This window comes from Candoia aspera, chromosome 1 (genome assembly GCF_035149785.1).
Source record: "Candoia aspera isolate rCanAsp1 chromosome 1, rCanAsp1.hap2, whole genome shotgun sequence".
Lineage (NCBI taxonomy): Eukaryota > Metazoa > Chordata > Lepidosauria > Squamata > Boidae > Candoia > Candoia aspera.
This window is the reverse complement of record NC_086153.1, coordinates 306,882,973-307,007,195: the sequence shown is the minus strand read 5'-3', so window position 1 is coordinate 307,007,195 and position 124,223 is coordinate 306,882,973. Positions and strand designations below refer to the sequence as shown.

The window sequence follows — 124,223 nt, the reverse complement described above, 5'->3', positions numbered from 1 at the left end:
AATGACCCATCATGCAAACATTCATACATCTGTACTCTATTTACTCAGACATTTTCTTTGTCATCTGGGTTTATGTTAAATTTAGTTCTTATTGTACCTAATAAAGCATTCTGTTTCCCACAGTGGCCAACCAGATGTCCCTGGAAATTCACAAACTAGACTCAAAGGGGTCAGGCTACTCTTTGATGTTTGTCTTCAACATTCCAATATCTCAGGACATGGAAATAATTCCATTTAACTGTCACAGCTATGCCATTACTTCTGGTAATATATTATATGCTCCTCATCAACACATTTCTTGGACAGCTTACAATACAAAAAATGAAATATGATATTAAAAGTCGAGATACAGTAATAACTTAAAAAATCAAAACAATTAATATTTAGCATCAAAAAGGTTACTTGACAAAGTCTCCATTGTGAAAATAAAGCATAGTTTATGGACTGAGAACCAGATTCTATGTGCATAAATCAGTGGTGATTTAAATGCCTTGATGCCTTTTTAAAAAAAGTATTTAGCTGGTGCTAAAATTAGTACCAGACAAGCTTCTTTGGGAAATGATTCTGTAGTCAGCATGCCACTTTAGAGATATCAGTCAACAGTATCGTCCTCTAGGAAAGCGTATAAACCTGTTTAAAGCTATGCAAGCTACTATCCATCAATACTTGTGAGGATGATGGCTAGACATTTCACTGGCATTGGTTTTTCACCCTATTTCTTCTTTTGGCATTCAGCATTCTCTAAAGGATATACTATAGAAGCTTAGAGTCTGCTTGGATTGAGGCTGCAAATAAATCACATAAATCAATCAATCTTTACCTGAATTTCCCTAGCTGGATCCAAAAACAAAAAACAGAAACAAAAGCAAAAACAACCGCCCCCCCAAACCCCGAACCCACCATTTCTTCTCTTGCTTTCATTTGCAGAATATATGTGGGAACATTATCTCTTGCTATCATTAGACCAGTTTTTCCTTTAAAAATAAAGGAAGAGAGTTGTAAGCATGAACAACAAACTCATGTTGCAAAATGTTAAGAATAGAGATTTGCAGGGAGGTATATTTTCTGGGTTACTGCGGCTTAGCGGTACCAGATATGGCCTGGAAAAATCCCAGCAACCACTAGATAGTTTTCTATATCATTTTGCTACCATCTAGTACTCACAAGGATTTTAGCAGCTCAGATTTTGTAATCCCAACTGTCTGGGGAATTCTGGGAGTTGGAGTCTGCCCATCTTAAAGTTGCTGAGATTGAGAAACACTGATCTAGACCAGCCATTACTGGGGACATATCACTGCCTCTGTCTGCCATATGAATTATAATTTACTGGCCTACTGTCACAGATATTCTTTTTTTTTAAAGCCTTATTTATTTTCATCAGAATATAGTTAAAATACAAAACAGTAAATACAGTAAAGATAGAAGATAGTGTTAAAAGAAAAAAGACACAAGCTATTTATGTGAAAATAGAAAGGAGAACAGAGAAATGACTTCTGGCTATCCCAATTACAGATATACATATAATTGAAATAAATTTATCTCTTACCACTAATTTATCCATATTAACATTATTTCTATCCAAACAAACTCATTATTCAGTAAATCCCATAATCATATGTGACAGCACCCAAATTGTGCTGTCACAAATATTCTTAAGGAATAATTTTTCTCCCCAAAATTAGTGATGAGTAACCTATACTATATTATTTTCCCTTTTCTTGAACAATACTTTTGACGCATCTTCCCTTTTGAAAGAGAAGATGCTCAGGCATGGCTCTGTGAGTATTTATTAAGATCAAAATTGCTTTAGGTTACAGTTTAAATTTATTTTCATAGATGATTCTCCTAACCAAGCTATCTACTTTGTTCCTAGTAACTTAACCACTCCAGGTTATTCTTCAGTTCCTAAACTCTAATATTCTTTAGCATAAGTTACAGTTATTTAAACCAGTCATTCTAGATGCTGAAAGGTATCCTTGGATAGAAAGCAGGGTTTCAGACTGATAGAGCCTTCCACTGAAACTTCCCCATTTCCTGTCCTCCAATTTCTTGACAGTTGGAAAGCGTTAGTCCCTCAGCCCTCTGTGTTTTATAGCCCTTCCCTAAGGAATCCAGTTCAGAGAAGGCGCTCTGATTTAAAATTCTTTATGTGACAGTTTCCATTTATCAAGTCATCAAGGATGCCACCACTGTGAAAGTCTTATCCCAGGGCACTGGCCACTTAACTTTTGAAGGTGAAGAAACCCAGAGATGTTTATTTTGAGAATTGGTTTCTTATTATTGCACTGGCTGGAATAGATTCAAAGTTCTATCTTCAATATTTTGTTTTATTGATGATTTCAGAACTTCAGTTGTTCAAAATTCTGGGTGTACTTTGCTGCTTGGACACTATTTAAAAGTTGTATAGAATTGATAATTGTTCTGTAATAGCTTCTGATTCAAAGCTTCAATGTACCTTCTCTCCCACTCATTTTAGGGTGGTTATTACTTTCCTTCTGTTAGTATTATTTAGAAGTGGATTTTTTACCTTTATTTAAAATTGCTTTAAATTATAGGTACTTGTTGCTAGAAGAACTTTTTAAAAAATTTTCAGCCAGATGAGAATTTGTCTTATTAATATTTTTGTTTGTTACTGATTTTTATGATCAGTCTTTCCACTTTAATTTGATTTCTGTTATTGCTGTGTACAGTTTGTTTATCACACCAGGAACCTGCCACGTTTGTTAAGTGTGGTGTTATTTTTAACTGATTTAAATGCTACACATTTGATGGTATGTTGGGCAACAGATATTTTGTAGCGTCATCTGACATTTCATCCAGACACTTGTGCTAATTTTAACTTCACAGGGTAGAAATAGGGCAAGCAAATAAATGTCAGTTTTTCAAAACAAGATGGTGATATGAAGATCTAATTCCTTCGCAATGATTTTAATAGCCAGTGATTGAGGTAATTAAGAATGTGCTTAGGCCAAATTTTACAACTGCATATAAAAATGTCTGTGAAAGTATTTTAGAATGGGAAAGAGGTAGAGAGGAAAGAGGTTAATTATAATACCCATGGAAAGGCTCTGTAGGGCTGTAACTTCTATTCCTAAGACTGCCTGATTTTTAGGCATATCCCCAGGCCAAAATGTTAAATATGAATATATATGAGAAAAGCCTATGTACTTAAACCTGGAGAATTAGAATTCTCAAACATGTGAAAAGCCACTGGCTGCAGACATAAGCTTTTATCTGCAGATGTCCACACTCAATGCTGGGTTGTTGCAAAGAGAAAAGACAATGGAATCTAAGGGGTAAAGATAAGACTCCATGGTCTTTTTCCAATGAGGCACCTCTAACATCCTATGATGCAGCAAGAAATACCTCAGAGTCTTTCTGGAAAACAGGAGAAAAAGTTACAGGTATTCACTTTTACTTTTTCTGTACTGGGAGATCCATGGCCTGCAGGCATATGTGGTGATGCAGCACCTGTCTGAACCCCTGTTTTGTGGTTTGGAAATTGCACTATCCAATATCTTGAGAAAGCTACTAAGAAGGAGGTACATTCTGTTTCTGATTTTCCATGGGAAAAAATTAAAAGGTATAACACTTTCATTTAAGTCTTAATATACCAAAACAGGATTTCTCAACCAGGGTTCCATGGAACCCTAGGATTCCGTAAGAGGTCACTAGGGGTTCCCTGGGAGATCACAATTTATTTAAAAACTTATTTCAAATTCAGAAAACTTCACATTAAAGAGGTAAGTTTCATTCTTTATTTTTAGTTTAAGACCACTGTTAACACATATATACAGGCCTATACATGAAACAAATACAATAATTTTGTAACTTCTGGCCTATATTTGAGCCTGAATGTGCAGGGGTTCCCCAAGGCCTGAACAATATTTCAAGGGTTCCTCCAGGGTCAAAAGGTTGAGAAAGACTGTACCAAAATATGTTAAAAAACCCAAAAAATAAATACCCAACCACCTCTTTTTAAGGCTTTGGCCACTAAAAGTTTTCCACACTTTTTTATAATGAAACAAGATTGCTGGGGATGTTTTTACACATATTTGGGCTGGTTTTAGGCCTAGGCCTGAAATTCTGTATGCAGTTAGCTAGGTTAAGGACCAGATTTAGTAATGTGGGGACATTTACAATTATGTGGTGCCATGTTATTTTAAAGAATTTAAGTCAGCCAATGGGAGAAGGGTGGGTATGGAGCAAATCAGACTGAGATTGTGGGATTGCCGTAATTGCTAATAAATAAATAAACAAATCATAGATGTACATTTGGAGATAATTAATCTTTATCTATATGCAATATATCTCACCATTGTGAAGAAGGCTGTGACTGGGTATGTTAAATGCCTGGTACTCGAAGCAACTGCAAGGGTCCAATGTATTTTCTTAGTTATTTTCCTTCAAACCAGATTTGGGCCAGACTTTCTTCACACAAAGGTTTACCTCTTCAGAAACATGACAAAGGACTTACATGAGGCCAATCAGGTTGGTGAGCATTAGGGAGGTCCATTTCATTGAAGGCCCCACACTCATGGAATTCCTTCTCTTAAACATTTTTCTTCCCCATTTCTCCTGAGCCCTCAGAAGTAGGCCCCAAATCTTACTTTATTTTATTTTACCAAATCAACATTTATTTTTGTTACTAAGATGTCTTTTTAATCTGGAATTGTTTTATTATGACATTGTAATCAGTAGTTTTATTTTTTATTTTTATTATAAGCTGTCTCTTGAAACCTTGCCGTTTGAAACATGATAATGACTAAGGTGAGATATAAATGGATGATGATGATGATGATGCCTGCAATTTAGAAACAGTTGTTTCGGATCTCTGTTTCCCCTGCACTATTGTTTAAACTTTACAAATAAAAAATGGTCAGTCTGTAGCAAATACCCTTTGAACATTTCTCTTCACTCCAGCCAAGTTCGCAGGGTGCCAAGATGCAGGCAGGTTTTACAAGTCAGTCACGTCAGGACTGAATCTTAGCTCTTAAAACCAGTTTGGCAGTGTAATCCTGGTTTAATGAGTAGAACTTCAATTATACACTTTTAATAACAGTGTTTGTCATATAATTACACTCGTTGCTTTTCTTGCTCTGCTCTGACTACTGCTGACTAGAGAAACTTTCCCCATATTTCTTAAAATTCAACAATAAAGCTTTAATTAAAATTTCCTCTGAACCACATCTCAAAACAAATGACATTTGCTAAGCAAAGACTAGCTAGACAGCCATGTTTATTCACCAAAGGACTGTGCATTTGTATACATTCCCCTTATTTTAGCTAAAATTCCTGTTATATTTATAACTCTATGCGCCACTCCAACTTCCTCGACTCTGAAGTTGTGTGCATGACCTTCTCTTGATATTTACACAAATTGAATCTAAGACTGTAATAACAGTGAGTTCTCCTAAGGTTTGACTTGTCAGCCTAAGTCATCAGACAGCTAAAATGGTGTTGAGAAGCTCAGATAACTATACTACTTTTGTATACCACCTTTCCCATACTGCTACTCTTGAGGTATGTTCAAACAGGGTTAGGCAACATAATACCCACTAGGCTCTGTCACATCTGACAGATGGAGGAGGAGGAAGAGGAGGAGGAAGGCTTATTCACATCCTGTAAATGAGTTTTTTCAGTTACAGTAACCAAAACAGAGTATAGTAAAACCCCACACCTGGGAGCATGACATAATATAACATCTGTACGTCTCTGCCATGAGAGTTTAAGAGAAAGTATATATATCATTCAGAAGAAGAAAAAAGATGAAAGGTCCCCTGTGCAAGCACCAAGTCATGTCTGACCCTTTGGGGGGACATCGCTTTTGTGACGTTTTCTTGGCAGCCATCATTCAGATAGCTCTCTTGTAAATGAGTGTAGTGTGACTGGCTGTCTGGTCAAGAGAGACTAGGCATGATTCTAAGACCACTTGCCACACTTTTTCTTAGAACTGAATTGATATAATACAAGTTTGTGCCTGAGTCCTACTAACTAACTGAGTCCTACTGAGGCGGGCCTTCTCTGCAGTGGCACCCGCCCTCTGGAATATTCTGCTCCTGGATGTGAGATGGGCCCATTCGCCCCCAGCCTTCCGGAAGAACCTGAAAACCTGGTTCTGCCACCTCGCTTGGGGTGGGAGGGGCACCAGTTCATCATGGGGATGGCTAATATCATAGATCTCTCCCCAACAAACAAGATCTGCGCTGCTTGGATTTTATATTTTTTATCTATTTTATCTTTTTACTGATTTATTTATATTGTAATTTATATGTTTTAATTGTGATTGTATTGTAAACTGCCCAGAGTCCCCTTTTCTGGAGAGATGGGTGGTGATAGAAATTTGAAAAATAAATAAATAACAAAATAGCAAGTATATGTACACATAAAATTATGGGAGAATATTTATTCCATAAACCCCAATTATGCACATTAATTCTTCATTAGGTCCTTAACTCCCTGTATTTTTAATATCGTAGAGCTAAACCATCCACAAAACCCAAAGCACAACCCTCGGAGTCCTAGAATAGGCCTTCCTGGTAGTAGCTCCCTTACTGAAACAGCTTGCCCGCCTGAGCATAGGATGGCCCCTTTGCTTTTCCAATGGACCTTTGGGGAAGAGGTATAACATACAGGAAGTGAAGCAACCACACCACAGTAGAATTACGGTATCTAGTTTGAAGGCCGTATATGTTTGTGTGTGTGTGTGTGTGTGTGTGTTTACCAGGATATTCTGTGTATATTTTTAGTTTATTGTAAGCCATCTAGAATTGTAGGATGAGATGGCATATTAAGATATGTATAAATAGCCAGATCATAATGGATGTGATTGCTCAACTTATTCAATATTAGTGCAGAGTTGAAATGAAGGTTAATTTTGGTTTCAGAAACCACCCCTGGCTTTCCATGCCAGAAACAGAAAGCTCTTCTGAGAACCTGCCCTTCTCATTTAATTCTGCTTCTTTCAGTTCCCCTCTGATCTTCTGCTTTTGCAAGCCTGTCTTCCCTTTGACCATTCCTTTCCGCTGGCAGCATTCCTTTGCTTGATGATGACACTGCACTTCTCTTTAGACAGACAACTAGCTGACACAAAATACAGCACCTAATTGTCCAAAGACAAAAGTTTAAGGATTTAGTTCTGTGGGTGATGTACAGTGAACTTTTACAAATGCTGTGAGATTAAATATTAAATTAAGAACATCAAGTGGACACAGTGGAGGAATTTATCCTGCAGGCTCCACAGTGCTAATAAAGACTAATTATCTTTATTTGGCATTCTTCATCTGTTTAGCTAAAACTCTGAGTTGCTTTCTGGCATCCATTCAATTCCACCATGGAAAAGGCAAAGTTATTTCTATACAAGCTTTTGAATTTGACTGTTTATCAGGAATTATGGTTGTATTGAGCATGGGAGGCGGCTAAAGTAATTATATGGAGAAATTGGAAATGTGATATTATTCCAGATGTCAAGGAATGGTTGCTGCATATGTGTGATTTACTGTTTTGGAAAAAGCAGTATTTTCTACTAATGAAAGGATGCAGCAATATGTGTTACTATGGCAGAGATTTTGTGGTATCTTACAATAATATTTTGTACTGTTTGTATTATAATGGTGAATTCATTAGTAAGCCAGTCATTATTGTTAAGTATAAAATATACAGTAGATGTCTTTTTCTTCTTTCTTTTCTCTCTTAGTTTGGATTTTAAAGAATTACTTTCAGATTAAAGATTGTCTTGTTAATTGTGTATGCATAAACTAACTAAATAAAAATAACTTTTAAAAAGCCATTTCTACACAATATAAATTTGAAAGGCATTTTTAATAAGTGTGTGTCCCTGTGTGTGTGTATACATGTGTGTGTGTATGAAATAATGCTTTATGCTCTGAAATATAAAACTAAGCATGCTATCCTATAATCACTTACCTGGGAGTGAATCCATCAAACATAATGGGACTGACTTTAAATAGATATGCATAGATTAACACTGTGAGGTTTTCAATATATGTCTAAGCACATTTACTTTAAAAGTAGATTTGTCAACTCACTGATGAATATTAGCTGATTAATAATTAAGTTTATACTTGATTTATTAATCCCTTAACCTCGTGTATTGCCAAAGCTTCAATGATTTTCAGTAATGGTGAAAGAACTGTTTGATTATTTAAAAAACAAAAGCTACCCAATCACTGGAAAAGTAAGTCATATTTAATATTTTTCTTCTCGTTACCTCAGTCTCTTGACTTGCATCTAGTCAAGTTGTAAACTTGAGCAGCAGAGACCAAGGAGTGGAGTCTTTGAGGTCAAGGGAGAAAGCCTAAATCACCCACACTCTGCAGTTATGAAATGGACAATGATAAACTACTTCATAGAAGTAGGTCTAGAAATAAATGGAATGCCATCTTAATGGTGGTAGGTGTGTGTATAGGTACAAACACATGTATAACCATCATGGTGTTATTCAGTGAAGGGACTCACCTCTTCAGTAAAATATCTGAACGATCATTCAAACTGGCCACTGACTGCTCATGGACAGGAAAGTGTATAAGAGGGCTTGTGTTTCTGCATCCCTAGTACTTCATTCATTTGAACTTTTGGCTTGTTTCTAAATGTCACTTCCTGCTTTGCCTTCTGTTTTCAATGTCTGCTTTGCTTATGTCTCACCTCAGACTGTTGTCTATGATACAGCCTTGAGAGGCAGGAACAGAGGCCAGATTTTTCTAATGCTCAATGGTCTAGAACAATCTCAAGAATGTCCTTTATCATTTTTGGAAGGTCCTGTCTTGGCACAAACAAATAGTTCCCATAGTCTGAAGTTTCACCACTGATGGTCAGCTGGATTTGGTATATCTATGGAAAATAATGCCTCTGAGTTCCTTGATACAACCAATGATGCCTGAGCAACCAGCAGAGTTCAAATAATAGCACAAACAGATGCTCTCCTTGATAGATGCATGCCTTGAATGCAGAAATGATGGCTCACATTTTGTTCTACTAATAGTATGAAATCACATCTAAAACATTGTGTTGCACAAGGTTTTCAGAAAATAAACAGGAAGGCATGTTAATTGAAAGAAGAATATTAACAAGTTCCCTTTTCCCATCATTAATGTACTCCAAATGTTACTGAATTCTTTTAGCAATATAGAAAAACTTTGTAGAACTTTTTATTAAGCTGCATTTTAAGCAAAATAGGAATAGATAAAGATTACGGAGACAGAGAACCAACCAAATAAGACTAAATCCAATGAAGAGTAATACTGTGTGTGTGTGTGTGTGTACCTATATATTAGTGGCTGGATAGCATAGTGGTTAGAGCACCACCTTTGGAGCAGGAGACCAGGGCTCAAATCCCAGCTGTACCTACCTTACCAGTAGGGGTCCTTGGGCAAAGACCCCCTAACGCTTCACTTGCCTACCTCAAATATGAGAGTGACACAAACTAAGAGAGTCATGCCGGCTCAGACGTCGCCCAGATTAACAAGGTCCATGTCAGATGTTGGGGAACCAGGACAATCGGACAATAAGTGGGCTACTGGAACAAACCATACATGGACGAGACAAGAGAACCTGGAACTGATGGAGTGCTACTACAACAGCAGACCTAATGAGAGGGGATATATGAAACGCACGAGGGAACTATGGATCGACTGAAGACCTGCATCCACACTAACTGAGAAACAGCTAGTTACCCAACACTTCAACTTAGTGAAGAGGAAGCTGCTCTCACAACTTGAGAAAGACCAACTACACATTATATCCCAGACTCAAGAAGACCCAGAAGAACAACTGGAGGTGCAGCCAACACCTGAAGCTGGAACGTCACTGCCACCCCCACCATTACAGAGCACAGCAGCTGATATAAGGGAAAAGATCATGGATAAACTAGCTACAGTCAACTCTTGAGACTGATTAGGAAGGCTCAGTGGAGAAGTACCATCAGATAGTATGCTAGAAGATGCCAACAGAGCCCTCACAACAATCCCTACTACCACCATAGCTCAAACCAATGAACTACAGCCACTGTAATCCTGGAGATGCTTGGCTACATGATCAAGAAGAACAGCAGTACATATCCCGCCAGGAAAATGAGGTTGGAGGCTAAGATCAAGGCAACTTGGAGAGAAGTTAGTCAGCTGGTAGAACTACAGAAGAGTGTGGAGATTAAGGATAAGACTCAGCTACTGAAAAAATACAAGGGCCTGACTCCATCTGAAGCCCTAGAGACTGCTAAACAAAGACTCACAGCACTGGCTACCAGGCTAAGGAGAAACACTAGAGAAGCAGAGGCCAAGAAGATAAATGCCCTGTTTGCCAAAGAACCATCCAAGGTGTACTCCCAACTCCAGTGCAACAACACAGTAACAGCAGAGCAACCAAAAGCAGAAACTGAACAGTACTGGAAGAACATATGGGAGAAAGAGAAGACACTTAACAAACCACAGAAAACCACAGAAATCTCCCAGAGCAAACCACAGAAATCTCCCAGAGCAGGAACTGTCACCATCACAGTAGCAGACATCCAACAGTGGGTCAAGAACATGAAGAGCTGGACAGCACCTGGCCCAGCCATGATCCACACCTGTTGGCTAAAGAAACTAACAGCAGTGCATGGACGCCTAGCAGCACAGATGAACCAGCTCCCACCGAGACTGACTAACAAAAAGTAGGACAGTGCTGATCATGAAAGATCCCAACAAGAGAACAGCACCATCCAACTACTAGCCAATAACCTGCCTCCCCACAACATGGTAAGTCCTATCAGGCATCATAGCCACCAAGCTGCAGGACCATATGGGCCAATACATGAGCACAGCTCAGAAGGGCGTTGGGAGGCTCCAAACACCAGTTACTCATAGATAGAGCAGTCACCTGAGACTCAAGGTCTAGACCAGAGCTTTCCAAACTGTGTGTCACGACACGTTAGTGTGTCGGCTGCAGTGTGTAGGTGTGTTGCACAGTCGAGGGATCATACAGGTACTGTGCATGCTCTGCATGTGTAATTGCGTTGAAACAGCTGATTCCGTAGTATAGAGAGGGAAGATAGTTAAGATTGATGGGGTGAAACTACCAGCAGACCACATAGCAGACATACAGACCAGCTACAAGTACCTTGGTATCCCACAGACACATGGGAACCACCATGAGGAGGCAAGGTATGATTATTATCATAATCATACTGTATATAATAATAATTATTATATTTTAAGATGGAATACAGTACTATCAATTTGTTGCATCAAATTAACATGATTATCCCTCTGAAGATTTTTTTTATTTAGTTATTAAAATAACCCCCCTTTTTCATTAAAATAATCCTTTAGAGGACTGTTACAATTGAGCTCCCAGGGAACTGGGTACAGGATGACAGCTTTGGACTGCAATCTCTTCCTATCTCCATTGTAAGTCTGTGACCACAAAATGGGTTGGTTTAGACATTGCACTAAGCTGTAAGTGCTTTGTTTAGTTTTGGCTTAGCACATGGTACAGCTGTGAATTGTAGGCCATGGTTGTGGCTTAGTAATGTTTTAACTAATTGTGGATAACTAATAAATCTTGGCTTAGCCCAAAATGTGAACCAGATCTTCAACACTAAGCCATTCTTTTCTTCCACTTCCTTTATTAAATCTCCAACCTGATTAAAAGTTCTAGAATTGCCTAGTTATGGATATAGGGCTGGTTGGAAAGTAGCACTCTGCACTCCCTGACCTTTCCCTTGCTCCATAGGTAGTGAGCCACCTTCGGCACATTTAATTGTAGGCTGGAGAGATTCAGATCAGAAATTCAGCTGAGTGACTTACATTTTCATCAGACAGAAGGAGACAATAGAACATAGCTAGCAGCTTTTTTATTTTAAGTCCCCTCCAAATAATATTAGTTTCTAGTTTCCTGTAATGGCAACAATTCTCCTTCAAGACTCATCTTTTCAAGAAAAGAAAAGAAAAAGATTCAGTCCTGAATCAAGTCTTCCTCCTCATTCTGCTCTCCAATGAAATTCATAGCATGACAATGCAGGCTGGGAAGAAAAAAAAGACAGAGTAGAGGAAGCATCCCTTATACTCTTGCTTTCTCCATAATAAATTAGGAAGACAGGATGGTCATTGACATCTTTCAAAATTTTGTGTCTCTTGGAGCAAACTGAAAATTCATAATTTCATTTGGTTTTGGAGAGCAAGTACAATTTCATTCCAATCATTTTCAACTGTGGTACATAAGGAAAAAATAGCATCAGAAACCCATATAGATTTCTTAAAACTAGTAGTAATACCAAAGCATACAAATAGTGCCATCAAAGCTACTTCATTGCTGTTTACCTTTTGAATAGACATTTGGAATACCCCTGTGCCCTATTTCAAGAACCTATGCTTGGCATAAAGGTAAGTACAATACATCTCTCAACAGCAGATACAGTTATGAACAGATAATTTATATGCCTTCCCAGTCTGCATTCCAGGGATTAATTCAAAGAACAAGGATCCTGTTCTACCTTCTTAAAGATTGTTATTTTTCTTTAAATTGGGCTTAGATTACATAGTTCATCAAATATGGAGACTTTAATTGAAATGGGTGGGCAACTCACAACACTAGACTCATTTTTTACAGTCTTTAGGAACAACCCAGAATTTTTTTAAAAAATGTTCTGGTTGCATGATTTATTTATTATCATTTGCACTTTCCCCATACCCATCAATAATACTGAAAATAAGTATTAAAATTTCAAACCTCTCCAAATTTTAAAAACTCCAAAAGAGGTAATTTTTGTCCCAATTGGGGAAATCTCCATATCATTGGAATACTATCTGCAGCCCTTAGCAGCTGAAGAAAAGAAGAAAAAAATATGGTTGCCAGTAGAAAAAATGCCCAGCCTTGAATTGGAAGACTGTATTTGACACCTTCAAGAAGCCTGCCACTTCTAAACCAGGCTTCCTTTACCATAAATTACGAATTAACAAATGGTCAATTTATATGACAGTAAGGAGACCAACACCGCCCCACAAACCCTTAGTTTAATCCAATATTTGCTTTCCATAGCAGCCAACCAGATGCTCCTGGGAAATTCAGTTTCAGCATTTAAGTAAGAACTTAGCCCCAATTTTGTCCCCTGGAATTTGGAGGTACTACTCTGAATAGCTGCAATTCATAGCCGGTAACCACTTAAAGTCTTATTTAAAAAGCAGATACTTATATATTTGAAAAAAAATATTTGAAGAATTCAAATATGAAATTGCTGATTTCCTAGGCAACTCACCCCTAAGATGTAAAGTGGTGAGTAATACCTCTTGTTGATACAGAATTCAGAGTTTGTTAATTCAGATGTAGGCATCTGTCCTACATCTTCTGTAGTGTATCATCAAACGGAGACAGCACTTTTCCAGTCTTCAAAACCTTTCAGCCAATCTTTAAATCCTCCCATTATCTCTGACCTCTCTGCACTCATTGATGGAACTTGGAGTCTTAAAAATACCAGGAGGGAAACAACCTTACAGAAAGCAGAGGATAAATGAAGTAGATGTGCTAAAGAGAATCATAGGCACTCTTTCCTCCTTCCAGCATCAGCAACATGGCCATATATGGCCTACTTGTCTAGGGCAGTAAATAAATAATGATATAATAAAAGGGCTGGCTTTGTGTCGTTTAGTGAAAGGAAATTGGGCAAAGTGAAGTTCTACACATTATAATGCTATAGAAAGAAGTCTAGAGAGAAGTAACAAGTCATTTTATTTCAAACTTCAGACAGGAAACTTGATATGCAGAACAACTTACATTTTGGCTTGTAAATGTTGATCATGGGGTGATCCAGAAATAAACTCCAGACTTCAAAGCAGGAGAAAGTTCAAAGCTGCTCTGCATTTTATCAACACAGAGAGACAGGAGAGCAATGCATCCAAAAGGGAATATTCTGATTTAATAGTCCATGAAAAGATAATTCTGGAGTAAACTGTTTTCTACAAAAATTACAAGGTAATCATGCATGGTTTAAATGTATTGTTTTGGTCCAAGATTAACATTGCTTGCAATATGCATAATTATTCTTCTCTCCAAATGCCGAAATGTATTGAATTAGCTATGGGAAAGAATTTATACATGTAATAGCAGGACAAACATCATGCTTTTAAAATAGATGTTATTTTGAATTTAAATTGCTTTCTACAAGGTACATATGTATATGCATTTCTCTAGGAGCTACTTATGAAATACATTATGAGAATATGAACATCTTTGGCTTCCAATCATTAAATCCATCTTTCAGACAAGAGGAAAATCCATTTTTAAGTTACAGTTTAGAGCAATGGTGTAGATGAATGTAGTGATAAGCAGTAAAATAGAGCAGAGACCTGTTGCACCAAGTGATGTGCCAAACTTATTTCATAAACAGCTGTTTAGACAGCTGAGGATGGATGGGTCTTATTTACTCAGAAATGTTTCATCATCAGGAACCTTCCTGCTCTGTGCTGAACCAGCTTGTAAATATATTTGACAGTTCTTGATCTACATGTTATTCAGTTCATCTAAAAATATTAGATTGAGAAATCTGCAAGTTAATGTCTGTGTTTGGAAATCAAATGACTGGAAATTTATGGATCATGCAGTGGGTAGTCTTGGACAATAAACAACAGCTTCTCTTACACAGTAGCCTGGTTCATATAGTACACTAAATCAAACTGTGTTTTATTTGGTTTGATTTGGCATATGCAAGCCCAGTCATTGTACTTTGCAAACATCTGCTGTGGCTTAATATATTATGAAAACCCAGCTAGAGTTAAGCAAAACATGGCTTTGTGCAATGTATAAAGCAAGGCGGCAACAACAACAACAACAAGCTGGCCCAGGAAGAATATAAGAAAAGATAAGAAAATAGAATTGAAGGACAATTTTACAGTGGTGATTTTAAAACACCACAAGAACTTAAATCTAAGTAAAGAGATGAGTGTGATAGAAACACACAAATCTTGTGCTTATGGAATGGTCTCCAACCCTCCCTTGGTCAATCTGCGGTCAAAAAGCAGGGCCTTTCGTTCTGATATACATGCAGGCACAGTGAATCCCTCTCTGAAATAAACAGAGAAACTCTTTGAATGGTAGTAGTTCTTCAGGTGCATTACAGTTCCCACAACCTAAAGAATTTGCTCAGAGTCACTTTTTTGTGAGATGGGTGGCCATATAAATTTGATGAATGAATGAATAAATATCAAGGTGGAATCCTATATTCAGGTAAGCAGATAGAAGTTCCATTGTTGTCAAAGAGAGATGCGTGTATTTCATAGAAAACAGGATTGCCATGATAAGCTTTTGCAGAGAAAGAGTTGGGAAGGATATTAAATGCATGGGATGATGGCCTCTAGCAACTCCCAGATGCGCCCACCCCCCAAAAATACCCCTCTTCAGCAGGTGAGCCCAGACCAGTAATGCCATACCTTCTGGGTAAAACATCTGTGCAAACATTCAAGGCTCTAACCAGCTAAATGAACAAGAGGGTTGGCTTACCACATTTTAAAGTAATTTAACCATTACTTATTCTCTAAGGAAGGAGCTTCCTGAAAGGAATTAAATTCCTATATTAAATCCAAAGGCTAAAACTACCTAATTACACCACTGTCAAGTGGATTGCATTGCATATTCAATTCAGATTTGTTTATTATGATTGCTATGACATGTAAGAGTATGAGAGGCTGGACAGACTGCAAGACATTCTTCATTGTATATTCCAGAGCTATTATCACTATTAATTTTATGTGATTAATAACTTAGTCTGAACATATGGATAATCTAGGTTTATAGTATATATTCATAGCAATGAATAGGCCATTGAATCCAGAGTACCAGGGGCTATCATCTCATAGATTAAAGTCAATCCAGGCTTTGTCAAAATCCTTAATTTAACAGAATAAAACTTTTTAAGAACCAGGAGAAAACATTTCAGCTATGTCCTCAAATCAAATAAAACACACAATTGCTAACTAACATTTTTTTATGGATATCAGGAAGTCTTAGAAAAATTTAGGAAAGCAGCTTGGAAGTGAGGAGAATGCCTGGGTCCTGCAAAGGGTAATCGCACTCAGTCCAAAACAAGGAAAGGTTTCACAACTGATTTTTTTTTTCTCCCTGCAAGGTCAGGAACTCCTATAGAGAATGAGATTTCAAAGGGACCAGTCAAATGTGGCCATTAATGCATTGTTCGTACTTCAGGTGATTCCTGCTTGAAGCTTGTATTGTGGGGCAGATGCATGAAAACAGTCAAACCCATTGATACCGATTAGTTTCTCTGCCTTTTGGCTAAGATCAAGTGTAGACAAATGAAACAATGAAGGAAAGGCTTGGTGTGTTTTCAATTTTTGGCAAAGCCCCTTCACAGTAAGATCTGAAATCGATATAATGTAATCTGTAATAGATGTTGCATCACAAGGCGGGCATCACTACAGCAGAATGTACATTAGCAAGCCTTGATACGGTCAGCAGGACCATGCATTTTAAAAGGCAAACCAAATAGGCCTGTAAGCCTTTCCTTAGGCAAAAACTGATAACAGACTCAGTGCATAAATAATATGATGTAGAAATTCATTTAGTTCATTGTTATGCAAACATCTTGGATTTATAGACATACATGCAGAGCAGAATGCATTTACCTACATTTCAGAACTATGTTTCTGAATATATTTATTTGATAACTATACTTATTAAAGAAAAGGTACATAGAAATGCATGTAACAGGTGAAAATATATGCAGAATTACATTATACAAAGAAAAACAGCAGAAAAAAGGTATATGAACAACACAAAAACGTATATTAGGAAATGTGCACAAAACACACAACCCAGAGGTTTTTTAAATTTGCAACTCAAAGTTCAGGATCCTAATCATACAAGGAGGCTGTACAGTTACACAGTTCCATGAAAAAAAATGGTCTCCACTAAGATTTTCTGAATTTTTGAGTTAAGAATTACAGAATATTTGCCACTGGATGTCATTAGAGCTTCATGTGGATCCTACTAACAGGTAAATTGAGTATGAGTGAGCAAATAATCCCAGAGTTTGGTGCTTGCTCCTTTTATTTCATAACAAAGTTTATTTATATTTCAAATTTTGTCACCACCCATCTCATTCAAAGAGCGACTCTGGGTGATTATCTATCATGCAATGGACCGGTGTAAAAAAATCAATTGACCTCTTAGTTCCATCAATTATAATAATCCAGGAAGTCACATGGAATCTCAGAAGAACATCTGGTGATCTGGAAGCCTCCTTCACCTTAGCTAAAGTCAGTGTTCATGACTCCACCAGCAAAAAAGCACTGTGTGAAAATGGGGTTCATGGGAAAATGGCAAGGTGGAATCCCCTTGCTCACTAAGCAGACCATTGATGCTTGTCTCAGGTTTGCCAAAAGGCACTTGGATGATCCTTCAGATTTCTGGAGAAATGTTCTAAGAACAGATGAGTCAAAAGTTGTACTTCAGGGGCTATGTGGGTATTATATGTGGTGGAAACTAAATACCACATTCCACAATTAGAACCTCATACCAGCTGTCAAATTTTGAGGTTGTATTATCATGGTTGGTGATGTTTTGCTGTCTCAAGAGTTGGATAACTTTCCATCATTGAACAAAGCATGGATTCTGCTTTTTATTAAAGAATTCTACAGAACAATATCAGCCCATCTTTGTAAGTGTAAGTGGGCCATTCAGCAAGACAACATACAAGCAAGTCTCCAAGAGAATAGAGGAAGAAGAAAGAATTCAGATTTTTTGAATGCTCCAGTCAAAGTTCAGATCTAAACTCCATAGACATATTGTGCAGGACCAGAAACAAGCAGTTATTAAGTTGATGGAGCTTGCCACAAAGGGATGGGCCAAAATTCCTACACAGTGATAGAACAATCACCAATTACAGCTCCCATCATCTTTCTTCACTAGCAAAATTAGCTGGGGTTGCTGGGAATTGTAGTTCAGTGACATCTAGGGGCTAAGTGTCCCTTCCCCGCTTCCCCAAAGACTAGTTTTGATGGCAAACTCAACTTTGTCTCCAAGTCATATTGTTTGGATTGAAATACATTACTGATTTGGATTTAGAGGTCACTACACTGTTTATTGGGCAACTTTTCCAGGGTATCCAGACAATTGTTCTACTGCTGTTACAAAATGGCAAGTCACACTGTACCTACTAAAAGGAATGTTTTGCTTTGCAATGCTTTTCACACAGTGACCTGCTGCAAGCTGTTTATTTTGCTTTATGTGTCATATGAAATACTTGGCAAATACCAGTTGCAACCTGACACAAGCAGAGTATTTTTAAAAGTGACACAACTCTGGAGAGGGTGAGTGGGAAGGAAAGAGGAAAGTTGGTATGTGATAGCACTAACAAGAGGCTCCTTTTGATTCTGTAGAAAGCATACAATGCTCTGAAACTTAATATCAATGAATGGGAATAATCAGTCTTACATACATTTTTTTTTAAAAATTCCACCACTCTGTTAATACTCCTGTAGTATATTTTCCTAGGTACAGCTGTTTTTCTCTCTATTGTTGTGCCTAGGGGAGAAAGCTTGTGTGATAACATCCTCCAAGAAGCTTCCTTTCAGGTCCCCAGAAGCTTTTCAACATTTGGGAGAAACAGTCATCTAATTTACAGAGTTCCTAACAAAATGTATATAATGGTAAAATTGACCATCTGCCTGTCCCATTCACATAAAAAGCAGGGGAATTACTGTTTATCTAAAAAGGAGTGAAGGGTGAAGGAAAGTGAGATACATCCCTTCCCTGATTTATTTTTTTGCATGCTGAGAGAGGGATGGGAATGCAGAAAACAGTGCAGAGCATCAGAGGGCTGTGCAAGGGAGCAGGGGATTATCCTTCCCAGTGTTTATTTACTGTATATATTTATATTTATATATGCACACATACATCCTCTGAATAGGAAAATTGTCTCTGCATTATATGTGACTGGGGCAATGAGTGCATAAAATACACATGGCTATAATGTCACCTCTAATTTGGCACTCGGGGCTTTTCCTTTAACCCTGCTGATTTGCTACGTCCACTGCCAATCTCTATCTGGCTTCTGCAGCTGCTACTCTGGGTTGTCACCCAATGGTGGCATCTTCATATACGTTGTTCAGAGAAAGTTGAGGTAGATCCTCCTGACTTTGTTTCACTTCCCTCCCAGCAAATGGCACCAGCTGAAAGACATCCACCAACCACTTCCTTCATGTGAAATGGGAGGAGGGCTGGTGAGGAGGCAAGTTTTGATAGTTAGCTAGACCAGCAAAAATGTGTTCCCAATTTTATTTATTTATTTATTTATTTTTCAAATTTATATAGTCACCCATCTCACAAACAAGTGACTCTGGTAGGCTATATAATTTGCATGAATAGGTCCAAAAGAAACCTGGCTATCAGCTGACTGGAACTGGAGTGGCTGTGCAGTGAAGCAGAATGGTGAAAGCAAGACAGCTAAATCCACATTCAAAAGAAACCCATCTAACAGCTGACTGGTGTTGTGCCAGTCAGCTTGGCCTGACTAGAAAGAAGCAATTCCATCCCTTCACTTGCCACTTTTCCCTGCCTGGGGAACAGCTGCCGGGGCTGAGAAAGGAGGCAGCTGAAGAAAGAGAGCCAGCCCCTTACCGCCAGGGCTCCAGTCCTGTGGAATCTTGAGAGCTTTAAAGGTCTGGCTTTCCTCCCTTACCTCCTACCTCTTCCAGCATGCGAATCAGCTGCCTGGGTTGGGGGAGAAGGCAAGAAAATGGGGAGAGCCAGCTTTTAATCCCAGGGATCTGCTGATTCATGAGTTCAGAGAGGTAGCGGTTAAGAAGAGCCTGGTTTGAAAGCACATGACTTTGCCCAAACCAGAAATGTCTTGGAGGACAGTGTTGTAGAACCAGTATGCATATCAGATTATACCCATGTTAAAACCATCATGGGAGAAAATGTTACTTTAGCACTGGAATTGTTAAGGACAATTCAGAAGTGACCCAGATATAGGCTGAGGATAAGATGAAGGCAACCACCTGGGAACACATAGATAAATGAGGTTTCCAGGACAGTATCTGTTCTGTGGTTAAATGCAAATGAGGAAAAGCCCTCAATCAGGAATGAACTTGCTCCAAATCTCAAATGCTAATTTCTTCTTCAGCAAGAACATACTGATGCAGCAGTCATTAAGAACAGAAGGACTACTGTACCTTTCTGATCAGAGAATGAATACCTACCTGGCATTCTGTTCTCAGTTATTGCCAGTCCGAACATATACATGAAAAACCCAGAAGAAACCACTCTGAATACCTTGGTTCCGTTAAGGACACTTCCATATCCCAAAAGACATATGGGGGTGCTTCTGCACTAGAATTGCCAGTTTTCATATGAGCTATCTACGCAACGCCGTCATCTATTTGGTCTCACCAAAGATTTTCCCCACACTCATTCCGTTTTTCCTCAAGCTTGGATCAGGCACTTGGATCAGAGCATGAGAATGCAAAAATGTCTGTAAGAGAAAGATGTCATTTGAGTGATGTCAATGGGGGTAAGTTCTACTCAGAACCATCACATGGACTGAATGCCTGAACAACAATTCAGACAGCAACAAACCTGACATTTTGAAGGCACTGGGAGAAAGAGCTAAATAGCAGTCCAACTTTTGCAGTATATATAATTCTTTACGTTACTCTTTCATTATTCCAAGAAATATGTTTTGACAAAATTAGATATCAGGAACTGGTCCAAAGTCATTTAGTGATTTTTTAAGGCTAAGTACAGAGTTGAAACTGGGTTTCCTTAAACCTAATCAAACATTCTATCCATTACACCAGACTAATGAGGTTTTAGATCGGTAATGTAGTTATCCCAACACCCTGCTTTAGGCTTGAAATTGGAGGCATATAATTTACATTGCATTGAGCTGGAATAAAGGGGGGATATAGATCAGAAGAATAAGAAAATTAACAACAACAATAAAGGCCACGAAGCAATAGGACATCATTTTAAACTACTTTATACGTTGAATAAATTTAATTTACAAGTTAAAAAAGTAAAAGAGAAAGCCCTATTTATCCAAAAGAAGATGACTGTGAATTTAAGATGATCCAGGATAAGCAAATAGAAAAACCCTGTGGCACTTGTCCTTTAAATGACTTGTCAAGGAGTCATTCCCCAAAACAAAAAGGTCTGGTCACAATAAAAAAATGAGGAGAGGACTGAAACTAAATGTACTTAAATTACTTTAAATTGCATTTAAATTGATTAGATAGAATTACTATGATGAGATAAAGTTTTAAATCATTTAATAATTTCTTCCCTTCTTTATACTAAGTTACCATTCAGTGGCAACTGTCTTTGGGGGTCACAGCTGATGATCTCCTCCCTGAGATGCCCACAAGTTTTAGGTTGAAAATCAGGCAAGAAGTCAGCCTTCTTCTGCTATCACCTTTCCATATTTCTCAGTGCCTGGAAACTGGGAAATGTGCTTGAGTGACAGCAGAGTCCATGTGATCCACCCATGATAAGATATGTGACCCGTATTTATATGCATTCCAGGGTTATTTTTAACCATCCCTTCTGACTTTCAAGAAAGTGGAAAATGACAACGCAAGTCACCGTAGCAAGAACGGGTACAATTGGACATGAGGAATACAGCCTGTACAGCAGCATGAGTGAGGATGAACTTATTCAAATGGCCATTGAGCAGAGTTTGACGGAAGATCCTGCTGAGCAAATAGCTGCACAGAAGACAGTTACTGCAGCACCACCTCCCAGTGAACCTTACTGTCAAAATTTCTACCTTTATCCTTGGGAAAGGTAAGCATGCAAGCGAGAAAGCACAAATGAGAGAAAACTTCAGAACAGAATTCTGCATTATGTCTACACCTCAGTGCTACATCTTTTTCTGATATAATTTGCTGGAAGCTTTGTGGAACTTCCCCAATAAGTATTAGGTGGAATAAAGCAATTGCCCCAGGCAGCAGTTATGGAGGAGTGGCAGCAATGTGCTAGAGGAAAGATGCCTGTGCCATGCTCCTTCTAAACTAGCCATTTTCTGTTTGGTGGAGGACACTTTTCCTTTGCCAATGTGAGACTTGCTCATTCTGCTTTAAGGGCATGTCTTCCTGGGCCACCTGTGACTTCAAGTATAATATTTTCCCCAACCAGTTCTGTACTGATTGGAACATTATCAGAGGTGATCCAAGGATGTTCAGTATAACGTGTAGCTTGGCCCTGAGCTGGGTTCCAGAAGACAGCTAAGAATGCATGGCTGTTTCTCAAGCAAGTATTCTCTCCCACTCCCCTAATTAAAATCTGGGGATTCTTCCATAGTCGCTCTGTTTAAATCTGGATTCCCCTTGTGATAAGTAATGTTAAATTATTCTCTGACCCAGGTGTGGAGGCCTACAACCTTCCAGATTCTGTTGAATTATAACACCCAGTATATCTCCTACTGGTTATGTTGACTGGAGCTGCTGGTAGGTATAAATCAGCAGCCTATGGAGGGTCACACTTTCCCTTTCCCTGAAACCTTTACTTGCCAGGTTTGCAATCTTAATTAATCTTAATTCATCCATTTTTAGAATAATTTTTCCATACATATCCTTGAAATAAAAGCATATCCTGTCTTTCCACCAAACATAATACTCTAGGTGGCTAAAAGTAAAAGGTATGTTCTGGCATTCAAATACAATAACAGCATAACTTAAAATATATTTAAAGCTATCAGATTAAATCTAATTCAGCAGCAAATGAGTTTAACATTTTTTTCCTACTGGTAGATAGAGGAAGAGGTAAGACTAACTTAGTTTCTCTGGACAAACAGTTCTGAAGCTTAGAGAGCGGCCACCAAGAAGCTCTCTTTCATATTCACAGCGAATATGCCTCTCAGGCTGAGGGACAGAGAGAGAATCTGAAAACCCAAAAAGGATAATGTAGTTTTCCAAATTGCCTGTTCTGAGTTATAGCCACATATGGGCAAGACTCCAATGCTCTTCGTAACTGTCCTGATCTGTAGGCTGGCCCCTCAGCATTTGGAATCAACTAAGTTTTAAGTGAGAGCCAGTTTGGTGTAGTGGTTAAGGTGTCAGGCTAGAAATGGGGAGACCATGAGTTCTAGTCCTGCTTTAGTCACAAAGCCAGTCGGGTGACCTTGGGCCAGTCACTTTCCACCAGCCCGAGAAGAAGACAATGGCAGACCACTTCTGAAAAACTTTGCCAAGAAAACTGCAGGGACTTGTCCAGGCAGTCTCCAAGAATCAGACATGGCTGAATGAATAAAAAAAAAGTTTTAAGTACCAATATCATTTAAAATGGTTGATTACCCATGTAGGCTTAGTTTATTATCTTTTGTTGCTGGCAGAGAAGGACAGGATGGTTTTCCCACGTTATCCAGGCTGGACTAGATGAACGCAGGATTATCACTTGTAAAATGTGATCCAGCACACCTGAAGCAACAGGCTAGTTTAGTAGACTGAGGGCAAAGTGTGTGGCTTAGATAGTTCTGTCTTTCAGCAGTGGGAACAGCTGGGGTCTCCCAAAGTGATCCAGAGGTAATGCTGACCCTGCACACAGGTTGTTTACTCTGCCAGAATTTATATTTGACTCAACTCTAGCAGCTTTTATCCAGCTGTCTTGGGCCATCATAAGAAACAGGCCAATATAGCACTATTAACCTTTTAATTTTTCTTGCCTACTTCTCAATAAGAAAATTAGGTTTATGTATCCTGTACTATGGGTAAGGAATAGCAATTATCCCTAATCCCTTGCCCAAAGGGATATTTTTGCAGATGAGGAGATAAACATTCCACACCTAACAACCTCTGGGTAAAATAGGTCAATCCCAGACAGAATCTCTAGTCTAGTAGCCTTGAAAGGCATATTTCAGAAGCTATAATTTGCCAGAAAGTTAGCTATATTTTTTAATCTTTTTAAAAAAATATATCCTTCCTTTCTATTCGTATAAGCAATGAAGGTAGTCAACAGTAATAAAATATAAAACATAAAATGAAGTAATAAATACAATTAAAATCAAAATTGTGTAAGTAAAACAAATTTTGGCAAAAGAGTTGCAGTTTGCCACTTTCCTAAATACTAGGAGAGTGGGGTCCAACATAACTTCTTGAAGAGTACTTTCCATAGGCCTCACCATAAAACAAGCTAAATTAAAACACATAAATAATAGGTTAGTTAAGAAACCTACTGACAATTAAGTGAGTAGCACTCTTAGACAGCACTTAAGGGACAGAAGCCATGTTATGGTCACTAAGTCCTGGATGTGAGTGCTTTGCTTTCACTTGTGTGTGTGTGCCTTCGAGTCAGTGTTGACTCCAGGCAACTGTCTGGACAAGTCCCTGCAGTTTTCTTGGCAATATTTCAGAAGTGGCTTGCCTTTGCCTCCTTCCTAGGGCTGGGAGAGAGTGACTGGCCCAAAGTCACCCAGCTGGCTTTGCGCCTAAGGCAGGACTAGAACTCATGGTCTCCCAGTTTCTAGCCTGGTGCCTTAACCACTACACCAAATTGGCTCTCACTTACTCTCACTGGGAGAAGGATATTCCAGGGCACAGGTGCCACAATGGAGAAAGCTTCTTTTGTCCTGCCCCACCTCACTTTTGCAGTGCAGCCCAGGATGACACTGAATGGCCAGTTAGGTTACTCAGCCCTAGAGCAATTGTGGACATCCAGGCTAAAGGATGTGGGGAAACTGGTGCTAGAAAGTTATAAAAAACTAAGAGGCATCCACTGGTGAGACAGGCATCCTTAGGTTAGATGAATGAGTACCTCCTTCTCTGACTTGCCCAAAATGATGGCCTTTCACAATTCAGTTGTATTGCTCTTTTATTTCTCCCTTTAAAAAGACTGAAGAACAAATGGAAATCTTTGTGTCACAGGGAAAGGGGAACAAAATCACTAATGCTTTTTTTGGCTTAATGTTCATGTCTCTGTATTGACTGCATATTACCTTTCAAAATATTTTTAAAAGACAATCAATTAAAATACTTGCTATGGCAGATACCTAGAAAGGAGAGTGCACTTCAAAGGACTGTGCCTTGGCCCATCATTGTAAACCTCTGATGATCAGAAAAGTGGCATCTGATAAAATTCTATCTTCAGGGCAACTTGAAAAGATGTTGGAACCTTATGAAATTTGGACCTGACCTTGCAGTCTCCTCCTGACCTGGTTCAGTTAGCTGGGCAAAGCTTTCAGAGACAGCATTCCTCTTCAAAGCATTAACGCAACCATATCTTTTGCAAGGCTCACCCTGCTACTTCCAAAGTTTCTCCGGCTGTCCATCTGTTCATGTGCACACACAGTCTGTTCTGCCCCTGGCACCAATGCAAAACAGCTATGCTTATGGACTAGAGCTGGAGAGTGCTTCCGACAAAGGGAGAAGCTGTTTTGGCATGTATGTGTGGAAAGCAAATACCTGTCTGCAACCCTTTAAAGAAGCTGCACCTTTTCCTGGGATTGTGTGGCTGCCTCCCCTCCCTGTTGCATGATCTTGGGGAAAGCTGTGTTGGGTTGATAGACTTAAAGGCCAGTTTATGAGTCCACAGGCCCCGAGGCACTTTCTGCCTTCAGATCTGAAGTCCTGCATACACACATGCAGATGGCAGAGGCAACCTTCAGAGTGGTTGCACAAGCATTGCTAAGGATGTGGCTGCTTGAGGCTTGAAGAGACAGGCTTTGAAGCACTCTTTCAAATGCTTTGCATGGCCTTGTCATTCAGAACCAACCTCTAAGCTTCTTCTCTCTGTTGTTTCTGAACAATGCTCTCAGGCCTGTCTTCCCCTTGAAGTGAAGAATCCCTTCAAGCCCTTTCTCTGCCTGCTGTGGGGTAGTGGGATTAATCTCACTGCAGTCTTATATGGTCATTTAAGTCGCATGACACTTCCTCTTAGGGCCAAAAATAATCTAGAAGTGAAAGAGCAGCTGAGACCAAGGCCTGAAAAAGCTGAGACCATCTGCTTTTGTTTAAGCCTTAGAAAGTCTACAGGTTCTTTCTCTCTCTCCCCTTCGGTCTCTTTTTCTGTCTTCTTTACAAGACCCAGATATGATTTGCTTTTCTTATTCTGAGTATTTTTCGCTATTTTATTCATGCTGTCATCACTTCAGGCGTGCTGCACAGTCCGGAGGCCAGACTTCAGCATCCGGTTCAGGAGTCAGGCGGAGGTACGATGGCAGCTTCTTCATCTTACCCCAAGCTGAGTAAGTCTTCCTCTATCTTTCCTGCTAAAAATGTTTTTATGAGCTAGGCTTGTTTAGGCAGCTGGAACAAGATTAAGCAGTTCATGAAGAATTTACAAAACTGTCTGAAGGAAACTTTACTCCCTTGGACTGCCTGTCTTCCTTCTTTGTTTCTATCTTCCCTTGAGCTTTTTTCTCTTGAAAGTCTAATAGTTAACTCCATGCAAGTTCTGGTGTCACTTGTAGGACTTTCCAGAGCACTAAACTGAATCAGAAAAAGTAAGAATGCTTGGTTTCTCTAGTGATTAATTTTGACTGCCATTTATCCAGGGTTTTTTTTTCCTTAGCTGCATTGCCACAAAAGCAACATTTGAACAGTGGAAAATGTGGAGAACAGCCATGTTAAGTGGCCTCAGAACAATGAGGGTGAGAGGAAGGATCTGTTGTCTAATAACACTCAAAATATTGTTTGGTTTTCTGGCCACATAAAATGAATCTGGTTGGTGGTTGGTTGGTTGGTTGGTTGGTGTCTCTGAGCCCACATTATATGCATTTTCCAGCCAACCACCCCATCAGTGAAACCTGAAATATGTAAATGAAGTTTCAGTCAATGTCTGGCTAATCAGTTCAATCTAAAGATGTGATTAATTTAATAAAGCTTAATCATTTTGTAATACATACTAAAATGTTAAAAAAAAAATCTTTTATATTTATAAATTACCTTACTTTTCTAAAAGTCCATTTAAGGCATTTTATAATTAAAATAACACACAAAAATGCAACATAAAAATAAAATTAATTTTATAAAGGTAAATGGAAACATAAATACAATAATTGTCTTTTAAAGGCCAGGCTTCCTCACTGCTCATTTAATAGTGGAGAAAGTAGAAACTCAACACAACTTCCAAGGCAGAGCATTGCATAGCCCAGGAGTCTATTTTCTGAAAAGATAACTCCCAAGCCTTTCTTGCACAGAAATTATAGACATTGTGCATTATTATTTCTCTTTTTCTAAAGTGTGAGCTGTGGTTGCTGTTGTTGGTGTACTTATTAGATTTCACTCCTGTCCCACTTTGCCCTTCTTTTTCCAAACTCCAGGCTTTTTCTCACTCTGAATTGTGTGCTTATCTCACCCAATAGTGTAGAAGGCAACAGACCTTTTGGAACCATAATGAGTACTGTATACACTTCTAGTAGTACATATGGTTAAGCATATGCAAACATCTCTTCAGCAAAGGATTGTTACCTTGTTGTGGTGCTGGAGCTTGAGCACCTCAGTGATGCCATGAGCTAAACCATGAAGGGCCACCCAAGATGGGAAGGTCATGACAGAGAGGTCAGACTAAATGCGATCCCTGGGGAAGGTAATGGCAACCCACCCCAGTATCCTTGCCATGAAAACTAAATGGATCAGTACAACCAGAGATATGTCGGTATACCATCGGAAGATGAGACCCCCAGGTTGGAAGATGGTCACAATGCTACTGGGGAGGAACAGAGGATGATCTCAACTAGCCCCAGACGTGATGACGCAGCTAGCTCAAAGCCGAAAGGACTGCTAGCAGCCGACGGTGCTGGTGGTGAACAGCAAATCCGATGTTCACCATTGGAACCTGGAATGTAAGATCTATGAGCCAGGGCAAATTGGATGTGGTTATTGGCGAGATGTCAAGATTAAAGATAGACATTTTGGGCATCAGTGAACTGAAATGGACTGGAATGGGCCACTTCACATCAAATGACCACCAAATCTACTACTGTGGACAAGAGGACCACAAAAGAAATGGAGTAGTCTTCATAATTAATAGTAAAGTGGCTAAAGCAGTGCTTGGATACAATCCAAAAAACAATAGAATGATCTCAATTCGAATTCAGGGCAAGCCATCTAACATCACAGTGATCCAAATATACGCCCCAACCACAGATGCTGAAGAAGCTGAAGTAGAGCAGTTCTATGAGGATCTGCAACACCTACTGGGCAACACGCCTAAAAGAGATGTTATTTTCATCACGGGAGACTGGAATACTAAGGTGGGCAGTCAAATGATACCTGGAATTACAGGTAAGCATGGCCTGGGAGAACAAAACAAAGCAGGACATAGGCTGATAGAATTTTGCCAAGACAACTCACTCTGCATGACAAACACTCTCTTCCAACAAGCTAAGAGACGGCTTTATACACGGACTTCACCAGATGGACAACACCGAAATCAGATTGATTACATCCTTTGCAGCCAAAGGTGGTGGACATCTATAGTCGGTAAAAACAAGACCTGGAACTGACTGTAGTTCAGATCACGAACTTCTTCTTGCACAATTTAGGATCAGACTAAAGAGATTAGGGAAGACCCACAGATCAGCTAGATATGAGCTCACTAATATTCCTAAGGAATATGCAGTGGAGGTGAAGAATAGATTTAAGGGACTGGACTTAGTAGATAGGGTCCCGGAAGAACTATGGACAGAAGTCCGCAACTTTGTTCAGGAGGCAGCAACAAAATACATCCCAAAGAAAGAGAAAAAAAGGGAAATACCAAAGAATGTTCAAACTATCGAACAGTGGCACTCATTTCACATGCCAGTAAGGTAATGCTCAAGGTCCTGCAAGGTAGACTTCAGCAATTCATGGAGCGAGAATTGCCAGATGTACAAGCTGGGTTTAGAAAAGGCAGAGGAACTAGAGACCAAATTGCCAATATCCGCTGGATAATGGAAAAAGCCAGGGAGTTTCAGAAAAAGATCTATTTCTGTTTTATTGACTATTCTAAAGCCTTTGACTGTGTGGACCATAACAAATTGTGGCAAGTTCTTAGTGGTATGGGGATACCAAGTCATCTTGTATGCCTCCTGAAGAATCTGTATAACGACCAGGTAGCAACAGTAAGAACAGACCACGGAACAACGGACTGATTTAAGATTGGGAAAGGAGTACAGCAGGGCTGTATACTCTCACCCTACCTATTCAACTTGTATGCAGAACACATCATGCGACATGCTGGGCTTGAGGAATCCAAGGCTGGAGTTAAAATCGCTGGAAGAAACATTAACAATCTCAGATATGCAGATGATACCACTTTGATGGCTGAAAGCGAAGAGAAACTGAGGAGCCTTATGATGAAGGTGAAAGAAGAAAGTGCAAAAGCTGGCTTGCAACTAAACCTCAAAAAAACCAAGATTATCGCAACCAGCTTGATCGATAACTGGCAAATAGAGGGAGAAACTGTAGAAGCAGTGAAAGACTTTGTATTCCTAGGTGCAAAGATTACTGCAGATGCTGACTGCAGTCAGGAAATCAGAAGATGCTTAATCCTTGGGAGAAGAGCAATGACAAATCTCGATAAAATAGTTAAGAGCAGAGACATCACACTGACAACAAAAGTCCGCATTGTTAAAGCAATGGTGTTCCCCGTAGTAACATATGGCTGCGAGAGCTGGACCATAAGGAAGGCTGAGAGAAGGAAGATCGATGGTTTTGAACTGTGGTGTTGGAGGAAAATTCTGAGAGTGCCTTGGACTGCCAGAAGATCAAACCAGTCCATCCTCCAGGAAATAAAGCCAGACTGCTCACTTGAGGGAATGATATTCAAGGCAAAACTGAAATACTTTGGCCACACAATGAGAAGACAGGACACCCTGGAGAAGATGCTGATGCTAGGGAGGGTGGAAGGCAAAAGGAAGAGGGGCCGACCAAGGGCAAGATGGATAGATGATATTCTAGAGGTGATGGATTCGTCCCTGGGGGAGCTGGGGGTGTTGATGACTGACAGGAAGCTCTGGCATGGGCTGGTCCATGAAGTCACGAAGAGTCGGAAGCGACTAAACGAATAAACAACAACATGCGAACATCTGCACTATGTGAAAAAAGCATAGTGCTCACATTTTCAATTCACTTCCTTGAATTTAATATGTTTAGAAACTTATTCTTTAGCATAATCCATATTTTGTCACAGTATCCCATTAATATGATTACTCCCCAGATATTTAATAATTTTTACCTTCTGTCATTATATAGGTATGTGTGTATATATATGTGTCTGCATGTGATACATGTATACCTAATGTATATGGCAGCAACTTTTGGAGAGGTCCTGAGGAACAACACCTAAGGCTTTGGGCAGGGTTGCACATGGTATGGGACCATTAGACTGCACTTCCTAGTATCCATGATGAGCTGTCAAAGCCCTTGAGCAAGGTTCAGATTGTGCCCAACCGTTGGTTTTTCAAGCTTGGCACTGGAAAATCTGACCAGCAGCAACTCTCTGGATAAAGTTCTTTCCCAATTTGCTGCATAATATCCTTTTCTGAAGATGAATGTTGAATTTAATACTACAATACATGCAAATTATCAAAGAAGGTAAAAATATATGACTTCATAGTCAAAACAGCAGAATAAATAGATTTTTTTAAAATGCAGATGTAGTGACAATAATTGATTTGATGAATGTTTGCTCAGAACTGAGTTCCAAATACATATAGAATACAGGTCTGTGCAAAGCATTTGAAAGAAATGGTTTCCAAAGCATGTTAGAGTGAAAAAAGTACCTTGCTTTGAAGCATTAAAGCAGCTGCATCCTTTGTAAGGCTCATATACTTGCTTCAAAAGCTGTCCTTGGTTGCTTCTTCTGGGACCACCATCAAAGCAAAATTATTGAGCAAGAATGCACATGTGAAAACAGTCGGAGACAACTTTCAAAGTGGCGGTGCAAGCCCTGCAAAGGATGTAGCTAGTTTAACCCTCCAAAGAGAAGTACTTTGTTTCAAATGCTTTGTATAGCCCAAAGATAGGATTGTTTCTGTAGGAATGCAACAGTGCATTTTACTCCAATACAGAATAACTAGCAGCAATCAATTCTTTCTACTGCTTGCAAGAAGTAATGTTACCTTTGTATATTATTGCATGTTGCACAGGATGTCAGCTCTCTGAGTAGGGCCCTACTATGGCCATAATACATTCATGTTGTCATCCTCGAGTTAACTACTGTGTCTCAGTTCAATTAGGTATATTTACAAAACAGATTTGAAAACTGCAGTTTTGTCCTGGCCAGTCTTGCCTAAGCAAGATCTGGCCTGGTTAGTACTTAGATGGGAGATCATCAGGGAATCTCAGAGATGTAGACTAGACTGGGAAGTCAAAACAATCCCAATAGAATGTAAAGGCACTCCATTTTTGTACTGTTGCCAAGAAAACTATGTGGACATATCACTGAAGTTATCAGGAATTGAGTTTGAGTTGAAGGTGACTTTACTTTTACACATATGTTTGACACTAATAACATCTCCGCTGGGGGGAGATGGGCAGTGATATAAATTTAATTAAATAAAAAAATAAAAATTTTCATCTATATAATATTTTGTTTCAGTTTGTTTCCTGAATTACTTTCCCTGCTGGTGAGATTTCTGTCATTTCCTGCTTCTCTCCATCTCTTACCCTCAAATGCCACAATATTTATATTGTCTACTTCTTGAAAGTTTGGCTTTCTTTAAGTAGCACTTTGAAGGCAAGCACTGAGGATGTGTATGCAATTACCTAAAAAGTAGACCAATAAGTTGAATCCTTGGGATGAATTGGATAGCACAACAGTCAAGGCTCTCAGAATATATGTTTTGAACTGTCTTTTGCTTTTGATGTAATATTTGATGTTGATTTTTGCATTTATTATGCACCTCTATGAGTCCTTGTGGATTGTGGTGATATCAAATGGTAGTTAATAAATAAGCAAACAAACGAACATTGGAAATAATGTATCAGAATAGTTATCAAGAAAGTGATCAGTTCTTAATTTTGTTCTAAAGAGTACTGGATCCTGTAGTATTGGTGATCAAGGAAGGAGATGAAGAGGCACTGCACAACATGATACAGGCAGGAAAAGACCTTGCACAGCCTAACAAAGATGGATGGTTGCCACTCCATGAAGCTGCTTATTATGGACAAGAGGGCTGCTTGAAACTGCTGCATGGATGCAAGTATCAGAAAAGGGGCTGATTGCAGATAGGATGGAAGACAAAGCCATTTCAGGATACCTAGTAACCCATTAGGTTGTATTATAACATAGAACAGTAGCTTACATATGCAACCTATTTTTACACATGCAAATTTTATTTAAACAGTTCCCCCAAATTTTAACATAATGAGTTTGTCTTCTACAAATAAAGTTTTCATACTTTCACTATTTATTTTTTACTTAGAAACCTATATGGCCACCTATTTTATATAAGATAATCCTGGGTAGCTCACAATAATATTAAATAAAAACAGAATAAATAAAACAACCCACCCCATGACAATGCTATATATCCCAAGCACAGCACTGCAAGATCACATAGACTCCCCATGCTCTTACTGTACATCTGCTGGGCTCACTTCCATCCTGGTCCAAAGCCTGGGTGGAGAGCCAGTATCTTCATAGTCCTCTGAAAGTGGGGCCCACCGAATCTCAGGGGGGAGTCTGTTCCAAAGGGTCAGGGCAGCCACAGAAAAAGGGCATCTCCAAGGTCCCACCAGATGACAATATTTAAGGGAAGGGACCTGGAGTGAGGAAGAGGTAGTCCTGCAAATGATGGATTCACAATGGGACTGCCCTGAGGTTATCTCATAGGCTTCATTGCTGGGTAAGGCAGTAGAACACTCCTTGAATCCTAGTCTAATATTTTTACTTGCTCTTTCCAATAATAAAGCAAGAATAATACTCCAGGATAATAGTTCAAGCAGCTCTTTTAGGGAAAAATTTGGAATACCTATAATTTCTTCCAAGTTTTCATGGCATTTATTGAAGGAATTTGTATGCAAGTACCCTTCATATTTCTTTGATTCAAACCCAGCTTAGTTCATAATAAAAAAAATCTGTAATACTTTTTCATAAGAAAGCTGTGAATTCAGTGTATGAAAATCTTCTTTGGTTACACTGATACAAGGCAGGATGATGATGATGATGATGATGATGATGATGATGATGATGATGATGATGATGATGATGATCAACTCAGACAGTGGGACTTTCCAAAGCTATCCCAAAATGATAATGTCTTTCCACAAAAGCAGATCAGTACAACACATACCAATTAAGCCCTGAAGATGTGAAACTATTAATATGCACTATCTACTAAAGTAGTTTACTATCTCATAAAGGTCCCAATAGTAACTGCTGTGGATCAACCTTTCCCAATCTTGGGCATTCAGGTGTATTAGATTACAGCTTTGTTTATCTGCTTGGTTATGCTGCCAAGAACAGTGAGAGTTGTAGTTTGACACATCTGGGATGCACCAGTTTGGGGAAGGCTAAATAATGCTTGTTAGCATTATCTAGGTGCATTGTATGCCTTGCTTAATATGGTTCAATGCTTTCTCAATAGCTTTCCCTGGGACAATTGATCAACGTACACTTCAGGAAGAAACAGCACTCTACATTGCAACAAACAGAGGGAATATTGATTGTATGCATTCGTTGCTCCAGGCTGGAGCAGAACCTGATATTGCAAACAAAGCCAGGGAGACCCCACTTTATAAGGGTATGTAACTTCGTTCGCATAGATCTTGAAAATATACCAGTAAACTATATGTTTCTTTGGTATCTGTATGGGAGATATGTTTATTTTGGGTTTTGAGCCAGAATGTACTGGTGTCTTTCGACCTGGAAACGCTTTCTCCCCTGGAAGCTTCACTCATGTAATGAGTGCTCAATGTTCTTAACTTGTCTTGAAAGCAGGATATGCCAGAGAAATGAGGAGGCTCCCATCCTTTGTGTTCCCAATATTCCCTCAGTATGCCCTTGGAATTTCCATTTCTGGTTTTTACCCTTTCTGGCTACAATACGGTTCTGAGCCCAAGAAATACTTTCGCTTCACTTTTTGAAAGGAATTAAAATACCTTCATATATTTCAAATGGTCTTTTTCCCCAAAATTTCCCCAGAGAAATAAAACAGAAGGTTTGTTTGAATACATCGCCCATGCTGTAGCCAGTGTCATAACAAAGTAATCAAATAAATGCTCTCAACATGCAGCTTTTCTTTCTTTTGACATGACAGCCTGTGAACGCAAAAATTCTGAAGCTGTGCAGGTGTTATTGCAGTACAAAGCTGATGTGAATCATCGCTGCAATCGTGGATGGACAGCTCTTCATGAAGCTGTTGCTCGAAACGATTTAGAAATCATAGAACTTTTAGTTCAAGGAGGTGCCAAGATTGAATCTGCAAACTGCTATGGAATTACCTCTTTATTTGTAGCAGCTGAAAGTGGCCACGTAGAAGCCTTGAGATACCTGGTGAAATATGGTAAGTACCTTCTTGCCAAATGCAGGAAGTGCCACACTGATGGATCGGTAGTGAACTGCAGATCATTCATTCATTTTTCATTTGTGTTTTTCATTAATCAGCCAATGATTTGGGGTTTACTTCTTATTGGTTTTTTCTGGAAATCCTTTCAGTAAAGGTTTGGTGAAATTCTTACCTCAGAACATTTATGTTTGCTATAATGTATATTAATAAACTGTATTTTCACAAATAAGACAATTTTGCAAACCAGATTGATCATTTTGACTCTGATACCTCAGTTTTTAAAGAATTGGGAATTTTAAGGCTCAATCAGAGTCAGTTCCAGATTTTTGTGGAATCTTGGACATAAAGTATTGGTTCCTATCATCAGTTTTGCAAAGGATTTAAAAATAAATGTGGATTTCTTTACCACAGAATAGTGAGAATATTAATTGCCATTCTAAGCCATTGTATACATTTTAAATATATGTGAAAGAACAATATTGCATTCCTAATATTTTTTGCAAGTTCTCTTTTAGAAAATGCTGAGACTTTGCCACTTAGTTTCAGTGTTTAATGATATAGTTTTACATTCAATGATTAGTTTCATTATGTTCAGATTTTATATCTGAAATGTATAGAGTGCATTTAAATATTGTCTGAGGTTTACTGTTAGTTCATTTATGAATAGCAACAGCAAACAACAACAGAAACATGTCAAGAAACACCATTACACCTGTATAATTATTCCAAGTTTTAAAGCCCCTCTGAGAGTCCTAAAATAATTTGATTCTGCTTGTACAATGCACAATATTTGCATAAATTGAATATTCTATTTTTTCTTATCGAGAAAAAGTCCAGCATTGGACTTTGTAATTGTGTTTCTAGCTACAGTTTTGTTAAATCTGCCAAATACAACAGAGAGTTTTGTGTTGTTTGCAAGGGAAACAGATTCTCCTTGGCAGAGATCATGTGCAGCTGAATTTTAGGCATGTTTATTTAAATGAAACCACCACCCTGTTCAAAGAGGCTTATTCTCAAAGTGTGTGTGTATGTGTGTGTGTGTGTGCGTGCACTTGCCTGAAGGATTTCAAGTCATTGCAATCAAGCGGCAGACTGACATATTTGTTTCTTTAAAGTTTTTCCTTGCCACCTTTGCAAAAACCATTAAGTCTGTACAGAAGCATTCAAAAGTAATAACTTTTAAGATAAAACATCAAAATAGTGAAATCCACTAAAACAGTTTTAAGAAATAGAGTTTAAAATGTGCCAATACTTTTAAGTATTCCAAGTCAAAGGGCATGCTTTTCAATAAAAATCTTATTACCATCTTCTTTAGTCAGAGGTAGTAACATCCTAGCTTCAAGGAGGCATTAATTATTTCTCTTAACCATTGGGCTAGGAAGTTTATGGGCTTAATAAAAAGGAGTAGCTTTCACTCCCAAGAGATCCTTTAGATCTACAAGCTAAAAAGAGCTTCCAGGACTACATCCTCCTTACCTCATCTATTATTGACCAAACTAAGTCTCAGCCAATTAACTTTATCTGCAAAGAACAAAACTGTCAAAGCCAGCCTTTGCTGCTCCACCTCCCCCACACTTGCCCCTGGCATTCCATAGGCCCCATGGGGATGCTTCTAGAAAGAGGACATCTAGAAACACTAATCAAAGGGTATCACGTAGTCATGCCATCTCTGTTGTTGTAACTGATTTTTCTGCTAAGACGATGAAGGAAGATAAACAATTGGAAAATATGAGAAGATTGTGTTCTACAATGCAGATTTATTTATTCTGTGTGCACTGAACCACTGAAATCAGTTCTTATATGATTTCTACCACTTCACAAGCATAAAGCAGTTGTTGGAAATCTTTATGTTTTCTCTGGGCCAGAGATTTTGGGTGTAGAAATATGTGCTTTTATTAATTCCAGATCTTTTTCAACTATGCTTTACATGACTTCCATTCCCAGGTGCTGATATCAATACCCAAGCTAGTGACAAAGCTTCTGCTCTCTATGAAGCTTCTAAAAATGGACATGAGAAGATAGTGGAATTTATTTTGTCTCAAGGCGCTGATGCTAACAAAACCAATAAGGATGGGCTCTTACCAATTCATATGGCCTCCAAAAAGGGTTATTATGAGTAAGTTGCTTGCTTTATTTTTCAGTATATTGGTCAGTTTAAACAGATGAAGATTAATTGTACATATATAGTAGGTTAAAATTAAAAGTTCAGTTATTTTCACCTCAAAAGCTGACACAAATGAATTCAATTACCATCCAAATCAAAATTAATCAGGATGTGATAGACCATATGCAATTTAGGATACTCAAAATAGCAAGAGAGAAAAATATATTCATAATTTACACTGTGGATATGTGTGACATATCTTTCTCTACCCCATATATGCAGTCTTATCTATGAAACTGTGGCTGCAGAGTTATTATGGTTATTTATTGTAAGTTGGTAATATAAAACATAAGCACAAGAAAAGCTTCTGTCTCCAAGGTTCTTAAAAGCTAAGGTTTCCTTGTGAAGGTACAAGACAAGGAACAGGAAGAGGTAAGACTAACAAAAGGTGAATGTGAGCAAACGCGGTTGCCTAGACCTTCTAAGAGTTGGTTAGATTAGGATTATGAGAAAAATGGGTTTTCAGGATGCTAGGTTATAATTTGGTAACAAGGTTATTCAGATGCAACTCAGTTGTCTAGATCAACCTCCCTATTTGAGTATGGGGGAGATGGGCAGTAATTAAATTTGAATAATAAATAAATAAATAAATGTGGTTTGTAGAAATATTTGGAGCTGTTCTTCTCATGGTAATCTTTCAATTTATATTTGTCAATTCTGGTTGACTAGCTGGTTGATAGATTTCTTGATGTTTGATAGTTGGGTGGATAGTTTACTGAATTAGCTATACGGTTGGCCCCTTCCAAGTCAAGGATTTAAATTTTTAAAAAGTCCTAGTGATTACACTGCTTTAACAGTATTTTCCAAATTCATGCACTTCGTAAAGTGATGATTCAAGACCCATTTCAGGTCATATTAGGAAGTCGGTGTCTCTAACCAGAGTGGTCTTGGACAAATCAGTATTGTGGGGTTAATATTTTTAATTTATTTTCAGCCATGCTGACTTTACAAGTCAGATTCATGGTACAGAGAAGTTTTAATTGTTCATAATAACTGTTAGGGTTGTATAGATTTGATTTCAGAAGGATTTAACATTGAGTCTTCTGGGGATCAAATCTGAACCATAGTACAACCCTAGCAATGTGTATGCCAGTAAGGGTGCATATCTGGTGTGTTTCCTCAATTTAAGAACTCTAGCCACAGTTACTAAACTAAACAGGTGAATGTTTCTTCCTGTGGTGGTACACTTCCATTTACAGAATACTATTCTATGAAAAAGCAATTAAAAATATGAACCATACCTAAAGTCCAAAATGGTACAAGTCCATTCCAAAAATCCATTCCCACCTTAGCTCAGATGCAGCCCAGGGTAAAGCAGAAAGACAAATCTAAATATTCACTTGGAACTGAATTCCATTATTTCTGATTGAAGTTAAATAAAATAATTCACTGGTTTGGTAGCTGCAAGGAAATAGCAAAGCATAAAGAAAATTGAGAATCACTGAATTTTAGAATTGGAAGGAGCCTTGGCAATCATCTAGCAGTAAGACATTTTTCCAATACAATATTCTGACTTCTGCTTAAACACCTCCAGCAAAAGAGGTAAATTATCTATAGGTATGTTATTAATAGATTACTTGAAAACACTGAACAGGATGCAATGGGTATCACTTGATGAAATAATGGAAATTTTATCCATTAAATATAATTATTGAAAGATAATAATTATTAGAATTAGGACATTGGTCTACTCTCTACTTCAAAACAAACAAACAAACAAAAAATGAAATGAAATGGCCCAGAATTTTTGTTTGCTTAGTTTAGCACTGATTAAGATCAATATATAAGATCAGAATTAAGTTGAAATCTGACATTTTTAATATTTAAAAAACAAGCATTTGTCAAAAAGCCATGAAATGAATTTATTAAAAAACTTTTCTTCTGTAACTGCTTGGACAAAATATTCATCCAATTGACAAGCTTTGCCCCCATATGGCCAATTACTTATAATCTCCTTGGCATTCTGAACAACAATACCCTTCACGGTGATCTTCCTTTGTAAGCATGGAAATTTAATACGTAATTCTGCAAGAATTTCATGCTCAGAATCACCGCCAGGTCATGAAATATCCATAACAACAACAAAACCTTCAAAAAAAACAAAAAGAAAAACAAAGCAGAGATTATTTTAACCTCAATTTGCTTGGTTTTTGCTAAATGTAAATGATGCTACCACTATGAAGCATGTGTTAGTACTATAACCTATAAACACTATGACCTTAGTAATAGTTTAATTCATACAATCATGAATATTAATAGGTTAGAAGTGGATATTATTGGGCATTAATTCAAATGCATTAGACTAGTATAGGTTTTAGAACTGTGGGGCCTTATAAGTGATGTCATGAGCTGATCATTATGGAAAGGAGAAAAGAAGGCTTAACAACTAAGCTGAGAATCAACATGGTCAAGCTTAAAAAGAGGAGGCAGGCAATCATACCTAATAATTCTTATTGTCAATTTATATAATTGTTAAGTCTATACTGTGCTACATAGTTTTATTTATTTATTTAACTACTTGTAGCCCATTCACAAATCTAAGGATCTGAAGGTGGGATACAACCCATAACATGCACAAGATAAAACAGTATCATAATTTTTTTTAAAAAAAACCCCATAGTTAGCACTTTAAAATAGCAACAGCATCCTGTACAATGTTGTGGTCACATGGAAAGCTCTTGCGATGATGGAGATGTTGCCCCAGTGGTGACAGACTGCAAGTCAATAAAAACCATTACACACCACCAGTGGAAACAACTTGTCTTATAAACTCCTGCTTTCAGAAACAGACTGAAAAGTAGATGGAGAGAATCACAGTTTTATTGTATTGGCCCTTCCACCAAAATTTTTATGGTGTTCGCCTCTCCATCCTAACCCATGTTGATGTTTGCCAAATTGTAGTTTATATTTACATCCAAAAGAACAAAGTATTGTCTGTTTATTATAAAAACCTCTATTAGAAATTAGTTTTTTTAGAGATCTCAAACACACATCAGGAGTGTGTTGTTTCAGTGTTGCATAATTCAGGTGGTACTATCAGGGTAGGCCTTTGGGCAGAAGTCTAGGCCCTTACCTAACAAAATGAACAAAATGCCCCCGATGCAGTAGTCCTGGTTTACCACATTTGAAAAAAATACATAGATTTTTAAAATAAATAAATATACACTCAACTAACTGGAAACAAAGACTGCAGTATGTCTTTAATTAAGCTGTTTAAATAGGAGGCTAATCTCAAACTTCAACATTTTAATAAATCTCACTAGATTGTAAGATGACTAATGCTAGTGCTTCATATCTAATCTTTTCAGTGTTGTGTGTGACTTTGCAGTTTTAAACTAACAAAATTTAGTTTAAATTTTGGTGGACAGTTGCCAGTTAAATAGCACACAGGTTTCCCATTTTCTAGGAAGCATTCCTTCCATGTAAGGCCAGTCTCTGTTCTGAGTGCATGAATATCCTCTTGAATCATCTTTCGATGAAGCCTTGTTATTTTGAGAAGATAAATAATGACAAGCGATCTGGGTTCTGTTATTCCTAAGACTTTTTCAGTAGTAATCTTGTATCAGCTATTTAAATGTTTCTTTAACTGTTCATGCTTAACCATTTTGTACCACAGGCCTATCTGAAATTGCACTGTTCCAGATAAATGGTTTATCATTCGTTCATAGTATCTACCTATCTTTTCCATTAGTGAACTCAGTATATCTGTAGATGAGACGTGCTCAAAGAACAACATTGATTTTTGCAATTCACAAACTGAAAAACCTGCTAACACCTACTCTTCACTACAACAATGTTCATGCAATCCAAGGAGAATGAACAGGGAGAGTTTTCTGTTTTCCCCAAATACCCTACATAGCTGGGGAGAAGAACTTTCATCTTTTAGGTATCACCAAACCACAACTCCCATCATTCCTAAGTATTGGCCACACTGCATAATGCTGACAGGAGTTCACATACACAAATAAATGGCCACAGATAATATACCCCTGCCAGAGGAAAATCATTTAAAAATCCTGCTCTATGCCTTTAAGAAAAGGAAGTGCAGGGGATAAGGGCTGGAAAACTAATGAACAGGGACTTGGAAATGAGGCTGGAACTGTGTACTGTAGTTTTATTCAACAAAATGATGTTACTGTTTGAAGCAACTGAAGTCTGTGCAATTCTTTGCAAGTTACTATATAAATACCACATTATAAACCCTGGTCTTCACACAGCATATGAATATGTTATTGTGAATAACATGAATATGAATATATGAATATATGTTATTTTGTGTGTGTGATAGATAAATAGATAGATAGATAGATAGATAGATAGATAGATAGATAGATAGATAGATAGATAGATAGATAGATAGATAGATAGATAGATAGAGATGATAGATCAACCCAAATCAACCTCACTGCAGGTGAGGTAAGTGATGCAGTGACTGCCCTTTCTCAGTGCCTGGGGGCTGTGGGGGTCTGGATGAGGAACAACAGGCTTCAGCTGAACCCTGGTAAGAGGGAGTGGCTATGGGTTGATGACTCTTCTGTATCCAGGAAGTTGTCATTTTTGTTCTGGATGGGGTTGCACTGCCCCATTCAGACCCAGTGCAGAACCTGGGGGTCCTCCTGGACTCATGACTCCTGCTTGAAGAGCAGGTGGCAGTCGTGGCCAGAAGGGGCTTTGTGCAACTTCGTGTTGTGTGCCAGTAACGTTCTTTCCTGGATCAAGATGCCCTCCGAACAGTCACTCATGCGCTTGTTATCTCCCATATAGACTAATGCAATGTGCTCTACATGGGGCTACCCTTGAAGAGTATCCGGAAGCTTCAGCTGGTCCAGAACATGGCCACATGGGCAGTTATTGGTGCCCCAAGATCGACACATGTGACACCACTGCGGCACAAGCTGCACTGGGTGCCAGTTTGCTTCTGGGTCCAATTCAAGATGTTAGTTATGACCTTTAAAGCCCTACATGGCATGGGGCCAGGCTACCTGAGGGACTGTCTCATCCCCATAACATCAACCTGTCCCACCCAGTCATGCAGAGAGGGCATGCTACAGACCCCATCGGTAAGGGAATTCCACTTGGAGGGGTCCAGGAGATGGGCCTTCTCTGCAGTTGCACCCGCCGTCTGGAACATTCTGCCCCTGGAGGTGAGGCAGGCCCCTTCGCTCACAGCCTTCTGGAAGAATTTGAAGACCTGGTTCTGCCACCTCGCCTGGGATGGGAAGAGCAATAGTTCTTCCTGGGGGTGGCTGGCGCCATAGTGCCCTCCCTACTGAACAAGATCTTATCGCTACTTGGATTTTATATCTATTTATTATCTATTTATATTGGTCATTTGTACTGTAATTTATGTGTTTTATCATTTTAATTGTCAATTTTATTGTAAACCACCCAAAGTCCCCCTTTTGGGGGAGATGGGTGGTGATAGAAATTTGATAAATAAATACATGAAGGCTCTTTCCTTGATGGTTATCTACCATGCTGGTCCATAATCAGTAACTTTGATTATGTCTGTGTTCTAATTTTATTTCTGCCAGGATTGTGAAAATGCTACTCCCGGTAACAAGTCGTACTCGCATCAAGCGTAGTGGCATCAGCCCTCTGCATTTGGCAGCTGAGCGCAACCATGATGATGTCTTGGAAGACCTGATTGATGCTGGCTTTGATGTAAATGCCACCCTCTCCTTTGAACGTTCCCGACTTTATGAAGATAGGCGCACCAGTGTCCTCTATTTTGCGGTCATCAACAACAATGTATATGCCACTGAGCTGCTGCTTGAGGCTGGGGCTGATCCCAATGTTGACCTTATCAATCCATTGCTCATCTCCATCCGCCACGGCTGTTTGAAGACAATGAAACTGCTTCTTGATTATGGAGCTAACATTAATGCCTATGTTGCCTCTCACCCTACAACTTTCCCTGCTACCGTAATGTTTTCAATGAAGTATCTTGTTCTGCTGAAATTTTTGATGGATATGGGCTGTGATGCCAACTCCTGCTTTACGTGTTGCTATGGGTGTGGCCCACATCCTCCTATTGATATTAGGAGGGACAGGTATAATGATCCTGTGGTGAATAACGAACGCAAAATTGTACAGGTAAATTTATTTTTATTATCTCATCTTTTCTATGACATTTAGAGAATGTGTGAGAATGTGAGTATGGGGAGAAAAAGTAACTCAGAGGTATGCAACATATTTTTTTCTTAGAATGGCTACAAGTTCAAATTCTGGCTTCTCTAGTTTAAACAAAATCAACTCACCTTACTACCTGGCCCACAGGAATGTCAGAGTTCTTTGCCTTTGGCAATGTCTTCCAGCCCACAGACACCAAGCTTCCAGGTAGCTGCTGGGCAGCTGAATTAATCTCAACATTAAGTGAGGACAGCATTGTACAATGAAGCTTTGAAGACCATCAAGGGGAAAGAATACTTCATTTGCAGAGAAGGTAGCTGCAAAAACCAGACAGGAGACTAGAGTTGGAACTTCTCAAACTGGAACCGAACAAGCTTTCAGGGAGTGTGGGGACTCCAGGACAGCTGGTTTCGGCTGAGCTAAAAAACCCTTTCCATGTTCTCTTTAGACACACGCTGTTACTTTTAGCTTCTGTATTTTGTGTTTCCAAGCTTCCCTTTATACGTATATATAGGAAATAGGATATTTCCTACAAAGAAGGCTATGCTATGTTCTGGGATGTATACATGTGATGGATGAATGAATGAATGAATGAATGAATGAATGAATGAATGGTCCAAAAGACTCCATACTATGATTAAAAAAAAAAATCAGACTTGACCTCCCTTTTCATGTGGCAGATGGATAAACTTAGTATAGTCTCCATAACAAAAATTATCAACTTAACTCAGTAAAATCTCACGGTATCTCACACAGAGCAAAATCAGTAAGAAACAGTCAATTACTGTTGGTGCCCAGCATATTAATAACATCTTGTTGGTTTAGAAATAGGATTTTTTTTTTTATTGACATGTGGATGGTTGTTTTAAGATTTTTCATCTTAAAGTCTTATTTCTTTTGTTCTTCTGCAAAGTCTGGGGTTCTTCCAAGTCTTATGATACCTAATTTTGGTGGACATTTTGGTAAAGGAAGTCAGAGAATGAACATGTTTTACACTATATTTAGTGTACAGGATATGACTTTTAGAGGTATTTTATTTGCCACTAGAGGGCATTTAAACTATTTTACAGAAAGTAAGAATTATTTCAACAGCATGTTCTTGCGTTATTGTTCTCCTTTAAGCAACTTTAGATACTTTGAACACTTGACACAACTACAAAATATTTATTTGACTTACAGTACAAACTGGTTGGATGAAGTTTTTGTTACTATGGAAACAAACGTTTCTTTTGATAGCTAGAAAATTTCTCTGGAGGATGTTGGCATGTTAGAAGGCATATCATATTGGTATGTTAACAGCCATACTGTACAAAAATTGATCCTTTACAGACTTGCACTGGGTACTGTTATGGACACATGTAGGCATTAATATACAGCTAAAATAATATATAGTTCAGCCAAAAAAAAAAGATACTGTTCAATATTATTTTAGGGTGAGTAGACTTTAAGAAAAAGAACTTTAACCATCGGCAAAAGCCCCATCTATGTCTGAAATATGATCTATATCTGTACATCTATCCATACCAAAGTGGCAGAATTCTGTGCTGAATAGCTTCCAGATTGCAGACAGAGTCTTATTTTTGAATGCTGAGCATAAACATTTCTTCCCACATATAATAAATAAGTAGATGGGGGTAGAATTGAGTTAAGCCTTTCTTTCTGATATATTAATTTAATATATTAATTTTCTATATGTAAGAAAGGATTTTTATGCAGGACAGCATCCAAAACACAGTTTCCAATCCTAAATGGTAACATTAAATATTCTAAACTCTCCATTTCACTTTGTATACGTAGCTTGGTATTCCAATGCTGATATATACAGGAATCAGTAGATTTTAGCTTTTCCTGCAGAATGGTCATGAATATTGTAACATTTCCTTGTCTGAGCTTTTTGAAAATCTCCCACCTTTCTGTTGCCATGAAATAAATCAGTGACTAATGTTTCCTTTTCTAAAGTAATAATAAAGAAGGGACCTTCAAGGACAATAAACAAACTGCAAATATGAATTCAGACACATATCATACTTAATAAAGATAAATACTCCTCTGATTTACCCAGAGAACTGTTCTCATTTCAAATATATGTTCCATTCTAGTATCTTCTAAACAAAAAGAGGTATAAATATATTAAGGAATAGCCTGAAGCTCTTTCATTTGGAATGTCATCCAAAAAACATGACTCACGTTCTTTCATGGGTCCACTCAACTCAACCGTTTTAGAGCATTTTGGAGGAACACAAAAGTAGATTTAGATAGAACTAGTGTATATTTACACTGATGTTAGAAGAACCTAGTATTATCATACCACTGAGATCCAGCTGGCCCTGACTCTGCTAGCATTCTAGAAAGCCTTAAAAACATGGCTGTTTCTGGGCATGGGGGTTAGAAGGTTAAGGTGGCCAATGAAATGAATATTGTTGTATGGCTTGTGGTTGCCCTTGGTGGCCATTCTGTGTATATTCTCTGTATTTTTATTGTTATCAATATTGGCTTATTATTGTTATTGCTTTGTTTCTATTGGGTTTTAATTTGGTTAGCTACCCAGAGTTGCTATTGTGAGATAAGCAGTCATATAAATTGATTAAATAAATAAATGTTACATTTTTAAAGACTTTTACTATGTATAACATACTAGAAATGTGGTAATCCCTCAGCTGACAGTAAATCTTTCCCCACTACTGGAATATGAATATATACTGTATATATATACACTGATGTTAGAATATATGTGCAAGTAGCTAGAATGAATGAATGAATGAATGAATGAATGAATGAAGAGCAGAGACATCACACTGACAACAAAGGTCCGCATAGTTAAAGCAATGGTATTCCCAGTAGTAACATATGGATGCGAGAGCTGGACCATAAGGAAGGCTGAGAGAAGGAAGATCGATGCTTTTGAACTGTGGTGTTGGAGGAAAATTCTGAGAGTGCCTTGGACTGCAAGAAGATCCAACCAGTCCATCCTCCAGGAAATAAAGCCAGACTGCTCACTTGAGGGAATGATATGAAAGGCAAAACTGAAATACTTTGGCCACATAATGAGAAGACAGGACACCCTGGAGAAGATGCTGATGCTAGGGAGAGTGGAGGGCAAAAGTAAGAGGGGCCGACCAAGGGCAAGGTGGATGGATGATATTCTAGAGGTGACGGACTCGTCCTGTGGGAGCTGGGGGTGTTGACGACCGACAGGAAGCTCTGGCGTGGGCTGGTCCATGAAGTCACGAAGAGTCGGAAGCGACTGAATGAATAAACAACAAACAAACAAACACACACACACACACACATATATAATTTAATTCATTCCAGCTACTTGCACATATATTGAGAAAATAGATTATGTTTCTGTGAAATAATTACACCTGAAACTGTGTTTTATACTGTTACGTCTTATATTTTCTTATGCCTTTTGATCATCTACACCATTTATTATATATAATTTATTCTTCCCTACCCACCAGTTTTGTGAAATGGTTTCAGCCCCAGAGATGAGTCGTTGGGCAGGCCCAATTATTGATGTTCTTTTGGATTATGTGGGAAATGTGCAACTTTGTTCCCGGCTGAAGGAACACATTGACAGTTATGAAGATTGGTCCAACATTAAAATCAAAGCAGGTTAGTTACTATATGAGCTCACACCTCTATTATTCAAGAGTCAAATAAACCAGTAATATTTTGTAGTGCAACTCTTATCACTAAAATGATGTGGCACTCCTACATGTGAATAACGGCCAACTCATAAAAGTTGTGATTAAGTAGGAAGAAATGTTCAAGCCTCTAAGATGTGTTGAGTGTTACCTCAGTGACTCACAAGAATACCATTGGATAAGATATATTCTGATTGTCAGCAGATACCACATAATGATTGTCTATTAGGATTACTTTATTAATACTTGGGTCATATTCACAAGATTTGAATATTGTCTTACTGAGTTGAGATATGCATGTTTTGACCATCCATATTTAGTTGTTTTAAAAAAATCCCTAGTTTTTTAAAGCATATTTATGATACAGTACCTTTGAAATAAATACACAAATTTTTATGAAAAAAATGTTAGCTTGTAAAGAACCATTTTAGGCCAAAAGCAGTATAAAAATAACATGCTACTTGCTTGCTTACTTACTTGTTTATATATCTACCTGAGGATATTTTCTCATTTCCAGAGCTACCAAGGCCACTTGTACACCTTTGTCGAATCAAAATTCGAAATGTGATTGGAAAGAACCGTCTTTCACTTATTGAGACTTTACCTCTGCCAAGAAGACTGGTTCACTATTTACAATATGATAATACCCAGTGATCTCAGGTGAACTTAACAGTCAAACATTACATGGAGTGATAATCGTATGATAAAACAAGGTGACATGATGGAAACAGATTGATATGAAGGAAGAGAAAATTTGTTTTGGTATGTAAGAAGAAAAAAAATGATTCCTGCAAGTTAAATCTCAGAACAAACCAATGCAACAGCAACATTAGGGAAAGAGCTGAAAAGATTAAAATAAAGCACACAGATCAAATAGTGAAATGGATATTATGCTATCTTGCAAGGAAAAGCACTCTTAATAGCTCAACATTTTAGTACAACTCTTTACTAAATGCAGAGTGGGCAGAATGTGATCTACCAATAAATCTCCAGTGATCTGCATGTCACCAAGAGCTTCCAACTCTCACTGCTTTAGTAATGGTAACAAAAACCTTTTCCTCCTTAATTAAACTGCTAAAATAAGCGTTTAAAAGCTTGGAAGAAAATCGGAGGTTTTTTGATGTGAAAGAACATATGCACAAACTCCAATTCTACTACCAAAAAGATATTCCTGGTCTGGGCATGTGTCCAGCAGTTCTAAATCTGCTTTCTTAATCTCTTATTTTGTACTTGATTCTGGTTGATGGACCTCACAGTACTAGTGAAAAATAAACATGCATATTGTAAGCCTAAATTATTCATAACCAGATATAAGGAAGAAGTAGCAAAAGTTATATCTCTCCATGTACATTCACATAGGTAAATGTAATGAATTATGCAGATGATCACACTGTAATCATTATCATGGTGACATCAACTAGTTATTTTCTGGTTGTAGCAGTTATAGATATTGCTGCCAACTGTATAATATGCTGGATTACATGTTTGTTGACATAACTGGTCATAATGTTAACAGACATTAGTAGGTTTACTCATTCATATGGATAACAAATGTATTTTGTCAATGGTCATGTGGCAAAACCATCTTGATGCAAATCAAAGATGAAAGGTCCAGTAATGGTTAAATATCAGCATAACATTTCAGTTTTTTGGTTGTGTTTTACTTTACTTCAGTTTGCTGCATTTATCCAATGTTTGGCTGTTCTGTTCTATACCACATAGTTCCATGTTTTTGCATCTAATTTAACATGTATTTCCCTTTTATTCTTATTTATAAAAGCCTTTAACATGATTTTTTTGTTCCTAGTTCAGTTAAGCAGTTTTGTAAATACTGGACTTCAAGAACTGAAAGATACTGAAGAATTTAACTCACAGGAAATAAGAACACAAGATTTAACTCAGAAGTATAGATCTGTATCATATTACATAGGTATACGTACATACATTACTTATGAGGATTAATGTCACTGTAGCCCATGGAATTTAACCTTATTTTAGGAGCAATGAAGGGGAGAGTACTGTGTTGCTTCAGAAAGACTTCAGAAGAAAATTCTTGACCTGCTATTGATGAAAAACAATGATAGTGAGTTGCATCATTGCAAAGACACTGGGTTAACTTCAGAATAAATAAACTAGCTTAACAGGGTTACGAATTGAGAATCCTATTGCTTAACTAGATGATGTCTAAATAACCTATGCTTTCATTAGAATAGTCTTAATGACCAACGACCTATATATAAGCAGTGACTTAGCAGCAGTATTTCTTTTTTAATGAAACTCTGGTTTGGTGGGATTGTATTATTTAAAGGAGGTAACTTAGTGGCATTATTAGAAGAAAATTTTATCCTCATGGACGTTTATTGTGGATACCTTAAATTGACATCCTCTTCACACTTAATTCTTCCATGAGAAAGTATTCATCTTTCTAATTCATAGGACCCAAATGGGTCTCTGAAGTATATAAAAAGTGCTTCAATTGGTATAGTTCATGTTTGTTTTAGAAGTGTGATAACAAGAACCTTAATGACACTGCACTAAGTTAACTCAAACCGATTTAAGCAGAGTTCATTATAAGCATTTCAAGAGTACTTTGCAGAAATGTCTGAAATAAACTGTAGGACACCTTGGAAATATAACTGCCTTGATATTAATAAGGTTGTAGTTCTGTGAATAACTTTTTAAAAATAAATAAACTTTGAATTGTTTTAATATAACCTGGTTGAGGATAGCGCCAATTCATAAAACTATACAGTTTCTTATTTTCTACAAGCTGAGTAATCTAGTTAACTCACTATTTTTAGGGAAATTTTCACTTGTCCAGTATATTGAAGAAAAATAAGCATTAAAAAAGGGCTTCCTAGTTTTTCTCATCACACATATACAGATAATTTGTCAATCTGAATTCCTCACTCACATAACCAGAATTAACTCCGAGGGATGACTAGATCTGGCACTGCAGAAAGTAAGCAAAAACTTAGGGGATTCAAGGATACCTATGCACGTAGAATGAAGAGGAAATTATCCACTAAAAAGCCCCCTTGAGAGATGTCCTTTCACTTCATTATTTTTTGCCAATTTTTTTTTTAAAAAATACTTGGTTTACATTTATTTGAACATTCTGCATGCTACCTCTCTTAATCATTTCACCTAATCCAGCAATAAATATCTGTACAGAAAGATTTTCATGCGCGAATCTGCTGGGCTGGGTTTGCAAAGGGCTATTAGCAGAGTAATGCCTGAACACTGGGTGATTGTATGTAAAACAATATGAATTATTCTACCCAACTCTCTGTACAGTAGCTTGCTCCAGGGAAATACAAGTATAATAGTGGGTAAGTAGTTTTCTACTGCTCCAGTGATTTCCTGATTCTTAAAAAATTCACCTGTTATCTCAAATCTGTTCAAATTCTGTTGTTTTATACAAGTACAAGACAAAATGGTAAAATTAAAGATAAGATTATTTAGGACCTTAAAATAAGCTTCATAGTTCCAGTATGTAGCATGGTGGCATGCGTTACCTGACCGTGTTGATGACAGAAAGATCCTGTTATTACATACTGTATCATACACAAGGAAAATTTTAGGATTTTTGCAAAATATTACTATTACCTGTTTGATCTATTGTTTTACAAATGTGTGTTTAAACTATGTTACAATGTACTTTTGAGATTTTTGTTTTGTTAACAATAGGTTTTTTTTTTTAATAAACTGGAGATTAATGGGGAGGGATCTGTGTGCCAATATTTTTAAAGCACTGCATTTTTAGGTATTATTGTTTGCATTAAATTTGAGTAAAATTAATTGTGCTGTATTTCTACTTTAAGTCTTATGTATAATACAGAAAAAAATACACACACCCACATACATGTTAAGTGAAGTACATGTAGGAGAGGGAGGGTCTAGATAAACTTGGACTGTAAAAGTTTAAGGCAGTATAATCTATGACAGCCCTGCAATGGAAACTGCATTTCCAGATATATGTGGCTGCCACGTTTCTCTAACTCTAATGTACAAACATGTATACATTTATATATTTATCTTGTGTATTGTGTAAATTTCATGAGTTCATAGAGTGTTACATGGGTTGCCTTCTCTAGTGATTTTATAAACCAATGAGCTTGCAGAATTGCTTCTTCTATTACAGTGAGTAGGAAAATTCCTTAAGTAAATTGGGATATTGAAATAAGGGCCAGTTTTTGTGTACACTGACATCCCTCTGCTCACTAATGCCTGATGGGCTAAAAGTTTCAGATAATGTGGTAAATTTAGGCAGACATCAAAAGCCAGAATCCCAATTAGTGACATAATATGGAACATGCTGCCTGACCTGTCTCTTCCTTTTCCCAACACATACATGGCACTGAAATGCAAGCCTTCATGAACTCTGGAACCTTACAATAAGTTCTGTTTTTACCAACATATATACCCATGTTGAAAGCCTGAAAGAAAGTGATATTTTTTCTAGTTTATTAAAACTTCATTGTCTAGTCCCATAGTGTTATTTTGACTCATCAAAAATGACCAAGAGAGACTGTTTAAACCATACATTTGCTTGCATAAAAAGAGCACAAAGAAAAGTTTAAAAGATTAGTATCTTTACAATTGTTTTCGTTCTGAATTTTTTTGAAGGCATATTGATTGTAAACCGCCCAGAGTCGCTTGCCGAGATGGGTGGTGAAGAAATGTGATAAATAAATAAATACATACATACATACATATTATTTGATACCTGTGCAGTCATAGAGGGAGACCACTGAATGTATAACTGTTTGCAAATAGAACAGAACAAACCTATGCAGGGAAGAATTTCTTGTAAACAGAACACCTAATCATGAAATGACTGGTTAAGCCACAGCACAGCTGATCTTTTTCTGTTAAGTACAGTATATGCAGCTCTTGTTAATTTCTGTATACCTTAGATAGATGCTCATGAAATACACATGCACAATACAAGTAGTCCTCATTTAGTGACTGCCTCATACAGCAACTGTTTGCAGTTACAACAGTGATGAAAAAGTAATTTTGCAATGAATTCTCACATTTATGACCTTTGCAGGTCTGTAAAGCAAGGGAAAGCTGAAGTAAGATAGTAAGGACAGTCATGGTTTCACTTAGCAATTGCCTCGCTTAACAAGTGAGTTGCCAATTCTAATTGTGGTTGCTAAACAAGAACTACTTGTATATGGTCTGATTCATATTTGGTTTTGCCACAGTCTCTGGAAGATAATAAACTAAAGTGTAGGTATCCTCAAGCAGTTCCTTGAATGGGTAAGGACAATTTCTTACAAATACAGTCTAAGCTTCTCAATTGTAACACCATATACTGTAGCATTATTCAAATGGGAAGACTCTGGAGTGTGGTGAATATACACAACAAGCATTAAAGGAATTATTCTTGACATAATCAAGTTGCTAAAAAAGGGAATTTTGAATTGTATTATAATAATCAGAAACATTGCAAATTTATGCTGAAAAATAAACATGGGAAATCGGGATGCTGTATACATGGTAGCCATTTTTCCCTAAATCTCATTCCATATTAATGAAATAAACAACTCAGAGGGGAAATAATCAGAAAACAGGTCAAGACTATACCTGTTAGAACTCTACAACTCTTGTTCAATAGGACTATTAAAATTACAAGAAAAGTGCTAGATCAAACCATAGGAGATGTCCTGTTTTCACTGAAGGCAACTGGGTGCCTCTGGGAAGACCACAAGACATTCTGCTATTGTCTGTCAAAACTTAGTATTCAAATGCATCTTTCCTTTAAACAGAGATTCCATGTAGTTCCCTTTAAAAATACCTTTAAAAAAAACTTCGTTTTTGTAAGATATCTGCATTTCACCTGCTTCCAATATTTTCAAGCCTGTCCACTTTTAGTAAGATCTGTTTCATATCATTGGATCTGCAGATCAAACAAAGCTGTAACATATAGTTAGGAACCCATTTATTAGTAGCTCAGTTTACTGGTCTCTTGCCAATTCATGCAAGTAGTTTTCAAAAGGGAGAGAATTATGATAGCAGCTGAATCACTAGTGAAAAGTGTCATGTAGCTTTCATAATAGCATATATTCCTTTAGCTATGTGATACTTCATATATTACCTTTACTGCTCCTTCCCTACTTCTCAAAGGTTAATTGTATGGCACAGATTTATTGGTCCATCTAGAAGTGTTTACTGTAACTGGTCTAGGATTTCAGTCAGTAGATTTCTAATACCCGCTACCTAAAGCACTTTTATTTAGAAGTTAAGGAAATAAACCTAAGTTTTCTTATGCACAAATCTTTTTTTAAATTGACAGGAGTGTCCTTGTCATGGGAAAAAAAATCCCCATTTATTCTGTACCATTAAAATGTATAAATAATAATGCCATGATCTTCAGTGCTACTAGACATGATTGCATCATATACATGGGGTGAGAGTAGTGCAAGGATTCTTGCTTTTAAATGACCAAATTTCATAGAATTATTCAGCTGCAAACAACCAAGGACATTTTTGCTAACAGGGCCTTCTATCCAGAATTAAGAACAGATGGGTTATAGATCAAAAACAATTGATGCATTTGCACAGAAGGAGTAAAACAATCCTCTTCTTTCTTCCTGAAAAGAAGACACTTTTCCACCTGAATGCATTTTAACAGTGGAGACTCAAAGGAAAAATCGTATGGGATTTATTTTTGTTTGTGGTAACAGTCTAAGTACTTACATGCCAGGCAAAAACAAAACAAAACACAGCATCCTTATTTACAAAAGTGTGCATTGCATTTTCTTACATGACCTTTTTTTAGCAGGTACAGACAAGAGGAAGCCCCCCCCCCCTCAAATAATTTCATACTCACAATTTGTTATTAATTCTTCCTTTGCTAACCCAGGCAGGCAGATTCTACTACCAATCTAAAGTGTGGTTTATTTTTATTGTTATTATCATTATGCCACTCTTTTTATCCTGCCTTTCTTTCAAGTAGCTCAGGGTGGTATACAGTTTAAATTCCACACATGCACTCTTTCCCTCACAACACCCTTGCCAGGTAGATCAGGTTTGGAGATGATAATTGGCCCAAGGTCACCTAGAGAACATATTGTAGCAGGAGATTGGATAAGTCATCACTGGGTTCAGTATGCTTCTTCACACTTTCTTTGCTTTTTGTGTTCCCTGATGTACCTCCAGAGCCCAAGGACCTGAGATTAAAGAGCAGATCAGCTATTTTTTCAAGCTCTGGAAGTAGCTTAAGGCACTCGGCTTTCTTTCAGAATCAGCACTGCGAGTGACCTGGGCAGGGCGACTATTGAGAGGTGATGCCCTTGCAAGTTGAGGGGAAGCTGCCAAGCCTAAAGGTATCCGAAGACGCTAAAGATGAGGGGAGGGGCGGCAGGCTTGGTGGGGATGGGCTTCCACACTACAGGCCGATACACTTTCTGCCCTGGCTGGCAGAAGGCCTTGCCCTCCGTCGGTGAAGGCGCATCTTTCCGCCACAACCCCAAAGCCGGGAAGGGGGCCGCGGGGGGCAGGGCGGCAGGGAGCGGGGCCGGGTAGACGCCGGGGGAAGCCTGTGGCCCGTGGTACTGAAATGGACAGCAGCCCCAGGCCCTCAGCCTCTTGGCGGCCCCAAGCTCTGGCCTGCGCGGGGGACTCTCGAGAGCCGTGCCAGTCCCGCCGCCGTCGAGGCCTGTTTTACTTTTCTTTCCCTCATAAGGAGGCAGGTCTTTGGCGGAGGACGAGGGCGACGAGGAAGAAGAGGGCGACGAGGAAACCCCCACTGGAAAGACCATGCCACTTACAACACCCGGGGAGCCCGGAGCAGGCCGGGGTTCTTCCCAAAAGGAGGCGGGCAGTTGCCTTTTCCTCATGGGCACTTGGTCGGGTCTGGCGCCTGCTTCCGGAGTCCCTTGCTGTTGCTGCTGCTCCTCACCGCCGAGGCGCTCTGGGGCCTTGGAGGCCTTGTCGCCCTTGGCCGCCCCGGAGGCGGCGTGGCCTCGGCATATAGAGCTCTCGGGGCCGTCGGCGACGCTCAGGCCTCGCGCCCTCCCTTCAGGCGGCCTCCGCTCCCGGGCGGGAGGCAACTGCGGCTGCAGGTGGTGGTGGCAGCGAGGTAGGCGGGAATATTTCTGGGAGAAGCGCTTGAGCTGCTTCTGCAGGTATTTCCTATGGTCCACGGAGCGGCGGCAGGGGGCTGACTTGTCCAAGGCGGCCTTGATGTCGCTCGAGGCCAAGTTGACGAAGTTGAGGAGGGTTTTCACCTCGCTGTCTGCGGAAGCCATCGCTCACCCCGGCCGCGAATACGTAGAGGCGAGGAAGAAGGTCCGTCCATGAAAGGGTTGGCTCCCTGAGAGCCAGCACACTCCTGGGCCAGACTAACCCGAGGCGACGGTCGGTTCGTTTAGGCTAAATGGGACGACGGGGAATGTTTATCCTTGGCAGAAACATCGTACCGCTCTTGCCAGACGGAAAAGGGGTGACAAAGACAGGTAGGTAGGAACGCACGTGCATTTCACTCAGAGTGTGCTTTCACACCATATTTCATGCTTTCAGAAAGACCGCTCCAAGTGCTACTGATCAAAATGCGCTGCATCTTCCCTCGCTTCCTTGATTTTCTCTGGTAGGGAAAAAAATGGGAAAAGCAATCGGGAATCACTGGAAGGGTACAGATAAAAAATATTCATGGCTGGACCTCCCATGAAATTAGAGGATGAGGTAGAGTGAATGCCTGATAAAAACCTTGTCTAGAAGTATCTATTGTTAGGGATGCAAATGCATTTTTTAATGTCTTTCAGTGGATGTGTTTGCCTCCCATAATGCTGAAGTGGCTAATTGTATGCTTTTTATCTTATAGTATACTTTGTATACTATAGTTGTAGAATACTTTGAAGTCCTTAAAACTTTTTATCTTATAGTATACTTTGTATACTATAGTTGTAGTATACTTTAAAGTCCTTAAAAGTTTTTTTTATTGTTCACACAATGTTACATTCAGTTTAAACACAGTGTAAATGCAGTATAACCCCCCCCCCCCCGTTATTGACATTCCACATGTCTACACAAATAGGGCAACAAAGTCTAAAATGCATTTTTTCCTGTCACACATGACAATAGCTGAAGAAATAACACACATTCCTTTTCACACATCTGTAATTACCATACCCATATCATACTCAGCTCTGCACAAACATACACAATTTTAACACCATCAATTACAGCTTCACATATACCCTCAAAACTCTTCTAACTTAATAGTGCAATTGTATAAACTGTTATGATCCAGGTAAGCATGTCTAGGATTTCAGTCTTTAGATGCCTAAATATTCTCACTTTCTTACTCTCTCTTTCTCTTACAGACACAATACACACACACACTCAGAAATATACTGGGTACAAAGGCAAACCTGCAGAGGTGAGACAAACACTTGGTTCAAATAATTAATGTATTCAATATAGACATTGTCTCAAATGATTTCCTCTCCTGCAGGATCGTGATCTCTGCAAATATTTTGCAGTACTGTACTGGATACATATTTCTTTACAGTTATCCTACAAATCTGCAGCTTAATAATGCAATTATATCACATGTATAGTCATTGCTATATCTATACCTCAGTATTTTCTGTTTCCCTTATTCCAGTCTTATACTTGCTATGACTGTGGCTCCCCTAGTTAATCTTACTAGACAGGTAGCATTTAACCTTTGAATAGATATCTATGCATCACTTTCATGGCACTCCAAGTTAAATTACACCCTTCCCAGCAAGATTATTTCTTAAACATTGAGTGTTACTGTAACTCTGTGGTAGAGAAGAAGAAGCTCACCAGCTAATCTTGTTACATAGGTTAGATACTACCAACCTTTAGAGAAGCAGCCGGACCCTGTGAGTGTTTTGCAGCACTTGAGTAAGCTGAATGAATATCGAGCCCTTCTAGTTAGGAGGCTTTCTCAGGCCAATCAGAAGCCACTTTGAAAATACAAAGCATCCCAATCAGGCATTAGGCTCCCTGTTCTCACATTCTTTGCCATCACAAATTGTCACCATGGGGACAGCCACAGAAAGACAGCTAATAAATACGATCATTTCCTTGTGATTCCTACCATTCTCTCTGTTCCAGCCCCCTCCCCCTTTTTTCTTAAACACAATCAAACATGATATGCTAAGGATGAGTAAAGAAAGCTTGTTGAGGCTCTTTTCTCTAAACTACTCCAAAGCTGTCTCAAGACTGGCAGTAACCATGCTTGAATAACACTGGACAATGCTAGTTTGGAAGACCTGGCTAGCCTACTTTTTAAACTGTTCTTGATCAGGCCTTTTTCCCCACTTAAAGGGAGGGTGATGTCAGAAAAAGGTAAGAAAAGAACAAATCTCTAAAGAGATGTGCAGATATCCATGGAAAAGGAGCTTGAGCGCTCAAGAATCTTGTCTTTATGTTTGCCCCCTCAATTGAGCCACACAAAAGCTGAATTACCCATTCAAACTACTGGGACAAAAGGATGGAGTTGGATAGTACTCTTGCATCTGTAGTCAAACAGTTAGAGACTTAAATCGAGTCGTCATGATGGAGAAAGAGTTAGACAAAGCCCATAGAATTGCCATCAGCAAACATTTTCCTGTGTCATATTAGTGGGTCTCCATGACTCCCCCTGGCCTGGGGACAATAGCACAAGTTTGCACACTCGACTACTGTCACCCTGCCAACGCTGGCAATGAGCAGAAACAGGACAATCCTTTAAGGGGAAAGCATGCCCACTGCAGGGAAGGTAAGAAGAGAGGGAAGAAAAGCATGTGAAATGCTAATTGAGCTGCTTCCTTTATTGATTCAGAGTTATGTGAGTCCTCATCCTCCTTGCAGAGTTGTCCTTAGGGGTGGCAATAACTTAATAGCATGCTAAAGCTTTGAGTCCCACACTGTGGGTTATCCCCACAGAGGTCTTTAAGAATAGGAAAGGAGAGGGAGAGTTGCCCTGAGTGAATTTCAGAAATGCTAGACATTCAGGAATAAAGCCAACTAGCAGTGCAGTATATCCAGTCACAAGCAAGGCTGGAGCAGACACAAATCCAACTGTTGCCAATTTTAGCACAAACCCTGGAACTGCTGCATAACTAGAGTTAAATTCTAGTTCTAGAAAAGTCATCTCTTTCAAGGCAATCACTTGTTGGTTCATATTTGTACAGGAAAAAACTAAATGACTGAATATTGAAATGATACCTCAGAAGAACACTGGCAATAACAACAATAACAATAATAATAGCAAGAACCTGTCCTTATTTATTGACAAGTAAATCTCACTGACATACGTGGAACTTATTTCTAAAGAATCAGACACTGAATTGCAATGCTAGATTTTGTAAACAACTAAACAAATAAAGTGACTCTTAGGGTATGTATAATTTTGGATGTTTGTATTGTAATCCTGTAAGTACAAGTATTTCACTGATTCATATTTTCCTCCTTAGAAGACTGACGTACTATAAAATAGCTTGCAATTTGAATAGTCTAAAGTAACTTAAGAATCAACAAACAAAATAATTTTGAAATGTCAAGAAATTGTGTGTTGACATGCTGATCCAACATTGGCATTAAAAATACATTTCATTTCTCTGCTTAGCAGGAAGACAAGTAATCTGAATAATTTCAAACAATATCAACTGTTATTTGAATGTTTTAAATTTTATGTCAGGTTCCTTTGTATAAAAACGTAACAAAAGAATTTAAAGAAAGTTACATAAGGATTTTGTGAATGCTGTTTCAATCGGATGTTTTATGAGAAAAAATTTGAAGTCCTTAAGATCCTTCTTTGTCTCTTTGCAGATAATTAAAATAATACTAATGAAGATGGTCAGATAAGGGTTAGTGATTGCTGGGTATAAATTCTTTGCAATAGAATCTCTGTGATAATAAAACTCCCTGGTAAATAATCTGATTTCTGTGAAACTCTCAGGAAAACGCTACACAAAAATAACAGGTTTTTTTTAATGATGATTCAAAGTTATGTAAAAGCTATGTGAGTGGAACTTTTCTGCAATCGGGCAGCTGCCAACATAGCAGCTGGTAGAATGGATTTTGGAAGTCATAGTAACTTGTGTAAATACAGATTACACCAAACTGTGCTGGTTGCCAATAGTTTCATTCATTACATTACAAGAACTTCTCTACTTCCTTCTGCAATCTAAACCAGATTTGTTGTTGTTGTTGTTGTTGTTGTTAATCTGAATGTGGTGGAAGAAGCTAACAAGTTTTAAAGGACTTTAAATAAGATCCATTCTTTAAATCAGTTTTTCTGCAATCTTTTCAGCACTTTTTTCACCACCAGTGGCCCTCAGACAGAAGATGTAGTTCAGTCAAACAGATGCTTATTTTTTCAGACTTGTTTCAAAGCAGTTTTTCACAAATTTGCCTAGAAGCTCATCTAGCTAGTACAAAAATACAGGCAATAGATTTATTTGTCTTTTCTCTCCCAATGAGAGCATCAATAGACATGTCTCAGCTACTCACTTTTGCCTTGGCAGGTGCAATAACTAAGTATTTTAACAGGGGAGGGCCTCTTTTACAGTTCATATTGCAAACAGAGAGACAGCAAGCCCTTTGGAGAACGTGACTGAGATACATAACTATGGGTACATGTATGTAGAAACTATGAATTACTAGGGGCTCTGTTAATTTTTTTGAGGCTTGTTTTAGTCTCAGGTCTCTAGTTACCTCTTCAGCAAAGGATCGTTACCTTGTCGTGGTGCTGGAGCTTGAGCACCTCAATGATGCCATGAGCTAAACCGTGAAGGGCCACCCAAGACGGGAAGGTCATGACAGAGAGGTCAGACTAAATGCGATCCCTGGGGAAGGTAATGGCAACCCACCTCAGTATTCTTGCCGTGAAAACTAAATGGATCAGTACAACCAGAGATATGTCGGTATACCATCGGAAGATGAGACCCCCAGGTCGGAAGATGGTCAAAATGCTACTGGGGAGGAACAGAGGATGAGCTCAACTAGCCCCAGACGTGATGACGCAGCTAGCTCAAAGCCGAAAGGACGGCTAGCGGCCGACGGTGCTGGTGGTGAACGGCGAATCCGATGTTCTAAGGATCAACACACCATCGGAACCTGGAATGTAAGATCTATGAGCCAGGGCAAATTGGATGTGGTTATTGGTGAGATGTCAAGATTAAAGATAGACATTCTGGGCATCAGTGAACTGAAATGGACTGGAATGGGCCACTTCACATCAAATGACCACCAGATCTACTACTGCGGACAAGAGGACCACAGAAGAAATGGAGTAGCCTTCATAATTAATAGTAAAGTGACTAAAGCAGTGCTTGGATACAACCCAAAAAACGACAGAATGATCTCAATTCGAATTCAGGGCAAGCCATCTAACATCACAGTGATCCAAATATACGCCCCAACCACAAATGCTGAAGAAGCTGAAGTAGAGCAGTTCTATGAGGATCTGCAGCACCTACTGGACAACACGCCTAAAAGAGATGTTATTTTCATCACAGGAGACTGGAATGCTAAGGTGGGCAGTCAAATGACACCTCGAATTACAGGTAAGTATGGCCTGGGAGAACAAAACGAAGCAGGACACAGGCTGATAGAATTTTGCCAAGACAATTCACTCTGCATAACAAACACTCTCTTCCAACAACCTAAGAGACGGCTTTATACATGGACTTCACCAGATGGACAACACCGAAATCAGATTGATTACATCCTTTGCAGCCAAAGGTGGCGGACATCTGTACAGTCGGTAAAAACAAGGCCTGGAGCTGACTGTAGTTCAGATCACGAACTTCTTCTTGCACAATTTAGGATCAGACTAAAGAGATTAGGGAAGACCCACAGATCAGCTAGATATGAGCTCACTAATATTCCTAAGGAATATGCAGTGGAGGTGAAGAATAGATTTAAGGGACTGGACTTAGTAGATAGGGTCCCGGAAGAACTCTGGACAGAAGTTGGCAGCATTGTTCAGGAGGCGGCAACAAAACACATCCCAAAGAAAGAGAAAACCAAGAAGGCAAAATGGCTGTCTGCTGAGACACTAGAAGTAGCCCAAGAAAGAAGGAAAGCAAAAGGCAACAGTGATAGGGGGAGATATGCCCAATTAAATGCAAAATTCCAGAGGTTAGCCAGAAGAGATAAGGAATTATTTTTAAACAAGCAATGCGCGGAAGTGGAAGAAGACAATAGAATAGGAAGGACAAGAGACCTCTTCCAGAAAATTAGAAACATTGGAGGTAAATTCCAGGCAAAAATGGGTATGATCAAAAACAAAGATGGCAAGGACCTAACAGAAGAAGAAGAGATCAAGAAAAGGTGGCAAGAATATACAGAAAACCTGTATAGGAAGGATAACAATATCGGGGATAGCTTTGACAGTGTGGTCGGTGAGCTAGAGCCAGACATCCTGAAGAGTGAGGTTGAGTGGGCCTTAAGAAGCATTGCTAATAACAAGGCAACAGGAGACGACGGCATCCCAGCTGAACTGTTCAAAATCTTGCGAGATGATGCTGTCAAGGTAATGCATGCTATATGCCAGCAAATTTGGAAAACACAAGAATGGCCATCAGACTGGAAAAAATCAACTTATATCCCCATACCAAAAAAGGGAAACACTAAAGAATGTTCAAACTATCGAACAGTGGCACTCATTTCACATGCCAGTAAGGTAATGCTCAAGATCCTGCAAGGTAGACTTCAGCAGTTCATGGAGCGAGAATTGCCAGACGTACAAGCTGGGTTTAGAAAAGGCAGAGGAACTAGAGACCAAATTGCCAATATCCGCTGGATAATGGAAAAAGCCAGGGAGTTTCAGAAAAACATCTATTTCTGTTTTATTGACTATTCTAAAGCCTTTGACTGTGTGGACCATAACAAATTGTGGCAAGTTCTTAGTGGTATGGGGATACCAAGTCATCTTGTATGCCTCCTGAAGAATCTGTATAACGACCAAGTAGCAACAGTAAGAACAGACCACGGAACAACAGACTGGTTTAAGATTGGGAAAGGAGTACGGCAGGGCTGTATACTCTCACCCTACCTATTCAACTTGTATGCAGAACACATCATCCGACAAGCTGGCCTTGAGGAATCCAAGGCTGGAGTTAAAATCTCTGGAAGAAGCATTAACAATCTCAGATATGCAGATGATACCACTTTGATGGCTGAAAGTGAAGAGGAACTGAGGAGCCTTATGATGAAGGTGAAAGAAGAAAGTGCAAAAGCTGGTTTGCAGCTAAACCTCAAAAAAACCAAGATTATGGCAACCAGCTTGATTGATAACTGGCAAATAGAGGGAGAAAATGTAGAAGCAGTGAAAGACTTTGTATTCCTAGGTGCAAAGATTACTGCAGATGCTGACTGCAGTCAGGAAATCAGAAGACGCTTAATCCTTGGAAGAAGAGCAATGACAAATCTCGATAAAATAGTTAAGAGCAGAGACATCACACTGACAACAAAGGCCCGCATAGTTAAAGCAATGGTGTTCCCTGTAGTAACATATGGCTGCGAGAGCTGGACCATAAGGAAGGCTGAGCGAAGGAAGATCGATGGTTTTGAACTGTGGTGTTGGAGGAAAATTCTGAGAGTGCCTTGGACTGCAAGAAGATCCAACCAGTCCATCCTCCAGGAAATAAAACCAGACTGCTCACTTGAGGGAATGATATTAAAGGCAAAACTGAAATACTTTGGCCACATAATGAGAAGACAGGACACCCTGGAGAAGATGCTGATGCTAGGGAGAGTGGAAGGCAAAAGGAAGAGGGGCCGACCAAGGGCAAGATGGATGGATGATATTCTAGAGGTGACGGACTCGTCCCTGGGGGAGCTGGGGGTGTTGACGACCGACAGGAAGCTCTGGCGTGGGCTGGTCCATGAAGTCACGAAGAGTCGGAAGCGACTAAACGAATAAACAACAACTCTAGTTACCTATCCTTAGATCCTATCAGCCTTTTTTTCCCCAAATGCTGGTTAAATTTTGTTGTTATAGTTGTTGTTTATTCGTTCAGTCACTTCCAACTCTTCGTGACTTCATGGACCAGCCCACGCCAGAGCTTCCTGTCGGTTAAATTTTGTTATATTAAATTATTTACTATTTACATATATAACAAGCCTATAAAACAAGTTTCCAAGTACTATACAAATAAAAGTAAATAATAAATACAATAGAAAATCTTAAAATACAGCAACAATTGAAATATACCAAAAACAAAGAAAACAAGCATAAACACCAAGCCAGCCTAATAAAACACAGTAAAAGTTAGTAACTAAAAAGGACAGAAAATTTTATTTGTTTGCTTGGTTGTTTGTTTTCTTACTTTAATTTCTATATTACTTCAATCTGACCCTTAGTGGGTTCATTTTTTTTAAAAAAATTAATAGATTGAAAAATGTACAAAAAATTAAAACATATTCAGAAGCCATGGGACAGCAGAAAAAAATTTCATGGATCAACAAAGACAAATAACATTGGAGCCAAGTGAGTGTCCTGAAACAAGGACCGTTCTCTCAAGGAGTCACCACTCTCATAGCCTTCTCTCTAAGAGCTTCTCTCCAGACTTCATGCAAGAGATTCTTAGACAAGGATCTTTGCAGGTACTAGCATAATATATCTATATCACTTAGTTTCACTTAAAACTCTCATTGCCATGTTGTGTACCAGTTTAGTTTCTGGACTTTTTTGAAAAGTAGCCCCATGTACTTCATGTTATAGTAATCCAGAAAAGCATAAAGAGAGATTGACGGTGCCAAAGTACCCACTCTGGAATGTTAAAAACTATGTTGCAGCCTTTTTGGTAAAATCTTCAGTCTGATTCCATTGGCTCAGCTGGAGCTTACTTATTTCATATACGCTTTGTTTCCCTCCCAAAGTTCTCCAGTGCTTAATAAATCTAAACTATTATACCAAAAGCAGCGTGTCTGCCAAACACTGAAACACCACAGCTCTTCCTGTCTAGTTAACCATTCAGAAGACATGCATTCTGTCTTCTGCCCTCAAGAGATATTATAATTTTTTAGCCATCTTTACCTAGTACTATTATACTCTGGGTCTGAGCATCTATTGGATCAATGCTACAGCATATGCCACTGAGAGTCAGATGACTGAAGCAGCATAAAAACACTCATGATCAACAAAATAAATATTTAAATCAACCTTCATTATTGTCTTTGTAGCTTCCTTTGGAAAACCTGCAACCTGAAAACTATGAAGGAGCACAGTAGTATTCAATATTGCTGTGTCCAGCATCACGTGGCTAGGCTTCCATATTCTCATTATTTCAGATATTAATATGCATTTTAAGACCTCCTTGTTTCAGTATTATTTCTCTGTTTCTGAACTGAATTCATTTGGGTGTACCAAAAATTCATATTTCTTAAGGGATTTTATAGAAATTAAAATACAAACTCACAGTGACTGAAGAGCAGAAAATGTATTTAAAGAATAAGTAACTCAGTTGCTGAATTCATGATTTAAAAAACAATATTAATCATGGCCATGAGGAAAAAAAACCCATAGATGCAATACCTTTATTAGACCAACTGAAGACTTACAGTAATTACTTTATGAGTTTCCAAGTGATCTTAATTTAGTTGATTAGAACTGAATGTCTCAGTTTTAATATATTTCAGGTGTAATGTACAACAAAAGTGCATGAGAATTGATGAATAAAGTAAAATAGCAGCTAGGCACGGTAAGCAAATATTGCTGAATTACAGCTCTTGGCATTGCTAGGAAACATGCCATCTGTGAGGATTGTGAGGGATACTGCACGTTGTAGCTGAACATCTTTGAAGTCGCCGTGTGAATGATGTTTAACACTTCTGACTTATGCAAGTCAACTCCAATATTCAATTCCTTCACAAGGTTGAACTAAGAAAAATAATTTGTAATTATATAAGGGGGATGCAGAGCAGTAAGAAAAAGCTACAAAGACAATTCACTATGCTAATTTATGCCTGACTGTGAGGATAAGGCTGCACTTGGGATGGTAGGAAGACACAGTACAGGGTATCAACATGCATGTTTTTCCATTTATTTCTGGTACATGGCTGCTCATCTTTTATATTCAGTGCAGGCTTAGCTGGTCACTTCAGGCAGAAAAAAATTGTTTACCTATTAAAAATTGGCCCAGGTGGCAGAAATATTTCCCACGTATTCTGCAATAAATAAAAAGGAGAAGAACTCATTTTGTTGAATTGTCTCAATACCATTTAGCTACAATCCTAAACTGATCATTGCAAATGATTTTTCTTTATTAAGTTCTTGAGTGAGTATTAGGAGCAGATTATAGGAAAACAAAATAAACATATTCTAATCCTAGTATATTTTTACCTAGGATTTAACATACTTATAATTACAAGCCTCCCCGCCCACCCACATTCCATTAAAGTATGTCATAGTGCTGCAGAGAGTCATTTTGTGTCTTTTTTTCAACATTTCTTCCTCCAGCATTTCAGTTCCCCTGTAGTTGACCGATAATAAGGCACTGAAGTCAAGAGCACTATATTCTGAATAAAGGAAACTCATTCAAGGTCAGACTCAGGTTGAGCTGCACAGGGTCTTCCCAAAGAGGCCACTGGAACCCCTCGGAACCCCTTTGTTCCTCTCTGCTTTGGCCATGTTCATCCCAATGTACATCTGAAAGAAACAATTAACAATAGGGCACTCCTCTTGGAGTGTCTAGTGCACTTTGAAGCATCCACTGAGGAAAGCCATAAGAATAATACATCATTTTAACTGTGAGACTGTCAAAGTGATACAGCAGTTGAAAAAATGTCTCCACATGCCTTCCCAGCATGCAGACAGGGACCAGCTGTAGAATCATTTCATATCTGACATGTCATTCCTCTGAAAACTGGCCTCCTGGGCATTTTGGTATGCAAAGATTGGACGAGGAAAAAATATATATATTTTACAAGACCACTTTAAAAAATGTAGCAAGGATTTTTCATTTCTTTCAATTTCTCATTTATGCCAAAAGAAGTCCTAGACTTTTATGTTATTGAATAGTAACTTTTTAAAAAATAGTTATAAAATAATTTTATAAAATAAGAATAATTATTTAAATTATTTCTCAAGTTTAGCAGTCTCTGTATAAAGTAGGTAATATATTGAGCTTGTATTAAAGAATCATAGTTTTGTATTTTTTAAAAAAATTATAAGTGCTTTTATGCTGCTTCAATTATTTTAAGTTATCTGATTCTTTTTTTACTTTCCCTTTTTTCCTTTTTATTATATTGTTATAAATCTTGATACATTGTATTGTTTCAATATAGTGATATTTATATGATAGGATTAGAGATTATTAACATTCTATTATTTAACTAACTTAAAGTAATAAAAATAGAAAAAGGAAAGAAAAAAACTATCAATATTAATTACCATTTAGGATGTCAGTATTACTTGCATAGAATTATTTGGCCTTTTCATCCAGAGTTAAATATAACATTAACAAAGAACTGTTACAACTCACATCGAAATACTGATTATATGATAATATTTTCAATCTAATTACTTAATAATAGAATCTACACTGTATTGTTACTGTATATGTATATGTATATATATGATAGATGAAGCAAATTTAACGAAGTTAAAATATCTAAGAAGTACAAGGAAAAAGAAGAAACGAAAAAGGAAAGAAGTAATAATAATAAAAAGAACTTGGTTCCCAGTTAGATATTGTCCTCCCTGTATTTTAAATCATCTGATTCTCAATGAAATGTGAGTAGAATAGTTTTTTTAAAACATTAAGATGTTCAACTCCAAGGTATGTTTTTTTGAAATGCAGTACCTTGCTGGCAACTGTAATGTAGGAAGGATTTATATAAAGTGTACTTTCAAAAAGGAATGAGAAGATTCCAAAAATGCAATTTTGCAAGTAAGTGATTCTTACTTTAAAAAATAAATTGCTAGTAAGTTATAGTGGCATCCTTCTGTATAATGTGAGGTAACTTCTGTGCATTATACAGAATGAGATACTAACACACTGGAATGGACTGTGCAATCACTTTTTAAAATATGTAATAAGTTATATATGTTGATCTATAACAAGAATTCTGAAATCTACAGATAGTCCCTTCATTAGCAAGCAAATTATGAGCAATCTTTCTCAGAACCAAAAATTGGGGAGCGGGGGAAATGGAGGAGGGAAAGGGCTGATAGTGTAGTAATTACATTATCATGATCACCCTTAAAATGGAATATAGGAAGAGGCACAGACAGAGCTATGTTAGGCTTTATATAGTATATCTGTACTATCTTTCATGTTAGAGAGAGGATTGTTGAGATGAAGATTATGTAATGCTGCTTTCAGATTTTTTGGATATAATGAAATTCAGTTCTGTCACAGATCTGCTGTCACTCAGAGAGAGAACAAAGTAAAGAGTCACATAGACTTTTTTATAAAAAGCAAACTGGAGATCAGTTGTGGGTGATGCACTACATTTTAAAAAAAACCAATAGAAATCAAATTGGAAAGAGTTATCTAGTAGCAGAAGGTACAAGACTAAGATCTTGTCTTCAAATGATAGATATTCATCTTCCTCCATTTACTGAATCTGGCAAAGCCTGAGTCTATGTGAACTTTATCAAAGCATTTAACCCTTTGTGGAAATTCTTTACCTAACCTCTTTTATTTGAACATTTTCCCAAGGCTATGTACTTCTTCCCAGGTTTCTTATTTTCTTCATTATAGTCAGGGACTAAGGAAAAACCTATTTAAGGATCTCCATTTTAAATTCTTGTTCTGCAAACATTGGAAAAGCATCCCTGATCAATCAGAAAATAAAGTACTTAATGTTCTTTCCCCCTTATTCTGAAATACTGTCATTTGAACAGTCATTTATTATTATTGTTGTTATTCAGACAGTCATTCATACCCTAGTCATGTCACAGCTTGACTATTGCAATGGGTTCTATGTGCGGCTGCCCTTGATGACCACCCAGAAGCTTCAGCTGATCCAGAATGTGGTGGCACAAGCAGTAATGGGTATGCCTCGGTATGCCCATGTAACACCTCTGCTTCGTGAGCTGCACTAGTTGCCCATTTTGCTTCCGGGTGCAATTCAAGGTGCTGGTTGTTACCTATAAAGTCCTACATGGCATAGGGCCTGGTTATTTGAGGCCTGTCTCTCATAGCATCTGCCTGGCCAATTTGATCTTGCAGGGTTGACATACTCCAGGTTCCTTCAATTAAACAATGTCACCTTTCAGGACACCAGAAGTGCACCTTCTCTGTAGCAGCGCCTGCCTTCATGAATGAGGTTCCCCTGAGATCCAGATAGTCTCTGTTCTGCTGTTGTTTAGAAAAGCTAGGAAGACGTGGCTCTTTACCAAGGCCTTTGGCAAGGGAGAGTGAGACCCCTTACTTCATCATGCTTGCCATCTTTTATCTATCTTTTATTGATTTTATTGTAATTTCTTTGTTTGATTGTTGTGAGCCACCCAAAGTCATTGAGAGTTGGATGGCATACATGTTTAAATCATCATCATCATCATTGTGGATAGTGGACATCGCAATACCTGGAGACAGCAGAAGAGAAGAGAAAGAACTGAAGAAAATCACAAAATATAAAGACCTGCAAATAGAAGTAGAATGACTGTGGCAAAAGAAAGCAAAGATAGTACCAATAGTAATAGGTGTCTTGGGTGCAATTCCAAGACATCTGGAGCACCACTTGAACACCATAGGCATTGACAAAATCACCATCAGTCAACTGCAAAAGGCAGCTTTCCTTGGAACAGCTTACATCCTGAAATGATACCTTTAATATTATTAAACAACAACATCTGCCTATCCCAGGTCCTTGGGAAGGACTAGATAGGTGGACAAAAATGCCAAATCCAGTCTAAACATCTGGCTGACTGTGTGATCAACCATAATAATAAGCCATTTTAGTGTTATTGTTGGTACATTGTTTTCTGCTACAGGAAATAAGTTACTATGGTAACAAATCACTCTGGCAGGTTGAGAAGGTCAGACTTAAGTATCCTCAGTTTTGGGTGTGAAAAGAATGACCATATAAAGTAAAGCTCCTGATTAGCCTAGAGGAAGCTTGCCTGGACTTGTTTCAGTTTCCTTTTACACAGCCTTCCTTCCAGTCCTACTCAGAGCACATGTGCATGTATGAGCTTATAAGAAGCTTTTGAGCCTATCCAGGATATCTGGATATGAAACTGTTTATGTTTTTATGCTTTCTGTAAATACATTTATTTTTATAGAAATGCCTGGTGTGTGTTTTTTCTGATCTCTTTTCAGCAAACTCTAACAGTTATTACTTTCCAAATCTATCAGTACTCATCCTTGTGGCTCATCAGTGTCACCAACAATCAAATTTCCTCTGAGTCCAGGGCCAGTTATGGCTGCTGGAAATCTTAGGTGAGCCTGCAGATCTCTTGCCAAAGTTGTAGCAAATTATAATATTATAAATGATAAAAAGCAAATTTATTAAATATGTGGGAAGTAATTATAACAACTGTAAAGGCATTTGGACCTTATTTCAGTAGCCAGTGTAGTAAAAATTCCATTGTTATTAACTAAATGGCTATCAATCTGATGGAACTTGGAATCATTGATTCTAAGGATTGGAGGGGTCTTGGAGATCATCTAGGCCAGCCCTCTGCAGGAATCCACTATATATAATCAAAGAATGCAGGGTTGGAAGGAATCTCCATTTCCAGGCTGTCTGTCTCACTACTGACAAAACTGCAAATCTCTGTTGAATGTTGGGGGAAGATGGTTGGTGATAAAAATTTGATAGGTAGGTAGGTAGGTAGGTAGGTAGGTAGGTAGGTAGGTAGATAGATAGATAGATAGATAGATAGATAGATAGATAGATAGATAGATAAATGTTGCCTCCTGTTTTGGGATTGCCTTTCTTCTAATGGCAGCTTTCTGATGTAGTCTAAATTGGCTGCTACTGCTATAACCTACAGTAATAAATCCCATACTTTAGCTATTCACTTTTGCCTCTCCTGAATTTCCCCACCATTTTGGATTTCTGACTCTTTCTCTCTTATATAACTTCTCTCTCTCTCTTTTACACACACACATATAGGGACACAGACATGAATACACAGACATGAACTCACACATACAGTTTATTTTATAACTTCGGGCATATAATCTACATTCTAATCCTATGATGTTTTCATACCAGGATGATGCCATGATTCCTCAAGAATTCTGGGAGTAGTAATCTTGTGAGGATTCTGTTACTCTCTCTAGTCTTACAGTTTTCAAAGAGCCCATATGGAACAGAACACTGTTAAACCTAATTCTGAATCTGGGATTGATATGCTAGTAAAGCAGCATGTAGAATGCAGCAAAACATGCATCACATCTCCAGCCACAAGGAGGAGCTTTCTCCTTTGTTTTTGTTTTTTTCAGCACCATCTTGTAAGGATATATAAAATGATATTTTTAATTAAAGTTCTTGAAATTCCAAAGTTATGCTTAATTCTAAATCCAAGACATATGGGTAATAATGAAACCTAATATACATTCACCTAATGAATGGAGTCTTTGGGGATGAGGGGGGTATACTTTTCTTGAAATCAGTTTGTTCTTAAATATAGAAATATATTTCCATACAGAAGTGTGAGTATGCTTAGGGTAAAACGGATTTGGTTGCACTTGTGATGTGTGAAAATAGATAATCTCCTTACCATTAGTGGACAATGCTGCATGACACATGAGTATGACTAAAATTAGGAATCTAGTCTACATGTTAATAAAAAAATTATAATATGAAAGCTTCACTCAACCATACAGTATTCATGATGGGCCATGGAGGTCAATACCCATGGACACATCTGGTAAAACCATGGCATATGGAAGATAATGCCTTGGATATAAAATGAGTAAATGGTAAAAAGCATGAATTAATGAAGGAAATCATAGAAAAATGGATATGATGAAGGATGGTGAAACTGAACAAAAAAGGAAGGATGTAATATTTATTTTATTTATTAAATTTGTCCCCGCCCATCTCCTCCCATCGGGGAACTCTGGGTGGTTTACAATAAAATAATCAATTAATACAGTGAGCATAAAATATAAATACAATATATAAATATATCATTACTCTTAATATATCTGAATGAAAGTGGTCTGACTTTATGGTCTGATCAATTCGGTGGTCCGATCAATTCAATTGATGAATTCAGGCATAGAAATGAAGGTTTAGGTTTAATTATGAATTAAAGGGCTAAAATGTATGTCATAGAATATAAATTGGTGTTATACAGCTTGTTGTGGGTGAGTATAAAAATAGGAGTTAAGAGGTCAGTGATAGAAGGATGTTATGCTCCAATGAATGGTGATAATGAAAGAATCAGGGCTGAATTTTAAGGAATATTGTGCAGTATTCAGAATGAATAGGATCTTGGGATGGGGAATATTCTGTTGGGTGACACGAATGGATGGATGAGAATGAGATAAGAGAATACAGGAAAGTAACTGGTGTACTTGGAGACCCAAGAATAAATGAGAATAGTGATAGGTGAATATCTGCTCAGAAAAAAAAGCCTGTTTCAAATATGTGGATGAAGTATAATATATTTATTTATTTATATGTGTATTATTGTATTTGTTTATATTATTTTTTTTCACTTTTAAAGGTATCTTTATTTAGATGGTATAATCCAGATTTAGCTTTAGTTCTCCCCAAATCTTAAGTCTCAAGAGTTTATCCTGTAAATGCTGCTTTTCTATCAAACTGCAGTATAAAAAACATAACATTTATACAGTACAATTTAATAAATTTTTAAAAAGCAAAAGAATTGATTAGCTGGCAAATAACATCTTTTTAAATTTTTGTTATAGTTTTATGACTACAAAAATCTGAAAACTTGTTTTTAAATGTGTGTGTGTGTGTGTGTGTGTGTGTGTGTATATATATATATATATATATATGTATATATATATATATATATATATATATATATATATATATATATATTATTCTAAACTCCTAGACAGATACAATAGAGGCAACTACCAAAAAACCTCCTCAAGGCCTCTTCCTTTCTCCTTAAGTCAACTTTCCACTCCATTAACATTTTCAGAGGCTATTTCAGGTGAGAATGGGAAGACCAGAGGGAGGGTTGGTTGTTGTTTTTTTTTGTGATGCATCTACACCTGGCTTCTTTTCATGTTTTACATGCCAGGAAAAGTCTTTTCAGATTTCTCAAGCTTTTAAGGGAACTGGGGATCTTTAATAGATGCTATTTTTAAATGCTGGCCTGCCACTTTTACAATATAATGACTTAATACTGTATTGTTGTATGTTATTATCTGATTATTGATATAAGCCATCTGGATGGTGTTCAGAGTGAAAGGTAAGATTCGTAATAAATAAAAAAAATTAAATTGAATTGTCCCAAAAGAAAAAAACAGGGGACCTGCGAACAGCTGTTTTATTGGGTACATAAATCTATTTTCCTATATGTTTTGATTAGTCATCAAGCAGAACTGTAAAATGGCAACCCAGAGTCTTATTTCCTTGAATAAAATACAAGAATCAATACAGGTGCAGAATGCAGTGGCTGTTTTTGAATAGTCCAAAGGAATACATAGCAAGGTTTTGGCTTAAACTGTCCTAGCAAAGTGAAGAGTTGAGCTAAAAGGGACAAATATATCTGCTAGTTTCAGTTTTGCTCAACTTTTTTCAGCAATTTTGGACTGTTTTTTGTACCAATTTTTAAAATGCTAACATGAAAATTAATATCCATTTCTGTATGGATTTCTTTTAATATGCACATCATTTGTAGATTTTTTAAGTATATACCTTTTTGCACACCACTGTGCAAAAAGATATACAAATATACAATATATACCAAATATACAATCTTTTGTAAGGAATTGTCCCTAATATAATGTATTTTTGTTTGTACCTTTAGTATTTCCATTTTTATGCACTGCTTTGGATTGGACAATGGCATTGCAAAATTCAATTTGTCTGGAAGAATTAGGTAAAGCTGCATTAAAATAAGAACTGAACAAATTTCTCCCTAGGTGCTGCCCTTGACACAGTCCAGTTAGTGGTGACTTACTTGTTAGGATACTACACAAATACAATTTCTTGCCCAGCAGTGATTGGGGGAGGGGGGGACAAGGTGGGGTGAAGGGAATGAAAGGATGAAAGCAAGTACATGCTGTCATGATGCAAACTCCACTCCTTTTGTACCTCCTTTGGGATGTGAAGAAAAAGGTGCAGCATGTAGCTACTTTTGTCACTTTGATGAAAACAGCAAATTCTGCAGACACACATGTTTTCACATGCAGGAAATTAATATGTAAGAAGGAAAACATGAGGCCACAAGCTTTGTCCTACTAAGCTTTTGTTGCAGGAACTGAGGGGAGAGTTCAGGTACTGTATATGCCATATCATCTCCTATATTGTTGGAGAATATGTGCTTCTGCAACAATACAAACCAGTGAAGTCAGCATCAGTGTGCTTTTTCTCTTGCTGTATCTTGGCCCCATTCCCAAAGGAGAGGCAGTAAGCAGGAGTTAACTTATATTTAACTTAATAAAAATAAAAAAATTCAACATGGAAGCAGTGATATTAATGTTTTGGTTTACTTTTATATCATTGTTTATCTACTAAAATGATATAAATATGAAGAATGTGCATGCTGAAACATCAGTACATTTGTATTTACATGTATCTCAAACTCTTTCTTCCAGATATGAATAATACCCATTTATTTTTTAAATTTTATTTTAAGGCTGTTTGGACTAAATTCAACATAAGTGTTGAATGAGAGAATGTTTCCCTCCTCCTTTTTATGTTTATCCACTCACACAATTTGTTTCAGAAGATTCCCTGAAACTTTTCTTCCAGAACTTGAGTATGAGTAAATATCTTTCCTTTACTGAAATATGATTGTGCCATTAAAAAAATCCATAGGGGAAACTATGTAAATCAACCACAGCAAAAACAATGAGACATATTGAGTAACTTAACACATTATGGCATGAGCTTCCATGAGGTACAACCAGTACACCTGATTAATTTTTATCTGCATCCCAGTCTCATCTATCTCATGCTTACACACTATGAAGCAGCTAATAACATTTTTAAATCAATAAAACAGTAACAATTTTGAAGAAAAAATGGAAGTATCATAAAAGCAGGTAAATATAGAAGCTAAAAGAAAATGCCAGATTTTCAAAAAGTAGTAAAGTACCTTCAACTCAGGCTTGCTTTCTGATTTAATGGTCACATCCATGTTAATTTTTTTGGCAACAGAACAGAAGTGATTCCTTTGCCTTATTCTGAGGTGTTATTTTGACTTCTGATTTTAGCCTACAGTCCTGGAATTCACTGTGGTCTCCCATCCCAGTGGTAAATAAGCCCTTAGCTTTTGAGTTCAGACCAGATTTCATAGATGCTGCCAGCTGCTGAGTCATGTTTTATATTTCCTGTAAAACACTATCCCCAACAAGATCTTTATGAAATGGAGAAGGCTATTAAAGAAGATGCCAACCTAGTGACTTCAGACAGGAAGTTCCACTAGAAGTTCAAGAGTTAAGTTTAGTCATGAAAAAAAAAAAAACCTTCCCTTGTCTCTGTAAATTGGGACTGTCAGGATGGAGCAACCCAAAAGCAATAGTTAATTGCATCTGGATGCCCCACCTGGACATGGGTTAGGTAAAGGGGGAAGTAGAATTTAGACATGTGTATAGATTAGAGGCTTTCAGCTTAAAGCACTGTAGAATAAGGGAGGAGGAAGCATTCCAGCAGGGCCACTAGAGAAATGTTTAGATGAAAATTCAACTCACGGTCGAGTGGTTCGGACTTTCTGGAATGGAGTGAAAGGGGAGTGAGAGTTTGAAAGCGAAAGGGAATTTTACTAGGCAGTAATTACAGAAAAGGGGAGGGGGCAAACGAGGGAAACTGCTTTTTAGGGAAACTTTGAGCAGGAAAACTCATATGTGGCTCTGCAAGCATTTGGTACCAATCTTAATAAAGAACTTTCATATATCCTATGTGGCTTGTATGGAGAGCTTCTGATTTTAAGATTGCAAGGACCACGCACCTCACAGGGACGTTAAAAATATACTAAGGATATTTAGCTCCAATATTACTTGTATTAATGTCAGTGAATATCCTCTGAACCCTGAATTTCTATGAACCCTCATTCTATGAGCCCTGAATAAATATCCATTTATTTATACTTTTCTCATACATGGTTTGAATAAATAATAGTCGTGGTTCCATTTCATTTCCAGGTTTTCAAATAGGATTTTGTTTTTTTTGTTCACAGTTCAGATGATTTTCTGCAAAGATTTTGAAAAACTTGTAAAGAAAAGTGTCATGGATTAAGTTTCTACAACTGTTTGTTTCAGTATGCAAAAATAATTAAATACCAGATGAATAATGCACTTAAACATTATTTCAGAATTCTTTACAAGAAGATAAATACTGTAGTATGTTACAAAATTACAGGTTTACGTGTATTGGGTATAGATCCTCTTCGTTTATTTTTACGGCTTGCCTGTCATTTTTATCCTTCTTCTTCATACTCCCAGGTTAGACCTTTTCATAATGTTATATTTGTGTTTATGCAAATGAAATGATACATCCAAATATGTAATGATGCATTTATCTCCTAAAGAGAGATGGTAAGTATGAATAAAGCTGCTTTTAATTAAATATAATTTGTGATGATAAACTAGACCTGTCAGGAAAAGAAATCTGCATGCCTCTGACTAGTTGTCATTCAGTCTGATAAAAGATGGATTGATTAAAAAATGTCTTTCAAAAAAGAAATTTTGGTGACAATCTCATGGGTGGAGTATGGTGTTCTGTTCTTGCACTTACTTAGTTTCAAGTTGGCCAAGCAGTATGTGTAAATGGCTTATCTTTCATTGTAAGTCATCTCTCTAGTAGCCTGTGGCCTTCTTTCTTCCCAAGTATCAATTAAATCCCAGGGAAAGATTTTAGGTATATTTATGGGTAGAATTTATGTATATAAAGTTAAAGCATATATATACTTGTTTCTACTTGTCTGATCCAGTCAGGCAGGATGGGCATACTTCAGGTCCTGTCAGCCAAAGAATGCTGGTTGGCAGGGCCTGGAAGATGTGCCTTTTCTGCCATAGCACCCACCTTATGGAATATTCTTCCTCTGGAGATCAGGATGGCCTTGACCCTGCTCGCCTTTCATAAGACCCTAAAGACCTGGTTCTGTGCCCAGGCCAGGGGCCCTGAGTGTGCCCAGGCCAGGGGCCCTCCTTCTTGGTTATGTTAGTGATTTGGGTGGTTGTTTCTCAGCTGCTTGTATTTTAATTTTTATAATATTTGTTGTTATTTTTATTTTAATTCTGTTTGCTGCCCAGAGTCACTCAAGTGGGCGGCCATATAAACTGGATAAACACACACGCACACATTCAAGCACAATGAGCAGTTTTTTAAAAATAAAAAGTCCTTATTGTCCTGTTTCTTCCTAATATCTTCTAAACCTGTTCTTACCATGAATGCCATAATAGGACAGTACCTATACCTTTTGCCTTTTAAATAATTTGAGCTGTTTGGGAGTTGAGACTCTACTTCAGATCACTTGAAAACAAGGTAAAAAGGTGCAACACTGGATTTAAAAAAAAAAAAAGCAGTGAAAAGTATGCCGCTCAGGGAAAGAAAAATAGTAATTAAAAACATTTCTGGTGGGTTTTCAACTAGCAATCGTCTATTTGCAAGCCAACAGTTATAGCCATTGTGCTATTACAGCATTCACATTAAAAGGTAGCTTTAAAAGGTATTAGAGAACATGGTAAACACTGGTTCACTTCAGGAGTGTGTCACGGTCACATCCTGACAGAGTGTTCCTTTTTCTCCAAAGTAGCCAAGGAACTGCTAGGATTAGCCTGTATCAAACTGAAGTGCATTATCTAAAATGGCAGGAGAGCTTGACACAATATAACTTGGAAAAGTGTACTTCAGAAGTGGAGGAGAGAAACATGTCTTGAGGCTACTTTGACAGTGGCGGAGATCAATAGAGGGCAATGTTGTCTATTTCTGCCATCCAGAAACAGTTGCCTGCCCATTCTGGTGATGGGGCAGATGGGCAATATGGATAAGCCCTAAGTGTAGCCAGGACAGATATCAGCATGATGGAAAATTGAGTAACAGAAAACAGCAACACAAGTTGTAGCGCTCTCTTCCATTTCCAATTAGTCTTCAAGCTGAAAAACACCACCAATAAAATTTTTGAAATCGTCAAGCATTTTAAGTATAAAATAAAAAATAGAAGTCCTTTTATCAGAGGAAGAAAGCATTTGAGAAATTGCAAGGGCGATTTCAGCATAGTATTATGAAGACCATCGCACCAAATGTCCCTTGAATCCATACCTTTTAATGCTAGTTGGAGATGATGGGAGTGATCTGGAAAGTATCACACTGGGGGAGGCTACCCTATTCAATCTGCTGCTTTCCACAGGGGTTAGCTAAATACTTCCAGGAAACCTATCAGGATTAAAAGTAGAACTCCTTTCTGCTTTTAATTATTGCAGTAATATTCAGTGGGTAATGGAGGGTGGGAAAAAGGGACAGGAACTTTCCAAGCACAGACATACACAGTTCTTCTCTATTTACAGTTATATGTCCTCTATACAATAGCCTTAGCTTAGCAAACTATATATGTGCAGTTCTAAACAGACAATTTCAGATGAAGTGTTTTACAGGGTCTTATTTGTTTCAGTACCTTCTTCCCTCTCTCAGCTTCTTTCTGTGCTTTCCCTTCTGCGCTTGCTTCAACTCAAAGGAGGAATCATAGAATCATAGGATTGGAAGGGATCTTGGAGGTCAAATAGTCCAACCCTCTACCCAGTGTAGGAATCCTCATACCATCCCAGACAAATGGCTGTCTCATTTTTCTTGAAAACTTTCAGAGATGGAGCACCCATGATTTCAGGAGGCAGACTGTTCCACTGTTTAATAATTCTCACAGTCAGAAAATTCCTCTTTATTTCAAGTTTGGATCTTTACTAAGCTTCCACCCATTGGTTCTTGTCTTACTCTCAGGTGCTATGGAGAATAAATCCACACCCTCTGCCCTGTGATATACCTCCATGTATTGGAAGACTGCTGTCAGACTCCACAATCAAATGATTGCTGAATTGTCTGATCGTATTCCTCTACCATGATGAGTCAATGCGTGTCAAGAACCTGATGGGAGGGGGAATGGCAGAGAGAGTGTGAATCTTTGTTGTCTGGGGGAATAGGGAGAGTCAAGGTCATACTGCCAGAGACATCTGTGCCTGGTATGCCTAACCATTAGAGCTTAGGTGGGAAAGTGATAGGAGGGGGGAGTGGGGTGCTGGAAAGTTTTAATGAGTGAGTTTAGGCAGGAATTCTTCAATCACAGCTTTTCTTTTGGTCTGTACACTGTTGTTTATTCGTTCAGTCGCTACCTCTCAATAAATCTGAATTCTGCATATTTCAAATCTGCATGAGTCAGACCCTTATTGGGACTAAAAGTGTCAGTTCTTACAACTGCTGTCATGTCTCCCCTTAGTCTTTTTTTTTAGGCTGAACATACAAAGTTCCTTTAATCACTTTTCAAAGATTTTAGCAACCAAGCCCCTTACCATCTTTGTTACTCTTCTCTGCACGCTTTCCAGCTCCTTAGCATTTTCTGGGTATTGTGGCAGCCAGAACTAGATGCAGTATTCCAGGTGTATCTAACCAGTGCAGCATAAAACAATACTATCACTTCCTATGATCTTGACACTATACCTCTATTGATGCAGCCCAAAACTGCATTGGCTCTTTTGGTAGCTGCAGTAAATTGCAGTTAATCTGTGGTTTACCAAGGCTCCCAGATCCTTTGCATAAGTACTAAGCCGGGTCTCACTTATCTTGTATCTGTGCATCTGCCTAAGTGCAGAATCTTACAGTTCTCACCATTGAACATTTTGCTGGACAGGGCCCAGTGTTCAAATCTGTCAAGATCCCTTTGAATCTGAAGCCCATCTTCTAGGGTGTTAGCAATCCCACCCCCACCCCCACCTTTGTGTCATCTGTACCTTTTATGAGCATCCCTTCTATTCCCTCATCTAAGTCATTTATGAAGAATAACTGTGAACATTGAAGAGTACTGTGCCCAGGACCGAACCCTGAAGTTCTGCACTGCATACTTAGATGGAAAAATAAGTCTTTTCTGGGCGTCTTGGGTTCCAGCGCTTTTGTTAAGCTATCCTTTATGACATCTGATCTGTTCTCTGAAAACTACAGTGCTTTCCACCAGCCAGTTTGCTCATCAGACCTCTCTCTCTCCTTCTCACTTCTGCTTGCTCCAGCTGGGTCTCCAGTTGCAGATTCCTCCTCTTTGATACACATAGTATTGCTAGTCCACACCATACAATAACAACTCCAGAAATGCCCAACAACCTCCTCCTTCATTACTTAATGCTTCTACCATTTTATACGTTTGCAGCTGGAAAGCAGATGTGCCTGCATCCAGGTGTTTTAATCAGACACAAGTCTTCTGATTTTGGCCCACAGGGGGAAAAATAATCTTGAGACCGTTGCATCATCCCAAATCCATCCAGCAATGGGGAAACATATATTTAGGGATGCATTTTTTTTAAAAAATAGACTTTTCCAGAGTTTACAGAACAGTTGAGAAAAATGCTATTCTGATTATCAGATTATTTGTTTACTCATTTTATATTGAAATGTTGATTTGTAAATGAGGAATATTTTGGCAATCCATTTCTTCCCAAGTTTATACTGGAAGCATCTTATAGTAATCATACTGTGTCCTTTATATGAACAAGGAAAGTGTGCTTTTACTGCATATCTTTATGTAAAATATAACAAACTCCATCCTTTTAACAACTCTCATTGATTTTTATTTATTTTATTATGCCAGTTTATTCTGGCACAGTCTGTCTCCTGAAAAAGGGAAGATTGGTCTAGATTAGCAAAACTCCACTCAATTTTTTAAAGTCAATTTTGTTTATGCCAGTTGATAATTTACACCTGCTAAATATAGTAGTTGAGTATGATTTTAGTCTGTATGATTATCCTGTTTGGTGCACCTGTAAAGCTTGCCCATTTTATAAAACATTTAAGTGTTCAAATGAAGGAATACAGAAGAGTAATGTCATTCAGTCCGAAGCATATTCAGCACAAAACTTACCCAGCTATGGCATATTTTGGAGAAATACAGAAAGCTGCCGTAGAGCTTCTTTATATTTGTCCATGCAGCCTGACATTATTTATTCTAATTTGCTATCTCCTTCCCAGATATCAGCAGGGGATCTTTCCCTACCCCCCTTGATCTTTTTTAACTGAAAACGTAAAAGATTGAACTTGGGAACCATAGATAAACTTCCATAAACAAAGATGTTAATGTCAAAACATAGGCCATTCTTCATGTGTTAAAAGCATTTCTAAGCTGTATCCGAAATGCCAGATGGAACTAACTTGATATATTCTTCCAAGAGTCTGTGGAATTCATAGAAACTGGATAACAAAGCTAAATTTGAATCATTATCCATGAAATCTATGTTTCTTTCCACTGTGAGGATTTATTTATATTTTTAAATTGTTGAGGGGGAAGCACATAGGCCTGTGGCCCACATCCCTGTTTAATACAATTCAAAAATAGTTTAACATCTGATGGGCTACAGGTAGTCCTCGACTTACGATCACAATTTGGACCAGAACGTCTGTCGCTAAGCAAGGTGGTTGTTAATTAAGTCACATCCAATTTTATGATCTTTTTTGCCACGGTCGTTAAGTGAATCCAGCTTCCCCCATTGACTTTGCTTGTTGGAAGCTAGCTGGGAAGGTTGCAAGTGATGATTATGTGGCCCTGGTATGCTGCAACTGTCGTAAATACATGCTGGTTGCCAAGTGCCTGAAGTTTAATCACATGACTGCAGGGATGCTGCGACAGTCGTAAGTGCAAGGACTGGTCGCAAGTCACTTTTGCCAGTGCCATCATAATTTCAAATAGTCACTAAACAAATGGTTATAAGTGCGAGGACTACCTTGTGTAGGAGGTTCCCAAATACTGTAGCAGGAAATGCTGATGTTCAGTGTTTCAGTACTTCAGTTTGATTATCTCCATTCTGCACCCCCAGATCAGTTTTCACTGAGCCATTTGGGGGATTCTCCCACCAACATAGGGATCCCTCCCTCCCTCCCTTCCTTTCAGCATAGCGGTGGTTTAGGGGATTAGCATTGTGCTAATTATGTTTTCCTGAATAAACCACAATTGTCTAAGTTTATGCAGGATACAGGAGCTGGGTTCATGCTCAGAACCACAAACAAACAAACCAAATTAAGGCTGCTCAAAATATACAAAGTCAATCATACCCTGAACTCTAGAAAATGGAATAAATCATCTGGGAAAAGCAGGGGTGAGAAACCTCCAGCCATAGTGCTACATGTATCCTTGGCCTAATTGTAAGAGTTCACTTCTGAAGGAAGGAACATGCATTCCTTGATAAGACGGGGGAAAAGAGAGAGAGGAGAGAGAGTCAGAAAAAGGAGTGCGGGTATCAGAAAAAGATGGGGGGGGGGCGTGCTTTATTCCTATCTATAACCAGCATATGGTTCCTTGGCACATTACATCCCTAAAAGGAAGGCAACTAAAAAACCCGTCCACCTGGAAAGAACTGAAAAGCATGTTAGCACAAGCTAGGCATTTTTCATTACAGAATTAAAGCACCATTAAAGCACTGTTAAACATTAAAGTGTTGTCTGTGTATGCACATGCACATGCACATGCAGACAACTAGGGTCAATTTTAAAGTAGTAAGCAGCGATGTGATCTTCCAAAGGACACTGCTTCAAGTAGGGGTGCTTCACTTGTGCCACTTGTGAAGCACATAGTTCATATGCTTTTCAAAGATCCATTAATTTCCAAGTTCTATGTGATGAAGATAGGCTACCGCAGAATATAAGATGAAAAATACTGTTTTCTAATAAGAAACCCTACATAAGTAGTTGTAGCAGGTACTCCAAAGAGTTCTACTAGCTCCTCTTCCATCTGTAATTACAGATACAGATTTTTTAATCAACCATCTCCATGGCTTTATAAGTGTTAGATTGCAATTCTTTTAATTCCCAGTTAGCACAACCACACATCTAGAGGGCTCCAAGCAGTGAATGCTAAGACTGTTTATGTAATCTCAGCCTGGACATTTCTCTAAGGTCCCTTTCAATTTCTGTTCATTGTTCCCAATATAGCAGCATATAGCATTACTTTACTACCCAGTTTGTGGGAATCATTTGTAAGGAATGAAAGTAGGATCCTCCATTCATTTGTTTATTTTATTAACGGGAATTAGCTGAATGGAAGAAAAGGGGCGCAAACAAAATGCATTTGCTAAGGGAGGAAAATAGGCTGGAAACAATCAGAGAGAGGCAATGAATGAATATATCTTGCTAATGGCTGGCTGGTTTCATTATTAATATGGCTATAATTACGTTAAGCTTCTCTATTAAGTCAGCAGACCTGGAGTATTGGTTACATTTCATTTCTTAAAAACAGGTCCATTTTTCAATTATATCTTAATCTGTAGTGCCTTTACTGGCCTGAATAACAGAAGTAATGAGGGAAGAGGCACAGTACTTCAACTTTCAGGCACCTTTACAGATGTTGATGGAAAACAGAATATGTTAATGTCAGATGTTCTGTGTCAGATATTTTTGCCAAGAGTATAGTTCAACCTGGCAACAGTTCTGAGTATACTCTGTTCATTCATGTATAAGTAAGGACCTGGAAGAGGCAGTGGAGTCTCACCTACAGGTGCTCTCCTTATCTTCCATGGGCCCCATGTACACAGAGCTGCAAGCATAGATTCTAGTTAGGTATTCATACCTGGTAAGAAGTTCAACTTAGAAAAAAGAAAATGTAGAATAAAAACCAGACAACAGAAGAGAAAGCAACTTGGCATGTACTAATGTATATATATAAAAATGCACATTTAGAAATAATTGATATACAGTAATTTAAATAGGAATGCAATGCATCTCACCAGGACAGGGAAGACTATGGCCAGATTATTTGTCTACCAGCTCAATCTGCTGTTCATGTGCCAGTTGTTGATGAACAACTTCATCAAGTTCATACTTAGATTGGAGATGAAAAAAATGCCCTTTATAGAAAATAATGTAGTTATTCTAAGTTTAGACTGTTTTTGATCTAATTGACACATGGTGAATTCAGAAACTATCCTCCAAATGTAAGAAGGGGGAAGGAGCCCATGCTTAACAGCTCTTGCCCTGACAGCTTCACATCCTAATACTGCATGCTTTGCCTTGTCTGGCATCCATATATTGAATGTGGTCATCTGCAAAACATAAATGCAATGGAGACACTCCACACAATCTGAACTTTTCATTGTCAAGTGCTCTCATTGTGTAAAGTGCTAGTGCATATTCAGATGAACTTGAAGAGACTCCTTCCTGAGCAAACCATTGGCAGTAAGAGTGGGACATGTGGTGTTGGGACCAGGAAGGATGCCCTGTTCGCTTGCCATTCATTTACCATATGCATGAAAGAGAACTTCTGAAAAGAGTCATAATTTTTGCTCAAATCTTCCTGGCTAGGTGGTCAACCAGAGAACTGGATGACATCTGCAGTCAAACAATGTGATGGAATCCTAAGGAATTAGCATGGACTATTCAAATTCAGATTGCATTTTCAAATGTTTTTATACATTTAAAAAATCTACTAAGTGAAAACTAGTATATCAAAGAAGATAGGTTACTTGCAGTTTACTTCTTGGTCTGCTAACTTTCTATTTGAAAGAACTTTTTATGTAAGGAAGCTGTCATGAGTACTGATGGTGAGCAGGAGGGGGGCCCTATCCAGTGGGGAAAACGCATGCGTAGTACTGAGGAGTTAAGCAGCCATTCAGAGAGATACAGATCAGACCCGCCTTGACTTTTGGGGTTTATCTGTCTGGGTTTTTCCCACGCTTCTTCAGTTTGTTAGGATTTTCTGTCTAATGTAGCAGTAATAAAACACTAGAGACCTATTCCTTGTCTCAGCATGGTTCCTGACTGTTAGGAGAGAAGCATTCAAAGATGTGGTATCTCACCTTTGGCTCCAGATAGTACCTTTCCAAATACCCAGCCTACTCATTCTCCTATCTCATTCTGCAGCATCCATATCACAATGCATTGGCAAGTTTATTTATGGTGCTGAACCTGTCTTATTTTCTAATGAAAGACTTTTGCAGATTCCTTTAGTTGCATGACCTGAGACTGTGAATGGAGGAACAGGGGAAGCATGGAGTTTATGCATCATATCAAAAGTAGTTGCCTATACTTTTTATGGGAAGGTAAATTGTTCTAAAGCTGCTCATTCATTTTGGTAGCATTGCTGTGATCAAAAAGACTAATTGAACTCAGTTGTGCTGAGTAAGAGTAAGGCAAGGGTAAGCTGCTGCCAGGCACTTTTGACTGTGACAACACAAATGTTTGCAGATTTAATACAAATGAAGAAACTTAAGAGAAAAAATACTTTGTGCCATTGAGGGTTGCCAGGTCTTTAATGGGCAAATAAGAATTTCCTAGACATTCTTTATAGTCTTGCAATGACATTGAATAATTGTAAACATCTGACCCCAGAGTTTAAATTTAAAATGCATCACACTTTCCTTACATCCCCCCAAATTCTTATTATTACTTTACAAAAAAACCAGTAGAGAGAGAAATATGATAATATGTATTATCCCAGTAATTACAAACCTAGTACTGAGACAACCATAGCTCTTGCAGATGGACCCAGGTTAAATTCCTGACAACTTTAAGTAGAACTGAATCTCTCCTGCTAGCAATTCCTTATGAGCACAGAAAATAGCAAATGGGTGGTAGGTGACCATGGTGACCACTCTCCATGTTTGACCATGTCCACTCAGAATTAAGTCAAACTCACCCAAAGAGTTTTCTTTTCATCTCTCCCTCTCCCATTGTTTAACAAATGAATATAATAATACATCCTGCCCCCAGTCCAGATGTTCTGCCTGGGAGGGATGAGTGAAAAACTCTGGGAATAAAGGGCAAGAATATATAATACCATCACAGTAACCCAAGGTGTGAGGGTTATCCCAGCTACCCAGGGAAAGCAAGTAGGCACCTATATCAGACAATAGTAATATACATAGATGCTGGAAGCAGATTATCACTTTAGTAATAATGACAAAGGCATTGTTTCATGCTGCACAGGAAAAGGCAATGGTAAACCATTCCTGTATTTTATCAAGAAAACCATATGGATAGAAAATATAAAATGATTGCTGATACAGTGCTGGATGATGGGCCCCTCAGGGCGGAAGGCACTCAACATGCTACTGAGAAGAGCTGAAGATCTTTTGGATTTAATTGTGTTTATAACATGCATCGGGTCGCGGTGGCGCTGCGGGTTAAACCGCTGAGCTGTCGATCGGAAGGTCGGCGGTTCGAAACCGCGCGGCGGGGTGAGCTCCCGTTGCTCGTCCCAGCTCCTGCACACCAAGCAGTTCGAAAACATGCAAATGTGAGTAGATTAATTGGTACCGCTTCGGCGGGAAGGTAACGGCATTCCGTGAGTCATGCTGGCCACATGACCCGGAAGTGTCCTATGGACAACGCCGGCTCCAAGGCTTTGAAACGGAGATGAGCACCGCCCCCTAGAGTCGGACACGACTGGACTTTACGTCAAGGGAAACCTTTACCTTTACTAACATGCATAGATTAAAGCCTTTGGAACATCTAGTTGCTGTTGTTGCCACACAGAAAAAGAAAATCCAAAGCTGCAAAGAAAGAATTACAATAGAAACATGGAATGAAAGAAACACAAACAAGCTCAACACAGTGAAGGATGAAATGAATCTCATAGTCATGTTAGGCATCAGCAAACTGAGATAGACTGGAATTGGACACTTTCAGTCAGAAGATCACACTCAGGATACAAAAAACTAACAGTGTTGCTTTCATAGTTAGGAAGGATATAGCAAAAACAGTACTTGGTAACTATATGATCAATGACCAAATAATAGCAATTAGACTTCATGGACAAGCCTTTTATTATGATTATCCAAGTTTACGCTCCAAACATTAATGCAGAAGAAGAGGTTAATGAGTTTTATGATCAACTTCAAATTGAAATTGACAGCACATGCAAGAAAGGTGTGCTGCTCGAGGTTGGAGATGGAATGCCGAAGTTGGAAATATTAAGGAGGAAAACATAGCTGGATTGTATAGCCTAGGAAACTCAAAGAAGGAGAACAACTTAACAGTTTCAGCCAATCCAATGATTTATTCATTACTAACACAGTCTTCCAACCAACATGATGCCTATATACATGGACATCATCAGATGGAGTATGGAGAAATCAAATTGTCCATATTATTGGTAGAAGGAAGTGGAAGAACTCAGTTATAATAGCAAAGACATGGCCAGGGGCTGACTGTAGAACAGATCGTAAATTGCTTGTGTGCAAGTTCCAAGTTAACTTCAAATGGAAGAAAACTAATTTCAATGATATATTGATCATATACTCACTATTTTCAAGGAGAACATCAGGAATCACTTTGAAATCCTGAACCTCACTGATGGAGAACCAGCATTATTAAGGGTGAATGTGAAAACAGATTGCCAAAGGTCAAGAAACAGAAGAAAGCAAATTGGATGTCAGAACAAATATTGGAAATTGTCAAGAAGAGAAGAGAAGCCAAAGCCAAGACAGACAAAGATCTAAGGAAAGAACTTAACAAAGAATTTCAGACAGCTGTTAGAAGAGACAAGAAGCAGTATTATAAAAGCATCTGTAAATAAAAGGTTAACAGGCATAGAAAAACCAAGGTCAGTCTTCCAAAAGATCTGCAAACTCAGAAGGGGGTTCCAACCTTAAACTGGTATGCTAAAGAACACCAATGGATGGATAGTAACTGATTCCAAGAAGATCAAACAAAGGTGAAAGGAGTATACTGAAACTTAGTACAGTAGAGATGTGAACATCCAAGATACTTTAGAAGATATTTCCTACTTACAAGAACCTCTAGTATTAGAAGTTGAAATTAGTTCAGCATTCTGATCATTACCAAGTCAGAAGGCTATAGTAACTGATGGAATATCTACAGAAATTCAGTTAGCAACAGAAAAAGAATCGGCAAAGAATCTAACCAAGCTATGCCAGCAAACCTGGAGAACAACACAGTGGCCACCAGATTGGAAGAGATCAATCTACATACCAATACCAAAGAAAAGAGACTTAATAAAATGTGCAAATTTCATACAGTATCCTTAATTTTACATGCTAGCAAATTAATGCTTAGGAGCATCCAATGCAGATTAGAGCCCTACATGGTGAGGGAAATGTATTTGTATGTGCTTCATTGATTATAGAAGGCTTTGATTGTGTTGATAATGTCAAGCTTTGGAATGTGCTTTAAAAATGGGAATCCTAGAACATCTCATTCTCCTCAAGCAAAACCTATACATGAGTTAGGAAGCCTCTTTCCAGACAGAACAGAGCAAAACAGACTGGCTGATAATGGAGTGGGGGCAAAGTTGTATACTCTTTCCTTATTTATTCAACCTGTATCTGGAATGAATGAATTAATTAATTAATGAATTAATTTATTTATTAAATTTCTCTGCTGCCCATCTTGTGTCCAATGACTCTGGGTGGCTTACAAATAGTAAAAAATCACAAATAATTCAATATAAATATATAAAAATACAACTATAAATATAAAATATAAAAATATAGAATGTCAAATATAAAATTCAAGATGGGCTTAACCTTGGCATCCTCACAGGGCCAACCACCCCCATGAATAGCTGTCCCCCCTCCCATCCCAGGCCAGGTGGCATAGCCATGTTTTTACTTCCTTCTGAAAGGTCAGGAGAGTGGGGGCCTGTCTGACCCCCAGGGGTAGCTTGTTCCAAAGGGTGGGTGCTACGGCAGAGAAGGCCGTCTTCCTGGACACTGCCAATCGACAACCTCTCATGGACAGGGTTTGTAGCATGCCCTCTCTGCCTGACCAGGTGGGACAGGTCGATGTAAGAGGGATGAGGCGGTTCCTCAGGTAACCTCGACCCATGCCATGTAGGGCTTTAAAAGTGATAACCAACACCTTGAATTGGACCTGGAAGCAAACTGGCACCCAATGCAGCTAGCACAGCAACAGTGTTATATGAGCCCTTCTAGGGGCTCCTAAGACTGTTCATGTGATTTTGCACCAGCTGTATCTTCTGGATACACTTCAAGGGTAACCCCATGTAGAGCGCATTGCAGTAGTCTATGCAGGAGATGACCAGGGCATGAGTGACTGTTCGAAGGGACTCCCAATCCAGGAAAGGGCGTAGCTGGCACACAACACAAAATTGTGCAAAGGCTCCCCTGACCATGACTGTCACCTGCTCTTTGAGCAGGAGTCATGAGTCCAGGAGAACCCCCAGGTTCCACACTGGGTCTGCCTGGGGCAGGGCAACCCCATCTAGAACTAAAGATGGTAAATTCCTGGATACCCAGGAGCCCCCAACCCACAGCCACTCCACCTTGCCAGGGTTCAGCTGAAGCCTGTTGTTCCTCATCCAAACCCTTACAGCCTCCAGGCACCACGAAAGGGTGGTAACAGCATCACTTATGTCACCCAGGATGGAGATGTATAATTGGGTATCATCATCAGCATATTGATTATACCTCACCCTTTGGTGTCAGATGATCTCACCCAGCATTTTAATGTAGATGTTAAAAAGGAGCAGGGAGAGCACCGAACCCTGCGACACCTCACAAACGAGGGGCCGCAGGTCGGATCTCTTACTCTCTATCAACATCAGTTGGGACTGGCCTTGGAGGAAGGAGGTGAACCAGTGCAACACTACACCACCCACCCCCAACTCCCCAAGCCAACCCAAAAGGATACCATGGTCTATGGTATCGAAAGCCACTGAGAGGTCAAGAAGAATAAGGATAGATACACTGCCACCATCCTGCTCTCACTAGAGATCGTAAGTGCGACCAAAGCTGTTTCCGTCCCATATCCGGGCCTGAAATCTGACTGAAAAGGGTCCAGATAACCCATTCCATCCAGGATCCTCTGGAGCTGCAGTGCCACCACTTTCTCAACCACCTTCCCTAAAAGGGTGGGGTGGGAGACTGGATGAAAATTGTCCAGTACAGTAGGGTCCAGTGTTGGTTTCTTGAGGAGGGGGTGCACCAGCGCCTCTTTAAAGGCCACCAGGAACACTTCTTCCTCCAAGGATGAATTCACCATTGCCTGGACCCACCCACCCATCACCTCCCAGTCTGCCTTCACCAGCCAGGAGGGGCAGGGATCTAGTTGGAAAGTGGTGGCATTTACAGATCTGAGAACCCTGTCTACTTCCTCAGGCCCAACAGAATCTAACTGTTCCCAGATAACTGGGCAAGTACACTCCCCAGGCATCTCCCCAGACCCTGCACCATGCGTGGCATCTAACTTGGAACGAATCTGAGCAATTTTATCCTCTGGAGAAAAACTCCTCAGAACAGCCCTGTAGATGAATTTCTAGATCCACCCTCCCTAAAAGAGAATGGGTGATCTTAAACAGGGCCATCAGGCAGCATTCTGTGGAAGCAATAAGAGCAGAGAATACTGACATTTTGCCGCTCTTACTGCCACAAGGTAGGCCTTAACAGCAGCTCTAGCTTATGTTCGGTCGAGTTTGGTCCTTGTCTTTCTCCAGTGGCACTCTAGACATCTCTTAATCTTTTTCAGAACCCTCAACTCCTCCGTAAACCATGGAGAGTGTCAGGCTCAATTGGACAAGAGAGGTCACACAGGTACAATCCTGTCCAAGGCCCCAGCTGCCTCCTTATTCCAGGCAGCAGCCAGGGCCTCTGCTGGACCGTGCAGCAGATCCTCGGGTATAACCCGCAGCTCCCTCTGAAACCCTGCTGGGTCCATCAATCGCCAGGGGTGGACCAATCAAATGGTTCCTGCCTCCCTGCGGAGGGGGTGGCATAGGAGAATCCCAAGGCCACCAGGTCATGATCTGACCATGACAATGGGGACAGCTGTATCTCTCCCCTCAGATCACATTGCCACTGCTCTGACAAGAAAACCAAATCCAGAGTGAGGCCACTGTCTGAAGTTGGGTCCAAAATAATCTGAGACAGGCCCATGGTCACCATGGTGGCCATGAACTCCCAAGCTGCCTCTGAGGCATGCCCCAGGGATAGGAGGTTGAAGTCCCCCAGAACCATAAGCCTGAGGAACTCCACCGCCAACCCCAAGATGGCCTCCAGCAGGTCAGGCAGGGAGTTTGCTACACAACAGGAAGGCTGGTACAGTAGCAACACTCCCAACTGTTCTCAGGAACCCAACTTGAAGAAAAGGGTCTCACAACTGGCCACTTGCAGACCAGTGTACCTGGAGACCAACAGAGACTCCTGGATGACAACAGCCACCCCTCCTCCCCTACCCTGGGGTCTTGGCTAGTACCAAACTGTAAACCTGGCTGGGAACATTTCAGAAAGGGGCACCCCTCACCTTCAGGGCCCCACTAGGTCTTGGTAATTCATTCCAGGTCTGCACCCTCCTCAATGATCAAATCACGTATGAGGGGGGCCTTGTCCGACCTGGCATTCAGCAGCAGCAGCAGCCAAAAGCCAGGGCCTCGATAGGTCTGCTGTTCAGGGCCCGGGTCTGAGTGCAGAGGGCCAGAACACGCCAACAGTACCAAGCACCGGGGGCATCATCCCCAACAATGGCCCGCCCTCCAACTCCCACCATGACATCTCCAACCCATAACCACCTGAATCATAACCCGCCCTAAATCCCCCAGAGCTCCCATTTCCCCCCAGTCCTGACCCTCCAGGGGCACTGGTTAGGGGTCCCTCCATCCAAGCATACATTCCCAACCATACACCAAACAACCATGGGGTGGTGGCAAGTCCCCTGCCACTCCAGCTCTCACTCTCAGCATTGTGGGGACCCAGCCATCCACCCACCTCCACATCTGTGCCACCCCCTTTACCAGCCTCTCTCACTAACCAGCCAAGGGCTCCACACTCTCTCTCCTCCCCCAACTCTCACTCAGGGAGGGAGAATTCTCACACACCCAACCCATCCACTCTTGGTTTTCCCCCCTCTCACACACCAGGGAGGGAGTACCCACTCCTCACACAGGAGGGACCCCAACTCCCTCATTCCCAGGGGATCGCTGGTCTGCTAAAATCTTCATTTGAGGGCTCAATTGCCTCTTGTCTCGCCACAGCACTACCAGGCTCAGTCTGGGTCTGCTGGGTCCTCTGGACCACCCCCAGGGCTCTCCGCACTGTCCCAATTCACTGTAGCCACCAGCGGGTCATCATGCTGCACCTCCACCCAGCCTCTGCTCTCTCAACCCATGGAGCTCCAGGGGGCCCCACCCAGCTCTTCCAGCACACAGCATGATGACTGCAGGGGCCACCAATCGTTTGTCACATTGTTCTGGCATGCCATGAGGTTGTTCCCACGCCCTCCACCATGAGGCCACTCTAAGGCCCTCTGAGGCCCTTCCCCATTCACTGCTGATTATCCTGGCATGCTATGAGGGCGCTCCAAGGCCCTTTCTTCCATCGTGAGGCTGCCCAAAGCCCTCTCCCACTCACTGCCAGCCACTAGTTGTTTTGGTGTGCTGAGCCTCCATCACTCCTCTGCAGGGCATGGGCCATTCCAAGCCCCTCCGAGGCCTTTCCCCACTCACTGTGGCCCCCAGTCCCTGCACTGCTGGCTATCCTGGTGCGCCTCTGTTGTGAGGCTCCTCCAAGGCTGCTCCAGCCCCTGAAGAGCTGGCTGTACTCTGCCGTGAGGCTGCTCCACTGCGAGGCTGCTCTGGGGCTGCTCCGGCCCCCATGCCGCTGGCTCTACTCCGCTGCGAGGCTGCTCCACCACAACGCTGCTCTGGGGCTGCTCTGGCTCCCGTGCCACTGGCTGTACTCTGCCACAAGGCTGCTGCACTGCGAGGCTGCTCCAAGGCTGCTCTGGCCCTCATGTCGCTGGCTGTGCTGCACTGCAAGGCTGCTGCACTGCGAGGCTGCTCCAAGGCTGCTCCGGCCCTCTGCCGTGAGGCTGCTCTGCCACGGGGCTGCTCCGGGGCTGCTCCCAGCCCCATGCTGCTGGCTGAGGGAAGCTGGATTGGAAGATGAGTGTGGTGTTAAAATTGGAGGAAGACTCTTTAGTAACCTGGACTATGCTGATAATGCTACTCTGATAGTGGAAAATGCAAATTATCTTCAAGCTCTAGTAATCAAAGTCAAGGACTACAGCAAAAAAATGGGACTGAGATTAAATATAAAGAAGATCAAATTAATGGCAACAGGTACTGCAAACAGCCTTAGAATTGACCATAATGATTTTGAAGTGGTAGATAGCTTTTGCCTTTGAGGAATAATTATGAACAATAAAAGAACGAGCAAACAAAAATTATGCTGCAGAATTGCAGTTGAGTAGCTGTGAAGGCCTTGGAAAAGATATTCAGATCCTGGGGTATGTCTATACCTACGAAGGACAGAATTGGGCAGACTATAGTTTTCCCTACGACACTCTATGGAAGTGAAAGTTGGACTTTGAAGACCAGGCTCAATTTATCATATTTGGGACACACTGTGCAAAGACCTAGCTCTCTGGAGTGGTCGATAATGCTGGGAAGTATGGAAGGAAAGAGAAGAGGATGACCAGCAGTAAGGTGGATGGACTCAACCAAACTGGCAGTGGGTGCATGGTTGGAAGTCCTGAAGGACAGAGCTGGGGACAGATCATCCTGGAGAAAATCAGTCTATGTGGTCGATGACACATAATCAGTCAATCCATAAATCAATCAAATATGCTGCCTCCTCCTAAATGGCTCTTACATATAACTATATAAGCACTGAAGATGTTGCCTAGTCTAACAATGAAACGTCTGCAAGAAAACAATGAGGCTCAGAGAGCACCAAGGACTCCACAGTTCAACCCTGAGCTACAAATATTTGCTTTGATTGGAACTATATAAGCATATTGTAAAAATATACATACACATACATTTAAAAATCAGCAGCATAAAATATTTAAACTCTGAAAGGACTTCATAAGTCAGATACCTGGCTAACAATTACAACATTGCAGGGAACCATGCGTTCATTGCAACCTTCCCTGCCGGCTTCCCACAAGCAAAGTCAATGGAGAAGCCAGCAGGGAAGGTCGCAAGTCACGCCAGTAAATTGCTCCTCCTTGTTCTCCTGCCTGCAGCACCCACCCACCCACCCACCCACCAGTGGCCTACATTGGCCCTCCCAGGGCCTCACCCAACTTGCACTCAGCTTGTGCCGGCCCTCACAGGTTCCTCTGGCCTCTCCTGACTCACATGCGGCCTGCACTAGCACTTCCGCGGCCTTCCTGATTCATGTGCAGCCTGTGTTGGCCCACCCAGGGCCTCCCCCACCCTCCCTGACTCGTGCAAAGCTTGCACTGGCCTTCCCAGGTTTCTCTAGCCTCCCCCAACCCCCGCGGCATCCTCCACCACCACCCCTGTAGCATCCCTGCACTTCTTACCCGGGACTCCTGCCTCTTCCCGCTTAATGACCCACACCTGCTGGGGTTACAACGGCAACTGGGACTGCCAGGATTGCCATTGCTAAGCGATGCAGTCACATGATGTCACGCTTTACAACCGCATTGCTTAGCAATGTCAATCCCAGTCCCAATTGCTGTCACACCCCAAGGACTACCTGTACATGTATAGTTTGCAATATGCATAGACTTCCAACCCAGATAGGAAATGCACTTGTCAGATATCCAAAATCAACATATGGATATTCAGTTAAGGGTAAAGAAGTTGTTCCTCCATTGGGCTTTTTGACGCATGGAACTTCTGAATGCAATTAATGCATGAAGAGATGAGGCGGACTCTTCTTTCTGTGTAAACTCCAGTGCTTTCAACAGTCACAGGACATTCAGCCAGTCCTGTTTCACATCTGGTGATCTTTTAGACTCCAATAAAATAATAGGAGTTACCTTACATCTGGTACCATCATGGTTTAATGCCAGATCCTTCTTAAGAAAACTTCTTTCATCACCAGCCTGAAGATCATACACAAGTGGCTAAGAGACTGTGCATTTGGAAGGAACACAGCCAGAAGGCACTGAAAGAGGGTGGGGAGAAGGAAAGCATAACTTCTTGCTCCCACATGATGTACCCTGGTGTATCAAAAACTCCAAAGGAAAGCATGGCTAGCACTTCCATGAAGTAGTGAATGATACTAAGAGTAGTACTAGTGGCAGCCACAATCTGTGGCAGTTTCCTAGACATTTTTCCTATGCCTCCCCTTCTCTCCTCCTACTCCAGACAGTTGGAGTGGTTTAGGATAGAGATGTGTGTTTGCATACAACCTTCCATGTACTACACTGACAATGTCTTATTCTTGTTGCTGCTGCTTGTGATTACAAGAGAAATGTTTATCAATCAGAATTTAATGTTTTGAAAGTGCTGATTCCAGGACATACTTGTCCAAAGTTTTATAGGCCTGAAAACTTGCAAGAAAACAAAAAGGCTTTGTTATGCTTGACAATATAAGGGACAATCACATGATCTTCTACATCTGAATAGCAAACAAGAAACCTATAATTATAGAACTGGAGATGTTCTTTGTGCACCTTGGTAGGATGTTTACTAAAGATGGGAAAATGGGACAATGTTAAGTCAAGCAAATGTTGGTGGAAAAATAGCAGGTAGTTTGTGGTTTGCTACAAGGAATATTTGTCAAAAGAAGCATGCTTCTTTCTACTTTGCTATATGGAAATCAGAGTTTGGTATGTCAGGAGAAACATGAAAGTAAGTTGAATGAAGGGCTTTATATGAATTGGCTTGGAAGCCCACCAACCACCAAGCACCTCCACGATATATATGTTCCATCTTCTGAATGACAGTCCTTCATGAATTTAAAGAATATATATACATATATACATATATATATATATATCAGGATAAAAATCTAACACAGCAACAACCACTGTAATGCCTTCTTTTAATCTTCTCTTCAATAGCCTAAATATACTCAGCTCTTTCAACTATAAAAATTGTGGGATATCCATGATTAAATTGTACAGATGTGCGAATGCCGTTAAATGGTAAATGAGCCTTGTACATGAGTCTCAAGGGAAAGGGGGATGAATTGTTCTTCTTACGCTTTCTTTCCAATCCAGTTCCCACCCCAATTGCTATTATTTGTCCTGTATGGAAAACATCTTTGGAATAGAGGCAATTCCTATCAGGAATAGAAAAAAAAAGTTAACCATTTGGATGCTACAATTCATTATAGAGAACTTTGGCTTGGGGCAGATTGGAAATACTAATGCTGGTAAAGATTATCCTCTTTCTCCTTCTCCCTTTCTTTTGCCCTCACACACACACAGAAACACACTTGGCATCTTAAAATCTCTGCACAAATCTTCTGCTGCAGTCTCATCCCTTTGCACACCCAGAAAAAAATGGTGGTGAACGTATATGGAAAATAAGATATGGAATGCTACAGCCAGCATACTGGTTGCAAAAGTCTGGATGTCCAGTTGATTGCAACAAAGAATTAAGAGGTTTTTGCAGCTTCTCTTGCCATCTAGTGGACATCTGGATGTTTGCAGCCCAAATATGGTATCTGTACCAAAACGTCCAATGCCAAAACTCATTAGCAGCACTTAAATGAAATTCTGCCATGCTGTCTATAAAACCAAGGGAAGTCCATAAATAAGAAGTCTGCTTTCAGTAAAGAAGAACATATAAAATACTTGGCATAAGTGCCAGATAAAATATTAACATTGTGGCAAATCAAAACTGAACTTTAAGTTTCAATACTAAAAAATTAAGAATTAGTGGAACTATCATATATAAACTTTAGAAACAAGTAGCATGAAGAGTCCCTTTTGGGACACATTATACCGTGGAGTTCTTGGTGCTCTCTGAGCCTTGTTGTTTTCTTGCAGATGTTTCATTGCCAGACTAGGCAACATCTTCAGTGTGAAGAGGGAGTGGGCCTTGCTCTCAGTTTATATGCCAAGGTTTGTCCAGCTTGTGTTGGTGGAGGTGTTGTTCTCTTCTTGGGAGTTCCTTGATTGGGCTGTTGTCTGCTGCTGGGTTGATTGACTGAGTTAATAGTTCCTTGATTAGGGTGTATTGTGCTGTTTGATGGTTCATCTGGTGTTAATCCTAGTGTTGATTTTTGCATATCTGGGTGTTGATTGCTGGCAAGGGAGTGTACTAGTCTTTTGGCTTTTCTGTTGTCTCTTTTGAATGGTATGTAAATGTTGTTTACCTCTATGTGTCTGTTGATGGCTGCTTGGTCTGAGTGCCAGGCTTCCAGGAATTCTCTGGCGTTTTTGGATTTGGCTTGGTTTAGGATGCTCACCATTTCCCAGTTGAAACTATGGTTAAGTCTGTTCATGTGTTGTGAGATTAAGGAGTTCTCATTATGTCTTCTGACTGCTAGTTGGTGTTCATGGATGCGCTCTGCTAGTCTTCTGCCTGTCATTGGAAAACCAATAAACAATGGATACAGCTAAAAAATATACTATAGGCAAATAAATCCATAAGGCCAGATACTTTTCCTTCAAAAAGATTTTGTGAAAATACATAATATAAATAATAAAGGCTATATTTCAGGTTTGGGGAAAAAATAACCCCTCTAACACCTTTACTGGCATACCCAGGATTCTATACTGTACAGTAATTAAGATGGGTCAACACAACTGAAGCCTTGCAGAGCTTTACATACAAAGTGTAAATACATACAAAAAGATTGAGTTACAAATGGTTTTTTGAATAAAAGATATAAAGGAGTCAGTATCTTGTTTTGAAAAATTAATTATTAATTACCTTTCCCAACTCAAAGAAACAACCTAAAAAATGTATAGATTATTATTACAATTGGAGTGGGGGAACACACATCCCCTGTGGTAGGTTTAAAAGCTTGGAATACAGATTTTTTAAAAAAACAAATGTAGAAGAAGGTAGCAAATACTTTGGAAACTTCCATAATAGATAGGAAAGAAAATTATATTGAATATGTACAATTATGGGCCTAATTGGAGAATTCTTGTGTTTTCCAAATTTGCTGGCATATAGAATGCTTTACCTTGACAGCATCATCTTGCAAGATTTTGAACAGTTCAGCTGGGATGCCGTCATCTCCTGCTGCCTTGTTATTAGCAATGCTTCTTAAGGCCCATTCAGCCTCACTCTTCAGGATGTCTGGCTCTCGCTCACTGACTGCACCGTCAAAGCTACCCCCAATATTGTTATCCTTCCTATACAGGTCTTCTGTATATTCTTGCCACCTTTTCTTGATCTCTTCTTCTTCTGTTAGGTCCTTGCCATCTTTGTTTTTGATCATACCCATTTTTGATTCTGATTCTCATTCTGATCCTCCTGCAGATTCTTACAATTTCATTCTAATGCATATTTAAGTTGCTTAATCAGATTTCCTACTGAGTCAAGCTTTTTTTCAGGTGGCCCTCACCTATCATGCCCCCTGATGGGGCATCTTCCTCTTTTGCCACTTCTCTGCTGGAGTGGGATGCTGTCCCAGCCATCCTTTACTCATCCTCTGGCATATTGAGGATTGTCCTTAGACATCTTTTTATTATTAATCCTGCCAATTGGTCAGTTATTAATTAAAAATTAGCTGCAAAAATCATCAGAAATCTGGTTTAGGAGGAGAGCTGTTGGCTCAGCAAACCATCTTCTCCAGTAGTTTACCATGCCTTTCCCTAGCTATGGCCTTCTAAGCATTGAGGGGGGACACTTTCCCAGGCCCAAGTAGAAATAGGCTCACCTAACTTCCTGGCCCCCATGACTGGGAGAACAGCCAGGTTTTAAGGGCCTTCCAAAAGACCAGCAGGTTCAGGGGCAATCTAATCTTGGGAGGCAATGGTGTTCCAAAGGGTAGGCACAGTGACAGAAAAGAAGTTGAATGAAAAAAAAATGTGCTTAAAATATTTGGAGATATTGATTTGATACATCCGCAAAACATCTATCATTTATCACGTTAGCTCCTGCATGATGTTTTCCAGATTTAATTTTCAGATGATACCATTGCCATGTTTTTATATTTTCTACACTGAAAAGAACTGACTACTATACTTTTAAGTCCATAAAGTTTCATAGTATTATCATATTGCCTTGTAGCAATAGTGAATCAGTCTAAATTAATTGTGATATTTTAGATATGTAATTGGCTGAAATCAAATTATTCTCCTCCTTGGGATGTGATGTTAAACTTCTCTTTCAACTTGCTACCAAGTACTATGTCAACAGGCTATTGATTTGTGGAAACAGTGGGAAGAAAAGTCTACAGGTATGAACCACTGTGGATATGAGAATCATTTGCATTTTCTCAGCAGAGGACAATCAACTGCTTTGTATGGGTACATTCTTGTGGACTGTAAGGATTTGTATCTAGCTGAGCTATGACCATGAAACATCTGCCAAGGCTAGCTAGGACCTGAGCATAGTGTCTAAGTGTCAGGAGATCTGCGGTTTGCATCAAGTCCTCAGTAGGAGGTGTGAAGACTGATACCACTCAGAATGAGTGGATAGACAGTGCTGGATATCTGATAAAAGTCACTTTCTTAGGCTACCAGGAAACAGTCATTTGTTGAGATGGGTGGCTACAGAAATCAAATAACTAAATAAATATCAAGAACTGGGGGAGGTAGAAGGAGGACTAAATTGGGAAGTTGAAAAAACATCTTGGAAGAAGGTACAAATATGCAAACAACTTTGATACTGTTGCCAATAAAAGTACATAATATATACATAAAGTCACCATGAAGTCCATGAAGCTCAACTCAAAAAGGGCTTGACTTTAGCCCAGCAAGTGGGATCCTCTAGACATCCTTGTTAAAAAACCAAAGGTCAGACCTGCTTAGTGCTTAGATGGGAAACCACCAGGAAACACCAAATCTGAAAAAGCCAAGTGAAGCCGTGCTTGTGTTAGCCATAAGCTCTCACAATAACAGTATTTCTTTTATCTTTACATAGAATGTAATTAACATATTAATAAGGCCATGCAACAAATAGTAAAGAACTGTATATAATATTAAATCAAATATAAAGTTTATTAAAGGTTTTAGAAGGGAATTGAAAGTGGGCAAAAAAATGTAACCACTGCGTTAATAATTCTAGGAACTTCACTGAATAAAAAGTATACAGATTTTCTGGAGTATTAGCCAGTTTATACAGGGCTTGAGACTATGTTTGATTTTTTGAATATGTGGATGATAAAATAGGTAATGTTAGAGACCTTCTAACTGGTTAGTATTGCAATGACAAAAATGCAAGTAATAACTGACATCTAGTCATTGTAAACACTTTTTTTTTTGGTGCCTTCGGGTCACTGCTGACTCCTGGTGACTGCCTAGACATGTCCGTGCAATTTACTTGGCAAGAATTCAGAAGTGGTTTGCCCCTGCCTCCTTCCTAGGGTTGAGAGAGTGTGACTGGCCCAAGGTCACCCAGCTGGCTTTGTGCCTAAGGCGGGACTAGAACTCATGGTCTCCTGGTTTCTAGCCCAGTGCCCTAACCACTACACTAAAATGGCTTTCGTGAATTATATGTGCGTAAAATAGAAAGGCATGCTTTATTGTCTGGTTAAGGGGAGAGGCAGGCCTGCAACGAGGGTTTGTGTCACCCAGGACAAACATGGATTCTGCACCCATTTTGGTGCCCCCCTAGTGCTCATTTTGGCACACACACCCCCAGCGCAGCGACCAAGGCACTTGCCCCGCTTGCCCTCCCCCAGTTGCAGCCCTGGGGAGAGGCATGGAAAGCCTTGCAGCCAATCACAGCTATGTCTGTTAACTTAATCAGAACAGAGCACTTGAAATGTTTCACTCAGAAGGGCTTAAGATGGCTTGGGCAGAAAAATATTACTTTTAAATCACAACTTGGAAAGAACTTGAAAGCACATGTGTTTTTGTGGTGGGCTAGGAATGGGAGCTTCAGCAAAGTATCGTTACCTTGTCGTGGTGCTGGAGCTTGAGCACCTCAGTGATGCCATGAGCTAAACCATGAAGGGCCACCCAAGACGGGAAGGTCATGACAGAGAGGTCAGACTAAATGCGATCCCTGGGGAAGGTAATGGCAACCCACCCCAGTATTCTTGCTGTGAAAACTAAATGGATCAGTACAACCACAGATATGTTGGTATACCATCGGAAGATGAGACCCCCAGGTCGGAAGATGGTCAAAATGCTACTGGGGAGGAACAGAGGATGAGTTCAACTAGCCCCAGACGTGATGACGCAGCTAGCTCAAAGCCGAAAGGATGGCTAGCGGCCAACGGTGCTGGTGGTGAACGGCGAATCCGATGTTCTAAGGATCAACACACCATTGGAACCTGGAATGTAAGATCTATGAGCCAGGGCAAATTGGATGTGGTTATTGGCGAGATGTCAAGATTAAAGATAGACATTTTGGGCATCAGTGAACTGAAATGGACTGGAATGGGCCACTTCACATCAAATGACCACCAGATCTACTACTGTGGACAAGAGGACCACAGAAGAAATGGAGTAGCCTTCATAATTAATAGTAAAATGGCTAAAGCAGTGCTTGGATACAATCCAAAAAACAATAGAATGATCTCAATTCGAATTCAGGGCAAGCCATCTAACATCACAGTGATCCAAATATACGCCCCAACTACAAATGCTGAAGAAGCTGAAGTAGAGCAGTTCTATCAGGATCTGCAGCACCTACTGGACAACATGCCTAAAAGAGAGGTTAAACACACCTAAAAGAGATGGCCTGGGAGAACAAAACGAAGCAGGACATAGGCTGATAGAATTTTGCCAAGACAACTCACTCTGCATAACGAACACTCTCTTCCAACAACCTAAGAGACGGCTTTATACATGGACTTCACCAGATGGACAACATCGAAATCAGATTGACTACATCCTTTGCAGCCAAAGGTGGCGGACATCTATACAGTCGGTAAAAACAAGACCTGGAGCTGACTGTAGTTCCGATCACGAATTTCTTCTTGCACAATTTAGGATCAGACTAAAGAGATTAGGGAAGACCCACAGATCAGCTAGATATGAGCTCACTAATATTCCTAAGGAATATGCAGTGGAGGTGAAGAATAGTTTTAAGGGACTGGACTTAGTAGATAGGGTCCAGGAAGAACTATGGACAGAAGTCCTCAACATTGTTCAGGAGGCAGCAAGAAAATACATCCCAAAGAAAGAGAAAACCAAGAGCGCAAAGTGGCTGTCTGCTGAGACACTAGAAGTAGCCCAAGAAAGAAGGAAAGCAAAAGGCAACAGTGATAGGGGGAGATATGCCCAATTAAATGCAAAATTCCAGAGGTTAGCCAGAAGAGATAAGGAATTATTTTTAAACAAGCAATGCGTGGAAGTGGAAGAAGACAATAGAGTAGGAAGGACAAGAGACCTCTTCCAGAAAATTAGAAACATTGGAGGTAAATTCCAGGCCAAAATGGGTATGATCAAAAACAAAGATGGCAAGGACCTAACAGAAGAAGAAGAGATCAAGAAAAGGTGGCAAGAATATACAGAAGACCTGTATAGGAAGGATAACAATATTGGGGATAGGTCTGATGGTTTGGTCAGTGAGCTAGAGCCAGACATCCTGAAGAGTGAGGTTGAGTGGGCCTTAAGAAGCATTGCTAATAACAAGGCAGCAGGAGATGACGGCATCCCAGCTGAACTGTTCAAAATCTTGCGAGATGATGCGGTCAAGGTAATGCATGCTATATGCCAGCAAATTTGGAAAACACCAGAATGGCCATCAGATTGGAAAAAAATCAACTTATATCCCCATACCAAAAAAGGGAAACGCTAAAGAATGTTCAAACTATCGAACAGTGGCACTCATTTCACATGCCAGTAAGGTAATGCTCAAGATCCTGCAAGGTAGACTGCAGCAATTCATGGAGCAAGAATTGCCAGATGTACAAGCTGGGTTTAGAAAAGGCAGAGGAACTAGGGACCAAATTGCCAATATCCGCTGGATAATGGAAAAGGCCAGGGAGTTTCAGAAAAACATGTATTTCTGTTTTATTGACTATTCTAAAGCCTTTGTCTGTGTGGACCATAACAAATTGTGGCAAGTTCTTAGTGGTACGGGGATACCAAGTCATCTTGTCTGCCTCCTGAAGAATCTGTATAACAACCAAGTAGCAACAGTAAGAACAGACCACGGAACAACGGACTGGTTTAAGATTGGGAAAGGAGTACGGCAGGGCTGTATACTCTCACCCTACCTATTCAATTTGTATGCAGAACACATCATGCAACATGCTGGGCTTGAGGAATCCAAGGCTGGAGTTAAAATCGCTGGAAGAAACATTAACAATCTCAGATATGCAGATGATACCACTTTGATGGCTGAAAGTGAAGAGGAACTGAGGAGCTTTATGATGAAGGTGAAAGAAGAAAGTGCAGAAGCTGGCTTGCAGCTAAACCTCAAAAAAACCAAGATTATGGCAACCAGCTTGATTGATAACTGGCAAATAGAGGGAGAAAATGTAGAAGCAGCGAAAGACTTTGTATTCCTAGGTGCAAAGATTACTGCAGATGCTGACTGCAGTCAGGAAATCAGAAGACGTTTAATCCTTGGGAGAAGAGCAATGACCAATCTCGATAAAATAGTAAAGAGCAGAGACATCACACTGACAACAAAGGCCCGCATAGTTAAAGCAATGGTGTTCCCCATAGTAACATATGGCTGCGAGAGCTGGACCATAAGGAAGGCTGAGAGAAGGAAGATCGATGCTTTTGAACTGTGGTGTTGGAGGAAAATTCTGAGAGTGCCTTGGACTGCAAGAAGATCAAACCAGTCCATCCTCCAGGAAATCAAGCCAGACTGCTCACTTGAGGGAATGGTATTAAAGGCCAAATTGAAATACTTTGGCCACATAATGAGAAGACAGGACACCCTGGAGAAGATGCTGATGCTAGGGAGAGTGGAGGGCAAAAGGAAGAGGGGCCGACCAAGGGCAAGGTGGATGGATGATATTCTAGAGGTGACGGACTCGTCCCTGGGGGAGCTGGGGGTGTTGACGACCGACAGGAAGCTCTGGCGTGGGCTGCTCCATGAAGTCATGAAGAGTCGGAAGCGACTAAATGAATAAACAACAACAAGGAGTGGGAGAGTCTTGAAGTCTGTTCCTGCACTCCAGAAGAGATAGGTGACCCATACTGGTGACGGGCTAAGCAAGATGTTGTGGAGATGCCCTAAATCTTTAGTATCATAATATACCCTTATTATGCGAACACTTTTTTTTAAAAAAATGTCTAGATTAAATAATTTAAAGCACAGTTTAAGAATGAGATTTTTCGAAGTGTCAGTGCAAGTTTAACAGATAGCTAGTAATTGGATATTTTATTTTTAAAGGGTGGAAATAATATTACAGCATATCAAGTCAGATGTCTCTGAGAACTTTTTATGCATGCATAAAAAAAAATAACATAAATCGTAAATTTACAGAACTATTCCAAATCAAATTCAAGTTACAACAACTATATCACAGATTACATGTGCCTGGTCAAAAGTCACAATAATTGATTCAGGGCCCAAAGGACTGTGCTTTAGCATCATATTTGACTTGTGAAGCATATTTCAAGACTCTTCTGCACCAGCTTTTGAATATAAATTTTTATTTTTTGTAGTTTTATTTTTATTGATATCATTTGCTATGAGATTTGTAGTGAACCATAAGCTTTTTTTGTCATCCCAGGGCAAAAAAATAAGACATTCCAGGAAGATGATTGAGACAAGGAAAATGGAGCAGTGGCTTTAAATTTTAACAAAAGATAGCTAGAGGTCCTGACAGGTCACTAAACCCCAATGAATCCACTTACTTACTTTGATGCGCATGAGTCATAGGTCCATATAAGATTGATGTATCTGAGTTATGCTTGCTTTATCTCTGTGAAGTCAGCCTTTGGGAGAATTACATTATTTAAGTCTTCTATAAATAACCAACACTAAATTGCCTTTGTTGGGTAAGAAGTCAATAATGTTCTTGTCAGGCAGAATTTTCAACTTAGCTTTAATAACCAGCAATACAAAGAAACAACTTGGACTAAACTTGAAATCTGGATTCTTGTTTTTAGCTCTGTGATCCTGAAATAACAACAACAATAATTTGATTCAGAAACACATAAAGCCAAAGCTATATGCAAAAGAAGAGATGGAAAGCAAGTCTAATAAATATAGCAATATTGAAGAAGTGACCTTTTTGAAATATTTATTAAAATAATATTGGTTATTTATCTTATTTATTTATCTAATATTTAATTAAGGCTAGCAGATCTAGGTTGCAACAATCTGGATGACTACTAGATGCCACCAAAGAATCGTAGTTACCTCTTTCTTTTTGCTGCCATCCTTTGGTCAACTGTATATATGCAGCCTAGATTTAATTTTGTGACCCTAATTTAATTATTTGCATGCCTAAGGAACAGTGAAAACTCAACTTTTTGCAAGAGGAAGTACCTCTGAATTAAGTATTTTTGTCTTTCAAAGTCAGATTTCCTTTATTATTACTGCCAGTTGAAAGATCTAGAAGCAACCTAATTAGCTTTAACATAAATAAGCATCGTATAAAGCAGTACTACTAGCTGAAAGCACATTTGTTTTCCTTTCCCCCCCTTGCACCAACTTCATTTCTTTGCATATTGCTAGCTTTTTTCTGCATCAAGAAATGATTAGTGGTGATCACATATCATTTCTGCATAAAGGAAAATTTTCAAAAGTGGGAAAGTTTGGCTGAGGAAAAGCAGGGTTCCTCACTTCAAAGCCCCACTTAATAAGATTATTTGCCTTGTTAGGGATGCAAAAAGGGGGGAAACCCAGAGTTTAGATAGGATTAAGTTTCTCACATATAGTATCACTAAAGTAACTTTGATAGTATAAAAACTAGTTTGATGTTTTGCAGTGGTTTTGATGCCATTCATCTTTAATACTGTCTAATATTTTGTACACTTTTTCAACACAGGAAGGCTTACAGTGAATCATAACCAATCACCTATCTATTCAGTAATCCTATACAGACTAGGAATGGCTCTTTCCCATTGTTTCAGAGCTGGACAGCCTCTTGGCAGCCAAGAGCTGTATAATACTTTTCTGGGACTAAGAACTGCAAAGTAAATGAGGCTTTATCACACTTTTGGGCCACAAATATATAAGACTCCACCTACTTTGCAGCTTTTAGTCACAAAGTAGGGGTGTCAGCAGGAGTGGTCAAAAAAGTCAATATGGCAGCCATAACCACACAGTCACAGCCCTACTTCTTTTTAATATGAGCTATCCATACAACACATGTAAAAGGGGCATGGCTTTGATCGCATGGTCCCAGCCACCATCTTGACTGTTTGGGCCTCCCCCTATGGATACCTCTGTTCAGAAAGCTGTTAGATATTGTTGAATGATTCTTGCCAGACAGAAGTTGATACCATGAATCTTGTACATTTCAAAAAGTAAAACATCATACTTCAGCAAAGGATCGTTACCTTGTCGTGGTGCTGAAGCTTGAGCACCTCAGTGATGCCATGAGCTAAACCGTGAAGGGCCACCCAAGACGGGAAGGTCATGACAGAGAGGTCAGACTAAATGCGATCCCTGGGGAAGGTAATGGCAACCCACCCCAGTATTCTTGCCGTGAAAACTAAATGGATCAGTACAACCACAGATATGTTGGTATACCATCGGAAGATGAGACCCCCAGGTCGGAAGATGGTCAAAATGCTACTGGGGAGGAACAGAGGATGAGTTCAACTAGCCCCAGACGTGATGACGCAGCTAGCTCAAAGCCGAAAGGACGGCTAGCGGCCAACGGTGCTGGTGGTGAACGGCGAATCCGATGTTCTAAGGATCAACACACCATTGGAACCTGGAATGTAAGATCTATGAGCCAGGGCAAATTGGATGTGGTTATTGGCGAGATGTCAAGATTAAAGATAGACATTCTGGGCATCAGTGAACTGAAATGGACTGGAATGGGCCACTTCACATCAAATGACCACCAGATCGACTACTGTGGACAAGAGGACCACAGAAGAAATGGAGTAGCCTTCATAATTAATAGTAAAGTGGCTAAAGCAGTGCTTGGATACAATCCAAAAAACAATAGAATGATCTTGATTCGAATTCAGGGCAAGCCATCTAACATCACAGTGATCCAAATATGCGCCCCAACCACAGATGCTGAAGAAGCTGAAGTAGAGCAGTTCTATGAGGATCTGCAGCACCTACTGGACGACACGCCTAAAAGAGATGTTATTTTCATCACGGGAGACTGGAATGCTAAGGTGGGCAGTCAAATGACACCTGGAATTACAGGTAAGCATGGCCTGGGAGAACAAAACGAAGCAGGACACAGGCTGATAGAATTTTGCCAAGACTACTCAATGTGCATAACAAACACCCTCTTCCAGCAACCTAAGAGATGGCTTTATACATGGACTTCACCAGATGGACAACACCGAAATCAGATTGATTACATCCTTTGCAGCCAAAGGTGGCGGACATCTATACAGTCGGTAAAAACAAGACCTGGAGCTGACTGTAGTTCTGATCAAGAACTTCTTCTTGCACAATTTAGGATCAGACTAAAGAGATTAGGGAAGACCCACAGATCAGCTAGATATGAGCTCACTAATATTCCTAAGGAATATGCAGTGGAGGTGAAGAATAGTTTTAAGGGACTGGACTTAGTAGATAGGGTCCAGGAAGAACTATGGACAGAAGTCCTCAACATTGTTCAGGAGGCAGCAAGAAAATACATCCCAAAGAAAGAGAAAACCAAGAGCGCAAAGTGGCTGTCTGCTGAGACACTAGAAGTAGCCCAAGAAAGAAGGAAAGCAAAAGGCAACAGTGATAGGGGGAGATATGCCCAATTAAATGCAAAATTCCAGAGGTTAGCCAGAAGAGATAAGGAATTATTTTTAAACAAGCAATGCGTGGAAGTGGAAGAAGACAATAGAGTAGGAAGGACAAGAGACCTCTTCCAGAAAATTAGAAACATTGGAGGTAAATTCCAGGCCAAAATGGGTATGATCAAAAACAAAGATGGCAAGGACCTAACAGAAGAAGAAGAGATCAAGAAAAGGTGGCAAGAATATACAGAAGACCTGTATAGGAAGGATAACAATATTGGGGATAGGTCTGATGGTTTGGTCAGTGAGCTAGAGCCAGACATCCTGAAGAGTGAGGTTGAGTGGGCCTTAAGAAGCATTGCTAATAACAAGGCAGCAGGAGATGACGGCATCCCAGCTGAACTGTTCAAAATCTTGCGAGATGATGCGGTCAAGGTAATGCATGCTATATGCCAGCAAATTTGGAAAACACAAGAATGGCCATCAGATTGGAAAAAAATCAACTTATATCCCCATACCAAAAAAGGGAAACGCTAAAGAATGTTCAAACTATCGAACAGTGGCACTCATTTCACATGCCAGTAAGGTAATGCTCAAGATCCTGCAAGGTAGACTGCAGCAATTCATGGAGCAAGAATTGCCAGATGTACAAGCTGGGTTTAGAAAAGGCAGAGGAACTAGGGACCAAATTGCCAATATCCGCTGGATAATGGAAAAGGCCAGGGAGTTTCAGAAAAACATGTATTTCTGTTTTATTGACTATTCTAAAGCCTTTGACTGTGTGGACCATAACAAATTGTGGCAAGTTCTTAGTGGTACGGGGATACCAAGTCATCTTGTCTGCCTCCTGAAGAATCTGTATAACAACCAAGTAGCAACAGTAAGAACAGACCACGGAACAACGGACTGGTTTAAGATTGGGAAAGGAGTACGGCAGGGCTGTATACTCTCACCCTACCTATTCAACTTCTATGTAGAACACATCATGCGACATGCTGGGCTTGAGGAATCCAAGGCTGGAGTTAAAATCGCTGGAAGAAACATTAACACTCTCAGATATGCAGATGATACCACTTTGATGGCTGAAAGCGAAGAGAAACTGAGGAGCCTTATGATGAAGGTGAAAGAAGAAAGTGCAAAAGCTGGTTTGCAGCTAAACCTCAAAAAAACCAAGATTATGGCAACCAGCTTGATTGATAACTGGCAAATAGAGGGAGAAAATGTAGAAGCAGTGAAAGACTTTGTATTTCTAGGTGCGAAGATTACTGCAGATGCTGACTGCAGTCAGGAAATCAGAAGACGCTTAATCCTTGGGAGAAGAGCAATGACCAATCTCGATAAAATAGTAAAGAGCAGAGACATCACACTGACAACAAAGGCCCGCATAGTTAAAGTAATGGTGTTCCCCATAGTAACATATGGCTGCGAGAGCTGGACCATAAGGAAGGCTGAGAGAAGGAAGATCGATGCTTTTGAACTGTGGTGTTGGAGGAAAATTCTGAGAGTGCCTTGGACTGCAAGAAGATCCAACCAGTCCATCCTCCAGGAAATCAAGCCAAACTGCTCACTTGAGGGAATGATATTAAAGGCAAAACTGAAATACTTTGGCCACATAATGAGAAGACAGGACACCCTGGAGAAGATGCTGATGCTAGGGAGAGTGGAAGGCAAAAGTAAGAGGGGCCGACCAAGGGCAAGGTGGATGGACGATATTCTAGAGGTGATGGATTTGTCCCTGGGGGAGCTGGGGGTGTTGACGACTGACAGGAAGCTCTGGCGTAGGCTGGTCCATGAAGTCACGAAGAGTCGGAAGCGACTGAACAAATAAACAACAACAAAACATCATACATCACCAAGTAATTTTTTAATAGTTGAAATCTCAAAATCCCCAGGTCCCATGAGTTTTGTGCTTGCTTTCATGAAATCATACGAGATTGCATACAAGAATAGTGACATATCACAAGAGTTTGGCCATTCTCCTTTGGATTTGTATGATCATTGAAATCTTGCAGGATTTGACAATTTTCTAAAATGAAAGGCATTTGATTTTTTTTTTTAATTTAGGGAGGGTAAAGGTTCCCATGCCAATGAGCAATCTAGCATGATGGCATGAGGTACCTGAAAATATTGTCAGCCTCAACCTATTGTTTCAAGTAACAAAGTCTCCTTTGCAATTTCTATGCATGAATTCTACTTTTGCCCTCTGGAGCATCAGAAAACAAACTGAAGGACAAACAAATATGCCATGGATATAGAGAAAGCAGTTGGACATATTCAGCTATAGCACAAATTAGATGATAATATCTGAAACCATTTTGCTTACTAATGAAAAATGTTTGACGCATAAATGCACAGAAATATTTCTCCATTTTCTCTAGTTGCCTCTGAGGGTCTGATATTATCAAGCTAATTGTCACAACAGCAAGTTTAGGTAAGGTAAAAGGCTTACATTTCTAATTGAGGACACTGAGAAGAAATATTATATGATTATTATTAAGGACTGCACCAAAAAAGCACCTACTGAAATTCCAAACTTGATCGTTTGCAGTGATTTACAGGTTTCATATTATGGTACTTTGCAAATATGAAATGCTTATTATCAGAACCTTATAAAATGTTTAGGAAATCCTGACATAAATGCCAATACCAGATAGAGTTTTGCTTTTCTAAGATAGAGAACTTTTGCTATTAATTTCAATTTACAAGTACTCAACCTTAAACCTGCAGCTAAAGAAATGACAAATTTAGGGATCAAAAAGATACTATCTGAATATACACTGAGACATCAAGGAATAAGTAAACTGTCATTCAGAGTCCTTCTCTGAAAAAAAATGCTCTTTTTAAAAAAATATGAAACAAATGTTATGACAGTTCTATTTCTGGGGTCTCTGCAATGTATTCTGGAAAAGAAAGCCCTAAATGAAATGCCCAGTATTGTGCAATCTTCTCAGACCTGGCATTCCCCAGATTTATTAGGATTACAAATTCTGTAATACTCAGCCAGATACTATGCTGTCTGGGAATTAAGGCCATAGTAGTACAACCCATCTAAAATATGTCGGGAAGTGGAAGGTGGTATAAGGGGATCACAGACAACACATTTTAAAAAGATTTACAATCCTCCCAGGAAGAAGTAGTAGTCTTCTTTGAGTTGAGCTGTTGATTTCATAGACTCATCCATGTAGTTTTCTTAGCAAGAGTCCAGAAAAGGTATGTGGTTACCCCCTTGCAGGATGTTTTTCCCATTTCCCAATCTAGCCTACAGCCATGGGATTTCCTGGTAGCCTTCCACCCAAATATTTACTGTGCATATAGCCTGTTGAGCTTTTCAAAACCGTCCAAGCCTGGCTAGGTCCTTCCTCCTAGCTAAACATTTGCAATAGATACTGTATGTACTAAGGAAAAATTCCAATTTTAATTAAAATGTGTGAGCCTGACTCAGTGATTTGAGGAGAAACACATTATGTGAAATGAACTCCTATTCTATTAAATTCTTTTCTGGTACTTTGGAGATTGGTTTGAGATTATGCTTCAATGAATGTCATGATTAACTATTGACTCTTATAACCCTCCTGCCTCCATAGACAGCATGGAATGCCTTTAAAACTTTTTCATCTTATTATAGGATGAGTTAAGGGCCAGACATTAAAGGGTACAAGGGTTGCACTCAATGGAAGTGACATATGATTGTACATATTTAAGCACAAGATGTTTAGAGACATCCCAAGATGTATCAGACTGCAAAGGGATAGAAATGCTTGAATCTATTGTTCCAACAAGTTTCTTGTAGTCCCAGGGGTTATGATACAGGCATAACCAGGAACATCTTAATGATGCCCATAAAGGTGAATTATTTTTGCAGATTGATGGAGAATCATCAATCAATTACAAATCAAGTTATAACATTAACATCATTCAACACTGCTTATAAAAAGAAAGCCAAAGAGAAGGGAAGTCTGAAGTTTTGTGAAATGATTTGTATGATTGAGAGGGTGAGGGTGAGATGCTTATATTGCTAAAAAAAAAAAAAGCTTAAAAATATACTGGTAGACTCCTAGCATTTTGGGGTGCTCTTCACTGAATTTACTCTAGTCTTGCATAAAAAGATTCCTAATAACAGAAGTCAGATCTCTCACAACATAAGTGTGTTACAATCTAAACACAAAGAAAATCACAAAGAAAGCATTGTGTTATCCTTAAGCTAATGTTTATGTGTCTGTTAAAATCTGCTGAGGAAGCTGTTTTTTATCTCATATTTCAAAGCAGTATACAATATGGAGGATAAGAGAGAGCCCTCTTGGCTGTGGTACCTCATCAATAGAATTGTCACATAGACTCGACTATTCACCCAGGCTTTTGTCTGATTATCATTTGGTTTTCTTATATGGTTTTCTTTAAGTAATTTAGTGTTGCAGTGGTGCCATTGTTTCTCATTGTATCCCAATCTGAAATCCACAGATAATAAACCTTAAAAATGGGATTGCATAGAATGTCACACTGGGACTGTCAAATAAAATGAGCCTTTGAGGCGAACAATCCATCGTATTTTGTAAAACATTCAATTGTTGGCCATTATAATTTCCTAAACCCAGTAACTTTGAAAGAAGACAACTAGCCAATCAACTATTTTAAATTTCCCAAATTCAAAAGCACCTGAGAGCAAGGCTTTGGGATGGAGTGGGGAGACAAAACAGCAGACATTCCAATCGTCCCATAATAGGAAATCAGTTCATCGTCCAAGCCCTGCTTAATGCAGAATCCACTACTGAATCTCTGACAGCTGACCATTCAGTCCCAATTTGAAGATCTCCAGTGAAGAACTCACCACTTCATGTAGCAGCTTTTTCCAGTAGGTGACAGTGTCAGAACCCACAAAGTATTGGTAAATTGTTTGATTGTGTTCTCTGCCATTTTGAGTCAATGCGTGTCAAGCCTCAGATGGGAGGGGGAGAGATGCTGGGAGTGAGAAAGAATTAGGTTTCATCTAATGGCAGGGTCTAAGGACATATCAGGCGGAGATGGCCAGAACTGGAATGCTGAACTGTTGATGGAGAGGAAAGGAATGTGAAGGGGGGTTCTGATGTGCTTGTGTGCTTTTAATTAGGTAGTTTGCACGGGAAACTTTTAGTTGTGGCTTTTTGCTTCTATTCTGTACACATCTTCAATAAATCTGAAATCTGCATTTTACATGGATGCATGAGTCAAAAACCTTATTGAGTCAATTGTGTCAGATCCTTACAGACAGCTCATACAGTCAGGATGTTCCTTCTGACATCTAACCATAGGTTCTGGTCCTACCTTCTGGGGCAACAGAAAATAAGTCCACTTCCTCTTCTATATTGCAACCCATCAGATAATTTGGAGCCTGCTTTCAGATCTCCCAACAGTCATCTGTTCTGTGAGCTAAACTTATCCAGTTCCTTCAAGCCTTCATAGGACTTGGTTTTCAGTACCCTCACTTCTTGCTAGCCCTCCTGTCATGATAATGGATTATGTGCCATCAAATCAGTGTCAACTCTTAGTAACCACATAGGTAGATTTTCTCCAGGAGCCCTCCTTGGAACTTGCTTTTTGAACTATAGAACCCAGAACTGGACACAGTATTCCAAGTGGAGTCTGAACAGGGCAAAATAGAATGGATTAATTATGTACTTTATGCTTCTGTTAATGTGCCCCAAGATAATATTTACTTTTTTAGCAGCTGTATCACACTACTGGCTCATGTTTAACTTGTACCTGACAAAGACATGAAGATCCCTTTCACATGTACCATTACCAAGCCTGATTTTCACCATCTTATTCTTGTGCCTTTCATTTTTTCTTGCCATGCTCAGAACTTTATATTTGTCCCTATAAAGTTCTATCTAGTTCATTTCTGCATTATGTATAGGTATATGCATATATATGTTCAAATCTATATTAGTCCCAGTCTAGTCTTTTGAATTTTCTCTCTAAAGTATTAGTTATCCCTCCCAGCTATGTGTCATCTGCAAATGATAAATGTCCTTTCAACTCTCTCATCCAAGCCTTGTGGCATTCCAGTCAATACTCCTCTAAACTGAAGTGGAGCCATTAATGAACACTCTATGGGTGTGGTGATTCAGCTAACAATGAGTCCCTTTAACAGTATCACGTAGCCCATATTTTACCATTAAGAAGCACATCATGAGGGACTCTGTTAAAGGCTTTGCTGAGGTCCAGGAATACTCTATGACCTTCCCTTGCTCTAGTTAGCTAATAACTCCTTCTGTTAAAGAAGGAGATAGGTTTTGTCTGGCACAATTTGCTTGTGATAAAAAACCCACCCTAACTCCTGTTAATGGGTAGCATGCCTATTGAAGTGCCCACAAACATGCTGCCAATATAAATATAAATGTCAAGTTCACCTTCTGAAATATAGCCAAACACCCTATTTCACAGTGGCTGGAATGGTTGAGAAATGTGCCTTGTCAACTTAAAACATCCGTGAAATCCATCAAAAGTTTGGAGGATTTTAGAACTGTCATGAGGAATGTCAAGTTTTTATATTGAGATTTATTTTATTATTTTTTATTTGAGTTTATATCCCGCCTTTCCTTGAAGCAGTTTGGCACAGTGCATATAATTCTTCCGCTTATTCCCAACCCCCATTTATCCTCACAATTACCTTTCAAAATACATTGAGCAAAGACAGCAAGAGTCATTTGTCCAAGATGACCATTGGACTTCATCTATGAGTGGGAACATGAGCCTTGCTCTTCAGAATTCTAATGAATAGTCATAATCATAATAATGTACTCAAGACAAAAGAGGGTATAGTAATACAGTCTGGTGCATGTTACCTAAAAGAGCCACTTGTGGGGGTGTTTTCCTTCCTTAATTTTAAAGACAAGAACAAAGCATCTGACAAAATATACCCTTGAAGTGGTGACCATGGCCATCTAAATTGCAATATAGTGTGTTGTGTCAGCACTGGCATCTTTTAGCATATATCACCCAGTGATTTTGGGGAAATAATGCCTTCTGGAGTAATTACTAACAATCTGAAAACAGATGGTCTCCTTCTGAGCAACAGATACTGTAGAACAGTCATATTTTTTTCTGAATGAAATAGAAGGGCTTAATATTTCAGAGGCACAATAGCAACAATGATTATGATGGAATGCTAAGTCTCAGTTCCAAACTGACACTGGCTGAGGCAAATGGATGCCATTGCTCATGAGGACTTCACTTGGAACACTGTTAGCGATGACTTTAAAGAGTCCTGTAAAACAAAGCACAGGTATTAAGATGGTGGACTTTAACTAAATATACATTGGATGGATTCACTGTCTCTTGTTCAAATTAAGCCAAGAGGAATGGTATGTTGCCTGCGGAATCTTTACTAGCAATGAAGACCACACCTAATACCTTCTCATCATGCTATTTTCCTTCAGGATAAGCAAACATCATGCAAAGCACAAAGCATAAGAATTTGTGCCCAAGGGAAATTCAAGGAAGGAGATAAGAGAAAATTTATTTGCACCAACACCTTTCAGTATAACTCTTCACATCTTTCTATGCTTACAAAATATGCGTGCTTCCATCACATCCATCACATCCATACACCATATTGCCTTTCGTTCTTTAAACTTCCTACCTTTCTCTTTTCCAGAATCTTATCAACTCCATCCAAGCACAACTTTCTCGTCTTCCCATTCCTCTCAATCCATTCATTTTTCCTTCATTTTTTAACAGTTCGGTCCTCATTCATTCTCTTTATAAAACCAAACCACCTCTACATACTTCTTTCATACTAGTCATTCACATTTCATGAGTAACCTATTCTTAGTGCATTCAACTTACTTCTAGATTTCTCTTCAGCTACACAGCTGCCACTTCCATATAACAACATGAGCAGAAACTCAATCTGTATGTAATCATTTTCACAACCAGTCTTTTGGGTTCTCCACCAACAACATTGTTTCATCTCTAACATCACCACAAGACACTTATCCATAAATACATTAAACAACTGAGGGGACATCACACATCTTGTCTATCCTCTGTTCAGTGTTGAATCACTCAGGATATGTCTGCATACAACAGCAGAGAGCTGATCTCTGCAGGTCATACAAACTGGCCAAAAAGCAGGCTCACAGAAAAATAGACTCTAAAGGGTAATGGGCCTGCACTGTGCATTTGATGGAGGCTTGGCTTGGCTTACTTATTGGCCACATTCCCTGAGTAAAAATGCTGAGAATAACTTTTCAGGCCTCAGCTGTGTTGTGTAGATCTTGCTGTGCTATGCTTAGAACTCTGGCTTCTGCCTCACAGTGTCTCCTGTCTTTTCCTTGGATTCATCACTTTATTGGATTCCTGGTCTTGATCTGTGCCAAGCCTGTGACTGTGTTTATAGTTGCCATCTTAAGATACTGGTAAAAATGGACTCTTTTCCTCAAAAAAGGACTGCCTGAGCTTTGCCTGTCACTGGACTGTGGCAGGTATCTGGCTTGCTATCTTGTTGGCTGGCAGCCAGCAGTGCTGGCACAACAAAGTAGCCAGAGTTCTATGCGCAAGGTAGAGTCTCTATTTCTGAACTTCAGAACTTCTCTTCTCCATCACAATATGGTGAGTATTCTGCAAAGAGTAGCAGTGAAATCTGAGGGAAGGTATTTTACAATAGGATGAGGAAAAATGGTTGCATGTGGCCAACTTGTATTGCTATTATGATCAAAGACTGGGTTGTAGGGACAAACTATGGTGCTGCTGCTAGCTTGCCTAGCAATAGCACTCCCAGAGCTCCTGGTTCTTATAGTTAGGCTGGCATTAGAATCTCCCAGATTCCTAATGCTGGGGGAACTCAGTCTCCATGCCTTTGGGTGGAGTCTGGGTTGGTGCCTGGATTTGGATTACCATGAAACTCAATCCTGGCTCATGAAGATTGGCATGTGCTGTATCTGGATTTTATTTCAGAACAAAGAAATGTCTGTGGGTTGAGTCATGGCAACTGGATTTCTTTCTTTTTGGTAGAAATGTTTCGCTGCTTGTCCAAGCAGCTTCTTCAGTCTGGGCAAAGGTTGGTGAGGGGATCCCATAAATGTCTTTCAGGGTGGCTGCATTGTCCCTACATCTGAATGGCTATTAATTGTGCCATGGAGGTGCGGATTGTCTTTGGGATGTCTTACTCCTAAATCCTTTGTTCATCCCCAAGTGGATTGTTAAGAGTGGTCTTCTGGGTGGTCTTAATCTTCCTGGGGACTGATGAAAGAGCAGCATGAAAAATGAGGGACAAGTTGTGTCTGAGGCCTCCACCTCTATTGAGGGAAGGATTTTCCACTTTGGCATGAATGGACTCCTTAACCCCTCTCTCAAACCACCTATCTTCTCTGTCCAAAATGTGAACATTGTTGTCCTCAAATGAGTGTCCTTTTTCTTTTAGATAAAGGTAAACTGCTGATTCTGGTCCTGTGGTGTTGCTCCTCCTGTGTTGGGCCATCCTTTTGTATAAGGGCTGTTTGGTTTCCCAAATGTAGAGCTCAGAACACTGCTCACTGCACTGGATTGCATATACTACGTTGCTCCTCTTATGTTTCAGTGTTGGATCTTTAGTGTGTACAAGCCTCTATCTCAGTGTGTTAGTGGGTTTGAAACATACCGGTATGTGGTGTTTTCCAAATATCTGTTTTATCCTTTCCGACACGCTGGCCATGTAAGGAATGACCAGGTTCTTCCATTGACTCTGGGTCTCAGCCCTGTCTGCCATTGTTTTAGGTCTAGGGGTAGACTTAGATTTAATGAAGGCCCAATTTGGACACCCACAAGCCTTTAGGGCTGTCCTCAGATGCTGGTTTTCTTTCTTTTTGGCATCCATGGAGGTAGGGATGGTTTATGCCCTGTGACGTAATGTCCTGCTGACACAAACTAGGAGTCCTTAGAGGTCTTCTAGTCCAACCCCCTGCCCAAGGGGCTATGTGAAGACTATTCTTGTTATCTGGCCAATAAAGTCACCTGGGTTTGCTCAGCATTGGATTCTAACTAGACAGGTCCAGTGGAGGTACCTAGGGCAAAATCTTGTAGAACAGGATCATAGCTGTGATTCCTGAGGAAATGGACAGTCTTCTAGACTGTGACCTCAGCCACCTGTTTGCTAAATCCAAGTCCCTCCTTTTTGGTCAAAGCTGCCCAGGAGGTGACCTCTTATTGGATTCATACAGTAGTATCTTCTTCTTTGAAGTTGTCCGACTGTTATGACATTGTCCTTTAGCCTTACACCCTTTCCTCAAAAGGCCATCATGGGACCCAACAATTCTGGACAATGTTTATTCTGTTTAGGATATTTATTAAATAAAACTGGTCCTCCATTCTGTGGTTTTTCTAGTACTTTGAGGACCAGTAGCAGAAAAGGTAATGGTGGAAGAAGTGGGCAAGCTTTATTTTCTTGTAAACTTCCTAAACCTAGCCTACCTTTGGATCCAAAGACAATTTTGGATGATTTCACATATATTTACATTTTACAAGTCAGAAAAAGAAATTGTATAGAATAATGTCTCAGATGGTATTGAAATAAATCTTTTAAGTTACCTGATACACAACCCAGCTCAGAGAATATATGTATGTATGTATTTGTATATGTGTATATGTATATGTATATACATACATACATACATACACACACACATACATACACACACACACTCTGTGTGTGTGTGTATATATATATAGTTTTAAAAAGGAAGATAAAAACTAGTACAAACTAATATAAAGTAAGAAGAAAAGAAAAATCAGAAAAAAAATCTTTCAAGAAAGGAAAAAAATAAAAGGGAAAGAGAAAAGAAAGAAAAAAGATACAAAGAAATGGCTTCCAATCTTCTTTACAGCAGTTATAAGTACAATTATAAATTTACCTCTTACTCTAAGACTATAACATGACTCTCTTCTTTCTACAGTCTATCCTGTCTAATCATCAAAACCATAAATCATAAGTTCTTTTTTTCAGTTTTATACAAAAAGTCCATAAGGGGTTTCCAGTCACCAAATAACAAAGATATTGTCTTTTCTCTGATCAAAGAAGTCAGTTTGGCCATCTCAGCAAGTCCCCACTATTTCCCACATTGTTGTTTATTCGTTCACTCGCTTCCAACTCTTCGTGACTTCATGGACCAGCCCACGCCAGAGCTTCCTGTCGGTTGTCAACACCCCCAGCTCCCCCAGGGACGAGTCCATCACCTCTAGAATATCATCCATCCGCGTTGCCCTTGGTCGGCTCCTCTTCCTTTTGCCCTCCACTCTCCCTAGCATCAGCATCTTCTCCAGGGTGTCCTGTCTGCTCATTATGTGGCCAAAGTATTTCAGTTTTGCCTTTAATATCATTCCCTCAAGTGAGCAGTCTGGCTTTATTTCCTGGAGGATGGACTGGTTTGATCTCCTTGCAGTCCAAGGCACTCTCAGAATTTTCCTCCAACACCACAGCTCCAAAGCAATTTCCCACATTACTACTGGGAAATTGAAACTTCCACAATGTTCAGACCAGTTTTATTCACAAAGTGTCCTGTTCAGACTATGAGACGGCCAGGCACAATTACTATTAGATTCTTTATTTACAAATAACTATTTACAACAATGAAAGTCCTCAGAATTGATTAGACAGTGCAGTTCAATCAAGTCCACCCAGGCAGTGGAGGATAACAAGGCAAGGCTGCAGGATCAGGAGTAGAAGGAGATCATGGCAAGACAGCAAGGCAGAACTCAGCTAATCCTCTCAATGAGGTGGAAAGACCTGGTGTAGCTAGAACACATGGCAGGGAGGAGGCTTGAGGCATGAGTGTCGGGCTTGGCACGGGGGCTAGACTAGGCTTGACAACAGAGGCTAGGCAAGGCTCGACTGGAGCGTCAAGGCAAGGCTCGGATCTGGAGACAAGGCAGGACTCAGCTGGAATGGCAAGGCAAGGCTTGGAACTGGAAGCAAGACTGTACTCGGCCGGAAGAGCAAGACTAGGCTTGACTGGAGCAGCATTTGAAGGAAGCAGGTTTGCGATGGCAGGAGGAGCTGGCTGTGACTCTGCGTTGGCTTCAGGCGAGGCTCTCAACTTTGGTAAGGACTCTTCTGCAGATGCTGTGAGCTCGAAGGATCAGTTGTCTCTGGCAGCTTGCTCTTGGCGTGACTTTTTAACTGATCCTTTCTGTGCCGTTTCTCCTCTGCAGCCAATCAGGCTGCCTTTTGCTTCATACGCTTCTCTGCTCTTCTCTCCTGAGCACTGATTGGAGGATTCAAACCTCCCTCCGAAGTTTGTCCAATCAGTGTCTCCGATTTCTCCCACTCTGCTGAGTCACTCCTAGTTTCTATTTCCCCAATTCCCTCTGGATAAGTTTTGTTTTCACCTTCTGGCTCAAGATAAGTTTCGTTTTCAGAGTCAGGATCAGACTCAAACCTCACACAAAGTTGTGGCCGTTGCAGCATCCTTGCAGTCATGTGATTGTGTTTTCCTACACTTCCTGCCAGTTTCCCACAAGCAAAGTCCTCCCAGTAAGATAGAATTCATCATGCTTTACAAAGATTGTAAAAGTTCATCCTCAAAACGTATATAATAAGAACCTGATAATCCATCTGGTCCAGGCACCTTTCTTTTTTATAGTTTCAGAAACTTCCCTTATTGTTATAGGTCCATTCATAATCTGTTTCTGTTCCTCTGTAATCCTCATCTGATACTGTTTCTTTACATATTTTCTCCAGAGAGATGTCACTTGCTTTATACAGGTTAGAATAGTATTGATAAACTGCTTTTTGCATGGCCATCCTATCCCTTAAGACAGTGTCTCCCTCTTGTAGTTTCAGTATCATTTTCTTTTCTTTTTTCTTTTCTTTGTGTAATTTATATGTCAGCCACTTCCCTGGTTTGTTTGCAAACTCAATTTTTTTTACATAGTTCATTTTGATTTCCATTTCTCTTACTGTTAACATCAATAACTGTAATTGTAAAAGCTTAATTTGTTGAGAAATACTTATCTTCTCTGGAAATTTCTTTAATTCTTCTTCTTTTCTCTTTATCTCATCCAAAATAGCTTGTGTTTTCTCTTGACTCTTCTTTTTGAGTTCACTATTATGCTGTATAAAATAATCTCTAATAAAAGCTTTAGTTGCATCCCAAACCGTTCTTAAGTCAATGCCTTTACCTAGATTATTTTTTTTAAATTCTTTTAATTTCTTTTTACCATCCTCCACTATTGCTTCTTTCTGTAGCAACATTTCATTCGTCTCCATCTAAAAGAACTGGATTTCCCTTTATAAACCAAACTCATGGGATTATGATCCGAAAATTCTTTGGTAGTATCTCTGCTTTAGAAATCTTATTAGCCAAATTCTTTGAAATCCAAATCATATCTATTCTTGAAAAAGATCTATGTCTTTCAGAAAAGTAGGTATACTCTCTTGAATTGCCCTTTTTCTGTCTTCATATATTAACCAGCCCTAATTTGTCCATCAGATGAAAGAAAAAAATTGGTAATTGGCCTTGAGTGATTTTAATATTTTTCTCAGATGTATGGGAGATCACTCCATTCCAATCCCCCATCAAACACCAATTTTCATAAGAGAAACCTATTTGTCTCTCCATAAGTTAGTAGGATTTTCTTTTATACAATCTACCTAGAAACACCAATGTCAATAGCTTATTTCATCTAAAAAGAAACAAATCTATTTAAATCTATTTGCCTTGACTAGATTGTGAACTGGGTTGACAATCCAGGCTATTTGGATAATTACATTGAGGTATGGATGTTTATTCAGACACTTTGTTTTGAAATGGTTTTTACTACTGAAAAAGTGGGATAAGAAATTTACAATGAAATAAATAAAATACCAAGTTTTTTTAATACTGTAAACCAATTAAACCAAATAACAGAACTAAAATGTAACTGTAATCAATTAAATAAAGCATGCATCTATTCTGTAATGTTCCCAGAGTGGACATAAGTGGTCTCCCTTGTGGCTTCCTTGATCTTAATGAGTGCCTGGCCTGGTTAGCGTAACAGATAGAATTACACCAATCAGCAATATAAAAATGATACTGCAGCTTCTATTTATAAATGGGACAGATTTCATCCTGAAATCTCCCTGCTTCAGTTCCATTTGGAAAGATTCTTATGACAAGTGTGTGGCTCATTACTGTTCTATAAGGCTTGCACTGGTTCTAGAGATGTGCTAATGGAAAACACTTCACTGACTGTGAAGATTTTGTGCTAGAGAATTTATGACATCTTCTGTCGGCACACATCTTGAGACCTTGTGCAGTGCCAGCACCATGTTGTCCAAGACCTTCCATAAAAGATTGCACAGGGCCTTGCACAAATCAAAGCATATTGTGCAAGAAAGTATTTTCTTGTAATAGAATCTGCACTAAAACTGAAAACCCTTCTGCTCATAGAAGGACACCTCTAGTTCTAATCTACTTTTACTATTTAAAACTGAGGTTGCTATGATTTAGTTCCACAAAATTCAGTGGTATTATATTCTGGTTGTAGCTGCAATCCTGTATTTACTAGAGAGTATTTTTTTTTCTAAATTCAGTGAGACTTATTTCTGGGAAGACATGTATTACAAGTTATGTGGTATTATCAAAAAGCAACGATTGTTTATTTATGGTCCTGGACTTTATGATAGGTTTTAATTTCTGGAAGCTAAATTAAAGAGAAATCTAAACAGCATTAATTAAATTATCATTATGCACTTTTACTCTAATGGATTAATTGTGACTGATGAGCCATATTTCTAAAAGTAGCTACTTTTAGAAATCTAGAAAGCACATTTTTATTATGATCACTTATATTGCAACAAATGTGACAATAATGTCTCATTCTTTGAGAAACTACATTTCTGATTCCTTTTTTTTTTAAGTATTTTCTTTTTTTCCCTTCCCTTCCTGGCCTTAGGTGGTTATGGAGTATTCAAAATATCAGCTGTGTACAAGTTTGTTTATACCATCCCAGTTCTCAAAGGAGAGTAACTTTGACATTATTCCCAATATTTGTAGAAAGAGGGAATAAATTGCAGTTGAAGTCTCAGCATCAAAGATAGAATGGTGCACACATGTTCCGTCTGATAGATTTTTATACTGGATATTGAAAAAGCATTTTCTCTATAAAACAAAGTTAAAATTAAATAAAAAGATTGCGATCCTGGATATGCTCTCACATTTTCAGTTCTAATAGCTCAATTTTCAAATACACAATGTATTTACATGATATTTTGCCTATATTTCCCTTTGTTGAAAAACTGGTGTGAGATCTGGGCTTACAGCTAAAAGAAATGTCTATCTTAATGCTACTACTTTCAAAGGGAACAAGACAATTTTCCCTGAGATGGTTCCATGGGAGGGAGATCACTCTTCCCCAGTACCATCCTAGATATTTTCAAAACTGTTATAGCATAGGAAAAATGAATTTTTAAAAACATTTGATTTTAACCCCAGAATGCAAATCTTTTTTTGTTTTTAAGTCTAGAGGAATTGTAGTTAATAGATAAACTGTCTTGGCAGGTATAAAGCAGATCACATTTGTCAAGTTTCATCCTTCTAATATAGTTTTGCTGGCTGATTTTCTGCATAGAGGTGCTACCTCTTCAGTTCCTTGATGTTGCTTCTCAGATGCACAGAAATAAACTCAAACATGATCTAGACAACTGCTAAAGGCAGGATGACTCACAGCTCTTTGACACTGAGGTTGCTATTTTACCTCCACTTACTTAGCAGTTCAATGACCCTTGCATCGCTGAAGACATTCAGAAAATTGTGCTCTAAAGTCCTGTAAATGGTGGAAGAAAAATGAGAAAAATTAAATGCTATAATTTTTTACCTAACTACCCAAAGCTTTGTTTCTTATTCTGCCAAGAACCAAGAATGATTGCACATAAAGAATACAATTTATTATTATATGTCATGACTAAATGCAGAAATACCTTTAGAAAATCACCAGAAAGCTTGTAAAGTTAAGTATTTCTTATGTCTCTGGATCAGAAAGATTATAACTAAATCAGATATCACCTATTCTGTGTTACAGGATAAATCTGAGGGAAAGGAAGAGTGGGGGGGGGGGAGTTACTATTACTGTTGTGTTTATAACCAAGTTTGTCACTACGATGTCTATTTGGTCTCTCTTAAAATATATGTGCATTCCATATGCATTTATCCATAAACATGTTAAACAACCAAGGGAATATCACACTACTTCATAGGGTTGAACCGCTAAGTATTCCATTTATTCTCAGACTTGCTTTATTTCCATCATACACTGTTCTTACTCTATGTAGAACTTGACTCTCAACTCCATATTCATTTCAGTGATTAACTATTTCCATGCCTACAATGGCTTCTTCTGAAGTCAGCATACCTAAGTTATAGTTGTATGGGTAGCCAGTGACATTCACAAGAGAGTAAAACAGGCAAGATGGTGGTCACAGCATTGTGATCAAAGCCCTATCCCTTTGCTCATGTGTGCAAAAATACATACATACAAAAGGGATCATAATGCTGTGACTGCTGTCTTGCCTGTTTTGAAGCACACACACACACCCCTACACACACACCCCTACACTCACACACGCACCCCTATACTAAATGCTTCTTAGAGTAATCTCAAGAGCATCAAATAAAATTACTGAACAATTCCTCATGGCCACCAGTATGTGGATCTTCAGATCCTCTTCTGCATCAGAAATTCTATGCAATGTAAAATGCTCTCTTGAAGCATACTCCTCCTTTTTTCAGAGATCTTTTTTCACTGAGGAACCCTTTTCAGCAGTCTTCAATCCATTCTGGAACCTACAGATCTTCAGCAGCTAAAACTGCTTGAATCCAGCTTGGCTTGCCATCCTCTTCTTCTCCATCTCTCAAACTCTAGCAATGGCTACAGCTCTTTCCTGTCAGTGGATATCTGAACATGGTTATTGGTTCCACTCTGTCACACAATGAATGGATCCTCTAATATTTTTTTCATACAATTCTGTAACTTTTTCTCTGTTGCATTTCCTTTGGTACATGTGAATAATAATGGCATTTTTCCAATCAGCAAGCACATATATATTAAAGATATTGTACAGCCATTTCATAAGCAAACACATATTTTAACACCTCACCAGTTTCCCCATCAATGCCTACAGCCTTCTAAAAAAACCTGCAACATTTACTTCTTTTTCATCATTTTTTCTTGGACACTAACATTTATAGCATTCATTGCAATTCCACTTTTCAGCTATCACAGTCATTCCCATAAAAATACTCCTTCCCATATTCCCACATTTCAGTTTCATCCCAATTTTATTTCATTATTTTTATGGTTAATTCATTCACTCCACTGGATGTTCCTTATTTAGACCTGTATTCCCACTTCCAAAACACTTAGTTTATTCCTATCAAGAATCATATTGATTTTCTCTTCTACTTTTGATTTCTTCTCTATATACACATTATACAAGATCCTTTGATATTTTTTGCAGCAATCACATTCTTTAATATATTTTTTCTCATTCACAACCACTTCCATTACATCATTACATCAAGGATCCTTCATCATACTTCCCATTAGTATAACTCCATACTTCTGTGGGACTTTGTAATATTCTTTTACATTATTATAAGCATTTTATATCATTGCTCCATATATTAACTTTCCATTCATTTTGTTTGAAGATTATCTTTTAATAGTGTTTCATACAGAACTCATACTCTCCCTCCTTGCAGTTATTCTACATTTATTTCACTATTTTTCTTTTCTTCTATGTCCCTTTTTCCAAGATCCACTTTTGACAGTACCAAACATGGTACACACTCAGAACCTGACATCAACCTTGTATTCTGCACTACTTCTCTTAATCTTTCATCATAAATGATCAAATCAATCATGATTTTTATTATTTGTTTTCTATGTATATGTATTAATAGATGTATGCTTAAACCATGGATTTGAAACAGATTTTTAAAAGCAGATTGTCACCAAAGAATCTTCATGCTCATTCATTCTTGGTGCTCCAAATATCACTTTT

General features: G+C 39.2%; 2 protein-coding genes across 2 annotated transcripts; one reads left to right on the top strand and one right to left on the bottom strand.

Annotated features, from left to right (window-relative positions):
* Positions 1 to 13,650: 13,650 nt before the first annotated feature.
* ASB2 (ankyrin repeat and SOCS box containing 2) lies at positions 13,651 to 48,164 on the top strand. Its single transcript, XM_063290268.1, has 10 exons — positions 13,651 to 13,962; positions 21,526 to 21,786; positions 26,087 to 26,179; positions 31,952 to 32,118; positions 33,509 to 33,664; positions 34,181 to 34,426; positions 36,374 to 36,545; positions 42,128 to 42,689; positions 46,190 to 46,343; positions 46,893 to 48,164. Exons 2-10 carry the CDS (start codon positions 21,569 to 21,571, stop codon positions 47,027 to 47,029), a joined length of 1,905 nt encoding a protein of 634 aa, XP_063146338.1. The 5' UTR covers positions 13,651 to 13,962; positions 21,526 to 21,568; the 3' UTR covers positions 47,030 to 48,164.
* A 5,109-nt stretch (positions 48,165 to 53,273) lies between these two features.
* On the bottom strand, positions 53,274 to 54,636 carry FAM181A (family with sequence similarity 181 member A). The gene has a single exon (XM_063293729.1). It carries the CDS (start codon positions 54,634 to 54,636, stop codon positions 53,707 to 53,709), a length of 930 nt encoding a protein of 309 aa, XP_063149799.1. The 3' UTR covers positions 53,274 to 53,706.
* Positions 54,637 to 124,223: the final 69,587 nt, after the last annotated feature.

Bases quoted from the DNA above. Each gene is read 5' to 3' on its own strand.
- ASB2 (XM_063290268.1), top strand. From the start codon at position 21,569: ATGACAACGCAAGTCACCGTAGCAAGAACGGGTACAATTGGACATGAG. The intron at 21,787-26,086 runs GTAAGCATGCAA...TCATCACTTCAG, and splicing joins TACCTTTATCCTTGGGAAAG to GCGTGCTGCACAGTCCGGAG. The intron at 34,427-36,373 runs GTAAGTACCTTC...TTCCATTCCCAG, and splicing joins GAGATACCTGGTGAAATATG to GTGCTGATATCAATACCCAA.
- FAM181A (XM_063293729.1), bottom strand. From the start codon at position 54,636: ATGGCTTCCGCAGACAGCGAGGTGAAAACCCTCCTCAACTTCGTCAAC.